Source organism: Balaenoptera physalus, assembly GCF_965194825.1.
Source record: "Balaenoptera physalus genome assembly, chromosome: X".
Lineage (NCBI taxonomy): Eukaryota > Metazoa > Chordata > Mammalia > Artiodactyla > Balaenopteridae > Balaenoptera > Balaenoptera physalus.
In genome coordinates, this window is record NC_138903.1 from 59846252 (window position 1) to 59982122 (window position 135871).

At 38.8% G+C, this 135871-nt stretch overlaps 1 protein-coding gene, 1 long non-coding RNA gene and 1 pseudogene across 3 annotated transcripts; 1 reads left to right on the forward strand and 2 right to left on the reverse strand.

Moving 5' to 3' along the window:
* Positions 1-4671: 4671 nt before the first annotated feature.
* Positions 4672-98291, reverse strand: LOC309652361. Its single transcript, XR_014258686.1, has 2 exons — positions 96349-98291; positions 4672-6866 (listed from the first exon to the last, which is right to left on the reverse strand). It is a non-coding gene; the product is annotated as an uncharacterized lncRNA (long non-coding RNA).
* On the reverse strand, positions 28124-28643 carry LOC309652348 (ribosomal protein eL22-like 1 pseudogene; annotated as a pseudogene). The gene has a single exon. The product of its transcript is annotated as a ribosomal protein eL22-like 1 pseudogene (transcript).
* On the forward strand, positions 81354-96360 carry LOC309652332 (uncharacterized protein). Its single transcript, XM_082446042.1, has 2 exons — positions 81354-88398; positions 95798-96360. Exon 1 carries the CDS (start codon positions 82624-82626, stop codon positions 83755-83757), a length of 1134 nt encoding a protein of 377 aa, XP_082302168.1. The 5' UTR covers positions 81354-82623; the 3' UTR covers positions 83758-88398; positions 95798-96360.
* Positions 98292-135871: the final 37580 nt, after the last annotated feature.

Sequence of the window (135871 nt, forward strand, 5' to 3'; positions counted from 1 at the left end):
GGCATATATCATCTAGATTTTTATCAAGAACTTCAGTTTTGTCTCTCAAGTTTGTAGGTTTGACAGTCTTCAAAGCCCTCTATGTCCATAGTAGCTTATTTATTACCCACCACCAGAGTACATACTGAGTGCAATAGCGGTACCATAAAAGGGTACCTCCAGGTCTAGACATTACAACCACTAAGGAGGCTCCACCTACCTCCCACCACAAAGACAATCTCTAAGAACTCCTTGTCCCTCTCCACCCTGAGCATGTCCTGGCCCTCTAATTACAGGCTTCACTCTTTGATTCCTCAAACCACAGAGTGCCATCATAGCCACAGACCACCTAGGAAAACCTAACAGAAATCCCATGTGATACAGCAGGAAAGTTTACCAGACTTACAGCAACAGGCATCAAACACCAGCCAAGGCTCGGCATTGGGAGACAGCAGATCCATTCAAAAGACTAAAGAGATGGTCTTCTATAGCACTGGATCAGATATGACTTCTTGAAAAGCATCCATTGTGCGAGTCCCTCATCTAGGCATATCTTCTGGCACTAGGCTGTGCCTACTGCATTTTTGGAGATGGTCCTTTTAATGATGTATGAGGAATCAGGCTGTGGTAGTCCAAGATGGGGCCAAAGGAAACCTTCCCTAACCCTCTGAAAGGCGTATGCTTCTGTGGAAGCCCTGAATGAGGCCTTAACCACTCTTAAGAAACCTCAACAAAGAAGGGGAGTTTGTCTGGAAAGTAGCTATAAATTTGTAAGTGTGCCCTGCAACCCCAAATATCCTCCATGGTTCACAGGTCCAGCATTCTAGAAATTAGGACAACATGATTGACATTTTCTTACTCTCCTTCCCCTATCCTGAACAACTTTTTCTAGATTGGTCTAGAGATGGACCACATGGACCGTTCAAAGTTGGTTTGACAATTCCATCTATAATCTCCCTATCCACAGAATAATAGCTCAGAATACTCATGGGAGGCAGGAATGAGAGTGTGTTAAGATATCATGGAGGTGGTCTATCACATTTGGTCTAGGAGGACATGGGAGATATATTCTGCCTTGTGATTGAGGTTTTTAATCCATTCACATTTAATGTTATGATTGATATGGTAGGATTCATGTCTGTCATTTTGCTAATTGTTTTCTATATGTCTTATGTCTTTCTTGTTCCTCAGTTCTTCCATTACTGCCATTATTTCTTAGTCTACCATTTAAGTTCTTTTGTTGTTACTGTTTATTATATTTTTGAGTGATTTTCTTAATGATTGCTCTGAGGATTACATTGTGCCTCTTAACTTAAAACAATCTAGCTCAGATTAATACTAACTTAATTCCAATAGTATATAGAAACTGTATATTCCAATATAGCTCCCTCTACCCTCCCTCTTTTGTCCTATTATTGTCATTACTCCTTGTAGACTATAATCCCATTAACACAGTTTTGTAATTATTGTTGTATGCACGCACCTTTTAAATTAGAAGAAGAAAAGAGTAAAACTATATATTTTATACTGTCCTTAAATGTATCTATGTAGTTACCTTTGTCAGCACTCTTTATTTATATGGATTCAAGTTACATGTTCTTGCTTACTAATGTTCTTACTAATGTTCTTTCTTTTCAGCTTGAAGGACTCCCTTTAGTATTTCTTGTAGTGCATACCTACTGGTAACAAATTCTCTTTATCTTTGTTTATCTGGAAATATATATTTCATTTTTGAAGGATAAATCTGCTGGATATAGAATTCTTGATTGGCCAGTCTTTTTCTTTCAACATTTTAAATATGCCATCATACTGTCTTCTGGTTTCCTTTGTTCTGATGAAAAGTAAGGAATTCCTTGTATGTGATAAGCCACTTTTCTCTTGTGGCTTTCAAGGTTTTCTCTTTTTCTTTGGCTTTCATCAATGTGACTGTGATGTGCCTAGGTGTGGATCTCTTTGTGTTTCTTATGAAGGTCATTGACTTTCTTGGATATATAGATTAATGTTTATGATAAAATTTGGAAGATTTCAGCTATTATTTATTCAAATATTTTTCCGCATTATTCTCTTTCTTCCCTCCTTCAGGGATTCCCATTATATATAGGTTGGTATAAGCTGGTGTCCCCCAGGTCCATTAGGCTCTATTCATCTTTCTTCATTCTTTTCTCTTTCTGCCTCTCAGAATAGATAATCTCAATTGACCTGAGTTCAAACTCACCAATTTTTTCTTCTGCCAACTCAAATCTGCTGTTGAGTCCCTCTGGTGAATTTTTCATTTCAGTTAGTGTATTTTTCAACTCTAGAATTTGTATTTGGTTCTTTCTTCATCATTTATATGTCTTTATTGATATTTCCTATCTGGTAAGAAATCATTCTCCTACGTTTCTAATTCTTTAGACATGGTTTTCTTTACTCCTCTGAATATATTTCTAATACCTGATTTAAAGTCTTTTTCTAGTAAGTCCACTGTCTGGGTTTCCTCAGGGACAGTTTCTAATAACTGTGCTGTTTCCTGTATATGTGCCACACTTTCCTGTTTCTTTGCATGTCTAATAATTTTTTTTAAATCAGACATTTAAGGTAACATACTGTAACAATTCTAGTATTAGATTACACTCCCCCCAAGGTTTATTATTGCCATGTTTTTGTTGTTGTTGTTGGGGAATTATTGTTGTTATTGTTGCAACTCATTTGTTTAGTGACTTTCCTGGGTTAATTCTGTAGACTTTGTATTCCCTGTGTTCTGGGGCCACTAAGTTCTCAGGGAGGTTTGTTTTTTAAGTTTTTGTTTTTATTTTTAAGCTCGGTTTCCTAGAGATCACACCTGGGTTCATGGTCAGCCAAAGATCAGTCAGGAGATTTCCTTAAATGCCTTGAACAAGTAAGTTTTCCACTCTTTACCAGGGAAACCTGTGTATGAAAACATGCCTTCAAACTTCAGGCAGTTTACAAGTCAGCCTTAGCTTTTACTTTTTGCTTGCCAGGATCAGATAACTGAGTGACTAGGGCCTTGTCATTTTCCAGGCTTTCTTGGATATATGCACAGGTTTTTAAATCCCCAGGACAACATTGAACCTTTTCAAACTTCCCAATAATTATTTAGTTTAAAAGATTTTCCTTTAAAACTTTTGACCAGACTCATACTTGCCCTAACTGAAATCACAGCCTTAGGCAGCTGCAACATCACCAACAAAGCTGTGCTGAGAGTGAAATCAAATAGCCACAATACCTTAAAAATGGAGATTTTCCAGGGAGCTTCCAGTTTGGTCAAAATACTGACTGTTTTCTGGGCATGGGGCTTTTAAGGGAGTTCCAAAATTGGTCAGTCCTCTCCTTTGACTGTCAGGCTGCGAGCTTTTCATGGTTACCAGTTCCACACAATTTTAATTAAAATAGCTCATAGTAGACTATAATTTTTCTTCTAAGTAGAGCTTTTAGTCACATACTAAAACATTTGAAAGGCAATGCTGTCATTATTCATTTATAAATAGTTTGCATATTTCTGTTTGATTTCATCTTTAACTCAAGAGTTACTTATTTTTTTAACTTTCAGGTATATTTTGTTTCTTCTTTGTATTTTCATTTTTTGTTTCAGAATGTTGAAGATATTTCTCAACAGTTTTCTCACATCCAATATTGTCCATGAGAAGTCTAGTGTAGCTCTTAATCTCATTTCTTTGTAGCCAATCTGTTTTGTTCCCTCTAGAATATATTAGGACAATCTTAGCCCTTCACATTCTAAAAATGTCACCACAATATTGGTATCAGATAATATTGTAGCAGGAAATAGATGGCACACTCAAAAGAATAAGGGAAGAGAGTTTAATGAAAGGTCAATTTACAAGGGTATGAACTAGTTTAAGGGAAACAACAAGGGGTGGTGTAGCTCCCAGAGAACAGAAATAGCAAGAAAGCATTATCAACTGTAGGTCTAAAGAAGCAAGGGGAAGAGAACAACTTTTGAAACTAGTGAGAGCTGTAGCTGTGTGAGAGAGACTTCCTGTCAGGAGCTGTAGCATAATAAACCATTGCTGAACCATGGCTCACCTGGGAGGAGGCTAGGGAAATAAGCATCCTGATTTCCTCCTGCCCTTCAATCTCTTGCCACTACCTCTAACTGGCCAAACCCAAAAAGAAGCCAGAAAGCAAGATAGCCCTGATGATGAAGTCAATAGTAGTCAGCCTCCAGGTGTATAGAACAAGGTGGAAAAGGGTAATCTGATGTATAAAATGTAGGTCGTTTTTCATTCACCCCAGCCAGCACTCTGGCACCTTTCAATCTGTACACTTTTTCTTTCTTCAGCTAAGAAAATTTTTCCTTTGTTATTTCTTTGAATAGTTTATTGTCTCCTGGAAATTGTATTAGATGATTATTTGAACTTATGGATCTATTATTCCTATCTCTTAATTTTTCTTTTACATTTTCTATTTCTCTGTCTTTTGGGGCTGCATTCTAGTAAAATTTTTTGGCCCCATCTTCCAGCCCACCAATTAACTATTCACCTATGCCTATTCTGCTATAAAGTACATTGACTGAGTTTTCAATATTTTTATAACCATTTTCTTCAATCTCCAAAGTCTCTAATTTTCTTTTTCGTAAAAACCTATTGATGATTTATAAATGCAATATCCTTCCTTAACCCTCTGAGAATATTAATTATTTTTAAGTCTTATTCTGTTTGCTCTAGTATCTGCTTCTTTGGATTTAATTCTGTTTGTTGAGGTCGATGTCTGGCTTTCATAATGTTGATTTACCTCAAATGTTTGGTGTTTCTTCACTGTGTGCTCATCTTCCCATGAAATATGTATCTGTTTACAGCACTCTGCCTTCAGTGATTATGAGAGATGTGTGGGAAATTCTGCCAGGCAGGATGTATCAGAGACTGAAATAAGACAAAAATGACCACTATCACTGTTAGTATTGTTGTGGGAGTTCTAGCTAATGCAATAGACAAGAAAAATGAATGAGGTATAAAATAAGGGAAAGAAAAATACACATTATTATTTGCAGAAGATATAATTGTCCATTTAGCACACCTAAATGAAATAGTTCAGACAAGTTCAGGATCAGGGTGAAGGTAAAGAGACAATTACATTTCTATGGCCTGGGGTTTTCTTTCCAGGAAGGATGGAATCAACATATTCCTTGTCTCTCCCACTGAATGCAGCTATAAAACCTGTACAGCAGGGGTCCCCAACCCCAGGCCACAGACCGGAACTGGTCCGTGGCGTATTAGGAACCGGGCCACACAGGAGGAGGTGAGCGGCGGGTGAGCAAGCGAAGCTTCACCTGTATTTACAGCCTCTCCCCATCGCTCGCATTGCCGCCTGAGCTCTGCCTCCTGTCAGATCAGCGGCAGCATTAGATTCCTATAGGAGTGCAAGCCCTACTGTGAATTGCGCATGCGAGGGATCTAGGTTACGTGCTCCTTATGAGAATCTAATGCCTGATGATCTGAGGTGGAGCTGAGGCGGTGATGCTAGTGCTGGGGAGTGGCTACAAATACAGATTATCATAGCAGACAGGTTTGACTACACAGAGACCAAAATAAATCGATTGCTTGCAGACATATCAAAACCCTATCAGTGAGTGGCAAGTGACAATTAAGCTACATCTGGTGGCAGGCTTTATAGTGGCAATTGAGGTGATGTACTTCAATTGTACAGCTGCATCTGCTGGCAGGCTTTAAGTCAGAATCTGACACTTATTTTAGTCCATGTGTAGCCTGCCCATTATTTTATTTACCACTTCCATCCGCACCTCTTTCCTGCCCTGCACACTTGTCTCAGTCACAGTTTTGGTAAGCCCACAAGCTAACCTTAGCCAAAATGAGTAAAAAACACACATCGCTGGAGAGCGTCTTTGAAAAGGGGGAAAGACCAAATGATGAGAGAGCAGAAGACTCTAAGACTGCCAACAAAAAGAAAACTGCATTTAAAAGGAAATACCAAGAGTCCTACTTAAATTATGGTTCATTGCAACAGGTGATTCACATTCTCCAAGCTCGCTTTGTATAATATGTGGTGACCAGCTAACCAACAAAGCCATGAAAACTTCAAAACTGCTTTGCCACATGGAGACCAAGCACCCTGCATTAAAAGACAAGTCTTTGGAGTTTTCCAAAGAAAAAAGGTGAACATGAAGAACAGAAGCAATTATTGAAGGCCACCACTTCATCAAATGTGTCTGCACTGAGAGCATCATTCTTAGCGGCTAACCACATTGCTAAAGCTAAGACGCCCTTTACTATTGGTGAAGAGTTGATCCTGCCTGCTGCTAAGGACATCTGTCGTGAACTTTTAGGAGAGGCTACAGTTCAACAGGTGGCACGTGTTCCTCTTCCGGATAGCACCATAACTAGACGAACTGATGAAATAGCAGAGGATATTGAGGCACAATTTTTAGAGAGGATTAATGAGTCACCGTGATATGCAATCTAAGTTGATGAGTCTATCGATGTTGACAACAAGGCAACAATGCTTGTTTCTGTGAGATATATTTTTCAAGAGGATGTGCATTAGGATATGTTATGTGCACTTTTGTTGCCAACCAACACCACAGTTGCAGAAATATTTAAGTCTTTGAATGATTACATATGAGGAAAACTGAATTGGTCATTTTGTGTCAGTATATGCACGGATGGAGTGGCTGCCACGACTGGACGGCTTTCTGGTTTCAGTACTCAGGTCAAAGAGGTCACTTATGAATGTGAGTCTATGCACTGTGTCATCCATAGAGAAATGCTGGCTAGCCAAAAAATGTCACCTGAACTTAGCAACGTTTTGTAGGATGTGATTAAAATTATCAACCACATTAAAGTACGTGCCCTTAACTCATGTCTGTTCGCGCAGCTCTGTGAGGAGATGGACGCAGAGCACACACGTCTTCTCTTTTTTTTTTTTTTAAACATCATGTGCGTGGTTTTTTTTGTTTTATTTATTTATTTATTTAGTTAGTTAGTTAGTTAGTTAGTTAGTTAGTTTTGGCTGTGTTGGGTCTTCGTTTCTGTGCGAGGGCTTTCTCTAGTTGTGGCAAGTGAGGGCCACTCTTCATCGTGGTGCGCTAGCCTCTCACTATCGCGGCCTCTCTTGTTGTGGAGCACAGGCTCCAGACGCGCAGGCTCAGTAGTTGTGGCTCACGGGCCTAGTTGCTCCGTGGCATGTGGGATCTTCCCAGACCAGGGCTCGAACCCGTGTCCCCTGCATTGGCAGGCAGATTCTCAACCACTGCGCCACCAGGGAAGCCCCATCTTCTCTTATACACAGAAGTGAGATGGCTTTCTAAAGGCAGATCACTTGCCAGAGATTTTGAGTTATGAGAGCCACTCCAGAGATTTCTTTTAGAAGAACAGTCACCACTGGCAGCACATTTCAGTGACACAGAATGGGTCTCAAAACTTGCATGCTTGTGTGACATAATCAACCTGCTCAATGAACTCAATCTGTCACTTCAGAGGAGAATGACAACTGTGTTCAAGTCGGCAGGTAAGTGGCTGCATTCAAAGCCAAACTGGAATTATGGGGGTGATGAGTGAACAATGGGGTTTTTGACATGTTTCAAACATTCGCAGAGATTTTGAAAGAGACTGAGCCAGGGCCTTCTTTCTCCCACCTGGTGCATGATCACCTATCTAAAAAGAGTTTGAGCATTACTTCCCAACCACAAAAGACCCCCGAACTGGGAAGGAATGGATCTGCGACCCATTTGTGAATAAGCCAGGTGAATCAACTTTGTCCATGCTAGAAGACGATCAACTGCTTGAGATCACAAATGATGGTGTCCTTAAAAGTGTGTTTGAGACAACTTCAAATCCGCATATGTTCTGGATTAAAGTCAAGGCGGAATATCCTGAGATTGCCACAAAAGCACTGAAAAGCCTGCTTCCATTTCCAACATCCTGTCTTTGTAAAGCAGGGTTTTCTGCAGAGACAGCAACCAAAGTGAGATTACGGGGTAGACTGGACATAAGCAAAACACTTCAGGTGTCACTGTCTCCCATCACCCCCAGATGGGACCATCTAGTTGCAGGAAAACAAGCTCAGGGCTCCCACTGATTCTGCATTATGGTGAGTTGTATAATTATTTCATTATATATTACAATGTAATAATAATAGAAATAAAGTGCACAATAAATGTAATGCACTTGAATCATCCCGAAACCATCACCCCGCCCCCGGTCCGTGGAAAAATTGTCTTCCACGAAACAGGTCCCTGGTGCCAAAAAGGTTGGGGACCACTGCTGTACAGAACACATGGAACAACTATTTAAAAGCTGAAAAATAGGGACTTCCCTCCTGGTCAGGTGGTTAAGACTCCATGTTTCCATTGCTGGGGGCACAGGTTCAATCCCTGGTCAGGGAGCTAAGATCCTGCATGCTGCACAGTGTGGCCAAAAACCAAAACAAAATGAAAAAACCCTGAAAAGTAAATAGCATGTGAATTGGGGGAACAAGACTAGAATTCAAAGTGTCACTGAGGTGGTGATAAGCTTACCACTTTTTTTTCCTTTGCTATCCTCCAGCCTGGACTCAAGGTAGCCCAAAACTCAGAAGTCGGTTTCAGTGCAGACAGAGAGATCTCCAGGAAAGGCCATTCATTTCAAGCTTCAGGATTAAGAAAGGGGTCTCCTGGAAGCCACAGTGATGGCAGTGGAGTTTAGCAGGACTTTCCTCTCTGATCAAAGGGGCTGTGATCCCAAGAGGGTGGAGTGAACCCACATTGCTTTTATTTTCTCTCTCTGTCATTGGGCTCCTGATATAGACACAATCATAGGAAATGCATGGCAGAATAGCATAAAAAAAACCCTACTTTTCTGGCTGGAGGACCAAGAAGGGGGACCCCCTAACTGGAAAGTACTGGGGAACTTGCAGAAAGGGGGGAGCTCAGGAAAGTGGCTCCATAAAATTGTCCAGGAACTCCTGGGTGTGAATCTGATCTTTAATGACATACCAAAGATATATCACACAAACATTAATAAATAGAAACCAGGAGTGGCTATATTAATATCAGAAAAAGTGGACTTCAGAGCAAATAAAATTACAAATAAAAACAGGGACATTACATAATGACTAAAGGGGCAACTCACCAAGAATATACAATCCTAAATGTGTATGCAGCTAACAACAGAGCCTCAAAATATATGAAATAAAAACTGATATTGTAAAAGACTGAAGGAAAAATAGACAAATCCACAATTACAGGTCAAGACTTTAACACTCTTCTATCATTAATTGATAAAACTAGTAGACAGAAAATCAGCAAGGATATAAAACTGAACCCTAACAACCGACTACATCTAACTGATTTTAATAAAGCACTCCACTCAACAACAGCATAACAAACTTTCTTTTCAAGTGAACATGGATTATTCACAAAGATATACCATATACTGGGGCATAAAATAAAACTTATAAGAGACTTTACTTCAGAAACCATGGAAGCAAGAAGAGATATCGTGAAATATTTAAAGCATTGAAAGAAAAAGGCCTACTAACAGGGAATTCTATATTCAGCAAAATTTTCCTTCAACAGTGAAGAAGAAATAAAGACTTTCTCAGACAAACAAAAGCCAAGGAAATTTGTCACCTGTAGACCTGCCTTGCAAGAAATGTTAAAAGAAGTTCTTCAGAGAGAAGGCAAATGATATAGGTCAGAAACTAGTACCTATATGAAGAAAGAAAGAGTGCTAGAGTGTAATAATTATGGTAAAATAAAATATTTTATTTTTCTTCTTTTTTTAGATTGAAGTATAGTTGGTGTACAATATGATATAAGTTACAGATGTACAATGTACAGATGTATAGTGATTCACAATTTTTAAAGGTTATACTCCATTTATAGTTATTATAAAATATTGGCTATATTTCCTGTGCTGTACAATATATCCTTGTAGCTTATTTTGTACATAATAGTTTGCACCTTTTAATCCCCTACCACTATATTGCCCCTCCTCCCTTCCCTTTCCCCACTGGTAACCACTAGTTTGTTCTCTATATATGTGAGTCTGCTTCTTTTTTGTTATATTCACTAGTTTGTTGTATTTTTTAGATTTGCCTTATAAGTAATATCATGCAGTATTTATCTTTCTCTGTCTGACTTATTTCACTTAGCATAATGCTCTTCAAGTCCATTCATGTTGCTGCAAATGGCAAATTTTCATTCTTTTTTATAGCTGAGTAGTATTCCATTGTATATATATATACAACATCTTCTTTATCCATTCCTCTGTTGATGGACATTTAGGTTGCTTCCATATCTTGGCTATTGCAAATAATGCTGATATGAACATTGGGATGCATGTGTCTTTTCGAATTAGTGTTTTTGTTTTTTTTCAGATATATACCCAGGAGTAGAATTGCCAGGTCATATGGTAGTTCCACTTTTATTTTCTGAGAAACCTCCATGTTTTTTTCCACAGTGACTGCACCAATTTTTCTTCTTAATTGACTTAATAGAAAACTGTTTCTTCAAAATAATAATAGCAACAGACATACAGACCAATGAAACAGAATAGAGAGCCCAGAAATAAATCCATGTAAATATGGTCAACTGACCTTTGACAAGGGTTCTGAGAACACACAATGGGGAAAGGATTGTCTTCAACAAATTGTGTTGGGAAAATTGGACATCTATATGCAAAAGAATGAAATTGGGCCCTTATCTTATACCATACAAAAAAATCAAATCAAAATAGATTAAAAGCTTAAACTTAAGACCTGAAACTGTAAAACCCTAGAAGAAAACATATGGGAATGAGTCTTGGCAATGATTTCATGGATATGATACCAAAAGCACAGGCAACAAAAGTAAAAATAAACAAGTGGATTACATCAAGCTAAAAAGTTTCTGCATATCAAAGGAAACCATCAAGAAAATGAAAAGGCAACCTATGGAATGGAAAAAATATTTGCAAACCATATACCTGATAAGAGGCTAACCTCCAAAATATATAAGGAACTCCTACAACTCAATAACAAAGAAACAAAACAAAGCAAAACCTAGTAACACAATTAAAAAATGGGCTAAGGACTTGAACAGACATTTCCCAAAGAAGATGCAAATCGCTAACAGATATATTTTTAAATGCTCAAAATCACTAATAATCAGGGAAATGCAAATCAAAACCACAATGAGATATCACCTCATACCTGTCACGATGGCTATTATCAAAAAACAAAAGACAAGTGTTGGCAAGAATATGGAGAAATTGGAACTCTTGCACACAGTTCCTACACTGGTAGGAATGTAAAATGGTGTGGTCACTATGGAAAACAATATGGACGCTCCTCAAAATTTTAAAAACAGAACTACCACTTCTGGTATTTATCCAAAAGAATTAAAATTAGTATCTTGCAGAGATATTAGCACTCCCATGATTATTGCAAGACTATTCACAATAGCCAAGATGTGGAAACAACCTAAACGTCCATTGACAGATGAATGAATAAAGAAAATGTAGTATATACATACAATGGAATACTATTTGGACTTAAAAAAAGAAAGAAATTCTGCAATATATATCATGGATGAACTTTGAAGATATTATGTTAAGTAAAATAAGCCAGTCACAGAAGGACAAATACTGCAAGATTCCACTTATGTGAGGTATCTAAAATAGTCAAATTCATAGAATCAAAAAGTGGAATGGCGGTTACCAGAGGCTGCAGGGAAAGAGAAAATGGGGAGTTACTAATCAATAGGCATAAAGTTTCAGTTAAGCAATATGAATAAGCTCTAGAGATCTGCTGAACAACATTGTAACTGTGGTCAACAATAATGTATTGTACTCTTAGAAATTTGTTAAGAGGATAAATCTCATGTTAAGTGCTCTTACCACAATAAACTAAACTAAACTAAAATAATAATAGCAACAATATATTGGTTGATTATAGCTTATGGATAAGTAAAATGAATGACAGCAAGGATATAAGGGATGAAAAGGAGAATTTGGGAATGCTGTGTTACAGGGTAACTGCACTACCTGTGAAGCATTATAGTGTTATTTGAAAGTAACTTAGATTAGCTGTAAATATATATTGCAAACCTTAGAGCAGTCACTAATTTTTTAAAAATTAAGTACAGTTGACCCTTGAACAGCATGGGTTTGAACTGCATGGGTCCACTTATACATGGATGTTTTAAAATAAATACATACTACAGTACTACATGACCCATGGTTGGTTAAATTCATATATGTGGAACCATGGATATGGAGGGCCAACTGTAAAGTTATACTCGGATTTTCAACTGTGCAGAGGATTAGCACCCTTAACCACGGAATTTTCCACTGTATAATTGGTGTACTAAGAGAAGAAAGAAAATGGAATCATATAAAGTGCTAAGTTAAAATGAGAGAAGGCAAAGAAAGAGGGGATAAAAAGAACAAGTGCAATGAATAAAAAACAGTTATAAATATGGTAGATATTAATTCAACTATATAATTAATCACTTTCAATGTAAATGGTCTAAATATACCAATTAAAAAGCAAAGACTGGCAGAGTGGATAAAAAACTAAACCAAACTATATTTTTTCTACAAGAAACCCACTCTAAATATTTACACACTGATCGATTAAAAGTAGACGGATGGAGAAGAAAATACCATGCTAACACTAATCGAAAGAAATTTGGAATAGCTTATTTATTTCAGACAAAGAAGACTTGAGAGTAAGGAAAATTATCAGGGAGAAAGAGCTGTATTACATAATAATAAAGGGATCAATTCTCCAAGAATATATAAGAATCCTTAATGTGTATGCACCTAGCAGCAGAGTGTCAAAATATGTGAAGTGAAAACAGAACTGGAAGGAAAAATAGAGGAATCCACTATTATAGTTTCAGACTTCAACAGAACTCTTTTAGTAATAGATAGATCAAGCAGGCAGAAAATCAGTAAGGATATAGTTGAACTAAACAGCACCACCAATCAACTGGATATAATTGACATCTATGGAATACTTCATCCAACAACAGCAGAATACACATTCTTCTCAAGCTCACATGGAACATTCATCAAGATAGATCACATTATGGGCCATAAAATGCATCTTAATATATCTAAGCTAGCAGAGATCATACAAAGTATGCTCTCAAATCACAAAGGAATTAAACTAGCAGAGAACAGAAAGATAGCTGGAAAATTCCAAAATATTTAGAGATTGAACAACATATTTCTAAAGAAGTCTCAAGAGGAATTTTAAAATATTTTTAACTAAATGAATATGAAAATACAACTTATCAAAATTTGTGGGATGCAGCAAAATCACTTAGAATGAAATCTTTAGCATTGAATGCACACATTAGAAAAGAAGAAAGATTTAAAATCAATAACCTAAGCTTGCAGCTTTGGCCAATTGATGTTTGACAAGCATGCAAAGGCAGTTCAGTGTAGGAAGGATCTTTTCAACAAGTGGTGCTGAAACAATTGCATATCCCATGTTCAGTAAAAGAATCTTGACCTAAATCTCACACCTTATAGAAAAATTAATTCAAAATGGATCATAGACCTAAATGCAAAAGTTAAATTATAAAACTTTTAGAAGAAAACATAGGAGAAAATCTTTGTGACCTGGGGTTAAACAAAGGGTTTTTAGACATGGCACCAAACTATGATCCTTAAAGGAGAAAGTTGATGTTAGATTTCATCAAAATTAAAAATTTTTGCTCTACGAAAACACTGTGAAAAGAATGAAAAGACAAGCTTGCAAAAAATATTTGCAAACTGCATATACAACAAATCTCTCATATCTAGAATATATAACAAACAGTAAGAAAAAAACCCAATCAAAAAATCTTTGAAAGAGAATCTGAAAAAGAATATATATACATGTATATTGTATAACTGAATCACTTTGCTGTACACCTGAAACTAACACAACATTGTAAATCAGCTACACTTCAATTAAAGAAATAAAATTTTAAAAATCTTTAAAAGACTATCCAAAGAGGATATATGAAAGGTAAATTAGCACACAAAAAACAGTCAACAACTTTAGAGAAAAGTAAATTAAAAACATGATGAAAAGCAAATTAAAAACATACACTTAGGGCTTCCCTGGTGGCGCAGTGGTTGAGAATCTGCCTGCCAATGCAGCGGACACGGGTTCGAGCCCTGGTCTGGGAAGATCCCACATGCCGCAGAGCAACTAGGCCCATGAGCCACAACTACTGAGCCTGCGCGTCTGGAGCCTGTGCTCCACAACAAGAGAGGCCGCGACAGTGAAAGGCCCACGCACTGAGATGAAGAGTGGCCCCTGCTCTTTCTCTGCAACTGGAGAAAGCCCTTGCACAGAAACAAGGACCCAACACAGCCAAAAATTAATTAATTAATTAATTAATTAATTACTTTTAAAAAACATACACCTATTAGAATGGCTAAAATTTCAACATGTAATCATTTAATTAAAAACAATACCAAGTACTGGCAAGGATGTGGAGAGATGAACATATATTACTGATGGGAATGCAAAATGGTGCAGTCACTCTGAAAAACAGTGTGGCAGTTTCTTACAAAGTTAAATATATGCTTTCCATATAACCCAGTATCAGTCTGTTTGGGATGCTATAACAAAAATACCATAGACTGGGTGGTTTAAACAACAAATATTTATTTCTCATAGTCTGGAGGCTTGGGAAGTCCAAGAACAAGGCGCCAGCAGATACAACGTCTGGTGAGGGCCCGCTTTCTGATACATAGCTATCTTCTTGCTGTGTCCTCGCATAGCTAAAGGGGCAAGGGAGCTCTCTAAGGTCTCTTTCAGAAAGGCACGAATCCCATTATGAGGGTTCCTCCCTCTTGGTCTAATCACCTCCGAAAAGTCCCACTTCCAAATACCATCACATTGGGGATTAGGTTTCAACATATGAATTTGGGAGGACACAAATATTCAGTTTATAACACCCAGTAGCGCCACTCCTGAATATTTTCCCTAGAGAATTGAAAACATACATCCATTCAAAAATCTGTATAGGAATGTTCATAGCAGCATTATTCATAATAGCCAGAAAGTGGAAACAACCCAAATGTCCTTCACTAGGTGAATGGTTAAATTTTGGTTCATCCATACCATGAAATACTACTCAGCAATAAAATGTAACAAAATATGAGTACCCGATTAATACATTAGATGTAGTTATGCTAGCGAAAGAAACCAGTCTCAAAAGGTTAAATACTGCATGATCCACTTATATGACATTTTTGAGAAGACAAACTATGTTGATGGAGAATAGATTAGCACTTGTCAGTACAAAAGGACAACGTGAGGGAATTTTTTTGGAGGGTAGAACTGATCTGGTTCCTGATTGGAGTGGTGGTCACACAAATCCATGTATGTGTTAAAATTCATAGAACTGTACACAAAAAAATCTATTTTACTGTATGTTATGTTTTTAATTAATAAACTTAATTTTTTAGAGTAGTTTTAGGATAAGAGCAAAATTGACTGGAAAGTACAGAGACTTCAGATATATCCCAACATACACACAACCTCCCCCACTATCAGCATCCCATATCACAGTGGTATATTTGTTCCAATCAATGAATCTACATTGACACATCATTATCACCCAAAGTCCATAGTTTACATTAGGGTTCACTCTTGGTGTTATACATTCTACAGGTTTGGACATATATATAATAACATATATCCACAATTATAGTAGCATACAGAATAATTTTACTGCCCTAAAAATCTTCTGTGCTCTGCCTATACATCCCTCACTTCCTCTAACTCCTGGCAACCACTGTTTCTTTTTACTGTCTCCATAATTTCACCTTTTCCAGAATGTCATATAGATGGAATCAGACAATATATACCCTTTTCAAATTGGCTTCTTTACTTAGTAATATGCATTTTCCTCCATGTTTCTCATGATTTAATAGCTCATTTCTTTTTAGTGCTAAATAATATTGCATTATCTGAATATACCACAGCTTATTTATACATTTACCTACTGAAGGACATCTTGGTTGCTTCCAAGTTTTGGAAATTATGAATAAAGTTGTTATAAACATCTGTGTTCAGGTTTTTGTGTGGACATAAGTTTTCAATTACTTTGAGTGAATACACAATTGCTGGATCATATGGTAAGTGTATGTTTAGTTTTGTAAAAAACTGCCAAATTGTCTTCCAAAATGGCTATACCATTTTTCATTCCAGCAATGAAGGAGAGTTCCTGTTGCTCCACATCCTTACCAGCTTTTGATGTTGTCAGTGTTTGGATCTTGACCATTCTAATAGGTGTGTAGTGATATCACATTGTTGTTTTAATTTGCAGTTTGCTAACAACATATGATGTTGAACATCTTTTCATAGGCTTATTTGCCATCTGTATATCTTCTTCGATGAGGTGTCTGTTCAGGTCTTTTGCCTATTTTTTAATTGGGTTGTTTGTTTTCTTATTGTTGAGTTTTAAGAGTTTAAGAGGGTTTTTTGGTATATTTTAGATAGTAATCCTTTATCAGATTTGTGTTTTGAAAATATTTTCTGCCAGTCCATGGCTTGTCTTCTCATTCTCTTGATGTGGTCTTTCACAAAGTAGGTTTTTAATTTTAATTAAGTCCAGCTTATCAATTGTTTATTTCATGGATTGTGGCTTTGGTGTTATACCTAAAAAAGTTATGGCCATACCAATAGGTTTTTCCTTTGTTATCTTCTAAGAGTTTTATAGTTATGCATTTTACATTTAGGTCTATGATCCATTTTGTGTTAACTTTTGTGAGGGGTGTAAGGATTGTGTCTAGATTCTTTTTTTTTTTTTTGCATGTGGATGTCCAGTTGTTCCAGCACAGTTTGTTGAAAATTCCACCTCTGCTCCATTGTATTCCCTTTACTCCTTTGACAAAGATCAGATGACTATATTTATGTGCTTCTATTTCTGCACCCTCTATTCTGTTCCATTGATATATTTGTCTAGCCTTTCACAAGTACTACACTATCTTGATAACTGTAGCTTTACAGTAAGTCTTGAAGTCAGGTAGTGTCAGTCCTCCAACTTTGTTCTTCAACATTGAGTTGGTTATTTTGGCTTTTTTGCCTCTCCATATAACTTTTTTTTTTAAACATATAAATTTTAGGATCAGCTTGTCAATATCCACAAAATAACTTGCTGGGATTTTGATTGGGATTGCTTTGAATCTACAGATCAAGTTGAGAAGAACTGGTATCTTGACAATATTGAGACTTTCTATCCATGAATATGAAATGTTTTCCCAATTATTTAGTTCTTCTTTGATATCTTTCCTAGAGTTTTCCTCATTTAGAGCTTGTACATATTTCATTAGATTTATAAATATTTCAGTTTTGTGCTAATGTAAATTTTAATGTGTTTTTTAAAAATAAATTTATTTATTTATTTTTGGCTGTGTTGGGTCTTTGTTGCTGTGTGCGGGCTTTCTCTAGTTGCAGTGAGCGGGGGCTACTGTTCGTTGCGGTGCGCAGGCTTCTCACTGTTGTGGCTGCTCTTGTTGCAGAGCATGGGCTCTAGGCGCATAGGCTTAAGTAGTTGTGGCACGTGGGCTCAGTTGTTGTGGCTCACGGGCTCTAGAGCGCAGGCTCAGTATTTGTGGCACACGGGCTTAGTTGCTCCGCGGCATGTGGGATCTTCCCGGGCCAGGGCTCAAACCCGTGCCCCTTGCATTGGCAGGCGGATTCTTAACCACTGCGCCACCAGGGAAGCTCTTTTAATGTGTTTTTAATCTCAAGTTTCACTTGCTCATTGTTGGTATACAGGAAAATGATTGGCTTTTGTATGTTAATCTTATATACTGCAATCTTGCTATAATTGGTTATTACTTCCAGGAGGCTTTATTTTGTCAGTTCTTTCAGATTTTCTACATAGACAATCATTTCATCTGTTAACAAAGACAAGTTTATGTCTTCCTTCCCAATCTGTATACCTTTTGTTTCCTTGTTTTATTGCAAGAGGTAGGACTTCCAGTACAATGTTGAAAACAAGTGGTGAGAGGAATATCCTTCCCTTATTCCTGATCTTAGTGGGAAAGCTTCAAGTTTCTCACCATTATGTATGATGCTGGCTGTAGATTTTTTGTAGATGTTCTTTATCAAGTTGCAAATGATTCCCTCTATTCCTAATTTGCTGAGATTTTATTCATAAATAAGTGTTGGATTTTGTCAAATGCTTCTTTTTCAGGTATTCATATGATCATGTGATTTTTTCTTCTTTAGCCTATTGATGGGATGGATTACTTTTCAAATGTTGAACAAACCTTGCATATCTGGGATAAATCCCACTTATGTCACTTTTCTCTTGCTGCTTTCAAACTTCTCTCTTTGTCTTTAACTTTTGAGAATTTGATTATAATTTGTCATAATAATCTTTTGGTTGATTTTGCTTAGGGTCCTTTGAGCTTCACTTGCCTGGATGTCTATATTCCTCCCTAGATTTTGGAAGTTTTTAGTCAATATTTCTTTAAATAAGTGTTCTGTCCCTCCCCCAACCCCTCTCGTCTCTTCTGCTTCTTGGACTCTCAAAATGCATATATTTGTTCATTCAAATATAAGTCCTGTGTGCTTTCTTCATTCTTTCTTCTTTTTTTTTCCTCTAACTGGCTGATTTCATATGACCTGTCCTCAGGTTCACTGATTCTTTCATATGCATGATTGACTCCGCTATTGAAGCTCTCTATTGATTTTTCAGTTCTGTCACCATATTCTTCAGCTCTAGGATTTCTATTTGATTCTTTTTTATGCTTCCTATCTCTTTATTAAACTTCTCATTTTTTAATGTATTGTTTTCCTGATTTATTTTAGTTGTCTGTGTTCTCTTGCATCTCATTTAGCTTTTTAAAGATGATTATTTTGAATTATTTGTCAGGCTATTTGTAGATCTCCATTTCTTTGGGTTGGTTACTAGAGCTTTATTCATTTTCTTTGGTGGTGCCATGTTTGCTTGATTCTTCATGATTCATGTAGCTTTGTGTTGGTGTCTGTGCATTTGAAGGAACAAACACCTCCTCCAGCCATTACAGACTGATTTCAGCAGGTAAAAACCTTGTCCTGTCAGGTATCCAGGATGATGATATTGTCTCTGGGACAGCAGTCAACCAGGTTGGAACTGAGTCATGTGCTTTCAGGCCTGTTGGGCCTGAAAACACATGACAGGCATGAATTCTATCTGGTCCCTGGGTATACAGGCATGAATTCTATCTGAGCAGGCATGAGTTCTATCTGGTCCCTGGGTATACAGGATTGCATCCAAGACCTCATTCAGTTGGACTGGAGCTGGGAGAAGGGTCTGCTTAATGGTCCATAGATGGCAGATCTGTTACCAGGTGTATAGATGCATGTGACTCCCAATGAGTCCCTGGGAGGGCTCCTGACAGGTCACTGGGCACTTTTCTGGGTGGACAGAATTGGCCCTGGACTACAGCTTATAGGAGCTGGAACTGAGACACAAGGTCCACAGCTTGGACCAGTGTCTGCAAGTCTGCCTCCAGGGGCATGAACAGGCATGCCTCCTGCCAGGTTCCTGGTGGCAGAAGTCCCCCTACATGACAGCTGAGCAGGACTGGAGCTGGGTCACAGTGCTGTTTCAGGATCAACAGTCAGACCCAGGTCAGCAAGCCTGCCTTTGGGAGTACAGAAGAATGTGTCTCCCTTTGGGTCCCTGTATGGGCAGGACTGCTCCTGAACCATGGTTGGATCCAAGTCACAGGGCCACTTTAGGCTCTACAATCAACAGGCCTGCCTCCTGGTGGGCCACAGATGGGCATTTCTCCTTCCAGGTCCCTGGTAGGGCAGGTCCACTCCCAGACTGTGGAAGGACCTGCAGTGAGGTTTCAGGGCCACTTCAAGATCTGCTGTCAGACTGAAGTCAGTGGGCCTAGTCTGGGGACACATATGGAAGTATCTCCCACCCAATATCTGGGTAGGCAGGACTGGCAGCAATATGGGCTGGAGCTGGGTCATGAGCCATTTCAGGGTCTACAGCCAGGACCAAGGTTGGTGGGCCTGTTACCCAAGAAACAAGTAGGCCTGACTACTGCCGAGTCCCTTGGCAGATAGCACTGGTGGCAGGACCAAGGCCAAATGGGGCTGTAGCCAAGTCCACAGGGGGATAGGGCTGTTTCTAGATCTGTAGCTGGACCATGGTCAGTGAGTCTGCTACCTGGACATGGGCCTGCTTTCTCAAAACAGCCCTCCTTCTTCTTGGGGTCCAGTGTGGTTTCACAGTCTCCTACTTGGATCCCAAATCTCCCACAAAGGCACTTTTGGCCATGAGTGGCTGCCAAATTATTGTTTCTAAGGGAGGATACACAGCAGAGGACCTTCAACTGTGCTATCTTGCTGATATCAGTCAGCTTTTTGTGGTTTGGATTGAGCATTTTATATGATTCAATTTTCTCTCCTTTCTTAGCATATCAATTATACTTCTCTTTTTTACTTTTTCTAGTGGTTGCACTAGAGTTCTCAGTATATGTTTAAAATTAATATAAATCCACATTCAAATTATGCTATGTCACTTCATGGGTAGTGCAAGTACCTTGTAATAACAAAATATTCCTAATTCCTCCCTCTTTTCCCTTATATCATTACTGTCATTCATTCAACTTACACATATGCATACATAAGCATATTTTATATATATATAAGATATATATAAGCATACATAAATACATTGTTGCTATTTTTATTTTGAACAAACACCTGTTATATCAATAAAGAATAAGAAAAGTAAAAGTTTTTATTTTACTTCACTTATCCCTTCTCCAATGCTCTTCCTTTCTTTATGTAGATCTGAGTTTCTGAGCTGTATCATTTTCCTTTTCCCTAAAGAAATTCTTTTAACATTTCTTGCAAGGTGAGCATACTAGCAACATATTTTTTTTCAATTTTTATTTGAGAAAGTCTTTATTTCTCCTTAACTTTTGAAGTATAATTTCACAGGGTGCAGACTTCTAGGTTAGTGGGTTTTTTCTCTCAACACTTTAAATATTTCACTCCACTCTCTTCTTGCATGATTTCTGAGAAGTCAGGTATAACTTTTAGATTTGCTCCTCTATCAGTAAGGTTTTTTTTTCCCTCCAGCTTCTTTCAAGATATTTTTCTTTATCTTTGATCTTCTGAAGTTTGAATATGATATGCCTAGTTGTAATTTTTTTACATTTATCATCTTTGATGATCTCCGAGTTTTGGGGATCTATGGTTTGATGTCTGACATTAATTTGGGGAAATTCTGTCATTATTGCTTCAAACATTGCTTCTATTCTTTTCTCTCTTTCTTCTCCCAGTATTCCCATTATGAGTGTGTTACATCTTTTGTAGTTGTCCCACAATTTTTAGGAATTCTGTTTGGTTTTTTTTTTTTCCTTCAGTTTTTTTCTCTTTGTTTTCGGTTTTGGAAGTTTATATTATCATGTTCACAAGCTGAGAGATTCTTTCCTCAGTCATGTCCAGTCTATTAATGAGCCCATCAAAGGCATCCTTCATTTCTGTTAGTGTTTTTGATCACTAGCATTTATTTTTTATTTTTTCTTAGAATTTCCATCTCTCTGCTTATATTATCCATCTGTTCTTGCATGTCGTCTATTTTTTCCATTAAAGCCTTTAGCATATTAATAATAGTATAAAAAAATTTGGGGTCTGATAACTCCAACATTTCTATCATATCTGGATCTACTTTTGATGCTTGTTCAGTCTCTCCAAACTGTGTTTTTTGCCTTTTAGTATGCCTTGTAATTTTTGTTGAAAGGTGGACATGATGTACTGGGTAAAAGGAACTGTGGTAAATAGGTCTTTAGTAGTCTAGTGATAAGGTGTGTGGGGGGGGAAGTGTTTTATAGTCCCATGATTAGCTCTCAATCTTTTGGTAAACCTATGCTCCTGGACTGTGAACTTCAGTGCTTCCCAGTCCCCTCCCCCCATCTTAGGTGGAACAGGAAGGCTAGAGGGGGCTTGAATTGGGTATTTCCCTTCTCCCACATGGAAACTAGAGCTGGCTGGAGTTGGCTATTTCTCTTCTCCAGGTAGGTTAGGCTTTGCTAATATCTCAGTAGGATAAGCTCTGGTTAAGTAGCTTGTCCTGAGGGTAGACCCTGTTTAGAAGAACGTCATGCTCTGACATACTTCAAAATGGTTCCTTTTCTTCCCCTCCTGCTGGAAGCATGAGGAGATTTTTTTCCAATATTCACTGTGAGAACCTGATAGAATTCCTGAAACGAAAAGTCTCAAAACCATGGGGGGGTCCCACTATGAATGGGTCTCCTTGCCACTCTGAACCTCCAACAATTCATCAACTACAGCTCAAATTTTCTTATCCAAGCACTGGTCCCACAGATGTTTCTGCTCATGAGTTTCTGCTCTGGTAAGTTATGATTCTCTGTATCCTCCTGCCTGTTTGTCCAATTTGGGGGGCATCAGTTTTCCCTGTGATCTCACTTCTCTAACAGATCTAAGACAAGTTATTGATTTTTCAGTTTGTTCATCTTTATATTTGTTGTTAGGATGCTGTGGCAACTTCTAAGCTCCTTACATACTGTGCTGGAAACCGGAAGACTGATGTGTTAATTTAAAGATAAAATTTAAAACAAAAGTTTCTCAGCTGCACCATAGTCCAAATGGTGCCTCACTGCTTCGTGCAAATGATGGTGAGAGCCATGATTAGGCTTGAGACATGGGTTATAAACTTGCAATGATAGCCTGCAAGTAAACCCCAAGTTTGTACGTCCTTGATCATTTAGGGGTTTGCTGTTCAAACCCTGCAGGCGCTTTGTTCACTATCAGCTAAACCAATGGTTTATAAAAGTCAGTGGCATCAGAACTATTTTGAAAGAATTAATCCTGGTCTCCATCCCAGAATTTCTGATTTAGGAGGTCTGAGTGAGGCCTGAGGATTTGTTTGTTTTTGTATTTCTTTTGTTTGGACACTTGTTTGGATTTTTTGTTTTGTTTGTTTGTTTTCTGCTTCTCAGCCATTCTGATGCACAGAAAGATTTAGAAACTACTAGTCTAGATAGAATTCTAAGATTCAAATTCCAAGCCATCAATATGCATTTCTTTTGGGGCTTCCCTGGTGGCGCAGTGGTTGAGAGTCTGCCTGTCAATGCAGGGGACGTGGGTTCGCGCCCAGGTCTGGGAGGATCCCATATGCCGCAGAGCAACTGGGCCCGTGAGCCACAACTACTGAGCCTGCGCGTCTGGAGCCTGTGCCCCACAACAAGAGAGGCCACGACGGTGAAAGGCCCGCGCACCGCGATGAAGAGTGGCCCCGCTTGCTGCAACTAGAGAAAGCCCTCGCACAGAAACAAAGACCCAACACAGCCAAAATAAAAATAAATAAATAAAATGCTGGCTTAACTCCTAGAGAGTTTCATTAAAAAAAAAAAAAAAAAAAATGCATTTCTTTGATGTGACCTGCAGGTGGTGCTGCTGTAGTATCCCAATATAACTCAAACCAAGAACTAAAGGGAAAACAGGTTTAGGGATTAAATTATAAATTTAGAGCCCTAGATCCAACAAGAATAAAAGATCTAATTGTTTAAGTGACAAAACAATAAAGGTTAATGCATATCAAAATGATACTAATATAATACCTTATATTAACCCCCAAGTGATATGACATTTTTCATCCTTCTAACTCAAATGAGGCTATATGTAGGTACCCAGCAGGTCCAGGTTTATAAATACCTGGGCTCCTCTCAGAACACCATTGCCTTTAACCACTGGAGACCTGTCATCCCATGAAATCTTTTTTTTTTTTTAATTTTTTGGCCATGCTGAGCTGCATGCAGGATCTTAGTTCCCCAACCAGGGAGAGAACCCATGCCCCCTGCAGTGGAAGCGCAGCGTCTTAACCACTGGACCTCCAGGGAAGTCCCGTCCTGAAACCTTTTCTTAACCTTTTACAGAAGAGCCAGTGCCTGAGTGGAGGAATTTGAAGATTTAATATACCTCTGCCATAGATTTTGTATGTGGTGTCCTTGAGCCTGGGCTCCTGAATCAGAGTATGAATACCTTGACTTTTCAAGGATGGGCATCCTGAATATAAGACCCCAAAACCAGTTGAAGGTGTATACTGTACTAGCGTTTCCATCTCCTGTTCTGAAAACACCTCTCAAGTAAGTGACAATTTACTTGGAAAAATGGGTTCTCTGGCCATAAGCCTGACCCAAAGATAATGTTGGCAGTACTTACAGGTGATGTTCAGGGTCTCAATTGTTCCAGGAAATGATAAGTTTGTAGGTCTCAAGATAGGTACATCTAAGATCAAACAGACACATGGCCAGGGAGTGATCGTTATTATTACTTATCTCTGAGCTTCAAGAGTACAGGTGCCATCAGAAGCAAATGCCCTTCAACAAAGCAGAGCTTCCCAAGCCATGTGCTGCATTGCTCAGCCTTAGGTGGCTTGGCAGAACCTGAGGCAGCTGGAGCCTGGACCAGTCACCTCTGACTATGAGTAGGCTCCATTTGCCCCACTGCACTATATAAATGTTATCATTTTCTATGTGCATTTTGGCGTGATAAAGATTAGAAAGTTCTGTAATAAATTTTGCCAGGACTAGGGCGGGCCTGAGACAGGTCAATTGCTGGGCTTACTATACCTAATTCCCCAATACCCCCAAAGACCACTGAATACATTTGTTTTTAACTGGGAACCACCCCCTCTTGACAGTTTCTTTAATAACCAGAACATCTCCTGACTCAGTGTGAGGCTCAGATAAAATAAGGGTTATGCCTGAGCATACTCCATTTTCCTGTTACTGGCAGCTACAATGTTTTCCAGTTATGCGTTCAGGACTTGTGGCACAATCCCCCCTTGTGGCCAGCTCACTAAGCTACTATCAAGCAGGAATATCTCTATCTCCAACCCATATCCTCATGCAACGACTCCTCCTCATCTGCCTTGGGTGTGATGTACACTAGTCCCTGTATCAGAGCTACCAGCAGGCGCTTAAGTCTAGAATGTCTAGGACTTTGGCTGGTTCGATAGTCTAGGCTAGTTTGTTTCAGATAAGACTTCCTCTTAGAAGCATGGCCTCAGGGTGAGATTATTCATCTGTCAGCAGAATGTGATGGAATGAAGGCTTACTGACATTTACCTATAGTAGAGGCAGAAAGGGTGGTGTTAGCCTTTTCTATCAGGACACGGGTGTAATATGGCTAGAAATATCATGTAATCTTTCCTGAGGGGGCTACCAGGCTATAGATAAGAAACAAACTATCTTTCTACTACCTATCTGCCTCCCAACACTACCCACTTAGGAGGTTAGGAGATACATGAGAAATGCCACTAACCCAGAATTTCCATGAAAGTCTATAGCAACACAGACAAAACCTGGAGTTGGAAGCCAAAGGACATTAACTTGAGTCCTGAGATCATCAGGACTGTGAACGCAAGGTGAGCAGCTCTGCCCTGGCCTCTGTCAGCTGGCTCTTGGGGAAAATGTAGCTTCCTTCTATCATTTCAAATCTTTAGTAAAGAAATGCCCATTCAGCCTTTTGTGGTGAACTGTGTTGAATAAAGGGACAGAACTTCAAAGGGGGTGTCCTGAAAAAACAAACAACCTAATCAAAAAATAAGCAGAAGGTCTAAATAGACATTTCTCCAAAGAAGACATACAGATGGCCAAAAAGCACATGAAAAGATGCTCAACATCATAATGATCAGAGAAATGCAAATCAAAACTACAATGAGGTATCACCTCACACCAGTCAGAATGGCCATGATCAAAAGGTCTACAAACGATAAATATTGGACAGGGTGTGGAGAAAACGGAACCCTCCTACACTGTTGGTGGGAATGTAAATTAGTACAACCACTATGGAGAACAGTATGGAGGTTCCTTTAAAAACTAAAAATAGAACTATCATATGATCCAGCAAACCCACTCCTGGGAGTATATCTGGAGAAAACCATAATCCGAAAAGATACATGCACCCCAATGTTCATTGCAGCACTGTTTACAATAGCCAAGACATGGAAACAACCTAAATGTCCATAGACAGATAAATGGATAAAGAAGATGTGGTACATGTATACAATGGAATATCACTCAACCATAAAAAAGAATGAAATAATGCCATTTGCAGCAACATGGATGGACCTAGAGATTATCATACTAAGTGAAGTAAGTCAGACAAAGATAGATATCATATGATATCACTCATATGTGAAATCTAATTTTAAAAAATGATACAAATGAACTTATTCACAAAACAGAAACAGACTTACAGATATTGAAAACAAACTTATGGTTACCAAAGGGGAAACGTGGCAGGGGGAGGGATAAATCAGGTGCTTGGGATGAACATACACAGTACTATATATAAGATAGATAACCAACAAGGGCCTACTGTATAGCACAGGGAACTCTACTCAATATTCTGTGATAACTTATATGAGAAAACAATCAAAAAAGAATGAATATATATATATATATATATATATATATATGTATAACTGAATCACTTTGCTGTACACCTGAAACTAATACAACATTGTAAATCAACTATACTCCAATAAAATCAAAATTTTAAAAATAATTTAAAAAAAGGGGGTGTCCTGCACCCTGTTTCCCACTCACCGAGGCCTGTGCAGAGGTATCAACATCAAATGAAGGGGAGCTATAGTTAAGAACTTATAGGTGGTGACAGAAGGAAGAAAAGGGAGATAGTGGCAGGGATAAGCATCTGGAACAGAGAAGAAATACTCAGTGTACAACTCAGTGTAAACATGAGATGAACCTCTTTTCCTCCCCCAAAGTATACCAGAAAGTATGACTCTTGAGGAGAGAACATTAATACTTGAGAAACAACCAACTATTATAATCATATTTGGGGGAAAATATCTAATGGCCTATAAAATGCTCACAATATAATAAATGTAAAAGGAGACAAAACTGTATGTGCAGTTTTGTCTATGTTTACCATTCTGAAGTTATATGTCTATTCTACATCTATTTACCAATAAATATATAGGGAGATACAAACAACACTGAAATGCAACACTGACTTACCTTGAGGTAGTAAGATATTGAGTGATTTTTATTTAAATCTTTATATATTCCTTATTTTTTAATAAAAGCTTTATTGGTATGTAATTCATATACCATAAAATTCACCCTTTTAAAGTGTACAATTCAGTGGTTCTTAGTATATTCACAAAGTTGTGCAACCATCACCACAAACAATCCAAAAGAAACACCGTAACTATTAGCAATCACTCCCCATGCTACCACTAATCAGCTTTCTGTTTCATCTATATGGATTTGCCTCTTTTGGACAATTAATATAAATGGAGTCATACAAGAGGTGGCCTTTTGTGACTTGTTTCTTTCACTTAGAATGTTTTCAAGGTTCATGCAGGTTGCAGCATGTAACAGTGCTTTGTTCCCTTTTATGGCCAAATAATATTTCATTTTATGGATATACAGTATTTTGTGTATCCACTCATCTGTTGCTGGACATTTGGGTTGTTTCTACTATTTGGCTATTATGAATAATGTTATTATAAATATTAGTTTACATGTCTTTGTTTAGACATATGTTTTTATTTCTCTTGGGTAGATACCTACCAGTGAAATTGTTGAGTTTTTGTTTTTTGGGTTTTTTTTTTTTAGAATTTAAATATTTTATTATATAAAGTTATACCCAAAATTGTGCTTCATTTTTTCACTATATACTTTAACTCGAGGACATTTGTAGAAGCAGTACACTTCAGAAATCCTGGAAGAAATTCCACTAGCTATAGGCTATTTAAATACTGCTAACAGAAAGTATTAAAAAAAAAAAACGGGAGTACAAATGAACTTATTTACAAAACGGAAGTAGAGTAACAGATGTAGAAAACAAACTTATGGTTACCAGAGGATAAGGGTGGGGGGGATAAATTGGGAGATTGGGACTGACATGTACATACTACCATACATAAAATAGATAACTAATAAGAACCTGCTGTACAGCACAGGGAACTCTACTCAATACTCCGTAATGGCCTATATGGGAAAAGAATCTTAAAAAAAAAAGGAGTGCATGTGTGTAACTGACTCACCTTGCCATACACCCGAAACTAACGCAACATTGCAAATCAACCACACTCCAATAAAAAAATTTTTTAAAAAGTATTAAAGGAAAGCCAGCACTATAAACAGCATACACTTAAATCAAAGAGATGAATGCTTAACATACAGAGTAATGTTTTTTATTCACTGATAAACTAAAGGTCCATTTCAAGATGTTTCTCTTGTATACTTCATCTGTTTTATTAGCAAGCAAAGCCCTGAAAGGGATGGCTTCATCTAGTCCTCAGACTCGGATCCATCTTCGTCTTGACTAATCTGGAAGTAACGAAGTTCATAAGTCTCCTTGTCAGATGCAACCACACGAAGCCAATCACGAAGATTGTTCTTTTTAAGGTATTTCTTGGTAAGGTATTTCAAATACCTTTTAGAGAACTGTTTCTCAGAAACAACTGTGGTTTTATTCTTGAAGCGTTCAATGTGAATGACATTCCCAAGATTTCCAGTTTTTCCATTCACTTTAACCTTCTCCCGTAGAAACTCTTCAAATTTTGCAGAATCAAAAATTCCATCTTCTACTGGATGAGTAAGGTCCAAATGAAACTTCCAGGTTGACTTCTTAGGCTTCTTGTCTTTCTTCAGCGCCATTTTGCACACCGGCCGCGCGATCCGAGAGCTGTTGAGTTTTATAATAGCTCTATGTTTAACTTTTTGAGAAACTGCCAGACTGTTACATTTCTTATTTTCCAAACTCTCTATTATGAATATCTACTGCTTTTATGATCATAAAAATAAAAATTTCACAATAGACAAAAGAAACCACAAAAGTTTCTGTAGCCATCATATACTAGTTGACTCAGATAATCACTCCAGGCTCAGCCTGCCACCTTCTTGTTCACATGTTTCCTTTTCACTGACCCCTGGTTTCTGTCGCACTGGTATTTTACTTAAATGAATGCCATCATGCTTGGAGCAGAAGAGGTGGTAACAAAAGCCCTCAGGTGAGAGTATGCTTGCTAAGCTCATGGAACAACAGCAAGTAGGCCAATGTGGCTGGAATGCGGTGAGCAAACGTGTGAGAGTGGTAGATGAGGTCAGAGAGGAAATAGCATCAGTCAGGGAAGGCCTCTCTGACAAGGCGGTATTTGAGCAGATATTTGCAAGAAAGCATTCCAGACAAAGGGAACAACCAGTAAGTACAAAGGCCCTGTGGTGGGTGCATGCTTGGCTAGTTTGAGGACTAGCCAAGGGAGTTGGTATGGCTGGAGGAGTGTAAGTGGGGATGAGAGTGATGGCAAAGACGGCAGAGAGACATGGGGAGGGGCAGATATTGTAGGAACTGGAAGATCATTGAGAGGGTATTTACTTTCAAAGAAATAGGGAGCAGTGGGAGAGTTTTAAGGCAAGGAGAAACATGATCTAACTTATATTTTAGAAGAATCCTTCTGCTGCTGTGTGAGGAGAAGCTTCAGAGGTTAACAGGGGCTCTCCAACTACCCTGACATTCTGAACCAACTCCAGTGAACCCTGTGCTTCACAAAGGCTGATATCCAAGATATGTATAGATATGTCAGCCAGATGGAATTTTACTGACTTAAATCAGATTACAGTACCCCCGGTTTAACACCTTCCCATCACACTCAGTAAACTCCAACATCCTTGCCTGATGACTTATCTGTCCTCATCACCTCCCACTCTCCTCCTCCCTCCCTCTGCTCCAGCCACATTGGGCTGCCTTCCTAGTTGCCCTTCTCCCTCACTCAGCAGGTTTTTTCCTACCTCAAGGCCTTTGCACTTTTTCCTTCTTCTAGAACATTCTTCTCCAAGCTCTTCCGATGGCTTGCTCCTTCTTATCATTCAGCTATCAGCCAAAATGTCACTTTTCCAGAGGGGCTTTCCCTAACCTCTCACTATAAAGTAGTTCCTGAGGCCCTCCCTCCCACAGAGCCTAACTTTCTTCCTTCTCTGAATTTACCTTTCTTTATATTTATCTTCACTATTTATTTACTGTCTAAGTTCATCACTAGAACATGAACTCCACGAGGATAGGGACTTTATTTTATTCAGTGTTGTATCTGCAATAACCTAGGACAGTGTTGGCATAGAGTAAACATTTAATAAATGCTTGCTGAACAGATGAATGAAAGAAAATCAAGCTTTTCCATGCTTGATTTCTGCACTGCAGAGACAAGTTAGACTTTTTCTGAGAGAAAATGTACAAAAAGTAAAGGAGGTTAAAATTAAAACAAAGAAAGAAAATGCAAAAAGTATAGCAGAGCTTTAAAATAAGGCATGGGTCCCTGAAAGAGTTAATGAGACGGCATCTACGTGAAACCCACAGCTAGCATCATGCTTAATGGTGAAAGACTGGAAGCTTCCTGTTAAGACCAAGAATAAGACACAGATGTCCACTCTTGCCAATTCTATTAAACATTGTACTGAAGTTCTAGGGCAATTAGGCAAGAAAACGGAATAAAAGACATGCAGATTGGAAAGGAAGAAGTAAAAATACCTCTATTTCAGATGGCATGATCTTATATGTAGAAAATCCTAAAGAATCCACTAAAAAACTATCAGAACTAATAAACAAGTTCAGCAAGGTTGCAGGCAGCTTCCAGTGTAACAGGGGATGGTAGATGGGGTTTCCTGCCCCTCCAGAGCTGATGAAATAGCCCATCCACATTCTTGGGTACCATTTCCATGGAATGAAACAGTCCAGATACACAAAGACTCTTTCTGCTTTCCTGCAAGCCCCTCCCCCACCCTATCCCCATCACCCCTTTGTGAAAAGGTTGAAGGATTATATTCTCATATCCTGTGTGCCCTGTTAGTTGTGCCAGCCAAACCAATCTGAAGTCAGAGTATAGTTATCTCAGGATAAGGAATCGGGACTCTATAATGCATCTTTTCCTAAGCTTTTGTCTTCTTTCTCCCCCTCTCCCTCTCTCTCTCTCTGGTTTTGTTTTTCACTTTGTTTCCTAGCAAATTTCCTTTTGAGAAATTCCAATATTGTTTCATCTGAACCAAGAGAAATGGGATTTGTCTACATCTCAGCTGCTGCAGGGCTAGCTTGGGAGGTCAGAGGTCCCTTGAGGCTAGGTGTGGGGGTGGCGGCAGCCAGCACAGCTGATGATGCAGGGAAGGGTTAGAGCTGTGCAGATTTGTTTTTGTTTTTGTTTTTTTTTTTTTGGATGATGGCTTAACACACTGGAATGGTAGGCTTTTGGCTAAGGATCAAGTGCATCTCACTAGGGAAGAATGTGGTTGCCTGGAGACTTGCCGATCTGATCAAGATGACTTTAACTGGAAATGGGGGGGGGTGAAAAACATGCCCATATCAGACTGTAACACCAGATACTATAGACAACAGCGGGCATGTCAGCGACAGAAGAATAATAGTGAGAGAGACACTCAGTGATGTGCAGGAGAAAATGACTGGGAAGGAAATTGGGAATGGCGCTTCCAAGCCTCAACTGTCAATATACCAGTGTGAAGAGTGAGAGCAGAAAACAAAGTGGGATTTTTAACAAAAATAAGTTTAAAAAATCAAAGATATTATTAAGACTTAGAGGAAAAGGATTCATAACTGGAATATACTCATGGGGACTTCTTTTTTTTAATTTTTTTAAAATTATTTTTTAATTTATTTTTGGCTGCATTGGGTCTTCGTTGCTGTGGGCAGGCTTTCTCTAGTTGTGGTGAGCGGGGGCCACTCTTTGTTGTGGTGTGTGGGCTTCTCATTGCGGTGGCTTCTCTTGTTGCAGAGCACGGGCTCTAGGGCACACGGGCTCTGTAGTTGTGGCATGTGGGCTCTATAGTTGCAGCATGCGGGCTCTAGAGTGCAGGCTCAGTAGTTGTGGCCCATGGGCTTATTTGCTCCGTGGCATGTGGGATCTTCCCAGACCAGGGCTCGAGCCCATGTCCCCTGCATTGGCAGGCAGATTCTTAACCACTGCGCCACCAGGGAAGTCCCTCATGGGGACTTCTAAAAACACAAATCTGAGAGATCTGTGTTACCTACCAGTTAGGAAGTTTGCCCTTTGCCCACGTGCACTGGCTTTGTGGCATCCTGGGGGTCAGGTTAAGAATAGAGAATCAAGGGATAGAGTACTAAGGGAAGTGAACTCCAGCTCCAAGAATTGTGGAAATAATAATTTGTTCATTTAATTAGTGCCCTGCACCCATGATAGGGCAGCAAACAAGTCAGACAAGATTCTTGCTCTCATGGAGCTAATACTGAAGGTAAATAGACAGTACACACGTGAACAAGTAAATTAACAAGATAACTTCAGGCAGTGAAAAGGTCACAGAGAAAATAAAACTGACAGTGAAAGGGACAGAGGAACTATTATAGTTTGGGTAGTCTTGAATGGCCTATCTGCAGAGGTTACTTTTGAACCAAGATAGGAACAAAGAGGAGGATGAACAGTGCAAACATCTGAGGAAAGAGCATATAAGCAGAGGAAACAGCAAAGGCAAAGGACTTGCAGCAGGAACAAGCTTGACTCATTGGAGAAAATGAAAAAAGGCTATTATCTCAGTTTTAGTTCTTCCAGAAGCAGACCCTGAGACAAGAATTTGAGTGCAAGTAGTTTATTGGGAGATGAGGGGAATATCAGTAGTCAATGAGAAAATGACACAGGGAAAGAAACACAGCCAATAAAGGGTAGCCAGTAAAGGCAGCCAGTAAAGAGTATGTTAATAAGCCAGCTACATAGTGGGTAGCAGTCCTAATACCTCAGGAAAACTCTTGGAAATGGGGCAAAACACACGTCTCAAAATTACCCAACTCAAGGAGTAAGAGAGTTGAAGTCATTGGTCAATGGCTGTTCTCCATGAGCAGAGTGACCTTCCAAATCTCCAGAAAAGCAGCCAGGCTCAACGATGCAGACACTGGCTGTTGGAAAGTGAGAATGCACTGAAATGACAGATCTAAGTGATATGAGAAGATTTTGACAGTGTCTGCTATAGCTAGTAAGCCTGGGGCAGAGTCAGAAAAAGGACCATTTGGAGAGTCAAGCAGGGCAGATCATCTAGGGCCAAGGTTAGCTGCAAATTAGTAGCTGGCAGAGGTGTTTGATTTGGCCTGCACAATGTTTTCTCTTACTTCTGTTTGTTTCATTTTCGTTTTATCTTTAACTGCCAATAATTAAAAATCAGAAGATCTCATATCTAGACCTAGATTTCTAGCTCTCTTGGAAAAAATATCAAAAGAACTGATAATTGTGGATCCTCATTTGACAAGGTGACAATCTGTTGGAAGTGAGTAGCAGATGCCCCATTTATAGAAGGGTTATGTGCTGTCCAGTTAACCAGTCCTCTTTGAGTTTTGGATCAATGGTCAAGGGCATTGAAGGCTGTGATAAGGAGTTAGCTAGGATTTCATTCTAGGAGTATGGGCAGATTTTAAGACGGGGATTGATACAGTCAGTCCACTTTTGTGCAGAAAGATTCAAGAGTGGAAGCAGGTAAACAAATAAGGAGGCTATGGAAGTAGCCTGTGAAAGAGATGATGGGATCTGGGAAATGGGTTACAGTGGAGATAAAAAGGAGTGAAGGAATTAAGTATATTATTTGGAGTGGATTTGACAGGATGTGCTGATGTAGGGGGTGAGAGAAAAGGAGGATTTTTCTTTTGGATGTAACACCTAGGATTACATCCAAATTTCTGGCTTCAGTATATGTTTATATAGTGCTACAATTCACTGAGGTGGGGAAGACTAGGGGAGGAACTGGTTTGAGGGGAAAATCAAAAGTTCTATTTTGAATATGTTTGAGATGCCTATTAAACATCCAAGTGAAGATGTGAAACAGGTATATGAGATATTTCTTAGATATGAAGGGTGAGGTCAGGGGAGGAGACAGGAATTTGGGAGTTATCAGAATATAGAAATGGGACTACACCTTCCATTTCTGGCAACGTTGTATGTGTGATATCCTGACAATAACTTTCTCCTACAAAACACTTAAAAATACTGGATAAAAGATAACAAATATCCTTTTAAATACATTACCGAGCTCAAAAGGAATCAAGCTAAATCCCCAAGAGCCAAAACAAAGAGCCAAGCTTAAAAGAAGAGCCCTGGGCTGATGCTGCTTTATGAATGCCCTGGAGGCAGGTATGGATTACTAACCAAGTAGACGCTGAAGGGATTTGAGTTTGTTAATTTTGGACCTTTTATTTTTTGGGGTAGAGGAGAGGTATACCATCAAACATCACGTTTACCATAAAAAAGGCCCTTTGTTGTTTTGTCTTTTGGATTTACTTTTAATATTACTATATTTTAAGCTATTATCCAATAAACCAATTTTAAAGTAAAACATCAACAAAATAGAAAACAACAAATTATTTTTCCAGATCCAAACCTGGAGCACACTCATTTTTCTATTTGCCAATCCAAGTTTTAAACTAAATTTTTAAAGTATATCATAAACAGAAAAGTACATATATCTTAAATGTATGACTTGATGAATTTTCTTATAGTGATCACACCCTGTAACAAGCACCCAGGTCAAAAAATAGAACAGAACCCCTCCTCTACTTTATATCCTGTTCCTGGTCACTATCTCTCAAAGGTAACTCTAACAAAGGTAACTTCTAACATCATAGATTGATTTTATCTGTTTTGGAACTTTATAGAACGGAATTATATTGTATGTAATCTTTCATGTCTGGTATCTTTCACCCAATATTGTGTTTGTGAGATTCATATATCCATGTTATAATGTGTAGCAATAATTCATTTATTCTCATTACTGTATAGTATTCCATAGTGTGATTATGTATATTCTGGATACAAATTTTTGTTGGATATATGTAATACAAATATGTTTACATACTCTGTGACTTGTCTTTTCACTTGTTAGACTTGTTAGTGGTATCTTTTGATAAACAGATCTTCTTAATTTTAATACAATCCAATGTAACAATATTTTCCTATTTGATTAGCACTCATGTCCTGATCATAAAAATCTTTGCTTATCTTACGGCAAAGGAAGCCATCAACAAAACAAAAAGACAATCTACAGAATGGGAGAAAATATTTGCAAATGATGTGACTGACAAGGGGTTAATATCCAAAATATGTAAACAACTCACAAAACTTGATATAAAAAAAAATCCAATCAAAAAATAGGCAGAAGACGTAAATAGACATTTTTCCAAAGAAGACATACAGATGACCAACAAGCACATAAAAAGATGCTCAACATCGCTAATTATTAGAGAAATGCAAATCAAAACCACAGTGAGGTATTACCTCACACTGGTCATAATGACTATCATCAAAAAGTCTACAAATAATAAACACTGGAAAGAGTGGGGAGAAAAGGAAACCCTCCGACATTGTTAGTGGAAATGTAAATTGGTGCAGCCACTATGGAAAACTGTATGGATGTTCCTTTAAAACCTGAAATAGAACTACCATATGATCCAGCAATCCCACTCATGTGTATATATCTGGAAAAAATGAAAACTATAATTCAAAAAGATACACACAACCCAATTTCATAGCAGCACTATTTAGACATGGAAACAATCCAAGTGTCCATCAACAGACAATTGACTTCAGAAGATGTGGTATATATACACACACACACACACACACACACACACACACACACACACACACACAATGGAATATTACTCAGCCATAAAAAAGAAAGAAATATTGCCGTGTTCAGCAACATGGATGGAACTATGGAACTAGAGAATATTATACTTGGTGAAGTAAGTCAGACAGACAAAAACAAATATTATATGATATCACTTATATGTGAAAACTAAAAAATAATACAAATGAATCTATATATAAAACAGAAACAGACTCACAGACATAGAAAACAAATTTGTGGCTACCAAAGGGGAAAGGGAGAGGGTGAGGAATAAATTAGGAGTATGGGGTTAGTAGATACAAACTACTATACATAAAATCGATAAGCAACAAGGATTTACTGTATTGCACAGGGAATTATATTCAATATCTTATAATAACTTAGATTGGAAAATAATAACCTATATTTTCCTGACTGGAAAATATATATAACTGAATAACTTTGTTGTACACCTGAAACTAACACAATATTGTAAATCAACTACAATTTTAAAAAAATCTTTGCTTATCTTAAAGTCATGAAGATATTCTCTATTTTTTTCCCTTAAAAGCTCTATTGTTTTGCCTTTAATGTTAAGATCTTTGATTATGATGCTCTGATTATGTCTTCTTGCAGTAGACAAGGCCTTGGGCCTTTGTAAGAAGGACGAGTAGGAATTAAGATCATCACACACAAAAATGAGTACTCCCAAAAGACCACACCCTTAGCAAAGTATAGACTAGAAGAAAATTCCACTTGAAAATTAAATGAGAAAACAAGCAAACTTTGCTGTTTTGGCTTTAGCATTAGTGTATATATATATATTAATGGATGAGGTCTCTTTTGAGATTCATAACCACAAAGAGTCACGGCTCAAATTTAAACTCTGTGTGTGCCCAGGAAACCACAATAAAAAAATTACATTGAAAATCAACTATACTCCAATAAAATTTTTTTTGAAATTAGCAGACGTGTTCCCAGCTTGGTAGTGCCCTGGAGTGCATAGCAGAAGCAAAGATAAATCATCTCTGGGGGTATGGAACTTCAACGCAGGCCATAGAGAACACCAAGAGGAAAAAAACCTCATAAAACGGAGCTCACAAGTCAAACAAACAAAATGCATGAGAAAATATGACACCATTAGTGAGATTCATCAGAAAAAACAAACAACAGGATTACACTCCGATGAATACATAAAATGGAATTATCAGACATGGAATATATAACAAGTGTGTCTCATGGTTAATGAAATAAAAATAAAAATGAAAAAGGAGAAAATGAGCAATACAATCTTTGAAAAAAATATTTTTAAATAAAAATTTTTGAGATAATTGTAGATTCACATGCATATCCTTTACTCAGTGATATTGATCTTATTCAAATTTCCCCAGTTATACTTGTGTGTGTGTGTGTGTGTGTGTGTTTAGCTCCATGCAAATTTTATCACATGTGTAATTTAATGTATCCACCACTACAGTTAAGATATAAAACATTTCCATCACCATAAGGATCCCTCATGTTGCCCTTTTATAACCACCTCCCTTCTGCCCCCTCTCCCATACCTACTCCCTACCAACCACTGATTTGTCTTCCATCCCTATAATATTGTCATTTCAAAAATGCTATATAAATTGAATCATATAGTAAGTAACCTTGTAAGGTTAAGTTTTTCTCACTCAGCATAATTCCTTGGAGATTCATCCAACAGGTTATGTTTATTAATAATTAATTCTTTTTATTGCTGAGTAATATTCCCTGCTATGGATATACCACAGAATGTTTAACCATTGCCCATTGAAGGATATCTAGGTTTTTCTAGGTTTTGTGTATTATGAATAAAGCTGCTATGAACATACATGAACAAGTTTTTGTGAACATAAGTTTTCATTTCTCTGGAATGGATTTCTCAGGAATCCAGTTGCTGGTTTACATGATAGTTACATATTTAGTTTCATAAGAAACTGCCAAACTGTTTTCCATAGTGATGTACCATTTTACATTCCTACCAGCAAAGTACAAGGGATCCAGTTTCTCTGCATCCTCATCAGCATTTGGTTTTGTCACTATTCTTTTTATTTTAGTCATTCTGATAGGTGTGTAGTGATATCTTATTATGGTTTTAATTTGCATTTCCCAATACTTAATGATGCTGAACATCTTTTCATGTGCTTATTTGCCATTCATATATCCTCTTGGTAAAGTGTCTCATCATGCCTTTTGTCCATTTTCTAATTATTTTGCTTGTTTTGTGTTTTTCTTGTTGAGATCTGAGAGTTCTTCATATATTCTAGATACTAGTCCTTTATTGGATATAGGGTTTGCAAGTATTTTCTCCCATTCTGTAGCTTTTCTTTTTATCCTCCTAGCAAGGTCTTTTGTAGAGCATAAGTTCTTAATTTTGATTTGTTCCAATTTATCAATTTTCCTTCTATGGTGCAAACCTAAGAACTCTTTGACTTGCCCTAAATCCAGAAGATTTTCTCCTTTTTTTTCTAAAAGTTTTACATATTTATGTTTTACATTTAAGATTTAGGTCTGTGATTCATTTCACATTTATCTTTGTATTAGTTGTGAGGCTTAGGTCAAGCTTCTTTTTCTTCCTTTCTTTTTTTTTTTTCTTTGTCTATGGGTGTCCAATTGTTCCAGCACTATTCATTGAAAGACTCTTTTCTCCAGTGAATTGGCTTCATACTTCTGTCAAAAATCAGTTGGGCATATTTATGAGGATCTATTTATTTCTGGTTTCCCTATTCTGTTCCCATGAGCTGTGTGTCTTACTACTGCTAACACCACACTGACTTGATTACTATAGCTGCATAGTAAGCCTTAATATTGAACAGAGTGGCCCTTCCCACTTTATTTTCTTTTCCAATATTGTTTTAACAATTCTAGGTCCTATGCTTTTCCATATAAATTTTAGAATAAGTTTACTTATATCTATAAAAAATCCCACTGCTATTTTGATTGAAAATGCTTTAAATTTATATACCAATCTGGGGGAAATTGACATCATTACTCTGTTGAGTATTCCAATCCATGAACATGGTATGTCTCTCCATTTATTTAGGTCTTTGACTTCTTTCATTGGCACTTTGTTGTTTCCAGCATAAAGATTCTATATATGTTTGTTAAGTGTATAATTATTTCATTTTCTTTGGAGCAATTATAAATGGTATTATGTCTTGAATAACACTTTCCACATGTTCATTTTTAGTATGTAGAAATGTAATTGATTTTCATATGTTGATCTTGTATTCTGTGGCCTTGCTGAACTTACTAATTCAAAGAGTTCTTTTTTATAGATTCCTTGGGATTTTCTATGTAGACAATCATGTCATCTGCAAGCAGGGACTGTTTTATATATTCCTTCCCAATCTATATGTATTTTATCTTATTTCCTTGCCTTATTATGCTGGCTATTATATTATATTGAATAACAGAGGTGAAAGTGGACATCTTAGACTTGTTCCTAATCTTAAGGGACATGCATTCAGTCTTTCACCATTAAGTATACTGTTAGCTGTAGGTTTTATGTAGACACTCTTTATCAAGCTCAGGTAGTTTCCCTATATTCCTAAGTAGGTATGAACTTTTACCATAAATGGGTATTGAATTTTGTAAAATGCTTTTTCTGCTTCAATAGATATGATCACATGAATTTTCTTCTTAAACCTGTTCATATGTACAAATGAACTTATTTACAAAACAGAAATAAAGTTACAGATGTAGAAAACAAACTTATGGTTACCAAAGGTGAAGGGGGGCAATAAATTAGGAGATTGAGATTAAAATATACACTACTATATATAAAATAGATAACTAATATGGACCTACTATATAGCACAGGGAACTCTATTCAATATTCTGTAATAACTTATATGGGAAAAGAATCTAAAAAAGAATGGATATTTGTACATGTATAACTGATTCACTTTGCTGTACACCTGAAACTAACACAACATTGTAAATCAACTATACTCCAATTTAAAGAATTGTGAATCACTATATTGTACACTTGTAACTTATATAATATCGTACATCAACTATACTAATAAAAATTTTTATTCAAAAAAAGAACCTGTTGATATGGTGGATTACCTAGACTTATTTTCAAATAAGCCTTGCATACCTGGAATAACCTGCACTTGATCATGGTATATAATTCTTTATATAAATTGTTGGATTCAGATTACTAACATTTTGTTGAGGATTTTGTATCTAAGTTTATGGGGAATATTGGTCTGTAGTTTTCTTTTCCTAGACTGTCTTTGCCTAGTTTTGGTATCAGTGTAATACTAGCCCCATAAAATGAGTTGGGAATTATTTCCTCCTCTTCTATTTTCTGGAAGGAATTGTGTAAATTGGTGTTAATTCTCTTTTAATGTTCAGTAGAACTATCCAGTGAAACCAACTGGGCCTGGAGATTTCTTTTTCAGGAGTTTTTAATTTCCTTAATAGTTTTAGGTTTATTCAAATTATCTATTTCTTATTGTGTGAGATGTGTCAGTTTGTGGTTTTCAAGAAACTGGACCATTTCTTCAAAGTTGCTGAATTTATGAGTGTAAAGTTGTTCACAGTGTTCCCATATTATCCTTTTAATAACTTTAGTATCTATATTGATATCCTGTCTCATTCTTGATATTAGTGATTTATGTCTTCTCTTTTTTTAAATTTTTTCCAAAGAAGCAACTTTTTGTTTTATTTATTTTTCTCTATTGTTTTCCTGTTTCCAATTAATTGATTTCTGCTCTTATCTTTATTGTTTCCTACATTCTGTTTGCTTTGAGTTTTATTTTGCTCTAGTTTTTCTAGTTTCTTGAGGTAGGAACTTAAAGTATCGATTTGAGACATTTCTTTTTACTAACATAAGTGTTTAGTGCTAAAAATGTCCTTCTCACTACTACTTTACCTATATCCCACATATTTTGATATGTTGTACCTTCATTTTCATTCAGTTCTATATATTTTAATAATTTTTTGAGACATTCTTTGGCCATGGATTAATTAGACGTATATTGTTTCGTTTGCATGAGTTTAGAGATTGTACTGTTGTCTTTCTGTTACTGATTTCTAGTTTGATTCCATAATGGTCAGAGAATATATTCTGTATGGTTTCAATTATTTGAAATTTTTGAGATTTGTTCAGTGGCCCAAGATACAGTGTATGTTGGTGAATGTTCTATCGGCATTTGAAAAAAATGTATATTCTGCTGTTGTTGAGTGGAGTGCCCAATGCATGTCAATCAGATCCTATTAGTTGATCATATTGTTCAGTTCTTCTATACCCTTGCTGATTTTCTGTAAAATAACTCTATCAGTTGCTGAGAGGGTGGTATTTAAGTTCCCAACTATAATTGTGGATTTCTCTATTTCTCCTTTCAGCTTTATCAATTTTTGCTTCATGTCTTTTGAGGCTCTGTTGTTTGGTGGGTGCAAGTATGGAACCACTGTGTCTTTTTGGTGCATGATTCTTTAATGATTATGCAAATCCTTCTTTGTGTATAGTAATTCCTTTGCTATGAAGTCTATTTTATAAAATATTAATATAGCTTCCTTTTTATGTATGCATGGTATATATTTTACATTCAACTACTTATATCAATGAACTTAAGTGAGTTTCTTGTCAAAAGCAAATAGTCAGATCATGTTTGTTTGTTTGTTTCTTATCCACTCAGACAATCTGTGTCTTTTAATTGATGTATTTAGACCATTAACATTTAAGGTAATTATTGATATTTTAGAGCTTAAATGTGACATTTTATTATTTGTTTTTGTTTTCTCTGTTTCCCATTCCTCTGTTTCTCTTTTCTTGCTTCCTCTGTGTTACTTGAACATTTGTTTTTATTGTTTTTAATGTATCAATTTGTGTAGTTACCTTATTAGTGCCTACTGTTATTACAATATACATATGTAACTTATTACAGACTACTGTGATATCAACAAAAGTTGAGGTATCAACTTTTTACAACTTCAGTTTGTTTTAAAATGTACCTGGGATTTTGTTTTATTCAGGTATGGTGAAGTCAACAGATCAGGAGATGATTGCCATTGGAAAAATAGTTTGTTACTCACAGTTTCCAAGAGAAGGGGGAATGCTGTGCCATGTAGGGCTACATGTGGAAGTGCCAGGGTCAATCAGGAGGCAGAGAAAGCAAGGGGAAAGCATGGACAAAAGCCTTTATTATGGTTTTAACAGGAAGAAATGGGTGAGGCAGGATAAGCAGAAGAGCAAGCTTCAGATTAGTTAGTTTGAATAATTTTGGTGGGCTCTGGGCTATAGGGGTGGTTCCTAGTTGTCCAGTACCTGCATGTGAGGTGATTAGGGCATAAGGATATGGACTCTTTGAGTGTAAAAGCCAGATAGAGGAGGTGGTTTGGAGTACTCGCTCTGGATTGATTAGTTTGCATATGAAAGGTATGCTCCCAGAAGAGCCTAGCTCTAAGAACTGGCTAACCCTAAGAGGGGTAGCTTCTCCTTGAATTAGTGAGGCTCCAGATGCCAGATCATCAAGAACACAGAAAATACACATAGATAAATGGAAAAAAATAGAGAGCCAGAAATAAACCCAAACATATATGGTCAATCAATTTACAACAAAGAAGCCAAGAATATAAAATTAGGGAAGGACAGTCTTTTCCATAAATGGTGTTGGGAAAACTGGACAGCCACATGCAAAAGAATGAAACTAGACCACTGTCTTACACATACACAAAAATTAAATGGATTAAAGACCTGAACATAAGACCTGAAACCATAAAACTCCTAAAAGAAAACATAGGTGGTCAGCTCCTAGACAGTGGTCTTGAATAATTTTTTTGCATTTGAAATCAAAAGCAATGACAACAAAAGCAAAAATAAACAAGTAGGACTAAATCAAATTGAAATTCAAGCTTCTGCACAGCAAAGGAAACCATCAATAAAGTGAAAAGGCAACCTACCAAAAGGAGGAATATATTTGCAAATCTTGTATCTGATATGAGGTAAATATCCAAAATATATAAAGAACTCATACAACTCAAGAGCAAAAAATAAATAAACAATCCAATTTTTAAATGGGTAAACGATCTGAATAGTCATACAGATGGCCGGCATGTACATGAAAAGGTGCTCAACATCACTAATTATTAGGGAAATGCAAATCAAAACCACAATGATATATTACCTCACACCTTTTAGAATGGTTATTATCAAAAAGATAAGAAATAACAAGTGTTGGAGAGAATGTGGAGAAAAGGGAACACTTGTGCACTGTTGGTGGGCATGTAAATTTGTGCAGCTACTATGGAAAACAGTATAGAAGTTCCTCAAAAAATTAAAAATAGAACTGCCATATGATGCAGCAATTTTACTTCTGGGTATTTATCCAAAGAAAACAAAAACACTAACTGAAAACAATACACGCACCCTCATGTTCACTGAAGCATTTTTTTTTACAATAAACAAGACATGGAAGCTACCTGTGTCCATTGATGGATTAATGCTTAAAGAAAGTGTAGTGTATATATAGAGATGCTCAACTTCACTAATCATTAGAGAAATGCAAATCAAAACCACAGTGAGGTATCACCTCACACCAGTCAGAATGACCATCATCAAAAAATCTAGAAACAATAAATGCTGGAGAGGGTATGGAGAAAAGGAAACCCTCCTGCACTGTTGGTGGGAATGTAAATTGATACAGCCATTTTGGAGAACAGTATGGAGGTTCCTTAAAAAACTAAAAATAGAACTACCATATGACCCAGCAATCCCACTACTGAGCATATACCCTGAGAAAACCATAATTCAAAAAGAGTTATGTACCACAATGTTCATTGCAGCTCTATTTACAATAGCCAGGACATGGAAGCAACCTAAGTGTCCATCAACAGATGAATGGATAAAGAAGATGTGGTATATATATACAATGGAATATTACTCAGCCATAAAAAGGAATGAAATTGAGTTATTTGTAATGAGGTGGATGGACCTAGAGTCTGTCATACAGAGTGAAGTAAGTCAGAAAGAGAAAAACAAATGCCATATGTTAATGCATATATATGGAATCTAAAAAAACGGTACTGATGAACCTAGGGGCAGGATAGGAATAAAGACACAGATGTAGAGAACGGACTTGAGGACACGGGGCGGAAGGGGAAGCTGGGATGAAGTGAGAGAGTAGCATTGACAAATATACATTACCAAATGTAAAATGGATGGCTAGTGCAAAGCAGCTGTATAGCACAGGGAGATAAGCTCAATGTTTTGTGAGGACCTAGAGGTGTGGGATAGGGAGGGTGGGAGGGAGGCTCAAAAGGGAGGGGATGTGGGGATATATGTATACATATAGCTGATTCACTTTGTTGTAAGCAGAAACAAACACAACATTTTAAAGCAATTATACTCCAATAAAGATGTAAAAAAATAAAATAAAATAGATTACCCATCACTGTAAAAAATAAAATAAAATAAAATAAAAATCACTTGCCAGGAAAAAAAAATAATAGTGTGGTGCATATTTGAAAGTTGCTAAAAGAGTAGATCTTAAAAGTTATCAAAAGAAAAAATTTGTAAATATGTATGGTGATGGATGTTAATTAGACTTACTGATGGTGATCATTTCACAATATATACAAATATCAAATCATTATATTGTATACCTGGAACTAATATAATGTTATATGGCAATTATACCTCAATAAAAAAAGAGATTACCATCTCAGTTTTGATGAAAATAGATGTCAAATCAGTGCCAGCAGGGTAAGGATTTTCACATCGTGCCTTTTAAAATAGTTGCTTTTAGATGATTTCCACAGATCAGTCTCCATGGAAACTGGATAGGAAAGGCCACCACTGGCCCAAAGTAAGTAGTTTTCCTTGTAAGGTCATCTTTTGGTTGTCAGGAGAAATCTGCCCCTGCAATTCAGGGCAGCTACCACAGCCTAAGTCTGCAAGAGCTTGACTAGTAAATAAATATGTGAACAAGAGAAAAAAGGGAGAAGGCAGTTCAAGATGGTGGTATAGGATGACCCTGAACTCACCTCCTCCCATTCACACAACAAATCTTCACTTACACATGGAGTAATTTCTGCTGAAAAAGATCTGAAAACTAGATGAACACCTCCACAACAAAGGATTATAGGACCTCATTGAGATGGATTGGAGAAGTAGAGACATGCTCTCACTAAAAACCCCACCCCAGGTACAATGACTCACAATCAGGAGGGATCTCAAAAATACAAAACTTTTCCCTGAGGAGTGAGAGGTTAGTGCCCCTTATCAAACAACCCAATCCTTGAATCTGGGACTGGAGGGACAAGTGCCTGAAATAGCTGGTTCTGAAAATCAACAGGGATTACATCTAGGAGAATGACAGAACTGTAGGGAATGAAGAACCCATACTTAAAGGGCTCCTATGCAGATTTACTGGGCCTGGGACCCAGTGTAAAAGCAACAGGTTGAAAAATGTCAGACAATAAGTTTAAGATGTTTTAAGATTAGTAAGAAACCCACCTACTAATCTTAAAACATCTGCTTGAGAGGCAGGAACCTACTGGGGCTCTCTCTGAGGATTGAAGTGATGGTGTACCCAATTTTTGTAATCTCACTTTACCTTGCTAGTATCAGTGCTGGCAGGTACTCTCTTCTAACCTGCTAGTGCTGGTGGGCATGTTACGCCCATCCCATGCCACAGCTGGACTGGGCAAGTAAATGACCACTCTGCTCTACAGCCAGGCCACAGCCATGTTAGGGAAGTGCCCTGCCCACCCACACCACAGCCAGGTCAGCAAGCACCCCACCCACCCCACACTGCAACCAGACCACAACCAGCCAGGTGAATGCCCTGTGACTCCTGCACCAAAGCTGTGCAACAGCCAGGCAAGTGTCCTGCTCCCCCTTGCACCAGAGGTGTGGCCCTGCCACAGCCAATGGGCATGAGCAGCCCACAGAGAGGATGCTCCTTGAGCACTAGACTCTGGTGGCCAGGTAAGATTGTGCTTCTGAGCCCCACATGCCATCTTCTACACAAGGCCACTCCTTCAAGACTGGGAGAGGTAGTTGTTTCACCTAATATAGAGAGACCAACTCAGAGAGCTGGGAAAAATGTGGAGACAGAGCAATACGTGCCAAACAAAAGAATGAGACAAAACCTCAGAAAATGACTAATGAAACGGCAATAAATAATCTTGATAAAGAGTTCAAAGTAATGGTCATAAAGATGCTCACTGAACTGAGGAGAAGAATGGATAAACATAGTGAGAACTTCAAAAAAGAGATAGAAAATATAAAAAGAACCAAACAGAAGTCACAGAGCTGAAGAATACAATAACTGAAATGAAAAATACACTAGAAGGGTCAAAAAAGACTATGTGAAGCAGAGGAACAGATCAGAGAGCAGGAAGACAAAGCCATGGAACTCACCCAGACAGAGCAGGAAAAAGAAAAACAGAATTAAAAACAGTGAAGATATCTTAAAGGACTTATGTGACAACATTAAGCAGAATAACATTCTCATTACTTAACATAGAAGTTCCAGAAGGAGAAGAGAGAAAGGGGTAGAAAGCTTATTTGAAGAAATAATGGCTGAAAACTTCTCTAATCTGGGGAAGGAAACAGATATCTAGGTCCAGGAAGCCCAGAGAGTTCCAAATAAGATGAATGCAAAGAGCTCCACACCAAGGCACATTATAATTAAAACGTCACAGTTAAAGATAAAGAGAGAGTCCTAAAATCAGCAAGAGAAAAACAACTTGTGACAAACAAGGGAAACCCCATAAGGCTATCAGCATATTTTTCAGGAGAAACTTTACAGGACAGAGTGAGTGGCATGATATATTCAAAGTGTGGAAAGGAGAAAAGAATTCCAACCAATAATACTATACCCTACAAGGTTATCATTCAGAATTGAAGGAGGGATAAAGAGTTTTCCAGATAAGCAAAGTTAAAGGAGTTCATCACCACTAAAAAAGTCTTACAAGAAATGCTAAAGGGACTTCCTTAAGCTGAAAAGAAATGGCATTAATTAATAACAAGAAAACATACAAAAGTAAAAATCTCACTGGAAAAAGTAAATATATAGTAAAGGTAGTGAATTAACCACCTATAAAGCTAGTATGGAGGTAAAAGACAAAAGTAGTAAAATTAACTAAATCTACAATAGCTAGTTAAGGGATACATAAAATAAAGAGATGTAAAATGTGACATCAAAAACATAAAACATAGGGGGAGGAGTAAAAATGTAGACTTATGGAATGTGTTACAATTTAAGTTGCTATCAACAGAAAATAGACTGTTATATACATAGCATGTTATATATGAATCTTATACTGAATACATAAAAGAAAATGAGAAAGGAATCAAAACTTAACACTAAAGAAAGTCATCAAGCCACAAGTACCAAACAGAAGTTACAGACTGCATATGGAACAGTCTCCAGAATAGATCACATGTTAGGTAACAAAACAAGTCTCAGTAAAGTCAAGAAGATTAAATTCATATTAAGCATCTTTTCAGACCTTGAGAAAGAGAAGAAAACAGAGATGAACTTCAAAAACAGCTAGAAAATAATTAACAAAATGACAATAACCTCGTACCCATCAATAATAACTTTAAATGTAAATGAGTTAAATCTGCCAATCAAAAGACATAGAATGGCTGAATGGATAAAAAAAAAAAAAGAAAGACTCATCTATATTCTCCCTGCAAGAGACTCACTTCAGAAGTAAGAACACACACAGACTGAAAGTTTAGGAAAGGAGAAATATATTCCATATAAATGGAAATAAAAAGAGCCTGGTCCAGTAGGTAAGACTCCGTGCTCCCAGTAAAGGGGGTCTGGGTTCGATCCCTGGTTGGGGAACTAGATCCCACATGCATGCCACAACTAAAAGTCAGCATGCCGCAACTAAGAAATCTGCATGCAGCAACTAAGAGTCCACATGCTGCAACTAAGAAGCCCACATGCCACAACTAAAAGATTCTGCATGCCACAACTAAAGATGCCACAACGAAGATCCCTCATGCTGCAACTAAGACACAGCACAGCCAAAATAAATAAATGAATAAATAAATAAATAAATAAATAAATAAATAAATAAATATTTTTGAAAAGACTTTTTAAAAATACTGTAATAAAAGACAAAGAAGGTCATTACATAATAATAAAGGGGTCAAACCAGCAAGAAGATATAACATTTATAAATATATATGCACCCGATGTAGGAGTACCAAAATATATAAAACAAATATTAACAGACCTAAAGGGAGAAATTGATAGCAACAGAATAATAGTAGGGTACTTTAACACCCCACTAACATCAATGGATAGGATACCAGACTGAAAAAATCAATAAGGAAACGTTGGCCTTAAATGGCACATTAGATCATATTGCTTAATATACATATATAGAACATTCCACCCAAAAGCAGCAGAGTACACATTCTTCTCAACTGCATATGGAACATTCTCCAGAATATATCACGTATTAGGTCACAGAACAAGTCTCAATAAATTCAAGATTAGTTTCATATCATGCATATTTTCAGACCTCAATGGTGAGAAACTAGAAATCATTTACAAGAAGAAACTGGAAAAACCACAAAAATGTGGAGATTACACAACATGCTACTGAACAACAAATGGGTCATTGAATTAAACAAAGGAGAAATTTTAAGAATACCTAGAAACAAATGAAAGAGAAATATGATATACCAAATTTTATGGGATGCAGCAAAAGCGTTTCTAAGAGGAAAGTTCATATCAATAAAGGTCTACTTCAAGAAACAAGAAAGACTCAAACAAATTAACTTTACACCTAAAGAAACTAGAAAAAGAAGAACAAATGTAGGCCAAAGTTAGTAGAAGGAAGGAAATAATAAAGATCAGAGCAAAAATAAATGAAATGGAGATTAAAAGACAACAGAAAAAATCAATGAAACTAAGACCTGGTTCTTTGAAAAGATAAACCGAAGTGACAAACCATCAGCTAGACTCACCAAGAAAAAAAGTGAGAAGACTCAAATAAATAAAATCAGAAATGAAAGAGAAGTTACATCTGATATCACAGAAATACAAAGGATCATAAGAGACTACTATGAACAATCATATGCCAACAAAATTGGACAACCTAGAAGAAATGGGTAAATTCCTAGAAGCATGCAATTTCCCAAGAATGAATCATGAAGAAATAATAGAAAATCTGAACAGACTGATTACTAGTAAGGAGATTGAATCAGTAATAAAAACAAATAAATGAAAAAATGAAAAACTTCCAACAAACATAAGTCCTGGACCAGATGGCTTCACTGGTGGATTCTACCAGACATTCAAAGAAGATTTAATACCTACCCTTCTCAAACACTTCCAAAATATTGAAAAGTACATGCTGCCAAACACATATTATGAGGCCAGCATTTCTCTGATACCAAAAACAGAAAAAGACACCACAAAAAGAGGAAATTACAGGCCAATAGCACTAATGAGCATAGATGCAAAAATCTTCAACAAAATATTAGCAAACCGAATTTTAAAATACATTAAGAGGATCACACACTATGATCAAGTGGGATTTATTCTGTGAATGCAGGATGGTTCAACATCCACAAACCAATCAATGTGATACACCACATTAACAAAATGAAATACAAAAATTACATAATCATCTCAATAGATGCAGAAAACGCATTTCACAAAATTCAACATCCATTTATAATAAAGACTCTCAACAAAGTGGGTACAGAAGGAATGTACCTCAAGATAATAAGGGCCATTATGAGAAACCCACAGCAAATATTATACTCAACAGCAAAAAGCTGAAAGCATTTCCTGTAAGATCAGGAGTAAGTCAAGGATGCCCACTCTCCCCATTTTTATTCAACATAGTACTGGAAGTCCTAGTCACAGTATTAAGGCAAGAAAAAGAAATAAAAGGCATCCAAAAGGAAAGGAAGAAGTAGAACTGTCACTGTTTGCAGATGACATGATATAGAAAACCCTAAAAACTACACCAAAAAAAAACCTGTTAGAAATAATAATTGAATTCAATAAAGGTGCAGGATACAAAATTAATATACAAATCTATTGCATTTTTATACACTAAACATAAACTATACATCAGAAAGAGAAATCAAGAAAACAATCTCATTTACAATTGCATCAAAAAGAATAAAGTACCTAGAGATAAATTAACCAAAGAGGTGAAAGCCCTGTACACTGAAATCTGTAAGACATCAGTGAAAGAAACTGAAGACACAAATAAATGGAAAGATATTCTTTGCTCATGGATTGGAAAAATTAATATTGCTAAAATATAAATGCTACCCAAAGCAATCTACAGGTTCAATGTAATTCATATCAAAATTCCAGTGGAATTTTCCACAGAACTAGAGCAAATATTGATAATTCTAAAATTCGTATGGAGCCACAAAAGATCGTGAATAGCTAAAGCAATCTTGAGAAAGAAGAGCAAAGTTGGTGGTATCATGCTCCCTGGTTTCAAACTATTCACACTAAATATATTACAAAGCTATAGTATTCAAAACAGTATGGTATTGGTATAAAACCAGACACATAGATCAATAGAGCAGAATAGAGAGTTCAGAAATAAAAACACACATAAATGGCAATTACTTTACAACAAAGGAAACAAGAATATATGATGGAGAAAGGACAGTCTCTTCAATAAATGGTGTTGGGAAAATGGGACAACTACACACAAAAGAATGAAACTGGACCATCATCTTACACAATCCACAAAAATTAACTCAAAATGGATTAAAGACTTGGATGTAAGATCTGAAACTGTAAAACTCCCAGAAGAAAAAATAGGGAATTCCCTGACATAGCTTTTTGTGATTTTTAAAAAATCTGACTCCAAAGGCAAGGGCAACAAAAGTGAAAATAAACAAATGGGACTATATCAAACTAAAAAGCTTCTGCACAGCACAGGAAACCATCAACAAAACAAAAAGGTAACCTACTGAATGGGAGAAGATATTTGCAAATCATATATCTGATAAAGTTTTAATATCTAATATCCAAAATACAAAAAGAACACATACAAGTCAATAGCAAAAACCCAAATAATCCAATTTAAAATTGACAGAGGATCTGAATAGACATTTTTTCAAAGAAGACATACAAATGGCCAACAGGCACATGAAAAGATGCTCAACATCACTAATCATCAGGAAAATGCAAATCAAAACCACAATGAGATATCACTTCACACTTGTTAGAATGGCTCTCATCAAAAAGACAAGAAATAACAAGGGTTGACAAGGATGCAGAGAAAATGAAACCCTCATAAATTGTCGGTGGGAATGTAAATTGGCACAACCACTATGCAAAACAGTATGGAAGTTCCTCAAAAAATTAAAAATATAACTACCATAAGATCCAGCAATTCCATTCTGTGTTTCTATCTGAAGAAAACAAAACCATTAATTCAAGAAGATATATGCACCCCTATGCTCATTGTAGCATTATTCACAATAGCCAAGAATGGAAACAATCTAACAATGGTATGAATACAATGGAATACTACTTACCCATAACAAAGAAATAAATCTTGCCATTTATAACAACATGGATGAACTTTCAGAGTACTATACTAACTGAAATAAGTCAGACAGAGAAAGACAAATACCACATGATTTCACTTATATGTGGAATCTTAAAAAGAAAACAAACAGAACAAAACAAAACCCAGACTCATAGATACAGAGAACAGATTGATGGTTGCCAGAGGGCAGGGTGGTGGAGGATGAGTAAAATAGGTAAGGAAGATTAATAGGTACAAGCTTTCAGTTATAAAATAAATAAGTCAAGGGGTGTAATTACAGCATGGGGAATACAGTCAATAATATTGTTTTAACTTCGTATTGTGACAGATGGAAAATAAACTTATTGTGGTGATCATTTCACAATGTATACAAATGTTGAATCACTATGTTGTACAGAGGAAACTAATACAACATTGTATTTCAAATATACTTCAATAGAAAAAAGAATACACAAAATAAGAATTTATAATTAAACATGGAAACATTACTCCATTTAGCTCCCTTTACTTTCCTCACATTTAAGACAGTGAGAATCAGACAGTGTGATATTTTTGTTTCAGTCAACAAATATGATATAGAAAACTCATGAGGATAGTCTATCATACGTACCTATATTTCTGCTCTTTCTGTTGTTCTTCCTTCTTTCCTTCCTTCCTTCCTTCCTTCCTTCCTTCCTTCCTTCCTTTCTTCCTACTGCTCTAAGATTCCTTCTTTTATCATCTCCTTTCTGTTTGAAGAACTTACTTTAACAATCCTTTATGGGGAAGTCTACTAGTGACCAGTTAGTTCAGTCATTATTCATATGAAAATGTCTTTATTCCCCCTTATTCATGAACGATAGTTTCACAAGAAATAGAATTCATGGTTGACACTCTTTTCTTTCAGTTCTTGGAAAATATGCCATTTCCTTCTGATCTTCATGGTTTTAGATGAGAAATCTATTGTAATTTGAATTGGTGTTACCATATAGGTAACGTGTCATTTCTCTGTCCCCTTTCAGGCTTTTTTCTTTGTCATTACTTTCCAGAAATTTCATTATGATATGTCTCAATGTGGACTTTTTGGGGGGAGGGGTATCATTTGAGGTTTTCTCAGCTTCTGGAAAGTTTTTAGCCAGAGTATTGTTCAAATACTCTTTCAATACCACTCTCTTTCTCCTCTCTTTCTGAGACTACAATGATACCAATGTCTGATTTTTGTTATTGTCCCACAGGTATGTGTGTCTGTTGAATTTTTCTATTTTGTCTCTATTGTTCAGATTGGGTAAATTCTATTGACCTATGCTCAAGTTCACTGATTCTATCCTCTGTCATTTCCACTGTACTATTGACCCCATCTAGCAAATATTTAATTTCTATTATTGTATTCTTTCATTTTATAAAATCTGGTTCTTTTTTTTTTAACATCTTTATTGGAGTATAATTGCTTTACAATGGTGTGTTAGTTTCTGCTTTATAACAAAGTGAATCAGTTATACATATGTCTCCATATCTCTTCCCTCTTGTGTCTCCCTCCCACCCACCCTCCCTATCCCACCCCTCTAGGTGGTCACAAAGCATGGGGAGGGGGAAGGGTAAGCTGGGACAAAGTGAGAGAGTAGCATGGACATATATACACTACCAAACGTAAAATAGATAGCTAGTGGGAAGCAGCCGCATAGCACAGGGAGATCAGCTCGGTGCTTTGTGCTTTTTTTTTTTTTTAAACAGTATCTGGTTCTGTTTTAAATAACTTCTATTTCTTTGCTGATATACTCTATGTTTTCATTTGTTTGAAGATAATTTTTAGTTGCTGGTTGAAGCATTTTTATGATGGTTGCTCTAAAATCTTTATCAGATAATTCCAATATCTGATTCATCTCAGTTTTCCATCTGCTGATTGTCTTTTCTTGCTAAAGTTTTGGCTTTCCTAGTTCTTGTTATGATGGGTGTTTTTTTACTGTCTCCTAGGCATTTTATCTATTACCTTAAGAGACTCTGGGTCCAATTTAAATTTTTTATTTTAGCAGGCAATCATTCTGTTTAGGTATAGCACACAGGTCCTGGCCTACTTTTGTGAACTCTGATTCCAATCAAATTTAATTTTAGAGTTTTTGAGGTGTTATTTTTTTTTTTTAATTTTTACACTTTATTTATTTATTTATTTTTGGCTGTGTTGGGTCTTCGTTTCTGTGCGTGGGCTTTCTCAGGTTGTGGTGAGTGGGGGCCACTCTTCATCGCGGTGTGCGGGCCTCTCACTGTCGTGGCCTCTCTTGTTGCGGAGCACAGGCTCCAAACGCACAGGCTCAGTACTTGTGGCTCACGGGCCTACTTGCTCCGCGGCACGTGGAATCCTCCCAGACCAGGGCTCGAACCCGTGTCCCCTGCATTGGCAGGCAGACTCTCAACCACTGCGCCACCAGGGAAGCCCTGAGGTGTTATTTTTATCTGCTTGGTTTATTTGGTGCGGCTGGAACTTCCACTGGTTTCTGCTGGGGATGCTGAGTAGGCAGAAGAACTTTCCCCAGGCCATCCCACAAGGATAAAGAGTGCCTCCTGGACCAGGCCACTTGTTGTGGTGGGGTCCCCCTTGCCCCTGCCATTCAGCTACCTAGTTTCTATTGATGGGGAATGGGAGTACCAGGTTTGATGGGAAAGGAGAACACTTCTTCTATCCCCTTAATTTCAGTGGCTCTTTCAACTGACTTCCCCTGTTGGTGCTGCCAGTTTTACCTGGGGTTGTCAGCAGTATTCCCATTCCATCTTGGGGAAGAGTGAGTCTACCTGGGCCACATTTTGTTGCTAGGTAGGGGATCAGTAGATATTAGGCTTAGGTAGCCGTCTTCTTTTGGGTTGGATCATAAAGTGTCCAGTTGAGTTTTCCTCCAACCAGTTCACTCTCCTCTTTCCACCTTTCAGGATCACCCCCCCCCCTTTTTAACATCTTTATTGGAGTATAATTGCTTTACAATGTTGTGTTAGTTTCTGCTGTATAACAAAGTGAATCAGCTATATGTATACATATATCCCCATATTCCCTCCCTCTTGTGCCTACCTCCCACCCTCCCTATCCCACCCCTCTAGGTGGTCACAAAGCACTGAGCTGATCTCCCTGTGCTATGCAGCTGCTTCCCACTAGCTATCTATTTGACATTTGGTAGTGTATATATATGTCAATGCTACTCTCTCATTTCATCCCAGCTTACCCTTCCCACCCCCGTGTCCTCAAGTCCATTCTCTAGGTCTGTGTCTTTATTCTTGTCCTGCCCCTAGGTTCATCAGAACCTTTTTTTTTTTAGATTCCATGTATATGTGTTAGCATACAGCATTTGTTTTTCTCTTTCTGACTTACTTCACTCTGTATGACAAACTCTAGGTCCATCAACCTCACTAAAAATAATTCAATTTCATTACAGGAAAAGATCTGTAAAAAATACAAACACATGGAGGCTAAACAATACACTACTTAATAACGAAGTGATCACTGAAGAAATCAAAGAGGAAATCAAAAAATACCTAGAAACAAATGACAATGGAGACACGACGACCCAAAACCTATGGGATGCAGCAAAAGCAGTTCTAAGAGGGAAGTTTATAGCAATACAAGCCTACATCAAGAAACAGGAAACATCTCGAATAAACAACCTAACCTTGTACCTAAAGCAATTAGAGAAAGAAGAGCAAAAAAACGCCAAAGTTAGCAGAAGGAAGGAAATCAAAAAGATCAGATCAGAAATAAATGAAAAAGAAATGAAGGAAAAAATAGCAAAAATCAATGAAACTAAAAGCTGGTTCTTTGAGAAGATAAACAAAATTGATAAACCATTAGCCAGACTCATCAAGAGAAAAAGGGAGAAGACTCAAATCAATAGAATTAGAAATGAAAAAGGAGAAGTAACCAATGACACTGAAGAAATACAAACGATCATGAGAGATTACTACAAGCAACCCTATGCCAATAAAATGGACAACCTGGAAGAAATGGACAGATTCTTAGAAATGCACAACCTGCCGAGACTGAACCAGGAAGAAATAGAAAATATGAACAGACCAATCACAAGCACTGAAATTGAAACTGTGATTAAAAATCTTCCAACAAACAAAAGCCCAGGACCAGATGGCTTCACAGGCGAATTCTATCAAACATTTAGAGAAGAGCTAACACCTATCCTTCTCAAACTCTTCCAAAATATTGCAGAGGGAGGAACACTCCCAAACTCATTCTACGAGGCCACCATCACCCTGATACCAAAACCAGACAAAGATGTCACAAAGAAAGAAAACTACAGGCCAATATCACTGATGAACATAGATGCAAAAATCCTCAACAAAATACTAGCAAACAGAATCCAACAGCACATTAAAAGGATCATACACCATGATCAAGTGGGGTTTATCCCAGGAATGCAAGGATTCTTCAATATACGCAAATCAATCAACGTGATACATCATATTAACAAACTGAAGGAGAAAAACCATATGATCATCTCAATAGATGCAGAGAAAGCTTTTGACAAAATTCAACACCCATTTATGATAAAAGCCCTGCAAAAAGTAGGCATAGAGGGAACTTTCCTCAACATAATAAAGGCCATATATGACAAACCCACAGCCAACATTGTCCTCAATGGTGACAAACTGAAACCATTTCTACTAAGATCAGGAACAAGACAAGGTTGCCCACTCTCACCACTATTATTCAACATAGTTTTGGAAGTTTTAGCCACAGCAATCAGAGAAGAAAAAGAAATAAAAGGAATCCAAATCAGAAAAGAAGAAGTAAAGCTGTCACTGTTTGCAGATGACATGATACTATACATAGAGAATCCTAAAGATGCTACCAGAAAACTACTAGAGCTAATCAACGAATTTGGTAAAGTAGCAGGATACAAAATTAATGCACAGAAATCTCTTGCATTCCTATATACTAATGATGAAATATCTGAATGTGAAATTAAGAAAACACTCCCGTTTACCATTGCAACAAAAAGAATAAAATATCTAGGAATAAACCTACCTAAGGAGACAAAAGACCTGTATGCAGAAAATTATAGGACACTGATGAAAGAAATTAAAGATGATACAAATAGATGGAGAGATATACCATGTTCTTGGATTGGAAGAATCAACATTGTGAAAATGACTCTGCTACCCAAAGCAATCTACAGATTCAATGCAATCCCTATCAAACTACCACTGCATTTTTCACAGAACTAGAACAAAAAATTTCACAATTTGTATGGAAACACAAAAGACCCCGAATAGCCAAAGCAATCTTGAGAACGAAAAATGGAGCTGGAGGGATCAGGCTCCCTGACTTCAGACTATAGTACAAAGCTACAGTAATCAAGACAGTTTGGTACTGGCACAAAAACAGAAATATAGATCAATGGAACAGAATAGAAAGCCCAGAGATAAACCCACGCACATATGGTCACCTTATCTTTGATAAAGTAGGCAAGCATAAACAGTGGAGAAAAGACAGCCTCTTCAATCAGTGGTTCTGGGAAAATTGGACAGGTACATGTAAAAGTATGAAATTAGAACACTCCCTGAAACCATACACAAAAATAAACTCAAAATGGATTAAAGACCTAAGTGTAAGGCCAGACACTATCAACTCTTAGAGGAAAACATAGGCAGAACACTCTATGACATAAATCACAGCAAGATCCTTTTTGACCGAGCTCCTAGAGAAATGGAAATAAAAACACAAATAAACAAATGGGACCTAATGAAACTTAAAAGCTTTTGCACATCAAAGGAAACCATAAACAAGAGCAAAAGACAACCCTCAGAATGGGAGAAAATATTTGCAAATGAAGCAACTGACAAAGGATTAATCTCCAAGATTTACAAGCAGCTCATGCAGCTCAATAACAAAAAAACAAACAACCCAATCCAAAAATGGGCAGAAGACCTAAATAGACATTTCTCCAAAGAAGATATACAGATTGCCAACAGACACATGAAAGAATGCTCAACATCATTAATCATTAGAGAAATGCAAATCAAAACTACAATGAGGTATCATCTCACACCGGTCAGAATGGCCATCATCAAAAAATCTAGAAACAATAAATGCTGGAGAGGGCGTGGAGAAAAGGGAACCCTCTTGCACTGTTGGTGGGAATGTAAATTGATACAGCCACTATGGAGAACAGTATGGAGGTTCCTTAAAAAACTAAAAATAGAACTACCATACGACCCAGCAATCCCATTACTGGGCATATACCCTGAGAAAACCATAATTCAAAAAGAGTCATGTACCAAAATGTTCATTGCAGCTCTATTTACAATAGCCAGGACATGGAAGCAACCTAAATGCCCATCGACAGACAAATGGATAAAGAAGATGTGGCACATATATACAATGGAATATTACTCAGCCATAAAAAGAAATGAAATGGAGGGATTTGTAATGAGGTGGATGGAGTTAGAGTCTGTCATACAGAGTGAAGTAAGTCAGAAAGAGAAAAACAAATACAGTATGCTAACACATATATATGGAATCTAAGGAAAAAAAAAAGGTCATGAAGAACCCAGTGGCAAGACGGGGATAAAGACACAGACCTACTAGAGAATGGACTTGAGGATATGGGGATGGGGAGGGGTGAGATGTGACAGGGTGAGAGAGTGTCATGGACATATATACACTACCAAATGTAAAATAGATAGTTAGTGGGAAGCAGCCGCATAGTACAGGGAGATCAGCTCGGTGCTTTGTGACCACCTAGAGGGGTGGGACAGGGAGGGTGTGAGGGAGGGAGATGCAAAAGGGAAGAGATATGGGAACATATGTATATGTATAACTGATTCACTTTGTTATAAAGCAGAAACTAACACACCATTGTAAAGCAATTATACTTCAATAAAGATGTTTAAAAAAATAATTCAATTTCGTTTCTTTTTATGGTTGAGTAATATTCCATTGTATATATGTACCACACCTTCTTTATCCCTCATCTGTTGATGGACACTTAGGTTGCGTCCATGTCTTGGCTATTGTAAATAGCGCTGCAATGAACATTGTGGTACATGTCTCTATTCTCTTTTGATTGTCCCTTGCATTATTTCTTGGATTTATGTTACCATTGAGACTACATCACCCTGTCCAGGAGAAACAAGTCAATGCCATCTTAGACAACTATTTGTTTTCTTTTAACTATTTCTATTTTTAATTTATTTATTTTTTGTTGAGATCCAATCATTACAGCCATCTTTTTCTTTTTCAATTTATAAAAAAAAAATTCTTTAAAGTCCTTGTTTACCATTCCAACGTTTGGCATATCTCATGTTAGTTTATATTGACTTCTGTTTCTCTTGACACTGAGTCCCATTTTCTTGTTTTTTCACATGTCCACTAATTTTTGTTTTATCTTTGACCTTATGAATTATACAGTGTAGAGACTGCAGATTTTGTTTTGTCCTCTGAAGAGTGTTGATTTTTGTTCTAGTGGGCAAATAAATCAAATAACATTGAACTTGTGGGGGCCTGGTTATATGTATCTTTTAGGGTGGATCTATTTCAATTTTGCTCTTACTCTATGGGTAAGCCCCTACATCCTTGGGCATAGTCTTTACTCTAAAGTCAAGAGCTTTCTAGGATTTCAATGGAAAGTCTGGGATATTTACAAAGAGATATTTACCCCTTTTACTTGGCAGCACTCAGACTCTAAACTCTGTCTTCCCTGCAGTGAGCAATAGCTGAAATCTCTGCTCAGGTTTTTAACCCTTTAGCTATTTCGTTCTGCGAGGTCCTTGGAGTAGTCTCATGCATGTGAAATTCAGGGTCAAACAGGATTTTAGGGGCTCCCACCACAGTTCCCTTTTACCAGACTTCCCTCCACAATTTTCAGCTCTGGTGGAAAGTCCAAACTCTGTCCTCTGACACTTCAAGCAAAAATAATATGAGTTTTGGAAAGAGATCAAGATGGCAAAGTAGGAGGATGCGGAATTCACCTCCCCCAAAAAACACATCAAAAGTACATCTACATGCAGAACAATTCCCACTGAAAATTAACTGGAGACTGGCAGAAAGACTCCTGTAGAACCAAGGCTATAAGAGTGATCCACACAGAATTGGGTAGGAAGGGAAGAAAAGCAATCAGGTCGGGACCTGTGGCCCTGGGAGGGGACTCAGAAGAGGAGGGGGATTACTTCCCTGGGGAGTGAGTGGTTAAAGCTACATACTGGGTGCCCCAATCCTGGAGTCCAACACTGAAAAGAAAAGTCCCCTTGGCTGGTTGAAGGGCTGGTGGGACTAACAAAAGGGCTGTGGGAAGCCTGAACTCTGCTTGAGAGGAGTGTACACATGCTTACTTACTCCTCAAACAGGGTGGAGGGGGTGGATTGAAACTGCATGAGATGCTGGCTGGTATCCTGCAACCACCCTGGCACACGACCTAACCTAAGCCAAGCACCCTCTCTGGCCCTACTTGCTTCATGATGCAGCACCACACTGGGGCAATGACTGTAGTGGCCTAAGGAAGAGCTCAGCTGTGAGGGTCAAAGGCAGCTCAGACCTGGAGCAGCATCTGAGCCGGGGGGTGGGCAGTCATTATTGAGGCTTACACAGACAGTGCATCAGAAGTGATCCAGGTCTCTGACTGTGAACAGGACTGCCACAGCCCGTCCAGACCCACACCAAGCACCCACACCAACCCCTCTTTTGCCAGCACAACTCCCCTCTGGGGCAAGGGTGCCAGTGCTGGGAAGGGAGAGAGCACACATTTAGAGGACTACACAAAGGAATGCCCATAAGGGCAATCAGCTGATTTTTCTGTAGAAACTTTGCAGGCCAGAAGGGAATGGCATGATATATTCAAAGTGCTGAAAGGAAAAATTCTACAACCTAGATTACTCTACCCAGCAAGATCATCATTTAGAATTGAGGGAGAGATAAAGAACTCAGACAAGCAAAAACTAAAAGAGTTCATCAATACTAAACCCACCCTAAAATAAATGTTAAAATGTCTTCTCTAAGTGGAAAAGAAAAGGCTATAACAATAAGTAAGTATCTATAGGAAAGGAAAAATCTCACTAGTAAAGGCAAATATATAGTAAAGGCTGAGGATCAACCACTTAAATAAGCTACTACAAATATTAAAAGATAAAACTTTGTAAAAATCAACTATAACTCCTATAACTAATAAAGGGATAAACATGAAGATGTAAAATATGACATCAAAAAAAATGTAGGGGAGTGGGGTAAAAATGTAGATCTTTTAGAGTATGTTTGAACTTAAATGACTACCTATTTTTATTTATTTTTATTTTTTTAGTCTTTTAAGATCAACTGTACATGCATTTAATTTGGAAAGATAAAGAGGTCTTTACATTTAAGAAATAGATTATAAACAACCAGCTGATGTTACACTTTTGGCCAGTTTTTAAAAGGTTGCAATTAAGATCTTATGTATACCTTTTTATACTTGTGTAAACATTTCCTTCAGATAAAAGTCCTAAAAGATCATTGAGCAAAGAGTGAAAGGATATTTAAAGCTTCAATACGCATTGTCAAATTGTTGTCTAGAAAATTTCTCTGAATTTACTTTCCTGACCAGAAATGAGAGTGCATATTCCCCTATGTCCTTGCTAAAATTGGTTTTATCATTTTTTATATGGTAGATCTGCTGGGCAAAAATGAAATCTTATTGTTTTAATTTGCATTTTTGATATCTAGTAAGTTTGAATATTTTTCATAAGTTCCTTATTTTCTCTTTTTTATTAGTTACCTTTTTTATACATATTAGTGTATATATGTCAATCCCTATCTCCCAATTCATCCCACCACCACACCCCCACTGCTTTCCCCCTTTGGTGTCCATACGTTTGTTCTCTACATCTGTGTCTCTATTTCTGCCTTGCAAACCGGTTCATCTGTACCATTTTTCGAGATTCCACATGTATGCATTAATATATGATATTTCTTTTTCTCTTTCTGACTTACTTCACTCTGTATGACAGTCTCTAGGTCCATCCTCATCTCTACAAATGACCCAATTTCGTTCCTTTTTATGGCTGAGTAATATTCCATTGTATATATGTGCCACATCTTCTTTATCCATTTGTCTGTCGATGGGCATTTAGGTTGCTTCCATGACCTGGCTATTGTAAATAGTGCTGCAATGAACATTGGGGTGCATGTGGCTTTTGGAATTATGGTTTTCTCTGGGTATATGCCCAGTAGTGGGATTGCTGGGTCGTATGGTAGTTCTATTTTTAGTTTTTTAAGGAACCTCCATACTGTTCTCCATAGTGGCTGTATCAATTTACATTCCCACCAAAAGTGCAGGAGGGTTCCCTTTTCTCCACACCCTCTCCAACATTTGTTGTTTGTTGACTACCTATTTTTAAAAAGTAGATATAATTATAGGTCAACATAACTGAACCCCAAGGCAACCACAAATCAAAAAACTACAATAGATACACAAAAAATACAGAGAAAGAAGCACAAGGACACCACTAAAAGAAAATCATTAAACCACAAGGGAAGAAACTAAATGAAGAAGCAAAGAACAGAGAAGAACTACAAAAACAACCAGAAAACAAGTAACAAAATGGCAATAAGTAAATACCTATTAATAATCACTTTAAATGTCAATGGACTAAATGCTGCAATTAAAAGATATAGAGTGACTAACTGGATAACAAAAAAATGCCCATCTATATGCTGCTTACAAGAGACTCACTTCAGAGCTAGAGACACACACATATGAAAATGAGGGGATGGAAAACGATATTTCATGCAAATGGAAATGAAAGAAAGTGGGAGTAGCAATACTCATATCCGACAAAATAGACTTTAAAACAAAGTCTATAATAAAAGACAAAGAAGCACATATAAAATGATAAAGGGATCAATATAAGAAAAGGATATAACATTCATTATCATATATGAACCAAATACAGGAGCACCTAGATATATAAAGCAAATATTAACAGACATAAAGGGAGCAATTGACAATAATACAATGATAGTAGGAGACTTTAACACCCCACTTGCTTTAATGAACAGATCATCCAGACAGAAAATCAATAAGGGAACAGTGGTCTTAAACGACACATGATACCAGTTGGATTTGATAGATAGCTATAGGACATTACATCCAAAAACAGCAGAGTACACATTCTTTTGTAATGCACATGGAACGTTCTTCTGGATAGATCACATGCTAGGCCACAAAAGAGATCTCAACAAATTTAAGAGGATAGAAGTTACATCAAGAAGCTTTTCCGACCACAACAGTATAAAACTAGAAATCAATTACAGAAATAAAAATGGGAAAAGCACAAACACATGGAGACTAAACGACAGGATGCTAAAACAGTGGGTTGATGAAAAAATCAAATTGGAAATCAGAAAATACGTTGAGATAACTGAAAATGTAAACACAACTTTCCAAAAACTATGGGATGCAGCCAAAGCAGTTCTAAGAGGGAAGTTTATAGCAATATAGGCCTATCTCAAGAAACAAGAAAAATCTCAAATAAATAACCTAAACTAACATCTAAAAGAATTAGAAAAGAAGAAAAAAGCCCAAATTCAGAAGTAGGAAGTAATTAGTAAAAATCATATAGGAAAAAAATAAAATAGAGACTCCCCCAACAAAATTTAAAAAAAAAAAAAAAAAGAAAACCAAAACATGGATTTTTATAAAGATAAACACAATTGATAAACTTTTAGTCAGACTCATCAAGAAAAAAAGAGAGAAGACACAAATAAACAAAATAAGAAATGAAAGGGGAGAAATCACAACCAATACCACAGGGATACAAAAAAATCATAATACTATGAGTAGTTATATGCCAACAAATGGGACAATCTAGAAGAAATAGACAAATTTCTAGAAACATACAACCTTCTCAGACTGAAACAGAAATAGAGTGTCTGAACAGAATGATCACTAGTGGTAATATTGAACTTTTAATAATAATTTTAAAAAACCTCCCAGCAAACAAAAGTGCAGGACCAGATGGCTTCATAGGGGAATTCTACCAAACATATAAAGAAGAGCTAATACCGAGATTGACTCAAGATGGTGGAGTAGAAGGACATGCTCTCACTCCCTCTTTCGAGAACACCGGAATCACAACGAACTGCTGAAAAATCATCAACAGGAAGACACTGGAATTCACCAAAAATCATACCCCACATGCAAAGACAAAGGAGAAGCCGCAATGAGACGGTAGGAGTGGCGCTATCACAATAAAATCAAATCCTGTAAGTGATGGGTGGGTAACTCACAAACTGGAGAACACTTATACCACAGAAGTCCACCCACTGGAGTGAAGGTTCTGAGCCTCACGTCAGGCTTCCCAACCTAGGGGCCTGGCAACAGAAGGAGGAATTCCGAGAGAATCAGACATTGAAGGCTGGCGGGATTTGATTGCAGGACTTTGGCAGGATTGGGGGAAACAAAGAATCCACTCTTGAAGGGCACACAAAGTAGTGTGTGCATCGGGACCCAGGGGAAGGAGCAGTGACCCCATAGGAGACTGAACCAGACCTACCTGCTAGTGTTGGAGGGTCTCCTGCAGAGGTGGGGGCCAGCTGTGGCTCACCAAGGGGCAAGGACACAGGCAGTAGAAGTTCTGGGAAGTACTCCTTGGCTTGAGCCCTCCCAGAGTCTGCCATAAGCCCCACCAAAGAGCCCAGGTAGGGTCCAGTGTTGGGTCACCTCAGGCCAAACAACCAACAGGGAGGGAATCCAGCCACACCCATCAGCAGACAAGTGGATTAAAGTTTTACTGAGCTCTGCCCACCAGAGCAACAGTCAGCTCTACCCTCCACCAGTCCCTCCCATCAGGAAACTTGCACAAGCCTCTTAGATAGCCTCATCCACCAGAGGGCAGACAGCAGAAGCAAGAAGAACTACAATCCTGCAGCCTGTGGAACAAAAACCACATTCACAGAAAGATAGAAAAGATGAAAAGGCAGAGGGCTATGTACCAGATGAAGGAACAAGATAAACCCCCAGAAGAACAACTAAATGAAATGGAGATAGGCAACCTTCCAGAAAAAGAATTCAGAATAATGATAGTGAAGATGATCTAGGACCTCGGAAAAAGAATGGAGGCAAAGATCGAGAAGATGCAAGAAATCTTTAACAAAGATCTAGAAGAATTATAGAACAAACTAACAGAGATGAAAAATACAATAAATGAAATGAAAAATACACTAGAAGGAATCAACAGCACAATAACTGAGGCAGAAGAACGGATAAGTGACCTGGAAGACAGAATGGTAGAATTCACTGCTGTGGAACAGAATAAAGAAAAAAGAATGAAAAGACATGAAGACAGCCTAAGAGACCTCTGGGACAACATTAAATGCAACAACATTCGCATTACAGGGGTCCCAGAAGGAGGAGAGAGAGAGAGAAAGGACCCGAGAAAATATTTGAAGAGGTTATAGTCGAAAACTTCCCTAACATGGGAAAGAAAATAGTCACCCAAGTCCAGGAAGTGCAGAGAGTCCCATACAGGATAAACCCAAGGAGAAACACTCCGAGACACATAGTAATCAAATTGGCGCTAATTAAAGACAAAGAAAAATTATTGAAAGCAGCAAGGGAAAAACAACAAATAACATACAAGGGAACTCCCATAAGGTTAACAGCTGGTTTCTCAGCAGAAACTCTACAAGCCAGAAGGGAGTGGCATGATATACTTAAAGTGATGAAAGGGAAGAAACAACAACCAATATTACTCTAACCAGCAAGGATCTCATTCAGATTCGAGGGAGAAATCAAAAGTTTACAGACAAGCAAAAGCTAAGAGAATTCAGCACCACCAAACTAGCTCTACAACAAGTGATAAAGGAACTTCTCTAGGCAGGAAAGACAAGAGAAGAAAAGGACCTACAAAAACAAAACTATATTAAACAAAACAAAACAAAAAAGGACAGACACAACCCTAGGACAAATGGTAAAAGCAAAGCTATACAGACAAAACCACACAAAGTCCACTACCTCAATTTGGGGATGATTCATTGTCTATTCAGGTATTCCAGAGATGCAGGCTACATCAAGTTGATTGTGGAGATTTAATCTGCTGCTCCTGAAGCTGCTGGGAGAAATTTCCCTTTCTCTGTTCACACAGTTCCTGGGGTTCAGCTTTGTATTTGGCCCTGCCTCTGTGTGTAGGTCGCCTGAGTACATCTGTTCTTCGCTCAGACAGGATGGTGTTAAAGTAGCAGCTGATTAGGGGGCTCTGGCTCACTCAGGTGGGGTGTGGGGGAGGGAGGGGTATGGAATGCGGGGTGAGCCTGCGGTGGCAGAGGCCAGAGTGATGTTGCAACAGCCTGAGACACGCTGTGTGTTCTCCTGGGGAAGTTGTCCCTGGATCACGGGACCCTGGCAGTGGCGGGCTGCACAGGCTCCCGGGAGGGGAGGTGTGGATAGTGTCCTGTGCTTGCACACAGGCTTCTTGGTGGCTGCAGCAGCAGCCTTAGCTTTCCATGCCCGTCTCTGGTGTCCATGCTGATAGCCCCAGGCCGCGCCTGCCTCTGGAGCTCGTTTAGGCAGTGCTCTGAATCCCCTCTCTTCGCTCACCAGGAAACAAAGAGGCAAGAAAAAGTCTCTTGCCTCCTCGCCAGCTCCAGACTTTTTCCCGGACTCCCTCCCAGCTAGCTGTTGCACACTAGCCCCCTTCAGGCTGTGTTCACACAGCCAACCCCAGTCCTCTCCCTGTGTTCTGAACTCCCAAAGCCGGAGCCTCAGCTCCCAGCCCCCATCCACCCCAGCAGGTGAGCAGACAAGCCTCTCGGGCTGGTGAGTGCTGGTCAGCACAGATCCTCTGTGTGGGAATCTCTTTGCTTTGCCCTCTGCACCCCTGTTGCTGTGCTCTCCTCCATGGCTCCGAAGCTTCCTCCCCACCACCCTCCATCTCTGCCACTGAAGGGGCTTCCTAATGTGTGGAAACCTTTCCTCCTTCACAGCTCCCTTCCAGAGGTGCAGGTCCTGTCCCTATTCTTTTGTCTCTGTTTTTTCTTTTTTCTTTTGCCCTACCCAGGTACGTGGGGATTTTCTTGCCTTTTGGGAAGTCTGAGGTCTTCTGCCAGTGTTCAGTAGGTGTTCTGTAGGAGTTGTTCCACATGTAGATGTATTTCTGATGTATTTGTGGGGAGGAAAGTGATCTCCACGTCTTACTCCTCCACCATCTTGAAGGTCTCCCTCCAATAAAAGTCTTTTTTAAAAGAATGTGGATAAAAAGTGGCTATCAAAATGCTCATCATGGTGTTACCTAAAATAGTGAATGCTTAAAGTACAGAAGTTAAGAATATGGTATTTGTGCTGCTAGATTTAAATCCTGGCTTTATTACTTCTCACTGAGATACTGGAAGTACCACTTTTTAATTTCCACAATTGTAAAATAAGGGTTATAATAACAGAAGCTGTTTCATGAGGTAGTTGTGAATATTGTGAATATTGAACAAAATACATATAAGGCTCTCAGGACAAACTGAAAGTGCTCACAATGTTAGATTATGTTCATTATAATGAAAAATTAGAAACAATCTACATATCTAATAAATTGTTCCTTCCAAGCCAAAAAAAAGAAAGAAAGAAGCAACAAGGATATATTGTACAGCACAGAGAAATATGGCCATTATTTTGTAGTAACTTTAAATGGAGTATATTTATTAAAATATTGAATCACTATGTTATATACCTGAAACTAATATAATATTGTAAATCAACTATACTTCAAATAAAAAATAATATGACGTTTTGCTTAAATTCTAGCCATCCTGTGACACAAGAACTGGAGATTGTCCTCAGGGGAAGATGTGTAATTTTGGATCTCAACCAGTCCGATTTCCCTCTTTTTAAGGGTCAAATCTCGGCCAGTTTCTGCCTGGTTTTGTTAAATCAGTCTCCAGTGCATCAAGTAGCTGGTGGTTTTTCAAATAGTACTTTTAACAAATATTTTGCCTAGAGTTTTAAATTGTTATCTGTGGGAATGTTAATGATACAACCTATTCTGCCCTTACTGAAACCAGAACTCTCCCTCACCCTCCCTTTTAACTCAGTCTCATTATCTCTGATCTAGGCTATTGTAATAGACGCCATGCTGGCTTCCACGCCTCCAGTAGTTCTTGTAATCCACACTATGGGCCTCCGCCAGAGTGATTTTTGAACATACTAATCTGATCCTGGTGTCCTCTGATTATAATTCGTCAGTGCCCTTCCCCTCTAGCATATACTGAAAAAGGTCAAAATTCCTTAGCATCATCACGATCATGCCTATCTCTTCAACTTTATGTTTAGACAGCTGCTCAACCCCCCTGACAGTTGTGCTCTTGCAGTTTCTCCATTATGCCCTGCTACCTTGTTTTGGGGCCTTTGCACCTTACCTTCTCCCTGATATTAAAACAAAAAAATGAAGAAAATATACTGTGATAATAATGATAATAGACAACATTTACTGAGTGCATTCTATGGGCCAGGTGCTGTGCTAGGAGCTTTTGACGTATTTTCTCATTTAGTCTTTGTATCAAACTTATGAGGTAATTACCTTTGTAATCCTCACTTTACAAAAGATAAAACTGGCTCAGAGATGGTAAATGGTGGAGCAGGGTTAGTCTAGAATCAGACTATGTTCTACTGTCTCCCACTCAAGCAAAGTGTACTTATAGGACGTGGAAATGAAAGAACTAAGATCACCCTTGAGAGTTAAGCTGTTGAATTAACATTAGATAAATATTAACAGAGATATGCAATGACATCTTAATAAGACGGGATGGCTCCCTTGTCAGCAAGGCTTGACTGTAAACTGATTGATGTCATTGGCATATCTGAAGAAGGGCGGGTGGTCAACTATGGATGCATACACAGAAAAAGCCACAGAGACGAAAATGAGCAGCTCCCTCCAGACTCTTTCCAAAGAATATAGTATCCTAGATTAAGGACCAATCCCTGATAACCAGCGCACTTATTGTGGAGATGGAGATTTCCAGGTTTCTTGGCCAAATGGTTTTATATACTTAAATCATACAACTAGTTCCCTTCACTTATATCTCATACTCACTAGTTGAGCTTCTCATTATAATTTTTACTTCTACTCCTTGCTTACAGGTAAGAAAATGCACAGGTAAGGTTTTTATAAATTTATTTATTTATTTATGGCTGTGTTGGGTCTTTGTTTCTGTGCTAGGGCTTTCTCTAGTTGTGGCAAGCGGGGGCCACTCTTCATCGCTGTGCGTGGGCCTCTTACTGTCACGGCCTCTCTTGTTGCGGAGCACAGGCTCCAGACACGCAGGCTCAGCAGTTGTGGCTCACGGGCCCAGTTGCTCCGCGGCATGTGGGGTCTTCCCAGACCAGGGCTCGAACCCGTGTCCCCTGCATTGGCAGGCGGATTCTCAACCACTGCACCACCAGGGAAGCCCCACAGGTAAGGTTTACATGTATGTCTTGCAACCATGAGGGGAACCAGCCTAAGAGAATATACTAAGGATGGTATCATACCTAAGATAGCAGAGAAAAAGATGGATATATTCTGCTTTCTATATGATATTACAGAGCCATTGAATTAAGCAGTCTGGAACCTTCCCTGTCACTAGAACTCTTGTTGTAAGAAATTACATGTCTTTCATTGTTACATCACTTGATTTGGCATTTTCTGTTATATGCTGCCAAAAGCAACCCAACGTATAGAATAAGGCAGATGCCAAAGTCTTTAATGAATGTGGGCAGGGGTGAGTGGGAATTACTGGGATGTTGGCAGATGACAGCAATGAGGAGGATGAGGGGTGATATTGTTTATAGCATGAGCCTCATAAGCAGGGATTATTACACAAAGATTGTGAATAATGGCTTGTAAGGGAAAATGGAGAGCGAAAAGGATAGCTACCTCACATTCCTGATGTTTGTAGTATAAAAGAAAAACCACTCATAGGAGAAGTGGTGTGCTAAGGGACCATTCAGGTTGTAGTTATAGCAGGAGATTAATGGAGTTTCAAGAAGAAGCTGAGGGAATTTGGCTGCTCACATGGTGTGAGTTCCAGAGGGTACAGTGGAAGGGTTTAAGCTGTGTGAGAAGAGGGGAGGAGTTCAAGATTGATTAGTTAAGAGGGAGTGCAGAGTAATGCAGGGTGAGCATCCTGGTGATAGTGGTGTGCTGGGCATTACCTGTTTCCTCTCAGTTTCATTCCATGCTCTTTTCTTGTAATAAATGATATCACTCAATTGTCCTTGCCAACTGGCTTTGCCTAATGTGAAACTGGTCAGAGATTAGAGTATGGGAGGAAATATAAGCTAGGGAATTTCTCCTTCTCTCTCCTTCAGGGGGTATTTTCTCGCAGTGGCTGCATCTTCCTCCATAGTTTCAGCTTCCCATTGGATATGTCCATCACGATCCCAGATCCCATCAGCTGATCTTGGCTTCACCTCCTCCTGTGTGTTCCTCCAGCTCAAGGGGTGGTAGAAGCTTCCTGCTATGACTAATCTGTATTGCTTTGCTGTCCTCTGTTTGGCTTCTTAGTTCTTCCATAACCTCTGCTACTAATTCCTTATATTGAATTTCCTCTATTTTAAATATCTAGAGTGGTTTGTTTTTTTCTCTTGACTGTTACCAGTACCTACAGTGGCTTGACTGTGACTGATACTGCACCCCTTCCAAAAATCACTTAGACTTTGAATGCAGTGTTTGGGCCAGGAATTTCTCCCACATGTGTTAGTCCTTGTCTCTCTGGTTTCATCTTCATAAGGAGTATGTCTTAAGGACCAGAATATTTTCCTGGGACAAGTTAATGATGGTGTTGTTTGAACTGTTTAGAAACCTATTGAGATACCAGGATAGCCTCTTTATAGGATGGCAGTTCCTTTTCTGGTGGTCTGTTAAAGAGGGCATCATGAGATTAAAAAGCTGGAAATGTTCCTGATATAAGAGAAATCACTGGATACTTTGAAACTTGGAAGGGGGTTATCTTTAATATCACATGGTACCGCCTAACAAATTTAAAAGGTCACATCTGCCTCTGTGTCCCACAACAGGCTCCACATAAAAAGCAAGCCTCATCCTACTTAAGGTCTTAGTTTTGAGCTATTTTACTTATCCCACATTTCTTGATCTGTTTCCTATCTTCCTGATTGCTGATCTCACCATTGGTCTCCTTCATGGCCTTTAATTAGACAAACTCCTGATTTCTCTGGCTTCAAAATTTTTATCTCTTCATTGGTCACAATCTAGACTCTTCCTCTAGCTATGCTGTCTTTGGCTGCTTTAGGTAACTCCTTTTCCCACCCACTTTTTTGGTCCAGCCTGTCTAAACTACTTGGTCACCTTGCCTCAGGGTCCCATGGATGGTGCCCCACTAGGTTTTTTCAAGCCCTGCGAGTTGGATCATAACTATTGGGAGGGATGCATATAAGTCACCTGTGGAAAGAGGTAATTCAACCTTGAATATAATGGTCACATGCTTTTCTTTCTGACCCAGCATTTCTTTGGGGTATCATCCCTCCTGCATTCTCAGTTCATGTGATTTAGATGGGGGAAAACCATCCCATTTGCCACACTCAAGAGTTGGGAAATGACCTTCGCCTGGCTAATTAGAGTCCTTCCTTGGCCATAGTAATTAGTGTAGGATGGGTTAATAAAAGTCTGGCCAATGAAATTTCTCCTTGGTATTTTTGCTGGAACTGTTGGGAATGATTCACTCTTACTCTCTGAGAAAAGACACTAATGGACCATGTAATCCTGGAGCTGATAGGGGCTCTCTTTATCACCACAAATACAAGGACAAAAAAAGCAAAGGATAAAGCAGAGCCAAGAGATAGAGAGACATAGATATTTGGTGATATCTTTTCAGGCCTGGATCCAGCTGTACCTGTAGCCAGTTATACTTCTGTACTTCTCCTTTTGCCTTATACCACTTTTTGTTGGGCTTCTGTCACTTGCAACCAAGAAGGTTCTGACTGTGGCACTCAAATTCTTACTTCTCAAATTTCAAATTTCTTCGGGACATAGTGATACAAATATGTCAGAGAAATTTAGACATGTTCATGCTATGTGAAGTCATGGAATTTATGAAGCTGTGATTAAGGCAAATTATAGCTTTCTGCCCCTCTCTGCCCTCCCTACCACAATTCATAGTTTTCACAGTTCACCACAGATAAATTACAAAGGCTAAACCTATTTGAGAGTTGCCTGTATCTGATCGGGAAGACGCTCCTTTTTCTGCTGGATCTTCTGGAGATTTTCCTTGATGGACATTTTTGCTTCCTGAAAGTAGCCCAGGGCTTGAGATCAGAAGTTGCAGATGGCATTATTAAGGACAAAAGTCATAAAGAGTGCACAAGGATTGAGTGAGAAGAAAAGATAGCTGTGGTCTAAGATAATCCTTTCCAAAGTCTCTGAGTTCACATTCTTTGGATGTGAGGAGGCAGCATGGTAAAGTATAAAGAACATGGGTTTTGTAATCACATATATTCCAGTTCTATCTCTGCCACTTGCTAGTTGGATGCCCCTGAAAAATAAAAACTTCACTTCTCTAAACCTTAGTTTCCCCAGCTATAAAATGAGGAATGTACCCTGCAAGGTTTTCTGTGAGGAGTAAATAAGATATCAACACCTGTGTTTGAGATGACTGCAATAACTTTCCAACAAATATCCTGCTATTCTTGTCCCCTACCATCCATTCCACACACAGTAGCCAGAAAGTTAAATTTTAACTTTTTATAATTTATTGAATTATAATTTACATACAATAAATGATTTGATTCAATAGTACAATTTGATGGTATGATTTGGTGAGTTTTCACAGATGTATGCACCCATGAAACCACAACTACAATCAAGATACAAAACATTTTCATCACTCCCAGAAGATTCCTCATGCCCCTTTTCAGTCCATCCCTCATTTTACCACTAGCCCTACAACCAGAGTGACTTTTAAAACATGTAACCCAGATCATGCTACCCCTCAACTTCATGCCCATCAATGGCTTCCCATGCCTAAGAAAATTAAATCCAGATTCCTTACCATGTCCTCTCAAGTCCCTTTGTGTTATATATCTTGCTATCTCATGTCATAGGGTCCCCCTATCATTTACCAGGTTCTAGCCACACTGACCTCCTCTGTGTTCAGGAAACTTGTCAAGCCCTTTCCCACATCTAGGCCTTTGCTGTTGTTTCCTCTATTTGATATTCTCTTTCCCCAGTTATAATCACTTCACTGTCTTGTCATATTTCAGGTTTCAATTTAAATGCCACTACCTCAGAGAAGTCTTCTATGACCATCCATCAAAAAGGGACTCTTCTAATTACTCTGTTTCAAAAAGCTGCTTCTTTCTTTCACAGCCCTCGTTTTATTTATTTGCTTACATGTACTGTCTGTCTTGTTCAGTTGACTGTAGTCTCCATGATATAGAGATCATAAATCTTTTGATCCCCATTGTATCTACAGTGCCCAGCACAGAGTAGGCACTCAATAAATATTTGTTGACTGACTTAATGATGTGCAATAAATATTCATTTCCTCTGTTAACACCTATCTCATCTTCCTCTATGCGATAAAGGCCATATATGAAAAATTCAAAGCTAACATCATGCTCAACTGTGAAAGACAGAAAGCTTTTCCTCTAAGACCACAAACAAAATAAGGATGCCTGCTTTCACCACTTCTATCCAACATAGTATTATAAATCATAGCCAGAGCAATTAGAAAAGGAAAAGAAATAAAGGACATCCAAATTGGAAAGGATTTGTAAAGTTATCACTGTTTTCAGATGACATGATCTTGTATGTAGAAAACCTTGAAGATTACACATACACACACACAGACAAACTGTTAGGGCTAATCAATGAATTCAGCAAATTTGCAGGATACAAAATCAAAACACAGAAATCAGTTGCATTTTATACACTAGAAATGAACAATCCAAAAAAAATTAAGAAACAATTCCATTCACAATAGCATTAAAAATAATAAAATATTTGGGGATAAATTTAACCAAGGAGACAAAGAACTTGTACATTGAAAACTACAAAATTGGTGCAGCACTATGGAAAACAGTATGGAGGTTCTTCAAAAAACTAAAAATAGAACTACCATATGATTCAGAAATTCCATCCTGGGTATTTATCCAAAGAAAACTAAAACACTAATTCAAAAAGATATATGCACCCCTATGTTCATTGCAGCACTATTTACAATAGTCAAGATATGAAAGTAACCTAAGCGTCCACCAACAGATGAATGGATAAAGATGTGATATGTGTATATATATATATATATATATATATATATATATATATATATATATATATATATATACACACACACATATATACATATATATCTGGAATATTACTTGGCCATAAAATCTTGCCACCTTCGGCAATATTTATGGACCTGGAGGGTATTATGCTAAGTGAAATAAGTCAGACAGAGGAAAAATACTATATGATTTCACTTATATGTGGAGTTGAAAAAACAAAACAAAACAGAAGCAGACCCTCAGACACAGAGAACAAACTAGTGGTTGTCGGAGGGGAGGGGGATGAGAGGATGGACGAAATAGGTGAAGGGGATTAATAGGTACAAATTTCCAGCTATAAAATAATAAATCATGAGGATGTAATACACACATAGAGAATGTAGTCAATAATATTGTAATTGTGTGGTGATGGATGGTAGCTGGTCTTATTGTGGTGATCACTTCATAATGTATAAATATAGCAAATCACTATGTTGTACACCTGAAACTAATATACTATTGTATGTTAATTATAACTCAATTAGAAAACTACAAAACATTGCTGAAAGAAGTTAAAGAAGGCATAATTAAATGGAAAGATATCCTGTGTTCATAGATTGGAAGACTTAATATCGCTAAGATAACAACAATATCCAAAGTGGTCTACAGATTCAACACAATCCCTGTCAAAATCTCAACAGAGTGTTTTGCAAATATAGAATGACTCATCCTAAAATTAATATGACATCTCAAGGGACCTCCAAATAGCCAAACACTCTTGAAAAAGAAGAAAAAAGGGAGAACTCACACTTCCCGATCTCAAAACTTGCTACAAAGCTACAGTAATCAAAAAAGTGTGGTACTGGCACACAGACAGACATATAGACAAATGGAATAGAATAAAGAGCCCAGAAATAAATCCTTACATATATGGTCAATGTTTCACTTTCAACTCATGTACCAAGACCATCAATGGGGAAAGGACAGTCTTTTCAACAAATGGTGTTGAGAAAACTAGATATCCACATGCAGAAGAATGAAACTGGACCCCTACTTTATACCATATACAAAAATTAACTCAAAATGGATCAAAGACCTAAATGTAAGACCTAAAATTTTAAGACTCTTAAAAGAAGATATAAGGTAAAATCTTCATGACATTGAATTTGATAATAATTTCTTGTATATGATACCAAAAGCACAGGCAACAAAAGAAAAAATAGATAAATCAGACTTCATCAAATTTTAAAACTTTTGTGCATCAAAGGATACTATCAAGAGAGTGAAAAGACAGCCTACATAATGAGAAAAATATTTGCAAATCATATACCTGATATGGGGTTAATATCTAGAATATATAAAGAACTTCTACAACCCAACAACAAAAGAAACTAACAACTCAATTTGAAAATGGTCAAAGGACTTGAGTAGATATTTCTCCAAAGAATGTATACAAATGGACAACAAGCACATGAAAAAATGACCAACTCCACTAATCATTAGGAAAATACAAATCACAACCACAATGAGATACCACTTCACACCCATTAGGATGACTATTATGAACAAATGGGATATAATAAGGGTTGGCAAGGATGTGGAGAAATTGGAACACTTGTGCATTACTGATGGGAAAGTAAAATGGTGCAGCAGCTGTGGAAAACAGTTTGGTAGTTCTTAAACACAGACTTACCATGTGATCCAGCAATACCACTCCTGGGTGTACCCAAAAGAATTGAAAGCAAGAACCTTGAAAACATTATACTAAGTGAAGTAAGCCAGACACAAAAGGACAAATATTGTATGATTTCATTTATATGAGGTACCTAGCATAGGCAAATTCACAGAGACAGAAAATAGAATAGAGATTACCAGGGGCAAGGAGAAGGGAGGAATGAGGAATTATCATTTAATGGGTACAGAGTTTCTGTTTGGATGATGAAAATGTTCTGGAGGAAATGGATAGTGGTGATGGTTGCACAACATAGCAAATGTACTCAATGCCACTGAATTGTACACTTAAAATGGTTAAAATAGTGAATATCATGTATATTATCACAATAAGAAAATGCAAAAATAAAATAAAGCTGAGATGGCTAATTTTAAAAATATATAAATGGAGTTATACCATGCTAACACTAATCAAAGAAAGCTGGAGTAGGTATATTAATTTCAGACAAAGGAGACTTGAGAAGAAGATAATTAACAGGGATAAAGAGGAGCATTACATGATGATAAAGGAGTCAATTCTTCAAGAAGACATAACAATCTTTAATGTGTATGTGTCAACGACAGAGTGTCAAATACACAAAGCAAAAACTGATAGAACTGCATGGAGAAATAGACAAATCCACTATTATAGTTTCAGACTTCAACAGACTTCTTCCAGTAATTGATAGATCAAGAAGGCAGAAAATCAGTAAGAATAGAGTTGAACTGAACAGCACCATCAATCAACTGGATCTAATTGACATTTATAGAATACTTTATCCATCAACAGCAGAACACACATTCTTTTCAAGTTCACATGGAACATTCACCAATACAGATCACAGTATGGGTCATAAAATATACCTGAACAAATTTTAAAAATAGAAATTATACAAAGTATGTTCTCAGTCCCTAGTGGAATTAAACTAGAAATCAATAACAGAAAGATAGCTCAGAAATCTCAAAATACTTGGAGAATTTTTAAATTGGGATTTTATAAATAACACATGGTTCAAAGAAGTCTCAAGAGAAATTTTAAAACATTTTGAACTAAATAAAAATAAAAATACATCTTACCAAAATTTGTTGGATGCAAGGAAATTATAGCATTAAATGCATATGTTAGAAGTAAATCTAAAATCAGTAATCTAAGCTTCCACCTACAAAACTAGAGAAAGTGGAGCAATTTAAGCCTAAAGGTAGCAGACAAAAGGAAATAATAAAATTAAAGCAGAAATCAATGAAATTGAAAACAGGAAAACAATATAGAAAATCAATAAAACCAAAGCTGGTGTGTTTTTTTTAAAAGATAAATAGCATCAATAAACCTCTAGCCAGAATGACCAAGAAAAAAGGAGAGAAAGTATAAATTTCCAATACAAGAAATAAAAGAGGGGTTGTCATTACTGATCCCATGAACATTAAAAGGATAATGAAAGAATAATATGAATATCTCTATGCCCACAACTTGATAGCGTAGATGAAATGGATCAATTACTTAAAAGACACAAACTACAAAAACTACATAAAGAAAAATAGATAATCTGAATAGGCCAATGTCTATTAGAGAAATTAAATCAATAATTGATAACATTACAAAAAAAGGAGGTACCAGGCAAATATCTAAGGAAGAAATAATACCAATTCTCTACAATGTCTTTCAGAAAATAAAACAAAGGTAGTACTTCCTAACTCATACAAAGCCAGCATTACCCTAATACCAAAACCAGATAAAGATATTACAAGAAAAGAAAGCTACAGACCAATATTTGTCATGAAGACAGACATAAAAATCCTCTATAAAATATTAGCAAATTGAATCCAAGAATATATAAAATGAATTCTATACCACAATCAAGTGGGATTTATTCCAGGTATGCAAGGCTGGTTCAACATTTGAAAATTAATGTAATCAATCACATTAACAAGCTAAAGAAGAAATATATGATCAGAATAATTGAAGCATAAAAAAACATTTCACAAAATTCAAAACCCGTTCATGGTAAAAACTCTCAGCAAACCAGGAATAGAGGGCAACTTCTGCAACTTGATAAAGAACAGGTACAAAAATTCTACAGCTATTATTATGCTTAATCATGAGAAACTGGATGCTTTTTCCTTAAGATTAGAAACAAGGCAAAGATATACCCTCTCATCACTCTTCTTCAAGATTGTACTGGAAGTCCTAGCTAGTGCAATAAGAGGAGAAAGGGAAATAAAATATACAAATTGGAAAGGAAGAAGTAAAACTCTCTTTGTTCACAGAAGACATTGTTGTCTATGTAGAAAGTCACAAAGAATAAACAAACAAAAAAGCCCTGGAAATGATATATACAAAATTCATTTGCTTTCCTATATACCAGAAAAGAATAATTAGAATTTGAGATAAAAAACACAATGCCATTTTCAATAGCACCAAAAAGAGAGAAAATTAGATATAAATCTAACAAAATGTTTACAGGATCTACACAGAAAACTATAAAACTTGGATGAAAGAAATCAAAGAAGATCTAAATATATGGAGAAATATTCTGTGTTCACAGACCGGAAGCTTTGATAGTGTTAAGATGTCAGTTCTTCCCAACTTGATCTATAGATTCAATGCAAACCTAATCAAAACCCCAGCAAGCTATTTTGTGGATATGGACAAACTGATTCTAAAGTTTATATGGGTAAGCAAAAAAACCAGAATAGCTAACACAATACTTTAGAAGAAGAACGAAGTTGGACTGACACTACTCAACTTCAAGACTAACTGTAAAGCCACAATAACCAAAGCAGTGTGGTACTGGTGAAAGAATAGACAAATAGATCAATGGAACAGAATACTGAGCCTAGAAAATAGAGCCACACAAACATAGTTAACTGATCTTTGACAAAGGAGTAAAGGTAATTCAATGAAGAAAGGATAGTTTTTTCAACAAATTGAACAATTGAACATTCATATGCAAAAAAAAAAAGAAGAAGAATCTAGACACAGTCCTTTAACCTTTCACAAAAGTTAATTCAAAGTGGATCATAGGGACTGCCTTGGGGTCCAGTGGTTAAGACTCTGTGCTTCCACTGAAGGGGGCACAGGTTCAATCACTGGTCAGGGAACTCAGATCCCACATGCCACATGGCAAAAAAAAAAAAATGCGGATCATAGACCTAAATATAAAGTGTAATATTTTAAAACTCCTCAAAGAAAACATAGGACATAGGATAAAATGTATGTGACCTTGTGTTTTGCAATGAGTTTTTAAATATAACACCAAAAGTGCAACCCATGAAAGAAAAATATGGATAAATTCAACTTTATTAAAATTCAAAACTTCTGTGTGAAATACACTGTTTAGAGAATCAAAAGATAAGCCATAGACTGGGAAGAAATATTTGCAAACCACATATGTGATAAAGGACTTGTATCAAAAATATACAAAGAACTCTTAAAACTCAACAATAAGAAAACAAATAACCCAACTAAGAAATAGGCAAAACACCTGAACAGACACTCCATGAATCAAGATATACAGATGGCAAATAAGCATATGAAAAGATGCTTAACATCATACATCATTAGGTAATTGTAAATCAAAACAACAGTGTGATACCACTATGCACCTATTAGAATAGCTAAAATTTTTAAAAACTGAAAATACCCAGTGCTGGAGAGGATGTAGAGCTACAGGAACTCTTATTCATCATTGGTGGGAATGCAAAATGGGATGGCCACTTTAGAAGTCAGTTTAGAAGTTTCTCACAAAGCTAAGCATAGTTTTATCATATGATCTGACAATTGCACTCAGATATTTACCTAATTGATTTAAACCTACACCCACTTAGAAAGTGTCACAGTTCCAGCAGAGGCCAGTGAGTTCTTGGTGGCTCTTGAAAATCTGGGAGAAAGAGTGTAAACCTTGTACCAGGCCATACTCATATTCGCAGCAGTTCTCCAAAGTAAATAGCCTTTGGTGTGTTGGGAAAAATTAAAAATACATAAAAAATAAAAATAAAATAAAAACTTATGCCCATGCAAATACCTGCATAAGTGTTTGTAGTAGCATTATTATTGATCACCAAAACTGGAAGCAACCAAGATATCCTTCAATAGGTGAATGGATACACAAACTTTGGTACATTCATACACTGGAATATCATTCAGTGCTTGCTTTAAAAAAAAAAATCTATCAAACCACAAAACGACATGGGAAACCCTAAATGCACATTGCTTAGTGAAAGAAGCCAGCTTAAAAGAGCTTTATACTGTATGATGATTGATGATTATATGACATTCTGGAGTAGGCAAAACTATGGATATAATGATCAGTGGTTACCAGGGGATTGGAGGGGTGGGGGAATGAAGCACAGGGGACTTTTAGGGCAGAAAATAGTTGTATGATAATGTAATTGTATATACATGGCATTATACATTTGTCAAAACACATAGAAACTTATACCACAAAAAGTGAATTTAATGTATACAGTTTTTAAAAATAATTTAGGAGGTTGGTGATTCCAGGAAGGAATGCAGGTTGTGACAAGAGAATCTAACTGTATTACAAGTGTATGAGACAACTTCACTGAAGGGAATAGAAGGAATTGGTTCTGAATGAAGTAACTTTGGAAATGAGTGGAGTCTGTAAGACTAAAGGCACAAGGAACTGCACATAGCATTGTAATCTAGTTGATAAAGTTTGTTTCACATGGAGGTATGGGTTAACAATTCCAATGGAGTTATACATGTATACTGGAATTAAACAACTAAATAAATAGATTGCAGATGGTGGGAACCAGTTTTCTCACTGTTGGCATGGAAATTTAGAGATGAGCAAGGGAGAAGCCTAAGATGATCCATGGACATTGGTATGAAAAAGCTCTTAATGGCCAAAGGTAGAACAATTTGAGCAACAAAATAAAGTAGTATTGGATTATAACCTAAACTATAAAATGAATATCCATAAGTCTATATTGATATAAATAGATGACAATAAACTGATGGAGAAAAAAAACAAATTTCCTGTGCAGAAAAGTTCCAAATAATTTATGTAGATACTCTGCCATCAAGGAGGGGGAGCATAATGCTCCACTCCTTAAGTGTGGGCTTCACATACTAACATCTTTCCAAAGAGTACAGTAGAGCAGGGATCCCCAACGCTCGGACCACAGACCGATACCGGTCTGTGACCTGTTAGGAACCAGGCTGCACAGCAGGAGGTGAGCAACAGGTGAGCGAGTGAAGCTTCATCCGTATTTACAGCCGCTCCCCATCACTCGCATTACCACCTGAGCTTCACCTCCTGTCAGATCAGTGGCAGTATTAGATTCTCACAGGACTGCGAACCCTACTGGGAACTGCACATACAAGGGATCTAGGTTGCACAATCCTTATGAGAATCTAATGCCTGATGATCTGATGTGGAGCTGAGGTGGTGATGTTAATGCTGGGGAGCAGCTGCAAATACAGGTTATCATTAGCAGAGAGGTTTGACTGAACAGAAACCATAATAAATCAATTGCTTGCAGACTCACATCAAAACCCTATCAGTGAGGAGCTTCAAGATGGCGGAAGAGTAAGATGTGGAGATCACCTTCCTCCCCACAAATATATCAGAAATACATCCACATGTGGAACAACTCGTACAGAACACCTACTGAACGCTGGCAGAAGACCGCAGACCTCCCCAAAGCCAAGAAACTCCCCATGTACCTGGGTACAGCAAAAAAAAGAAAGAAAAAACGGAGACAAAAGAATAGGGACGGGACCTGCACCAGTGGGAGGGAGCTGTGAAGGAGGAAAGGTTTCCACACACTAGGAAGCCCCTTCGTGGGCGGAGGCTGCGGGTGGCGGAGGGGGGAAGCTTCAGAGCCACGGAGGAGAGCGCAGCCACAGGGGTGCAGAGGGCAAAGCGGAGAGATTCCCGCACAGAGAATCGGTGCTGAGCAGTATTCACCAGCCCGAGAGGCTTGTCTGCTCACCCGCCAGGGCGGGCGGGGGCTGGGAGCTGAGACTTGGGCTTCGGAGGTCAGATCCCAAGGAGAGGACTGGGGTTGGCTGCGTGAACACAGCCTGAAGGGGCTGGTGCGCCACAGCTAGCCAGGAGGAAGTCCGGGAAAAAGTCTGGAGCTGCCGAAAAGACAAGAGAGTTTTTCTTGCCTCTCTGTTTCCTGGTGCACGAGGAGAGGGGATTAAGAGCGCCACTTAAGGGAGCTCCAGAGACGCGAGCCGCAGCTATCAGCACGGACCACAGAGACAGGCATGAGACACTAAGGCTGCTGCTGCCGCCACCAAGAAGCCTGTGAGCAAGCACAGGTCACTCTCCACACCGCCCCTCCTGGGAGCCTGTGCAGTCCGCCACTGCCAGTGCCCCATGATCCAGGAACAACTTCCCCGAGAGAATGCATGGCGTGCCTCAGGCTGCTGCAAAGTCATGCTGACCTCTGCTGCCGCAGGCTTGCCCCACAACCGTACCCCTCTCTCCCCCAGGCCTGAGTGAGCCAGAGGCCCCGAATCAGCTGCTCCTTTAACCCCGTCCTGTCTGATCAAAGAACAGACACCCTCAGGCGACCTACACTCAGAGGCGGGTCCAAATCCAAAGCTGAATCCCGGGAGCTGTGTGAACAAAGAAGAGAAAGGGAAATCTCTCCCAGCAGCCTCAGGAGCAGCGGATTAAATCTCCACAATCAACTTGATGTACCCTGCACCTGTGGAATACCTGAATACACAACGAATCATCCCAAATTGAGGAGGTGGACTTTGGGAGCAATGATATATATATATATGTTTTCCCTTTTTCTCTTTTTGTGAGTGTGTATGTGTATGCTTCTGTGAGTGATTTTGTCTGTATAACTTTGCTTTTACCATTTGTCCTAGGATTCTGTCTGTCCGTTTTTTTTGTTTTTTTTTTTTATTACTTCAAAAATATTTTTTCTTAATAATTATTTTTTATTTTAATTATTTTATTTTATTTTACTTTATTTTATATTATTTTATTTTATCTTCTTCTTTCTTTCTTTCTTTTCTCCCTTTTAATTTGAGCTGTGTGGAGGACAGGCTCTTGGTGATCCAGCCAGACGTCAGGGCTGTGCCACTGAGATGGGAGAGCCAAGTTCAGGACACTGGTCCACAAGAGACCTCCCAGCTCCATGTAATCTCAAGCGGTGGAAATCTCCCAGAGATCTCCATCTCATTCGCTAAGACACAGCTCCACTCAACAACCAGCAAGCTACAGTGCAGTACACCCTATGCCAAACAACTAGCAAGACAGGAACACAAACCCATCCATTAGCACAGAGGCTACCTAAAATCATAATAAGGCCACAGACACCCCAAAACACACCACCAGACGTGGACCTGCCCACCAGAAAGACAAGATCCAGCCTCATCCACCAGAACACAGGCACTAATCCCTTGCACCAGGAAGCCTACACAACCCACTGAACCAATCTTAGCCACTAAGGACAGACACCAAAAACAATGGAAACTACGAACCTGCATCCTGTGAAAAGGAGACACCAAACACAGTAAGTTAAACAAAATGAGAAGACAAGGAAACACACAGCAGATGAAGGAGTAAGGTAAAAACCCACCAGACCTAACAAATGAAGAAGAAATAGGCAGTCAACTTGAAAAAGGAATCAGAATAATTATAGTAAAAATGATCCAAAATCTTGGAAATAGAATGGAGAAAATACAAGAAATGTTTAACAAGGACCTAGAAGAACTAAAGAGCAAACAAACAATGATGAACAACACAATAAACGAAATTAAAAATTCTCTAGAAGGGATCAATAGCAGAATAACTGAGGCAGAAGAACGGATAAGTGACCTGGAAGATAAAATAGTGGAAATAACTACTGCAGAGCAGAATAAAGAAAAAAGAATGAAAAGAATTGATGACAGTCTTAGAGACTTCTGGGACAACATTAAACACACCAACATTCGAATAATAGGGGTACCAGAAGAAGAAAAGAAAAAGAAAGGGACAGAGAAAATATTTGAAGAGATTATAGTTGAAAACTTCCCTAATATGGGAAAGGAAATAGTTAATCAAGTCCAGGAAGCACAGAGAGTCCCATACAGGATAATTCCAAGGAGAAACACACCAAGACACATATTAGTCAAACTATCAAAAATTGAATACAAAGAACAAATATTAAAAGCAGCAAGGGAAAAACAACAAATAACATACAAGGGAATTCCCACAAGGTTAACAGCTGTTCTTTCAGCAGAAACTATGCAAGCAAGAAGGGAGTGGCAGAACATATTTAAGGTGATGAAGGAGAAAAACCTACAACCAAGATTACTCTACCCAGCAAGGATCTCATTCAGATTTGATGGAGAAATTAAAAGCTTTACAGACAAGCAAAAGCTAAGAGAATTCAGCACCACCAAACAAGCTTTACAACAAATGCTAAAGGACTTCTCTAGGCAGGAAACACAAGAGAAGGAAAAGACCTACAATAATAAACCCAAAACAATTAAGAAAATGGTAATAGGAACATACATATTGATACTTACTTTAAATGTAAATGGATTAAATGCTCCAACCAAAAGACATAGACTGGCTGAATGGATAAAAAAACAAGACCCGTATATATGCTGTCTACAAGAGACCCACTTCAGACCAAGGGACACATACAGACTGAAACTGAGGGGATGGAAAAAGATATTCCATGCAAATGGAAATCAAAACAAAGCTGGAGTAGCAATTCTCATATCAGACAAAATAGACTTTAAAACAAAGACTATTACAAGACACAAAGAAGGACACTACATAATGATCAAGTGATCAATCCAAGAAGAAGATATAACAATTGTAAATATTTATGCACCCAACATAGGAGCAGCTCTATACATAAGGCAAACACTAACAGCCATAAAAGGGGAAATCGACAGTAACACAATCATGGTAGGGGACGTTAACACCCCACTTTCACTAATGGACAGATCATCCAAAATGAAAATAAATAAGGAAACACAAGCTTTAAATGATATATTAAACAAGATGGACTTAATTGATGTTTATAGGACATTCCATCCAAAAACAACAGAACACACTTTCTCCTCAAGTGCTCATGGAACATTCTCCAGGATAGATCATATCTTGGGTCACAAATCAAGCCTTGGTAAACTTAAGAAAATTGAAATCGTATCAAGTATCATTTCCGACTACAATGCTATGAGACTAGATGTCAATTAGAGGAAAAAATCTGTAAGAAATACAAACATATGGAGGCTAAACAACACACTACTTAATAACCAAGAGATCACTGAAGAAATCAAAGAGGAAATCAAAAAATACCTAGAAACAAATGACAATAAAAACACAATGACCGAAAATCTATGGGATGCAGAAAAAGCAGTTCTAAGAGGGAAGTTTATAGCAATACAATTCTACCTCAAGAAACAAGAAACATCTCAAATAAACAATCTAACCTTACACCTAAAGCAAATAGAGAAAGAAGAACAAAAAAACCCAAAGTTAGCGGAAGGAAGGAAATCATAAAGATCAGATCAGAAATAAATGAAAAAGAAATGAAGGAAACGATAGCAAAGATCAAAAAAACTAAAAGCTGGTTCTTTGAGAAGATAAACAAAATTGATAAACCATTAACCAGACTCATCAAGAAAAAAAGGGAGAAGACTCAAATCAATAGAATTAGAAATGAAAAAGGAGAAGTAACAACTGACACTGCAGAAATACAGAGAATCATGAGAGATTACTGTAAGCAAATATATGCCAATAAAATGGACAACCTGGAAGAAATGGACAAATTCTTAGAAATGCACAACCTTCCGAGACTGAACCAAGAAGAAATAGAAAATATGAACAGAGCAATCACAAGCACTGAAATTGAAACTGTGATTAAAAATCTTCCAACAAACAAAAGCCCAGGACCAGATGGCTTCACAGGTGAATTCTATAAAACACTTCCAGAAGAGCTAACACCTATCCTTCTCAAATTCTTCCAAAATATAGCAGAGGGGGAATACTCCCTAACTCATTCTACGAGGCCACCATCACTCTGATACCAAAACCAGACAAAGATGTCACAAGGAAACAAAACTACAGGCCAATATCACTATTGAATATAGTTGCAAAAATCCTCAACAAAACACTAGCAAACAGAATCCAACAGCACATTAAAAGGATCATACACTATGATCAAGTGTGGTTTGTCCCAGGAATGCAAGGATTCTTCAATATATGCAAATCAATGAACATGACACACCATATTCACAAATTGAGGTAGAAAAACCATATAATCATCTCAATAGATGCAGAGAAAGCTTTCCACAAAATTAAACACCTATTTATGAAAAAAACCCTCCAGAAAGTAGGCATAGAGCGAACTTTCCTCAACATAATAAAGGCCATATATGACAAACTCACAGCCAACATCGTCCTCAATGTTGAAAAACTGAAACCATTTCCGCTAAGATCATGAACAAGAAAAGGTTGCCCACTCTCACCACTATTATTCAACATAGTTTTGGAAGTTTTAGCCACAGCAATCACAGAAGAAAAAGAAATAAAAGGAATCCAAATTGGAAAATAAGTAAAGCTGTCACTGTTTGCAGACGACATGATACTATACATAGAAAATCCTAAAGATGCTACCAGAAAACTACTAGAGCTAATCAATGAATTTGGTAAAGTAGCAGGATACAAAATTAATGCACAGAAATCTCTTGCATTCCTATACACTAATGATGAAAAATCTGAAAGAGGAATTAAGGAAACACTCCTATTTACCACTGCAACAAAAAGAATAAAATAGCTAGGAATAAACCTACCTAAGGAGACAAAAGACCTGGATGCAGAAAACTATAAGACACTGATGAAAGAAATTAAAGATGATACAAACAGATGGAGAGATATACCATGTTCTTGGATTGGAAGAATCAACATTGTGAAAATGACTCTGCTACCCAAAGCAATCTACAGATTCAAGGCAATCCCTATCACACTACCACTGGCATTTTTCACAGAACTGGAACAAAAAATTTCACAATTTGTGTGGAAGCACAAAACACCCCAAGTAGACAAAGCAATATTGAGAAAGAAAAAGGGAGCTGGAGATCAGGCTCCCTGACTTCAGACTATACTACAAAGTTACAGTAGTCAGACAGTATGGTACTGGCACAAAAACAGAAATATACATCAATGGAACAGGATAGAAAGCCCAGAGACAAACCCACATACATATAGTCACCTTATTTTTGATAAAGAAAGCAAGAATATTCAGTGGAGAAAAGACAGCCCCTTCAATAAGTGGTGCTGGGAAAACTGGACAGCTACATATAAAAGAATGGAATTAGAACACTCCCTAACACCATACACACAAATAAACTCAAAATGGATTAAAGAACTAAATGTAAGGCCAGACACCATCAAACTCTTAGAGGAAAACATAGGCAGAACACTCTATGACATAAATCACAGCAAGATCCTTTTTGACCCACCTCCTAGAGAAATGGAATAAAAAACAAAAATAAACAAATGGGACCTAATGAAACTTAAAAGCTTTTGCACAGCAAAGGAAACTATAAACAAAATGCAAAGACAACCCTCAGAATGGGAGAAAATATTTGCAAATGAAGCAACTGACAAAGGATTAATCTCCAAAACATACAAGCAACTCATGCAGCACAATATCAAAAAAACAAACAACCCAATCCAAAAATGGGCAGAAGACCCAAATAGACATTTCTCCAAAGAAGATATACAGATTGCCACAAACACATGAAAGAATGCTCAACATCATTAATCATTAGAGAAATGCAAATCAAAACTACAATGAGATATCATCTCACACCGGTCAGAATGGTCATCATCAAAAAATCTACAAACAATAAATGCTGGAGGGGGTGTGGAGAAAAGGGAACCCTCTTGCACTGTTGGTGGGAATGTTAATTGATACAGCCACTATGGAGAACAGTATGGAGGTTCCTTAAAAAACTAAAAATAGAACTACCATACAACCCAGCAATCCCACTACTGGGCATATACCCTGAGAAAACCATAATTCCAAAAGAGTCATGTACCACAATGTTCACTGCAGCTCTATTTACAATAACCAGGACATGGAAGCAACTGAAGTGTCCATCAACAGATGAATGGATAAAGAAGATGTGGCACATATATACAATGGAATATTACTCAGCCATAAAAAGGAACGAAACTGAGTTATTTGTAGTGAGGTGGATGGACCTAGAGACTGTCATACAGAGTGAAGTACGTCAGAAAGAGAAAAACAAATACCGTATACTAACATATATATATGGAATCTAAAAAAAAAAAGAAAAAGAAAAGAAAATGGTCAGAAGAACCTAGGGGCAACATGGGAATAAAATGCAGACCTACTAGAGAATGGACTTGAGGATACGGGGAGGGGGAAGGGTAAGATGGGACAAAGTGAGAGAGTGGCATGGACATATATACACTACCAAACGTAAAATAGATAGCTAGTGGGAAGCAGTCGCATAGCACAGGGAGATCAGCTCGGTGCTTTATGACCACCTAGAGTGGTAGGATAGGGAAGGTGGGAGGGAGGGAGATGCAAGAGGGAAGAGATATGGGGACACATGTATATGTATAACTGATTCACTTTGTTATAAAGCAGAAACTAACACACCATTGTGAAGCAATTATACTCCAATAAAGATGTTAAAAAAAAAACCCTATCAGTGAGTGACAAGTAACAATTAAGCTGCATCTGGTGCCAGGCTTTATAGTGGCAAGTGAGTTGATGTACTTCAATTGTACAGCTGCATCTGGTGGCAGGCTTTAAGTCAGAATCCAACACTTATTTTAGTCCGCACATGGCCCACCCATCATTTTATTCACCACTTCCGTCTATGTCTCTTTTCCACGCTGTGCACTTGTCTCAATCACAGTTTTGGTAAGCCCACAAGCTAACCCTCACCGAAATGCGTAAATAAGAAACGTTGCTGGAGAGCTTCTTTGAAAAGGGGAAAGACCCAATGATGAGACAGCACAAGACTCTAAGACTGCCAACAAAAAGAAAGCTGAATTTAAAAGAAAATACCAAGAGTCCTACTTAAATTACAGTTCATTGCAACAGGTGATTCACATTCTCCAAGCCTGCTTTGTATAATTTGTGGTGACCGTCTCTCCAACGAAGCCATGAAATCTTCAAAACTGCTTTGCCACATCAAGACCAAGCACCCTGCATTATAAGACAAGACTTTAGACTTTTTCAAAAGAAAAAAATGTGAACATGAAGAACAGAAGCAATTATTGAAGACCACCACTTCATCAAATATGTCTGCACTAAGAGCATCATTCTTAGTGGCTAACCATATTGCTAAAGCTAAGAAGCACTTTACTATTGGTGAAGAGTTGATCCTGCCTGCTGCTAAGGACATTTCTTGTGAAATTTTAGGAGAGGCTGCAGTTCAAAAGGTGGCACACAGCTAGCTGGGAGGGAGTCCAGGAAAAAGTCTGGACCTGCCAAAGAGGCAAGAGACCACTGTTTCGTGGTGCATGAGGGGAGAGGATTCAGAGCACCGCCTAAAGGAGATCCAGAGACGGGCGCGAGCTGCAGCTATCAGTGTGGACCACAAAGACGGGCATGAAATGTTACGGCTACTGCTACAACCACCAAGATGTCTGTGTGCAAGCACACGTCACTATCCACACCTCCCCTCCTGGGAGCCTGTGCAGCCCACCACTGCCAGGGTCCTGTGATCCAGGGACAACTTCCCCAGGAGAACACAGCACCTCAGGCTGGTGCAACGTCACGCGGCCTCTGCCACTGCAAGCTCGCCCCGCATTCCGTACCCCTCCCTCCCTCCGGTCTGAATGAGCCAGAGCTCCCGGATCAGCTGCTACTTTAACCCTGTGCTGTCTGAGCAAACAACAGACGCCCACAGATGACCTACATGCAGAGGCGGGGCCATATCCAAAGCTGAACCCCAGGAGCTGTGAGAACAAAGAAGAGAAAGGGCAATTTCTCGCAGCAGCCTCAGGAGATGCGGATTAAATCTCCACAATCAACTTGATGTACCCTGCATCTCTGCAATACCTGAATAGACAATGAACCACCCCAAAACTGAGGCAGTGGACTTTGGGAGCAACTGTAGACTTGGGGTTTACTTTCTGCATCTAATTTGTTTCTGGTTTTATGTTTATCTTACTTTTGTACTTAGAGGCTATTATCATTGGTAGATTTGTTTACTGATTTGTTTGCTCTCTTCTTTATATATATAGATAGATAGATTTCTTCCCCTTTTTCTCTTTTTCTGAGTGTGTATGTATATGCTTCTTTGGGTGATTTTGCCGTTATAACTTTGCTTTTACCATTTTTTCTAGGGTTCTGCCTGTCCTTTTTTTTTCATTTGTCTTAGTATAGTTTTTAGTACTTATCATTGGTGGATTTGTTTTTTGGTTTGGTTGCTCTCTTCTTTCTTTCTTTCTTTTTTCTTTTCTTTCTTTTTTTAACTACCTTTTAATTCTTATTTACTTAAAAAAAATTTTTTAATTTTAATAGCTTTATTTTATTTTGCTTTGTTTTATTTTTCTTTCTTTCTTTCTTTTTTTCTCCCTTTTCTTCTGAGCCGTGTGGCTGACAGGGTCTTGGTGCTCCAGCCAGGTGGCAGACCTTTGGCTCTGAGTGGGGAGAGCTGAGTTCAGGACAATTGGTCCACCAGAGACCTCTCAGCTCCACGTAATATAAAATGGCAAAAGCTCTCCCAGAGATCTCCATCTCAACACTAAGACCCAGCTCCACTCAATGACCAGCAAACTACAGTGCTGGACTCCCTACACCAAACAACTAGCCATACAGGAACACAAACCCACCCATCAGCAGAGAGGCTGCCTAAAATCATTAAAAGATCACAGACACCCCAAAACACACCACCGGATGCGGTCCTGCCCAAAAGAAAGACAAGAACCAGCCTCATCCACCAGAACACAGCCACCAGTCCCCTCCACGAGGAAGCCTACACAACCAACTGAACCAACCTTACCCACTGGGGGCAGACACCAAAAACAACGGGAACTATGAACCTGCAGCTTACAAAAAGCAGACCACAAATGCAGTAAGTTAAGCAAAATTAGAAGACAGAGAAACACACAGCAGATGAAGGAGCAAGGCAAAAACCCACCAGACCAAACAAATAAAGAGGAAACAGGCAGTCTTCCTGAAAAAGAATTCAGAGTAATGATACTAAAGATGATGCAAAATATTGGAAATAGAATGGAGAAAAAATAAGAAATGTTTAACAAGGACCTAGAAGAACTAAAGAGCAAACAAACAATGATGAACAACACAATAAATGAAATTAAAAATTCTCTAGAAGGAATCAAGAGCAGAATAACTGAGGCAGAAGAACGGATAAGTGACCTGGAAGATAAAATAGTGGAAATAACTACCGCAGAGCAGAATAAAGAAAAAAGAATGAAAAGAATAGAGGAAAGTCTCAGAGACTTCTGGGACAAAATTAAACACACCAACATTCGAATTATAGGGGTCTCAGAAGAAGAAGAGAAAAAGAAAGGGACTGAGAAAATATTTGAAGAGATTATAGTTGAAAATTTCCCTAATATGGGAAAGGAAATAGTCAATCAAGTCCAGGAGTGCAGAGAGTCCCATACAGAATAAATCCAAGTAGAAACATGCCAAGACACATATTAATCAAACTATCAAAAATTAAATACAAAGAAAAAATATTAAAAGCAGCAAGGTAAAAACAACAAATAAAAAACAAGGGAATCTTCATAAGGCTAACAGCTGATCCTTCAGCAGAAACTCTGCAAACCAGAAGGGAGTGGCAGGACATATTTAAAGTGATGAAGGGGAAAAACCTAAAATCAAGATTACTCTACCCAGCAAGGATCTCATTCAGATTTGATGGAGAAATTGAAATCTTTACAGACAAGCAAAAGCTAAGAAAATTCAGCACTACCAAATCAGCTTTGCAAAAATGATAAAGGAACTTCTCTAGGCAGGAAAGAGAAGAGAAGGAAAAGACCTAGAATAACAAACCCAAAACAATTAAGAAAATGGTAATAGCAACATACATATCGATAACTACCTTAAATGTAAATAGATTAAATGCTCCAACCAAAAGACATAGACTAGTTGAATGGATACAAAAACAAGACCTGTATATATGCTGTCTACAAGAGACCCATTTCAGACATAGGGACACATACGACTGAAAGTGAAGGGATGGAAAAAGATATTCCATGCAAATGGAAATCAAAAGAAAGCTGGAGTAGCAATTCTCATTTCAGACAAAAATAGACTTTAAAATAAAGACTATTACAAGAGACTGAGAAGGACACTACATAATGATCGAGGGATCAATCCAAGAAGAAAATATAACTATTGTAAATATTTATGCACCCAACGTAGGAGCACCTCAATACATAAGGCTAATGCTAACAGCCATAAAAGGGGAAATTGACAGTAACACAATCTTAGTAGGGAACTTTAACACTTCACGTTCACCAATGGACAGATCATCCAAAATGAAAATAAATAAGGAAACACAAGCTTTAAATTATACATTAAACAAGATGGACTTAATTGATATTTATAGGACATTCCATTTAAAAAAACAGAATACACTTTCTTCTCAAGTGCTCACGGAACATTCTCCAGGATAGATCATACCTTGGGTCACAAATCAAGCCTTGGTAAATTTAAGAAAATTGAAATTGTATCATGTATCTTTTCCAACCACAATGCTATGAGACTAGATATTAATTACAGGAAGAAATCTGTAAAAATTATAAACACATGTTGGCTAAACAATAAACTACTAAATAACCAAGGGATCACTGAAGAAATCAAAGAGGAAATCAAAAGATACCTAGAAACAAATGACAATGAAAACATGACGACCCAAAACCTATGGGATGCAGCAAAAGCAGTTCTAAGAGGGAAGTTTATAGCAATACAATCCTACCTCAAGAAATAAGAAATATCTCAAATAAACAATCTAACCTTACACCTAAAGCAATTAGAGAAAAAAGAACAAAAAAACCCCAAAGTTAGCAGAAGGAAATAAATCATAAAGATCAGATCAGAAATAAATGAAAAAGAAATGAAGGAAACAAGAGCAAAGATCAATAAAACTAAAAGCTGGTTCTTTGAGAAGATAAACAAAATTGATAAACAAATAGCCAGACTCATCAAGAAAAAAAGGGAGAAGACTCAAATCAACAGAATTAGAAATGAAAAAGGAAAAGTAACAATGGACACTGCAGAAATACAAAGGATCATGAGAGTTTACTAAAAACAACTGTATGCCAATAAAATGGACAACCTGGAAGAAATGGACAAATTCTTAGAAATGCACAACCTTCCAAGACTGAACACAGAAGAGATAGAAAATATAGACAGACGAATCACAAGCACTGAAATTGAGACTGTGATTAAAAATCTTCCAACAAACAAAACCCAGGACCAGATGGCTTCACAGGTGAATTCTATTCAAACATTTAGATAAGACCTAACACCTATCCTTCTCAAACTATTCCAAAAAACAGCAGATGGAGGAACACTCCCAAACTCATTCTACGAGGTCACCATCACGCTGATACCAAAACCAGACAAAGATGTCACAAAGGTAGAAAACTACAGGCCAATATCACTGATCAGCATAGATGCAAAAATCCTCAACAAAGTACTAGCAAAGAGAACCTAACAGCACATTAAAAGGATCATACACTATGATCAAGTGGGGTTTATCTCAGGAATGCAAGGATTCTTCAGTATAAGCAAATCAATCAATGGGATAAACCATATTAACAAATTGAAGGAGAAAAATTATATGATCATCTCAACAGATGCAGAAAAAGCTTTCCAAAAAATTCAACACCCATTTATGATAAAAACCCTCCAGAAAGTAGGCATAGAGGGAACTTACCTCAACGTAATAAAGGCCATATATGACAAACCCACAGCCAAAATCGTTCTCAATGATGAAAAACTGAAACCATTTCCTCTAAGATCAGGAACAAGACAAGGTTGCCCACTCTCACCACTATTATTCAACATAGTTTTGGAAGTTTTAGCCACATCAATCAGAGAAGAAAAAGAAATAAAAGGAATCCAAATCAGAAAAGAAGAAGTAAAGCTGTCACTGTTTGCAGATGACATGATACTATACATAGAAAATCCTAAAGATGCTACCAGAAAACTGCTAGAGCTAATCAACGAATTTGGTAAAGTAGCAGGATACAAAATTAATGCACAGAAATCTCTTGCATTCCTATACACTAATGATGAAAAATCTGAAAGAGGAATTAAGGAAACACTCCCATTTACCATTGCAACAAAAAGAATAAAATACCTAGGAATAGACCTACCTAAGGAGACAAAAGACCTGGATGCAGAAAACTATAAGACACTGATGAAAGAAATTAAAGATGATACAAACAGATGGAGAGATATACCATGTTCTTGGATTGGAAGAATCAGCATTGTGAAAATGACTATAATATCCAAAGCAATCTACAGATTCAATGCAATCCCTACCAAACTACCACTGGCATTTTTCACAGAACTAGAATGAAAAATTTCACAATTTGTATGGAAACACAAAAGATCCCAAATAGCCAAAGCAAACTTGAGAAAGAAAAACGGAGCTGGAGGAATCAGGCTCCCGGACTTCAGACTATACTACAAAGCTACAGTAATCAACACAGTATTGTACTGGCACAAAAACAGAAATATAGATCAATGGAACAGGATAGAAAGCCCAGAGATAAACCCACGCACATATGGTCACCTTATTTTTGATAAAGGATGGAAGAATATACAATGGAGAAAAGACAGCCTCTTCAATAAGTGGTGCTGGGAAAACTGGACAGCTACACATAAAAGAATGAAATTAGGACACTCCCTAACACCATACACAAAAATAAACTCAAAATGGATTAAAGAACTAAATGTAAGGCCAGACACCATCAAACTCTTAGAGGGAAACATAGCAGAACACTCTATGACATAAATCACAGCAAGATCCTTTTAGACCCACCTCCTAGAGAAATGGAATAAAAAACAAAAATAACCAAATGGGACCTAATGAAACTTAAAAGCTTTTGCACAGCAGAGGAAACTATAAACAAAATGAAAAGACAACCCTCAGAATGGGAGAAAATATTTGCAAATGAACCAACTGACAAAAGATTAATCTCCAAAATTTACAAGTAGCTCATGAAGCTGAATATCAAAAAACAGACAACCCAATCCAAAAATGGACAGAAGACCTAAATAGACATTCCTCCAAAGAAGATATACAGATTGCCAACAAACACATGAAAGGATGCTCAACATCACTAATCATTAGAGAAATGGACATCAAAACTACAATGAGATATCATCTCACACCGGTCAGAATGGCCATCATCAAAAATTCTACAAACAAGAAATGCTGGAGAGGTTGTGGAGAAAAGGGAACCCTTTTGCACTGTTGGTGGGAATGTAAATTGATACAGCCACTATGGAGAACAGTATGGAGGTTCCTTAAAAAACTAAAAATAGAACTTTCATATGACGCAGCAATCCCACTACTGGGCATATACCCTGAGAAAACCATAATTCAAAAAGAGTCATGTACCACAATGTTCATTGCAGCTCTATTTACAATAGCCAGGACATGGAAGCAACCTAAGTGTCCATCGACAGATGAATGGATAAAGAAGATGTGGCACATATATACAATGGAATATTACTCAGCCATAAAAAGAAATGAAATTGAGTTTTTTGTAATGAGGTGGATGGACCTAGAGTCTGTCATACAGAGTGAATTTAGTCAGAAAGAGAATAATAAATACTGTATGCTAACACATATATATGGAATCTAAAAAAAGAAAAAAATGGTTCTGAAGAACCTAGGGGCAGGACAGGAATAAAAATGCAGACATAGAGAATGGACTTGAGGACACGGGGAGGGAGAAGTGTAAGCTGGGACGAAGTGAGAGAGTGGCGTGGACTTATACATACTACCAAATGTAAAATAGATAGCTAGTGGGAAGCAGCCTCACAGCACAGGGAGATCAGCTTGGTGCTGTGTGACCACCTAGAGGGGTGGGATAGGGAGGGTGGGAGGGAGACGCAAGAGGGAGGAGATATATGTATATGTATAGCTGGTTCACTCTGTTATAAAGCAGAAACTAACAAACCATTGTAAAGCAATTATACTCCAATAAAGATGTTTAAAAAAAAGAAAGATCTGCTTAAATCAGCAAGTCAATTTTTCTGCATGGTCAATGCACAATGTTACAAAATCATGCTTGGGTAAACGATCCGTTCAAAGTGTAAGATAGACCAATGGATTTTGATGAAATGGAGTATAAAAGTTCATTGATATAGTTCCAGATTTCACATAGTAACTAATCTTTAAGAAACTAGTACTCGCAAATTTTGGTGTGAAATTAAAGAAGTATATCCATACTATCTGAAAAGGCTATTAAAATTCTCCTTTTTCCAACTACATATCTGAGTGAGGGTGGATTTTCTTCATATTTTTCAACCCAAACAACAAATCGCAACAGAGTGAATGCAAAAGTGGATATGAGAATCCAGCTATTTTCCTTTTTTTTTTTGATAGAAGTTTATTTTATTATTAAAGTATAGTTGATTTACAATATTGTGTTAGTTTCAGGTGTACTGCACAGTGATTCAGTTTTTTTGCAGATTATATTCCATTATAGTTTATTACAGGATATTGGGTATAATTACCTGTGCTATACAGTAAATCCTTGTTGCTTATCTATTTTATGTATAGTAAATAGTTTGTATCTGTTAAAAATAAATTAAATAAATAAACATAAAAAAAAGAAGGTGGCATGTGTTCCTCTTTCAGCTAGCACCATAACTAGACAAACTGATGAAATAGCAGAGGATATTGAGGCACAATTGTTAGAGAGGATTAATGAGTCTACTGGTACGCAATCGAGGTTGACGAGTCTACTGATGTTGACAACGAGGCAACAATGCTTGTTTTTGTGCGATACATTTTTCAAGAGGATGTGCACTTTTGTTGCCAACCAACACCACAGCTGCAGAGCTATTCAAGTCTTTGAGTGATTGCATATCAGGAAAACTGAATTGGTCATTTCGTGTCGATATATGCATGTACAGAGCGGCTGCCACGACTGGACGACTTTCTGGTTTCACTACTCAGGTCAAAGTGGTCGCTTCTGAATGTAAGTCTACGCACTGTGTCATCCATAGAGAAATGCTGGCTAGCTGAAAAATGTCACCTGAACTTAACAACGTTTTGCAGGATGTGATTAAAATTATCAACCACATTAATGTACGTGTCCTTAACTCACGTCTGTTTGCGCAGCTCTGTGAGGAGATGGACGCGGAGCACACACGTCTTCTCTTACACACAGAAGTGAGATGGCTTTCTAAAGGTAGATCACTGGCCAGAGTTTTTGAGTTATGAGAGCTGCTCCAGAGATTTCTTTTAGAAAACAGTCACCACTGGCAGCACATTTCAGTGACACAGAATGGGTCGCAAAACTTGCATACTTGCGTGACATATTCAACCTGCTCAACGAACTCAATCTGTCACTTCAGAGGAGAACGATAACTGTGTTCAAGTCGGCAGATAAAGTGGCTGCATTCAAAGCCAAACTGGAATTATGGGGGCGATGAGTGAATGTTGGGATTTTTGACATGTTTCAAACATTCGCAGAGATTTTGAAAGAGACTGAGCCAGGGCCTTCTTTCTCCCAGCTGGTAAATGATCACCTATCTCAGCTTTCAAAAGAGTTTGAGGGTACTCCCCTGGTAGTGCAGTGGTTAGGAATCTGCCTGCCAATGCAGGGGACACGAGTTCGATCCCTGGTCCAGGAAGACCCCGCATGCCGCAGAGCAGCTAAGCCCGTGCACCACAACTACTGAGCCTGTGTGCCAGAAGTACTGAAGCCTGGGCACCTAGAGCCCGTGCTCCACAACAAGAGAAGCCACCTCTATGAGAAGCCTGTGCACCACAACGAAGAGTAGCCCCCGCTCGCCACAACTAGAGAAAGCCCGGGCAGCAACGAAGACCCAACGCAGCCAATAAATAAATAAATAAATAAATTTTTTAAAGTAAAAAAAAAAGAGTTTGAGCATTACTTCCCAACCACAAAAGACCCCCGAACTGGGAAGGAATGTATCCGCGACCCATTTGTGAATAAGCCAGGTGAATCGACTTTGTCCGTGCTAGAAGAGGATCAACTGCTTAAGATCACAAATGATGGTGGCCTTAAAAGTGTGTTTGAGACAACTTCAAATCTCCATAAGTTCCAAATTAAAGTCAAGGCAGAATATCCTGAGATTGCCACAAAAGCACTGAAAAGCCTGCTTCCATTTCCAACATCCTATCTTTGTGAAGCAGGGTTTTCTGCAGTGACAGCAACTGAAACGAGATTACAGAGTAGACTGGACACAAGCAACACACTTCGGGTGTCACTGTCTCCCAGCACCCTCAGATGGGATCATCTAGTTGCAGGAAAACAAGCTCAGGGCTCCCACTGATTCTGCATTATGGTGAGTTGTGTAATTATTTCATTATATATTACAATGTAATATAACTAGAAATAAAGTGCACAATAAATATAATGTGCTTGAATCATCCCAAACCATTCCCCCTACTCCAGTCTGTGGAAAAATTGTCTTCCCTGAAACCGGTCCCTGGGGACCACTGCAGTAGAGAAAGGAGAGCAAAAGAGTAAGTTTACAGTGGAGATAAACACCACCTGATAAACACCACCTCAGGAAGGTCAACATCAACAGATAAAAATCATGCTGATAGTATGTATCCTTGATATGATGTGATGAAAATGGCACTTAAAGTGTGCTCTTCCTCCCAATAATCCATAACTCCAGTTTTATCTTATCTCCTGTCTAAGAAAAACATCAGACAAATTCCAATAGTGGGACATCCTACAGAATACCTGACCAGTACTCCAGAGTTCTCAAGGAAAGTCTGAAAACCTGCCACAGACAAGAGAAGCCTAAGGAGACGTGACAACTACCTGTAATGTGGGATCCCAGCTGGGACCCTGAAACAGAAAAAGGACATTAGGAAAAAACTAAGGAACTCTGAAGAAACTTTGGACTTTGGTTAATGTATTGGTTCATTAATTTAAAAAAAAAAGTTCCAAACTTATGTAATATGTTGATGATAAGGAAAACCACGTGCAGAATTATAGGAATCTCTGTAATGTCTTCTCAATTATTCCGTAGATTTGAAACTTTTCTGAGAAAATGAAGTCTATTTTTAAATATTTGATAAACCAAAAGGTGACATAGTCCATCTTACTGTGGTTCTTATTTACATTGTTTTGATTAAAGGTGATGTTAAACAGCTTTTCACAGGTTTTTTGCCCATGGATATTTTTCTTGCATGATTTTCCTGTTCGTGTCCTTTGCCCATTTTTCTACTGGAATATTTATCTCTTTAATAGGTTGTTAGATGAAGGAAATTAACCTTTATCTGTCACATGTGCTCTTTTCCAATTTGTCATTGTCTTTAAATCTTGTTTATGGCACTTTCTGCTGCATGGAAATTTTGCATTTTTATATAGTCAAATCTGTCGATCTTCCCTTTATGGTTTGTTCATTTCAAATCATGCTTGAAAAGGCTTCTGCTACCTTGAGATTATAGAAATGTTCCCTCATGTTTCCTTCTACTGGGTTTATGGTTTCATTTTTTTTCAAATTTTATATTTTTATACCCCAAATTTGTATGATATAAAGAGATAAGCACTACTCCAGCTCTATTTTCTAAATAATTAGCTAGTAGTCCCAATAGTGTTTATTGAATATTTCTTTTCCCTAGAAAACTGCTGTGACTTTTATAACACAATAAATTACACATTTGGCTTTTTCTGGATTTTCTATTTTGTTTTTGCATGATTAAAAATAATTAACAGACTTTATTATATTATTACAGTTTTAGATGTACAGAATAATTGAGCAGATAGTACAGTGAGTTCCATATACCCACCCCCTCTTTCCACCCCTGCATATAGTTTTCCTTATCAGTAATGTTTTGCATTGGTGGGGTGCATTTGTTTCAATTAATTAATCAGTATGGATAAATTTCTCAGTATGAATTTTAATTGGCATTTCTCTATGAGTGAGGTGGAAAATCTTTTTTTTTTTTTATTTAACATCTTTATGGGAGTATAACTGCTTAACAATGGTGTGTTAGTTTCTGCTTTATAACAAAGTGAATCAGTTATACATATACATATATCCCCATATCTCTTCCCTCTTGCGTCTCCCTCTCTCCCACCCTCCCTATCCCACCCCTCTAGGTGGTCACAAAACACCGAGCTGATCTCCCTGTGCTATGCGGCTGCTTCCCACTAGTTATCTATTTTACATTTGGTAGTGTATATATGTCCATGCCACTCTCTCACTTTGTCCCATCTTACCCTTCCCCCTCACCGTATCCTCAAGCCCATTCTCTAGGAGGTCTGCATCTTTATTCCCGTCCTGCCCCTAGGTTTTTCATGACCTTTTTTTTTTTTTTTTAGATTCCATATATATGTGTTAGCATACGGTATTTGTTTATCTATTTCTGACGTACTTCACTCTGTATGACAGATTCTAGGTCCATCCACCTCACTACAAATAATTTACTTCCTTTTTATGGCTGAGTAATATTCCATTGTATATATGTGCCACATCTTCTTTATCCATTCATCTGTCGATGGACACTTAGGTTGCTTCCAAGTCCTGGCTATTGTAAATAGAGCTGCAATGAACATTGTGGTACATGACTCTTTTTGAATTACGGTTTTCTCAGGGTATATGCCCAGTAGTGGGATTGCTGGGTCGTATGGTAGTTCTATTTTTAGGTTTTTAAGGAACCTCCATACTGTTCTCCATAGTGGCTGTATCAATTTACATTCCCACCAACAGTGCAAGAGGGTTCCCTTTTCTCCACACCCTCTCCAGCATTTATTGTTTCTAGATTTTTTGATGATGGCCATTCTGACCGGTGTGAGATAATATCTCATTGTAGTTTTGATTTGCATTTCTCTAATGATTAATGATGTTGAGCATTCTTTCATGTGTTTGTGGCAATCTGTATATGTTCTTTGGAGAAATGTCTATTTAGGTCTTCTGCCCATTTTTGGATTGGGTTGTTTGTTTTTTTGATATTGTGCTGCATGAGTTGCTTGTATGTTTTGGAGATTAATCCTTTGCCAGTTGCTTCATTTGCAAATATTTTCTCCCATTCTGAGGGTTGTCTTTTCGTCTTGTTTATGGTTTCTTTGCTGTGCAAAAGCTTTTAAGTTTCATTAGGTCCCATTTGTTTATTTTTGTTTTTTATTCCATTTCTCTAGGAGGTGGGTCTAAAAGGATCTTGCTGTGATTTATGTCATAGAGTGTTCTGCTATGTTTCCCTCTAAGAGTTTGATGGTGTCTGGCCTTACATTTAGGTCTTTAATCCATTTTGAGTTTATTTTTGTGTATGGTATTAGGGAGTGTTCTAATTTCATTCTTTTATGTGTAGCTGTCCAGTTTTCCCAGCACCACTTATTGAAGAGGCTGTCTTTTCTCCACTGAATATTCTTGCCTCCTTTATCAAAGATAAGGTGACCATATGTGCGTGGGTTTGTCTCTGGGCTTTCTATCCTGTTCCATTGATGTATATTTCTGTTTTTGTGCCAGTACCATACTGTATTGATTACTGTAGCTTTGTAGTACAGTCTGAAGTCAGGGAGCCTGATTCCTCCAGCTCCCTTTTTCTTTCACAAGATTGCTTTGTCTATTCGGGGTTTTTTTGTGTTTCCATACAAATTGTGAAATTTTTTGTTCCATTTCTGTGAAAAATGCCTCTGGTAGTTTAACAGGGATTGCATTGAATCTATGGCTTGCTTTGGGTAGTAGAGTCATTTTCACAACGTTGATTCTTCCAAACCAAGAACATGGTATATCTCTCCACCTATTTGTATCATCTTTAATTTCTTTCATCAGTGTCTTACAGTTTTCTGCATACAGGTCTTTTGTCTCCTTAGGTAGGTTTATTCCTAGATATTTTATTCTTTTTGTTGCAGTGGTAAATGGGAGTGTTTCCTTAATTCCTCTTTCAGATTTTTCATCATTAGTGTATAGGAATGCAAGAGATTTCTGTGCATTACTTTTGTATCCTGCTACTTTACCAAATTCATTGATTAGCTCTAGTAGTTTTCTGGTAGCATCTTTAGGATTCTCTATGTATAGTATCATGTCATCTGCAAACAGTGACAGCTTTACCTCTTCTTTTCTGATTTGGATTCCTTTTATTTCTTTTTCTTCTCTGATGGCTGTGGCTAAAACTTCCAAAACTATGTTGAATAATAGTGGTGAGAGTGGGCAACCTTGCCTTGTTCCTGATCTTAGTGGAAATGGTTTCAGTTTTTCACCATTGAGAATGATGTTGGCTGTGGGTTTGTCATATATGGCCTTTATTATGTTGAGGAAGGTTCCCTCTATGCCTACTTTCTGCAGGGCTTTTATCATAAATGGGTGTTGAATTTTGTGGAAAGCTTTCTCTGCATCTATTGAGATGATCATATGGTTTTTCTCCTTCAATTTGTTAATATGGTGCATCACATTGGTTAATTTGCGTATATTGAAGTAGCCTTGCATTCCTGGGATAAACCCCACTTGATCATGTTGTATGATCCTTTTAATGTGCTGTTGGATTCTGTTTGCTAGTATTTTGTTCAGGATTTTTGCATCTATGTTCAGTGATATTGGCCTGTAGTTTTCTTTCTTTGTGACACCTTTGTCTGGTTTCAGTGTCAGGGTGATGGTGGCCTCGTAGAATGAGTTTGGAAGTGTTCTTTCCTCTGCTATATTTTGGAAGGGTTTGAGAAGGATGGGTGTTAGCTCTTCTCTAAATGTTTTATAGAATTCACCTGTGAAGCCATCTGGTCCTGGGCTTTTGTTCGTTGGAAGATTTTTAATCACAGTTTCAATTTCAGTGCTTGTGATTGCTCTGTTCATATTTTCTATTTCTTCCTGATTCAGTCTTGGAAGGTTGTGCATTTCTAAGAATTTGTCCATTTCTTCCAGGTTGTCCATTTTATTGGCATATTGTTGCTTGTAGTAATTTCTCATGATCCTTTCTATTTCTGCAGTATCAGTTGTTACTTCTCCTTTTTCATTTCTAATTCTATTGATTTGAGTCTTCTCCCTTTTTTTCTTAATCAGTCTGGATAACGGTTTATCAATTTTGTTTATCTTCTCAAAAACCAGCTTTCAGTTTTATTGATCTTTGCTATTGTTTCCTTCATTTCTTCTTCATTTATTTTTGCTCTGATCCTTATGATTTCTTTCCTTCTGCGAACTTTCGGGTTTTTTTGTTCTGTCTCTAATTGCTTTAGGTGTAATATTAGCTTGTTTATTTGAGATGTTTCTTGTTTCTTAAGGTAGGATTGTATTGCTATAAACTTCCCTCTTAGAACTGCTTTTGCTGCATCCCATAGGTTTTGGGTTGTCATGTTTTCACTGTCATTTGTTTCTAGGTATCTTTTGATTTCCTCTTTGATTTCTTCAGTGATCTCTTGGTTATGAAGTACTGTATTGTTTAGCCTCCATGTGTTTGTATTTTTTAAAGATTTTTTCCTGTAACTGATATCTAGTCTCATAGCATTGTGGTCAGAAAAGATACTTGATACGATTTCAATTTTCTTAAATTTACCAAGGCTTGATTTGTGACCCAAGATATGATCTATCTTGGAGAATGTTCCATGAGCACTTGAGGAGAAAGTGTGTTGTGTTGTTTTTGGATGGAATGTCCTATAAACATCAATTAAGTCCATCTTGTTTAATATATCATTTAAAGCTTGTGTTTCCTTATTTATTTTCATTTTGGATGATCTGTCCATTAGTGAAAGTGGGGTGTTAACGTCCCCTACCATGATTGTGTTACTGTCGATTTCCCCTTTTATGGCTGTTAGTGTTTGCCTTATGTATAGAGCTGCTCCTATGTTGGGTGCATAAGTATTTACAATTGTTATATCTTCTTCTTGGATTGATCACTTGATCATTATGTAGTGTCCTTCTTTGTGTCTTGTAATAGTCTTTGTTTTAAAGTCTATTTTGTCTGATATGAGAATTGCTACTCCAGCTTTCTTTTGATTTCCATTTGCATGGAATATCTTTTTCCATCCCCTCAGTTTCAGTCTGTATGTGTCCCTAGGTCTGAAGTGGGTCTCTTGTACACAGCATATATATGGGCCTTGTTTTTGTATCCATTCTGCCGGTCTATGTCTTTTGGTTGGAGCATTTAATCCATTTACATTTAAGGTAGTTATCGATATGTATGTTCCTATTACCATTTTCTTAATTATTTTGAGTTTGTTATTCTAGGTCTTTTCCTTCTCTTGTGTTTCCTGCCTAGAGAAGTTCCTTTAGCATTTGTTGTAAAGCTTGTTTGGTGGTGCTGAATTCTCTTAGCTTTTGCTTGTCTGTAAAGCTTTGAATTTCTCCACCAAATAGAATGAGATCCTTGCTGGGTAGAGTAATCTTGATTGTAGGTTTTTCCCCTTCATCACTTTAAATATGTCCTGCCACTCCCTTCTGGCTTGCAGAGTTTCTGCTGAAAGATCAGCTGTTAACCTTATAGGGATCCCTTGTATGTTATTTGTTGATTTTCCCTTGCTGCTTAATATTTTTTCTTTGCATTTAATTTTTGATAGTTTGACTAATATGTGTCTTGGTGTGTTTCTCCTTGGAATTATCCTGTATGGGACTCTCTGCGCTTCCTGGACTTGATTATTTCCTTTCCCATATTATGGAAGTTTTCAACTATAATCTCTTCAAATATTTTCTCAGTCCCTTTCTTTTCTCTTCTTTTTCTGGGATCACTATAATTCGAATGTTGGTGTGTGTAACGTTGTCTCAGAGGTCTCTGAGACTGTCCTCAATTCTTTTCATTCTTTTGTCTTTATTCTGCTCTGCAGTAGTTATTTCCACTATTTTATCTTCCAGGTCACTTATCCATTCTTCTGCCTCAGTTATTCTGCTATTGATCCTTTCTAGAGAATTTTTAATTTCATATATTGTTTTGTTCATCACTGTTCATTTGCTCTTTACTTCTTCTAGGTCACTGCTAAACGTTTCTTGTATTTTCTCCATTCTATTTCCAAGATTTTGGATCATCTTTACTATCATTATTCTGAATTCTTTTTCAGGTAGACTGCCTCTTTCCTCTTCATTTGTTAGGTCTGGTGTGTTTTTACCTTACTCCTTCATCTGCTGTGTGTTTCTCTGTCTTCTCATACTGCTTAACTTACTGTGTTTGGAGTCTCCTTTTCGCAGGCTGCAGGTTCATAGTTCCCGTTGTTTTCGGTGTCTGCCCCCAGTGGCTAAGGTTGGTTCAGTGGGTTGTGTAGGCTTCCTGGTGGAGGGGACTAGTGCCTGTTTTCTGGTGGATGAGGCTGGATCTTGTCTTTCTGGTGGGCAGGTCCACGTCTGGTGGTGTGTTTTGGGGTGTCTGTGGCCTTATTATGATGTTAGGCAGACTCTCTGCTAATGGGTGGGGTTGTGTTCCTGCCTTGCTAGTTGTTTGGCATAGGGTGTCCAGCACTCCAGCTTGCTGGTCATTGAGTGGAGCTGGGTCTTGGCATTGAGATGGAGATCTCTGGGAGGTTTTCACTGTTTGATATTACGTGGACCTGGGAGGTCTCTTGTGGACCAATGTCCTGAACTTGGCCCTCCCACCTCAGAGGCACAGCCCTGATGCCTGGCTGGTGCACCAAGAGCCTGTCATCCACACGGCTTTTGGAAGGTCTGAGGTCTTCTTCTAGCATTCAGTAGGTGTTCTGTAGGAGTTGTTCCACATTTAGATGTATTTCTGATGTATGTGTGGGGAGGAAGGTGATCTCCACGTTTTACTTTTCTGCCATCCTGAAGCTCCTCCCTGGATTTTCTATTTTGATTCCACTGATCTGTCTCTCTATTCCTAGGATAATGCTACAGTATCTTAATTATTGTAACTTTGTAATAAATTTTAATATCTGGTAGGGTAAATCCTCTCTTAGTTTTATTTATCAGAATTTCCTTGCTACTCCTTAATATTTATTCTTCCAGATAAACTACAGAATAATTTTTTAAATTTCAAAAAAATAAAAACAACCCCCAAAACTCTTGGAATTTTCATTGGGAGAATGTATAGTTTAATTATGAGAGAATGGGCAACTTTTACAATATTGAGTCTTCCTATCTAAGAACAAGGTCTGTTTCACTATTTATCAAAGTCTTTTATATTTCTCCGTAGAATTTTATACTTTTCTTCATATGGGTCTTGCACTTTTTTGTTAAATTTATATTCCTAGGTATTTATACTTTCCATATACATGTCTTAAACTTTTGTAAAATTTATATTCCTAGGCATTCTATGCTTGCTATTGCTATTGGCAATTGAATTTTTTCACCATTACATTTTCTAATCTATATTATTGATGTATATGTAGCTATTGAGGCAGGGATTAATAAATGAGTTTGCATAAATATGTATATATGCATTAATACATACACCTCCCACACACATTCATTGAAACAGAGACTTCCAAGGGTTGGAGACTTCTTTGTCCCTAGAGGATCCAAGTTCCCATTACTTTCTCCTCTGAGCATCTGTCTCCAGCTGAGGGCAATTATCCCAAGTGGGAAGGAGAATTATTAGCAATGAAGACTACCAGTGTAGTGGCTTAGAGAAAGGTCTCTGGGGTCAGACTGCCTGGGATCAAATTCTAGCTCCACCATTTCCCAACTGTGTGACATTGGACAAGTAACTTGATATGTCTATGCTACCATTCCCCCACAAGTAAAATGACAATGATAACAATAGTACATACTTCATAGGATTGTTCAACATTTAGATGAATTAATACAAAGTATTCAAAACAGTGACTTGGAATAGTCAACAGTACCTATTACAAAAATTACCTTGAGCATCCCCTTTCTCAATCCTCTACCATTCACACAATAGAACATCACTGTTTTTCTTTTTTTTTAACTTGTCATATATAAGGTTTTTATATACAATCAGTATGCACTGTAACAGTTTATACTGAGTCAATCAATTTTATCTAAAATGTTATTTGGCTATATAGCACAAATATGAAAATGGAAAATAAATGGATTTACAAAAATTTTGGCTGTGTTGTATTCAGAAAGTGTTCATACACCTACCCTTTTAAGCCAAATGCATGTGAAAAAAAAATGTTTCCAGAGCATGTAGTTTAGATTTTACATATAATCTTACCATTTTGTTACTACAAACACAATACTGAGAAAAAAAGAAAGAAAGAAAGAAGGAAGGAAAGAAAGAAAGAAAGAAAGAAAGAAAGAAAGAAAGAAAGAAAGAAAGAAAGAAAGAAAGAAAGAAAGAAAGAAAGAAAGGAAGGAAGGAAGGAAGAAAGAAAGAAAAAAGAAAAGAAAAGGAAAGAAAAAAAGAAAGAAAGAAAGAAGAAGAAATAAAATGTATTTAATGAAATATTCAATGTAAAAAAAGGACTAATGGACTCAGTTGCCCCTTTGCCCAATTTTACATAACAAACAATCATCCCATCAAGACAAATCATTAAAAGTGTTAATCACATTACATAGTTTTTAAATCATGGCAATTGAAAACACCTAAGGAAAAAGAGAAATTCAGTTCATGCCAGAAGTATGATGTCTTCCTAGGCAGCCAGACAACCAGAACCACAAGCAGGGAGTGGAGGTGGTGGAGATGAGGGGGGATAGGGAGAAATGCCCTCTTTCAGAAACCAGAGTTGTGGAGGCAATGTTACAGGTTCACCCTGGTAAATTCTATGACCAGAAAGCTTTGAGTCCTTGCTTTCTGGTTTCAGCTAATGGCAACAATCAAGCACGGGCATTAGGCTGAAATCTATCCAAAGGATCAACAGAGAGGGCTTCAAATTCTTGTTCCACTAGGACAAGTTATCTTTTGCTCCCCTGGCAGATACATTTCCTTCCTTCTTTCCTCAACAAATATTTATTGAGCATTTACTATATGGGGATAAAGTAGTGATCCAAAAAGAAATGGTTTCTGTCTTCACAGAGATTACATATGAGTAGAAAATAGAAAAGTAAACTAGCAAACAAATACACAAGATAACTTTAGATAGTGGTAAGTGTTAAGAAGATTATTAAGCAATGGGATGTGATAGAGAGTGACTGAGGGTGCACTTTACATAGGGTAGTCAGAGAAGGCCTATCTTAAAGAGGTGATATTTGAGTTGAAATACCACAAATGTATGAAAGAAGATTATTACAGCAAGCACAAAGGCCTTGAGGTAAAAATGATAAAGTATGTTTGAAAAAACAAAGAGGTCAGTATGGTTGAAATTTCTGCCACACTATTCACAATAGCCAGGACATGGAAGCAACCTAGATGTCCATTGACAGAGGAATGGATAAAGAAGATGTGGTACATATACACAATAGAATATAACTCAGCCATAAAAAAGAAAGAATGTCATTTGCAGCAACATGGATGGACCTAGAGATTATCATACTAAGTGAAGTAAGTCAGATAGAGAAAGACAAATATATGATATCACTTATATGTTGAATGTAAAAAAATTATACAAATAAACTTATTTACAAAACAGACTCACAGACATAGAAAACAAATTTATGGTTACGAAGGGGAAAAGTGGGAGGGATAAATTGGGAATTGGGATTAACAGATACACATTACTATATATAAAATAGATAAACAACAAAGACCTACTGTATAGTACAGGGAACTATATTCAATGTCTTGTAATAGCCTATAATGGAAAAGAATCTGAAAAAAATATATATATATATAACTGAATCACTGTGCTCTACACCTGAAACTAACACAACATTGTAACTCAACTATACCTCAATTTTTAAAAATTATCTCCAAGTCTTAAAAAAAAATAATAAATTCCTGCCACAGTGCTATTCCAGAAGTTCATTTCTGTGGACAGTAGAAATTCTGAATATAATCCACAGGGATGTTTGGTGGCTTCATATCTAAATCTAACAGGACACTCCCCTGCTTGTACCACATGATATCCTAGTGCCTTCATTCAAAGGCTGACCCAAATGTCCTGTATGACCATTATGCTTCACCCAGAATCCCATGGCCTCAATAATGAGCATGCCATTGCTGTCACTTTCCTGCACTACCTGTCACCACTAGGTCAATGCCTTGGGAAAGGTCCAGGCTGCCAACGACACCCTGAAGGAAGCATCTCTGTTTCCAAACACTGCTCATCACGATGGGGGTGCTGAACATTTAGGGAACCTGGCCTGGCTCTCCTCCTGCCCCAACTGTCCAGCCAATCTTAATCTAAAATAGAGAAGCTACTACTGGCCCCATTCCGGATCTCTGAAATTATCAACCACTCCTCCCACTGCCTCAACATTACCTACAGCAATATGTTCCACAGGGCTCATGGGCTTCTGCTGATTTCACTGTTTCCTGCTGCCACAATAGCACCCACTTCACTATGGCAAACTACTTAGGATATTCTATAGCTTTATATATTTATTTTCTGTCTTCCTCCACTAAAATGTAAACTCCACGAGAGAAGAGATTTGTCTCTTATTCATTGCTATATTTCTAGTGCCTACCACATAGTTGATGCTTCATAAACATCTGTTGAATGAATGAATTTTAATTATAGCTTCCTTGTTAGGACTGGTCTTTTGTATCTATTTCTAGATTCTCTATTCTGTTCCATTGGCCTATTTGTCTTCTCTTGTACCAATACCACTCTCTAAATCTCTATAGCTCTATGTCAGTCTTAATATGAGGCAGAGTGAACCCCCCCAAATTGTTCTTCAAAATTATCTAGTGTGGATTTTATTTTTTTTCCTTTTAAAAAATTGATTGATTGATTGATTGATTGGCTGCATGGCTTGCAGTATCTTAGTTCCCCAATCAGGGCTTGAACTTGCACCCTCAACAGTGAAAGTGCAGAGTCCTAACCACTGGACCACCAGGGAATTCCCTAGTGTGGATTTTAAAAGTGTGGTATCTGGAGCCAAATTTCCTGGGTTTGAGTTCTGGTCCTGCTGCTTACTGGTTATGTGACCCTGACCAAATTACTTAACCATTCTGTGCCTCAGTTTTCTCATATATGAAATAGGCACAAAAGCTACCTATCTTAAAGGATTATTGCTAATCTTGGCCCTTTACTTTTTGATATAACATTTATAATCAGCTTTTTAAGTTACACCAAGAAAAACCTGGTTGGGATTCTGACTGGAATTGTATTGAATTTATAGATTAATTTGGGAGATCACGGACATTTACAATATTGTGTGTGTCTATCCATGAATATGGCATACCTCTCTATTCATTTAGATCTCTTTAATATTTTTCAACAAAGTTTTAACATTTTCTCCACAGAGATACTATATTTTGTATAGGATTTTTGTTATGATCATATGAGAGATTGACCTATTATTTTTCCATTTTTTAAATGTTCTTGTCAATTTTGTTACCAAGGTTATAAAGCCCCATAAAATGAACTGGGGGAGAATTTTTCTATTCCCTGAACAAGTTTTGTGTGAGATTGGATTCATCTGCTTCTTGAATGTGGAGAGAACTCACCTGTGAAATCATCTGGGTTGTGAGATTTGGAGTGAGGAGTGTGGTAGAAGTCTACCTTTGACTCATTGCTTTAAGGCTTATAGGTCTATTCAGGTTTTCTATTTCTTCTGCAGTCATTTTTGTTAAGTTATATTTGCCCAGGATACTGTCCATTTTGTTTAAGATTTCAGATTATTGTCATAAAATAGTTCATGGTAATAACATTATTTTTAATGTTTTCTGTATTTCTAGTTGTGAAACTTCTTTCATTTTTTAAAATATTTATTTATTTAATTTTTGGCTGTGTCAGGTCTTTGTTTCAGCACACAGGATCTTTTGTTGTGGTGTGCAGGCTTCTCTCTAGTTGTGGAGCTCGTGTCCCAGAGCACATGGGCTCTGTATTTGCGGGGCATGGACTTAGTTGCCCTGCGGCATGGGGGATCTTAGTTCCCCAACCAGGCATCCTCTGTATTGCAAGACAAACTCTCAACCCCTGGACCACCAGGGAAATCCTCCTTCTTTCATTTTTTTCCCCCTTATTTCTTCATTAATTGACTGGCATTGTCAAAGGTTTATCTATTTCCAAAGAACTAATCTTTTCAATTATCAATTTGGTAGTTAAATCCTCTCCATTATAGCTTCATTTTCAATTTTATTAATTCCTGCTCTTATCTTTGTTATTTCTTTCCTTCTACTTTCTTTGGCTTTATTTCATTTTTTCCTTTCTAAATTCCTAACTTGGGCACTTAATGTATAAATGCTCATTCTTTCTTATTTCTGTATAAAGGTACTTTAGGCTATAAATCTGTCTCTAAGTACACTATTCCTTTGCTGAATTCTGCAGCTTTTGATGTGAGGTATTTTTATTAGCATTCAGTTACAAATATTTTCTAATTTACATTATGGCTCCTTCTTTTATCCATGAGTTAATCAAACATCTTTTTTAAAATTTCTATATATTTTTTAATGGTTCTGAAGAACGTAGGGGCAGGACAGCAATAAAGGTGCAGATGTAGAGAATGGACTTGAGGATACAGGGAGGGGGAAGGGTAAGCTGGGATGAAGTGAGAGAGTGGCATGGAAATATACACACTACCAAATGTAAAATAGATAGCTAGTGGGAAGCAGCTGCATAGCACAGGGAGATCAGCTCGGTGCTTTGTGACCACCTAGAGGGGTGGGATAGGGATGGTGGGAGGGAGGGAGATGCAAGAGGGAAGAGATATGGGGACATATGTATATGTATAACTGATTCACTTTGTTATAAAGCAGAAACTAACACACCATTGTAAAGCAATTATACTCCAATAAAAATGTTTAAAAAATTCTCTATATTTTTTAAAGTTACTTTTTCGCTATTGACTTCTAACTTAATTGCACTGTGACCAGAGTATATGGTCTTTATGTTTTAGGTATGTCTTTGTAACAATATACAACTGGATTTTGAAAAAAATTAATTATCAATTTGAAATTTCAGTACTTTGGCGGATTTCAGCTAATTACGTTTGTTTTGATCACTGACATACTTTTTATTTATTCATACCGTCTAATTTAATGTTTTATATTTACTCTGATTTTTTTTATGCTTCTTTTTTCTCCTTTTCTGTCTTATTTACAAGTAATTGAGGTTTTCTTGTTCAACTTTTCCCTCTATTGGATGGTATGTTCTATGCTCCATTTCTATTCTTTTAGTAGTTACACTTAAATTTCAGTATTCATACTTAAATGAACCAAGTCTAAATTCAATCAGCATCTCTACCTTTCTCCCAAATGATACAAGGATCTTCTAATGCTTTAATGTTGATCACCCCCTCAGCTTATTGTTGTCCAGTAATTTAATCCCACCCTTTTTAAAACTCCCCAACTCAGTCACTATATTGTTTCACATAGGTAATAGTTGTTTATATTTATCTAAGTTTCTTTGCTCATTATTCTTTTTTTCATCTCATTCTTTTTTCTGGAAATTTGTTTGAGAAGATCCTTTAGTGAGCATCTGATTTTACATATCTGAAAAAGTCTTTATTTAGCCCTTATTTATCAATATTAGCTTTTCAAGGATGAATATTCTAGATTGACAGATATTTTCCCTTGACACTTTGAAAGTATTATCCCTCTATCTTCTGACTTTGTTGCTTTTGAGAAGTCTGCTCTCAGTTTAATAGTCATTCCTTTGGAAATAATTCCTTATTTCTGTTTGGTCCCTTTTCAGACATTCTCTATCTTTTCACCACAATGTGTCTCTACATAGCTTTCTTTGTATTTGTTCTGCCTGGGATTTGTTGTAATTACCGAATCTAAGTATTCATGTCTTTCATCAATAAAGGGAAATTAGCAATTTTTCTTTGAATTTTGTTTCTCTCTCATTTTCTGCATTCTCTCCATCTAGAAATGCAATTAGATTTATGTTAGATTTTCTCATTCTATCATCCATATCTTAATTTCTCACTTATAATTCCTATCACTTTCTCTCTCTCTGCTGCATTCTGAACAATTTCTTCAGATCTACTTTTCTGATCACTAACGAACGGTCTCTTTATTTGTCTAATCTGCTATTTAACCTATCCATTGAATATTTTAAATTAACAATTACATTTTTCATTCTGAAAAATGTATTTGGTTCTCTTTAAAAGTTACCTAGATTTCCATGACACCAGACATGATGATGTAGACTAATTCATCCCTGTTCTCTTTGCTGCAATTAGAAATCCTAGAAACAACACATGAGGCAATAAAAAGAGAACTATGAAAGGTGGAAAGAGGACAGTGAACTGTTTAGAGAGTCAAGGACTTGAAGAAAGGCACATCAGCAGGGCAGCTAATGATCTCCTACCCAACAGATGTTGACCCAGGCCTATCATAACTGACCCCCAACCTAGCAACACAAGGAAGCCAGGTAGGTTCATTTCTTTCCCAGATGGAACGAGAGCCCTAGTAACAACCCCAAGTGATCTTAGCAGCACTGGTAAGGGGGGTTAATGGGGATCAACTCGCAATAAGTGGCCAGAGCAAGCTTCTCCTTCCACACCAGGTCCAAGAATCTCCTCCCCCACAGAGAGACAATATGTGGCCAGACAGCATCAGCAAGGGGTACCCCACCATAACAAATGACCTAGACCTGGAAACTTATTTGTACCCATGGGCCTGAGACTCCTCTGCTCCAACCAGGGACACGAAACATGGCAGCTCAGGGGTACCAACAAGGAAAATCCCATTGCAACAAGCTGTCTGTGCCTGAAACCACTCAGTCTCCCACAGACGGGGGGCAATCCTGCCACAAGAAGCACCTGGACAGAAAGCAATCTCCCTCTCCCACAGAGCCAGAGACTTCCCTCCAAAATAGGTGAGAGGCAAGGCCAGTGGCGAGAGGGACCCCACCACAAGTGGCTTGGACCAGGAAGCATTCTTCTTCCCTGTGAGTAGAGAATCCCTTTCCCCACCTATAGTACATGCACTAGGCAGCCTGAACTGGGAAAAGAGCTTCCGCCCCGTCAGAGAACAATGGGAACCCAAGCAGCACCAGATAAACCAAGCAGATGAAGAGAGAATAGCAAAGGCTATGAAAATTAAATTATCGTTGGAACCAGAGCCTACAAAAGCAGGCCAGGACCAGTGTGCTATACCTAAACAGGATGAACTGCCTGCTAAAATAAAAGATTTAAATAGGACCCAGAGTCTTTCAACATAATAGCCAAAATGTCCAAAATACAATAAAAAATCATCTGGGTCTTCATAAAAAGAATCAGAGCCAGAAAAATCACAATGTGAAGAGAAAAAACAATCAAATAACACCAACACCAAGATGAATCAGATGTTGGAACTATCTGTCAAGGATCATAAAACAGCCATCATAAAAATGCTTCAACAAGCAGTTACACATTCACTGGAAACAAGTAAAAAAATAGAAAATCCCAGAAAATAAATGGAAGTTACAAAAAACTGGAAATTATGGAACTGGAAAAAACAATACAGAAATTTAAAACTTGCCTCATAGGCTCAATAGTAGAGAGGAGATGACAGAGGATAAAATCAGTAAATTTGAGGACAGGTCAGTAGAATTTACCATATCTGAACAACAGAGACAAAAAGGATTAAAAACAAAATGAAGAGAATCTCAGATGCCTAAGGAACAATAAGAAAAATCCAACATTCTTTTCATCACAGTCCCAAAATGAGAAGAGAATGAGAATGCAACTGAAAGAGTATTTTAAAAAGTAATGTTTGAAACTTCCTAAAATTGGTGAAATACATAAACTTACCCATGCAAGGAGCTGAGTGAACACCACAAAGGATAAACCCAAAGAAATCCAAACCAAGGCACATCACGAATAAACACCAAAAGCCCAGTCTATAAAAGGAAAAACTGATAAATTGAATTTCATCAAAATTAAAAACTATTGCTCTGCATAAGACCTTTAAGAGGATGAAAAATCAAAGACTGGGAATGTTATTTGCAAAGCACATATCCAACAAAGGATTCCTATCTAGAATGTATAAAGAACTCTCAAAACTCGATAATTAAAAAAGCAAACCATCCAATTAGAACATGTGCAACAAACATGAATAGACATTTTACTAAAGATTGTATACAAGGGCAAATAAGCACATCATTAGGGAAATGGTAATTAAAACCATAGTGAGTTATTACAACATACCTATCAGAATGGCTAAAATAAAAAATAGTGAAAACACCAAATGCTAGCAAGGATGCAGAGAAACTGGATCACTCATATATTGCTGATGGAAATGTAAAATAGCAAAACCACCCTGGAAAGTAGACTGGTAGTTTCTTTTTTAAATTAAGCATACAATGACCACATGACCCAGCAATTGCACTCTTGGGCATTAACCCAAGAGAAATGAAAACTTATGTTTACACAAAAACCTGTACACAAATGTTCATAATATCATAGTAGCCAAAAACTAGAAACAATCTAGATATCCTTCGTCAGGTGAATAGGTAAACAGACTGTGGTACACCCATATTGTGGAACAATAAAAAGAAACAAACTATTGATAAAAACAACTACTTAGATAAATCTGCAGGAATTATGTTGAGTGAAAAGAAAGTTAACCCTGCAAGGTTACTTACTGTAGGATTCCATCTATATAGCACTTTTGAAATGATGAAATTATTGAGTTAAAAAACAGATTAGTGGTCATCAGGAATTAGGGAGAGGCATGGAGGTAGGAGGGTGGTGGGTATGTTTATAAAAGGAAAACATAAGAGATCCTCATGGTAATGGAACTGTTCCATGTCTTAACTTTGGAGGTGGATACATGAACCTACACGTGTGATAAAACAGCATAGAATTAAACACATACACATACAGACAGACAGACAGACACACACACACACACATGAATACAAGCAAAACTGAGGAAAGCTGAAGAAAATTGGTGGGTTATAACAATGTTAATACCATGGTTATGATGTTGTACTATAGTTTAGCAAGCTGTCACCCTTGGGGAAAACTGGGTAGAGGGTACATGATAATATTATGGAATATTATTCAGCAATAAAAAGGAATAAAGGATATCAGCTTCCAGAATTGCAGCATGAGGAATGCTGCGAGCTCTCTCCCCAGAGAAACAACAATCTCAATGATGAAAATTATTTTTAAAACAACCATTTAAAGTCTCTGGAAACTGTTCTAAAGGTATACACCAAATGGAGAAACATCTATTCGAAAAAGGGTGTGACAGAGTCTGTGGCCTTTGAGTCATGACACACTTCCTTATCAACACCCCAGTTCCTACACCAGTCACGTGTGTCCAAGAAGACAAGCCTCTCTCTTCATCTAGCTCCCAGTCTGGCACTATGGTTTCATCTTTGGAGGGGCAAGTCAACAGCATCTCTCATTCCTCCAAGATTCATATTTCAGAAGCTCTACTTTGGGCAAACACTGCCAAGAGGACCAGTCTCCTTTCCCCAACCCAATCTCCATTGATAAGGCAGAAGCTTGACTCCAGGCATGACAGGCTGAGAAAGTTTGGTCTCAAATGCCCTTGTTCCAGCTTGTTTACAGGGTAAAGGGGCAAGTTCAAAAGGGACTACTGTCTCAGCTGTGAGCCCTGCTCATAGAGTAGTAGTGTCACAGTAGCAGAAGAATCAGGCCAGTGCCCACACCCCTAACTCCTGTATAAGGGCACAGAGTTTCTGCCCAAGAGAGAGACAGACCATAAGAACAGAGAACTCACACTTACATGGGAAATTAATCTACAACAAAGCAGTCAAGAATATACAATGGGGAAAAGACAGCCTCTTCAATAAATGGTGTTGGGAAAACTGGACAGCTAAATGCAAAAGAATCAAACTGGACTACTCTCTCACACTATGCACAAAAATAAACTCAAAATGGATTGAGGACTTAACTGTAAGACCTGAAACCATAAAACTTCTAGAAGAAAACATAGGCAGTATGCTCTTTGACACTGGTCTTAGTAATATTTTGGGGCATATGCCTCCTCAGGGAAGGGAAACAAAAGCAAAAATAAACAAATGGGACTATATCAAACTAAAAAGCTTTTGCACAGTGAAGAAAACTATCAACAAAATGAAAAGGCCACTTACTGAATGGGAGAAAATCATTTCAAATGATAAATCTGATAAGGGGTTAATATCCAAAATATACAAAGAACTCATACAACAACTCAACATCAAAGAAGCAAATAGCCTGGTTAAAAAATGGACAGAAGACCTGAACAGATATTTTTCCAAAGAATTCATAGGGGGACTTCCCTAGTGGTCCAGTGGTTAAGAATCCGCCTTCCAATGCAGAGGACGTGGGTTTGATCCCTTGTTGGGGAACTCAGATCCCACATGCCGCAGGGCAACTAAGCCTGCATGCCACAACTAGAGAGAAGCTTGCCCGTGCACCACAATGAAAGATCCCACATGCCACAACGAAGATCCCACATGCCACAACTAAGACCCAACACAGCCAAAAAAATAAAATAAATACATTTTAAAAAAATAAAATAAATACATTTTTTTAAAAACGCAAAGGAAAAAAACCCAAAGAATTCATATAGCTAGCCAACAGGCACATGAAAAGATGCTCAACATCACTAATCATCAGGGAAGTGCAAATCAAAACCACAATAAGATATCATGTCATACCTGTCAGAATGGCTGTCATCAAAAAGACAACAAATAACAAACGTTGGCAAGAATGTGGAGAAAAGGGAACCTTCGTACACTGTTGGTGGGAATGTAAATTGGTGCAGCCACCATGGAAAATAGTATGAAGGTTCCTCAAAAAAGTTAAAAATAGAGCTACCATACAATCCAGCAATTCCATTCCTGGGTATTTATGTGAAGAAAATGAAACCACTAATTAGAAAAGATATACGCACCCCTATGTTCATTGCAGCATTATTTATAATAGCCAAGATATTGGAAGTGACCTAAGTGCCCATCAATAGATGAATGGATAAAGATGTGAGATAGATAAATAGATAGGTAGATATACACACAATGGAATATTACTCAGTCACAAAAAAATGAAATCTTGCCATTTGCAACAACATGGATGGACCTAAAGGGTATTATGCTAAGTTAAATAAATCAGACAAAGACAAATACTGTATGATTTCACTTATATGTGGAATCTAATAAACAAAACAAATGAACAAACATAACAAAACAGAAACAGAGTCATAGATTCAGAGAACAAACAGGTGGTTGCTAGAGGGGAGGGCAGTGAGAAGAGGAGAGAAAAAAGTGAGGGACATTAAGAGGTACAAACTTCCAACTGCAAAATAAATGAGTCACAGGTATGAAATATATAGTGTGGGAATATAGTCAATAAATATGTAATATCTTTGTATAATGATATATGGTAACTAGATTTATCATGGTGATCATTTTGAAATGTACAGAAATATCAAATAACTATGTTGCATAACAGGAACAAACAATGTTATAGGTCAATTATACTTCAAAAACAAACAAAAAAACTCGTAGAAAAAGAGATCAGATTTGTGGTTACCAGATGCAGGGAGTGGGGAGACAGGAAATTGGATGAAGGCAGTCCAAATGTACAAACTCCTAGTTATAAGATAAATAAGTACTAGGGATGTAGTGTACAATATGATAAATATAATTAGCACTGCTGTATATTATAGTTGAAAGTTGTTAAGAGAGTTAATCCTAACAGTTCTAATCACAAGGAAAACATCTTTTTTTATTTCTTATTTTTGTATCTATATGAGGTGATGAATGTTCACTAAACTTATTGTGGTAATAATTTTATGATGCATGTAAATCAAATCGTTATGTTGTATACCTTAAACTTATATAGTGCTGCATGTCAATTATATCTCACTAAAACTGAAAGAAAAAAAATTTTTTTAAACAGAGAGCTCTGTAGCCCTCTTCAAAGGAACTGACATTATTTGGAATAGAGTATGGGGAAGTTCATGCCTGAGAGTGTTGTTCAAAACAATGGAGACCTTGATTGTGAACAATTAAAAGGAGGTTAGTAGCTCCAGAATACTCAAAGCAACAAGCAAAATGGTATACCACCTAGAAGTTTAACAGAAAGACACAGAGCCTATGTGGGATCTGAGCAGCCCCAAACATTGGTTAACACTCTGTTTCTACAAAGGGAATCTACTTTAATCAGATTAGACCATGGAGTGATTCATACCCCCAGGCCATCATCACAAACAACAGACAAATCAGCTAGCAATTAGTTGAGGCTAACAACTGGGTGGGATACCGGCAGAGGAAGACCAGCCCAGGCATTCAAGGAGACTATGCACTTGCCCAAGGCTGTGCCTCTGAGGAGTGACAGAATAGGCAGCATACTGTGGGTGAAACAGATATCACTGAAATAGTCCAGCCAAGTCACTAAACCATAACCAAGAAAACAAGCAAACAACAATAAAAAGGAGTCCCCAAGGGACCAGGGGAATCAGTATCCAGGGTTGCTACAATATATTATCTAAAATATTCAGTTTTCAAAAAAAATACAAGATGTGCAAACAACAGGAAAGTGTGACCCATAAACAGGAAATAAAGTAGGCAATACAAACTGCCTGTAGAGAAGCCCAGATGTCAGACTTAGCAGACAGATTTTAAAAGAGCTATTATAGATATGTTCAAAGAACTAAAGGAAACTAAGATTTAAAAAGTAAAGTAAGCTATGATGGCAATGTCTCATCAAATAGAAAATATCAATAAAGAGATAGGAATTATTTTTTAAGAGAACCAAATGGAAATCCTGGAGCTAAAAATATAATAACTGGAACTTTAAAATTCACTAGAGGGGTTTAAGAGTAATTAGAGCTGGTAGAAAAAAATCTGTGAACTTGAAGATAAATCATTAGAGATTATACAATCTGAAAAACAGAGAGAAAAAAGGAAGAAGAAAAAATTAACAGGGCCTCAGAGAAGTGTGAGACATCATTAAATACAGCAACATACAGGTAATGGGAGTACCAGAAGGAAAGGACAGAGAGAAAAGCACAGAAAAATACTCAAAGAGGTAATGACTGAAAAATTCCCAAATTTGATGAAAAACATTAACTTACACACTGAAAAGCTTGATAAACTCCAAGTACAATAAAGACAAATAGAACCACACCCAGATACATCATAGTCAAAATGTTGAATGACAAAGACAAGGAGAAAATCTTGAAAGCAGCAAGAGAAAAACAAATCATCACATGCTAGGGGCCCTAGTAAGATTAGCAGCTAACTTCTAATCAACAACAATGAAGACTATAAGGCAGTGGGGATGACATATTCAAAGTGCTGAAAGAAACAAAAATTATCAACCAAGAAACATACATGGCAAAACTATTTTTCAAAAATGAAGGAAAAATTAAGACATTCCCAGTTTGGCAGTTACTCTAAATGTAAACATGGGGTTACCATATGAAACAAGAAAAATGAAAATATGTCCACACAAAGACTGGTACATGCATATTCATAGCAGCATTATTCATGTTAGCCAAAGGGTGGGAACAAACCCAATGTCCATCAGTTGAAGAAAGGATGAACAAAATGTTGTATATCCATACAATGAAATATTATTTGGCCATAAAAAGAAATGAAGTACTTATTGATACATGCTAAACATGAATGAGCCTTGAAAACATTATGCTAAGTGAAAGATGTCAGTCACAATAAAAAACATATTATTCCATTTGTATGAAATGTTCATAATAGGCAAATCTATAGAGACACAGAATAGATTAATGGTTGTTTAGGGCTGGGGGCAGGGGTGGGGGGAGCTGAAGGGTGATGGCAAAGGGGTTTGGGGTTTCTTTTTGGATTAATGAAAATGTTCTAAAATCGATGTGGTGATGGTTGCATGACTGTGAATATACTTAAAATATACTAAAAACCAGTGAACAGTTCTATGGGTAAACTGTATAGTATGTGAATTATATCTCAATAAAGCTGTTACCAAAAAAAGGGGGGGATAAAGTATCAATATCTGATACACACAACGTGTAGAATATAAAAACATTATATGACCAAAATAAGTAGAATCCTAAAAAGTGTATACTGTGTTATTCCGTTATATGAAATTCTAGAATACTAACAAAATATATCCATGGTTGCCTATGGGGATCAAGGATTAACTGAAAGTGCAAATTAGAGAACTTTCAAGTGTGATAAAAATGTTTTATATTTTGACTTAAAGTGTAAAAATACAATGTACACATTCATAAAAACTTACTGAGTTATAACATTTGAGATATGTGCATTTCACTGTATGCAAATTTTATTTCAATTACAAGAGAGAATATAGGAAACAAGAGAAAGGAAGAGAGGAGGGAGAGAAAGGGAGAGGGGAGGGAGCAGATATAGAAGCTATTTATAAAATAGAATCTATAAATTTGGCATTTAGTAGGATATAAAGAGTAAGGAAGAGGAAGGGATCTAAAATAACAAAAGGTGGCAGAGTGATATTCTATAAGAATCCTGGCTTAAAAGCCAGATAGTCCGCCAAGACCTGTCTGTGAGACTCTGGCAATCTCACCTCTCCGAGCCTTGGTTTATGGATCTGTATAAAAGAATTATGATTCCTCTTTCACAAGGTTTTTATGAGGATTAATGAAATAATACATATAAAGCATCTAGAGGTCTTTATTATTATGACTTCAGATTTCTAACTTTGCCCCTAGATAGGTCAAGCTCTGCCTCTGGGATGGGGTTAGGGGTCTTGGATACAGGAAGGATTTGTATAAGGAATACCTGAAGGAAGGAGCCAGAAGTGAAGATGAGCAGCGGTTTCCCAGCATGCTGAGGGATGGCCTTAGAGCCCAGGATGAAAGTTGCTAGATCTATTTCTAGGAGCCCTCTCCCCACCTAATTCTTAAGCTGGGAGGTGGGATGCCAGTGGTATCCTTACTCTGCCAGCTCATAATCAGAGAGGCATAAACCCTCCAAACTTGTCTGGGTGGTCAGGCTTGGCCTTGAACTCATTTTCTGGCTCAGTAGGTAGAGTAGTACTCTCTCTGAGAGCAATGGGACGTTTCCCTGAGGTCCACAGAGAAGCCTACATCTTTTGCATCAGATCAAGAGCCTGCTTCCTCTTCCATCCACACCCTAATGTCCAAAGGTGTGCATAGCCCAGAGGGTGAAAGGTGGGCCAGCTGGGCTCTGGGCCATGTCTGACCTGCCAGAGCTACCTGGCAAAGAACGATAGAAGCTAAGTCATGGCTCCTGAGTTAACTTCAAGGCATACTTGGGAAGACTCATGCTCTTAGACTTTGAGATGAGTGCTCAGGGATCTTAGGGGCCTTCAGGCTGGTGATTTTGAGACTGAGCATGCTCTGAGAGAAAGTATCCCATTCCCAGTGTCTTGAACACCTTCTTTCTCCATTCACTTCCCACATCCCTAAAAGAGCCCTGATGTGTGTGTGGGGGGGGGTCTGGATACAGGCCAAAGTGGGCAGCAACCCCTCTCAGTGATGGCCTGAACCTTACCAGTCTCAGGACTTGACCAAGTTGTGTCTTTCCCCTGTCCCAAGAGAGAGCTATATTCATGACAACACTGCAGAGAGGATCGAGGTAGCTATAAGGGGCTGGGGAAAGTGGCCAGTAATTTGGAGGTCTGACAGCCTTTTTTCACAAGTCACCTCAGGTGAGGAAAAGTAACCTCAGTTACCATGGGGGGGTGGGCAGCAGAGGCCAATTTACAGAACCCTTAGCCTAGACTCAGAACTCCTGGGTTAGAATCTGTTTGCTCCTGTGCACGGAGTCATGCTGGGTCAGCTCAATCCGAGGCAGCTCAGTCCTAGGCAGCATTACCTCCCTGAAGCCCAATTCATATGAAACCCAATGTAGAGGGTGGAGGCGGTCCAAAGAGCAACCAGAGAAATCAGAGAAGATGAAAGGCTCCAGAACACTGGAACAGGCTTGGGGACCCAAAATACCACAATAGAGAAGTTCAAAGCATAGTAAAGGAGGAGGACCGTTCTTTGTATATAATTTAGTTCAGTCCTTACTATGTCTGTGCACAGAAATCTTTCCCTCCCTAACTGACTCTCACATAGAAACATTCTCCCACTTTTGATACTCTAGGCTGAGCTTTGCCAGCCTAGAAGAACTCTTGCTCAGAACAGCTGCCTCAACTTCACCCCCAGATCACTGTAGCAATGGCTTTTCTCCATGTCTACCACGTTGGTTTCTCTGGCTTGGAAAAGCCATCTTTTTACTTTTATGGTCCATAAATTTAAGGTACCCAGATATTATAAGAAGGCAATTTAGGGACTCTGAGAAGAGTTTCACCCTCCCCTTGGGTACACCAAAAGGGTGAATCATCAGTGATTTCTTGGGGAAGAGGGTGAGTCTTAATTAGTTACTAAACTCAGAAGACATTGGCCATCCACATCCCACAAATGAGCTGAAAGCCAGAAGCACTCCTTGAAAAATAGGTCCTTATTGGAAGAGTCTAGAGGTGAGCTCAGACTTCAGAACAGGAAGAGAGAGACTGATAACTGACATATCAGAGCCTCAAAGGGCATCCACTCAAGAGGCTACATAGCTGATAGAATAAACAGGCCCAGATGTGAGTTTAGATCAACCTGTGAAAGCACTGAGCTTCCCTGAGGGATACCTTGCAGAAGCCTCACGTGCTTTTCCTCCTAAGCTCCCAGACCACGTGTGAAGTTCATACCAACTCCAAGAGATCCACTGGCTTCCTTCCTGAAGACATAGGGATTCAGCCTCCTTTCCTTTCCTCTGTAAAGCTGCCATTGGCACTCAACCCTTTAGGTGGGGCACAACTCTCCTTTGGGCTGGCTAAAGAGTGAGATAAAGTCATCCTGGTACTCCCCCAAAACTAAATCCAAAGATAACCCTCAGGTAGAGAGCTCTGTCGACTACCACCAAGGCAAAACAGAAAAGAAGTAACAAAAGCAACACGTTGCACATCCTAGGTTTGGTGAATTGTTACAGTGGAATGAACATAAAATGGCGAAGCTTCCATCTTCCAAAGTTCCCAGATTGAGGAGATTGAGAATGAAGATGTTGGGCTCTATCTCCTGACTCCTTTCTGAGATAGCCACTAGAAGGTCTGTGGGGCTTTCTCCCTCTGCATTCTTTATCCTGAGGGTGGGAATCACTTCCCCCTAACACCCCCTCACACACATTTGTCCCACTCATACCTGAGCAGCAAGGGCACGGAGACTCCCTTTCTCTGGATCTCGGAGGATGTTTGCCCTGAGGGGCATAAAGACAAGCACCCAGCCCACAAGCGTCTGCTATACACAGAAATTGTTCCCTCTGAGAATTTCTTGTTAGCTGAGAACCAGACTTAATAACCTGCTAGTGAATGTGTCTCAAGCAACAGAATAAAGACACGATGAGAGACGAAAAGGGAACGCCTACCTTGTCCTACAAGGAACAGTTCAGGGTGGACTAATACATACTAAGGGCCATGTATCAGACACTTTAGAGCCATCATGACATTTTATCTACACAACAACCTTATGAAGTAGCTATTTTTCCCATTTTGCTGATAGGGAAACTGATAGGCTCTGATGGCTTGTACTGGGCTGGGAGGCAAAACCAGGCCTGCCTGACTCCAGTGTCTGTACTGTTTTTACTACCAAAGTGCTGCTTCTCAAAGAAGGTGGGAGCCATAGACTAGAGCTTACAAGGCCAGCTGAAAGAGGCAACTTTTAGATCACCGTACCATGCCCCAAAGCTAAGGAGGAGAATCACAGACCCTCCAGGGGACAGGACAGCTACAGAGCCAAAGTGCAGCATATGCCAGGGTGTGGGCCCCTAACCAGAAGCGGTACAGGAGCAGGTTGTGGGAGGGACTGAGGGAGAAGCCCAAGTCTAGGAAACCCAGGCCTTCCTTCCATCAGAGCTCCAGATCACGGATGGACCAGCATCCAGGGAAACTTGGACTCTACTGCTCAGCCCAGTTCTGCTGCTTTACGACCTCCACTCAGTTCCCTTCTATATTCAGCTCTGCTGGTGGCAGAAGGTGAGGCAGACAGTAACTTGGTATTGAGTTGTGGAGGATGGAGGCCCTTCCTTGCCCCCTGGGCCTGCCTTTCACCACCTTCACTAGGCAGCTCCCTATGGCTTGATGAGGCAGGAAGCTGCAAAGAGGGGCTTTCTGGTCTTCACAAGCAATCTACACCAGATCCCAGACCAGGAGCCTTTTGACCAAGGCCTTGCCCAGCCTAGGGGGCTGGCTCCAGAGAAGATCTAAAGAGCAGTGCTGGACGGACCCCATCTGCCCAATGCCAACTGGAAAATCTACTTCTGTCTCTATAGATAGGTCTCTTGTTGACCCATGAGAAACTACCCAGTGAATAAAGAAACCACTTCCCTCATTATGGGAAACCCATTGTACTGAAAAGAGAATCTCCATAGGGAAGAGGCTGTGGTTGCCTCCCAACTCTGGTCTATTAAATCTCCCCTTTCTCCTTAGGGCCCTAGGTCTCACTCTGACCTTACCACTGTCACTCCTTTAGCAAAATAGAACATGGAGTCTCTCAGACTGGAGCAAAGAAGACCTTGGGAAGGAGAGTATGCAGGAGGGAAGTTCTCACTCCCAGGACCCTTATAGTGGGCCCCATGGTAGGGCTCTGCCTCTTTCTTATTGACCCTACTGCCACATACCCAGCTCCAGGCATGTGCCACTCTCTTTTTAACACTCTGGCCTATGAGGGCAACGAAGCCAATCTTTGGTTTTTCCTGGGCACGGCAGAGGCAGCAGGAAGCATTTGCACAAAGAGCTTCCTGAAGCACTCTGGGGGAAGCATGGGGTGATGACAGAAACCCAAATAGCTCAGCTTCCACAGCAACATCTCTGAGCCAACCATGGCTAACCCTTCTCTGGGACTGACACACTGTCTGTACTACATCCAGGCTCCAAAGGGTCAGAGGCCTGGTCCCTTCCCTCTCTGTCCCTGGCCTGTGTTCACAGGGTGGTCACTTCTCACCTGCAACTTCAGTGAGGAAGTATTTGAGGGCTAGGTTCCCTCCCAGCCAATATTACAGAAACCTGATTCCCAGACGTCCTAGAGACCTCCTCCTCAACCCTGGTTCCCTCTCTGACAAATATACTTCTTTCTCAGGTGATCCTCAAGATTATGATTGATACCATTTATTAACCCACAGTTTAGGTGACAGCCAGTCCCCTACACTGAGAGGCATGGCTTTGACCCCTACAGTCTAACAACAGCTCAACCTTACAAGGCCCTTAACATCCGAATAACAAGAGTAGCCCACATACAGTATAACAGATGGCACCTCAATTCTCTGTACTGTGAAATGTGGGGACTTATATCCAGCCCAAAACAATAACCTTTATTAAGAACTCTTTGGATATAGCTGGGGCAGTGTACTTCCATCCTTACTATGAGAAGCATGAGGAAATAGCTTTAAATTTAAGTAGGAAAGATGAAAATTGGAAGCAAGGTTGCCAGCGAATGACAGAACTGGGAGAGCCTTGGAAGTTAAAGAATCTCTTTCCACTGCGCATAGCAATCCTCAATGTAGAAAAAATGCTGGTCCTCCCAAATATGGACTAGAAGAGAACTTCTTTGGAGAGGGAAGGAAACGAATGTGGTGTCAATGGGGCTAGGATCCTAAAGTGGTTTCTTCCATGTCTTTTCCTTTTTCCATCCCAGAGGGTGTCTGAATCCTCTTTGTTCAAGCTACCCTTTCTGTGTACCAAACCATAGAATCATAAAATCCTGGATGGCAAAAATTTTATGTCATCTAGCCTTCTTATAGCTATTTAACTACAAGAAAGTCATTCAACTTCTGCTTAGATACCTTCACTGAGGAGAATTTAGTACCTCTGGAGGCAACTACAAGGGAAAGACCCTCTGTTTCTACATTGTGTGGTTCATGTTTGGTATTAAAACACAGTCATGCTAGCAGATCTGTTAGAGCAAAGCCACATCCCTGTAATGGGGAGGGGATGGTCTCACTTGAAGTGTCTATTCATCCACTTGCTTACTCATTCATTCATTCATTCATTCATTCAACAAATACTGACCATCTATATGTTAAGCACTATACTTGCTGCTAGATAAACAGGGAGAAAAAAAACAGACATGGCTCCTGCTCTGATGAAGTTTGGAGTGTAGTGGTTGAGACAGTAATAAACCAAGGAATCACACAAATAAGGGTGAAGCCCAACTGAGATAAGTACTGTGAAGAAAGGAAGACATTTCTTTGAGAGATATAACAAAGGAACCTGACCTATCCTAGATGGACTGGTCTAGAAAACCTTCCTTGAGGAAGTAATGCTAGAACTAAGATCTGAGTATTAAGTAGGATTAGCCAAGCAAAACAGATGGAGGTGGGAAGTAGAGAGAGTGTTCCAGTAAGTGGGAAAAGCATGTGCAAAGGCCCTGTGGCCAAAAATGAATGGTATATTTGGAACTAAAAGAAGGCCAGCATGGCTGGAGCATAGAGCATGAGGGAGAAAGTGACGTGAGCTGAGGCTAGAGATGTAAGTTTAGACAAGATCTTACAGGATCTCATAGGCTACATTAATAGTTCTTTATTCTTGGGCTTCCCTGGTGGCGCAGTGGTTGAGAATCCTCCTGCCAATGCAGGGGACACGGGTTCGAGCCCTGGTCTGGGAAGATCCCACATGCCACGGAGCAACTGGGCCCGTGAGCCACAACTGCTGAGCCTGCGCGTCTGGAGTCTGTGCTCTGCAACAAGAGAGGCCGCGATAGTGAGAGGCCCGCACACCGCGATGAAGAGTGGCCCCTGCTCGCCGCAACTAGAGAAAGCCCTTGCACAGAAACGAAGACCCAACACAGCCAAAAATTAAAAATAAACAAATAAATAAAATTAAAAAAATAGTTCTTTATTCTTTTAGGAGTTATAGGAAATTATTGGAGGATTGTTATACAAGATGATAACACAATCAGATTTAACTTTTGAAAACATCACTCTGGGTTGGAGAGAAGCCAGCATGGGTATGTGGAGAACAGTCTACTGTAATAGATAAAATGAGAGATGACTGCAAAGTAGACAAGGGTGGTGGCTGGCAGTGTCATTGGAAAGATGTGGATGGACTAAGAAACTTTTAAGAGGTAAAACAGAACTTAGTGATGGATTGGATATGAGGGAGAGGGGTTGCTGAGAATAACTCCTAGGTTTCTGAATTGCATAACTGGGTAGTTGGAGATTCCATTCACTGCAAAAAATGGGACACTGGTAAAGAACCAGATCTCAAGGAGGAGATCCTAGGTTTGGTCTTCGGTGTATTGTACCTGAGTTGTGTTTCAGTCACCTCAGTAGAGATATAAATATGGGATACGTAACATGATCATAGACAAGATTTCCTAGTGAAAGAGTATAAGGGGAGAAGATAATGCAATTTGAGGAACTCCAACATTGAAAAGCCAGTTAGAGAAAAATGAGCCCCCAAAGGAAACCAATAAGGCATTCTCAAGAGAGGTAGGAGAAGAACAAAGAGGCTAACGGAAGAAAGTGTCTCAATAAAGAGGAAGCAGTCAATAATGTCAAATGCCACTGAGATGTCAAGTAAGATAATGATTGAAAGAATTCTTTGAATTTAATGTCATGAAGGTCATTGGTGACCTGAGTGAAAGCACTTTCAGGGTAGTGATGGGGAGGAAGCATGTTTGGAGTAGACTGAGGAGTTAATGTAGACAACTCTTTTGAGTTTATTTTGGCAGGGGAGAAGAATGACTGATAATTGCAGGAGGGTGTGGAGTTGAGGGTGACATTATTTTTAAGATGGTAGAGACTGTTTTACCTGCTACTGATAGGGTGTAGTTGAGAGAAAGAGGTTGAATACATAGGAGAGAAAAGGGATTGTTAATAGTGTGAGAAGGAGGGAGGGGATAGGCTACAAACACCAGTGGAAGGAATTGCCCTCTGAGAAAAAGAGACACCTCCCCCACCATTACAGGAGGAAAGTCCTACAGAGGATGTTGATGAGGTAATGTGGGAAGTAGAGGCCCTGCCTGATGCTTCAATCTTTTGATAAAGTAAATGATGAGGTTATCTCTCATAGTCATCTGCTATGGGAGAGAGAGAGAGGAGACACAAGGGTTGGAGGTTTAAGAAAAGAGTGGAGAAGATTTGAAATTGTCATTCTGGAGAGTGAGAGATACTAAAACAATTTAGTACCTAGTAGGATTATGAAACAGTATTGAAGGCTCGACTGAGATTGCTGATTTATAGTGGAGCAGATCCAGTTTGTGACAATGGAGGTAGGTGGCTCAGGTGGAGTGAAAGAGATGAGGATGTTTAGGAAGCAGGAGGTCCAAGTGATGGCTGAATCATCGACATGGACACTGAAGTCTCTTAGGATGATGGCAGGACTTGCAGTGGGGAGAATGAAAGCCAGTGAGACAGAAACCAAAGTCTTCATTGAGAAAGAGCATGTATTCATTTCCTAGGGCTGCTCTAACAAATTACCACAAAATGGTTTGCTTAAAACAACAGAAATTTATTCTCTAATAGTTCTGGAGGCCAGAAGTGCTAAATCAAGGTGTTGGAAGAGTTGATTCCTTCCAGGGGCCCTAAGGGGGATCTATCCCATGCACCTCTCCTAGTTTCTGGTGATTGTCAACAATCCTTGGCATCCTTTGACTTGCCCTGTAGACCCATCACTCCACTATCTGCCTGTGTCATCACATGGCCGTCTTCCCTCTGTGCCTGTCTCTGTGTCCAAATGTCCCTTGTCTTATAAGGACACCAGTCAGGGACCCACCCTAATCCAGTATGACCTTCTCTTAACTTTATTACATTTACAAAGGTCCTATTTCCAAATAAGGTCACCTTCACAGGTAATGGGGGTTAGGACTTCAACTCACTATGGAGGATATGACCAGGAGGTCTGTACGTGACAGCAATGAACAGGATTGAGTGATATATCAATATGATGTGAGTCTCAAAAGAGCTGTAGTTTTTGCAAGAGGGAGGAAAACAAATGGTCTAGAAGTAGTAGTGGGGAGCAAGGAAGACACCTACCCTACCTCCTGACCCTAAAATACTGGACAAGACAACAAGCAGCCTTCACATAAGAAGGCAGCAGGGGAAACAGAGCCCTCTGGGTAGAACTAGGTTTCTGTTAGGTAAAAGAAGTTGAGAATGCTGATTAGGGAGCAGCTGGTCAAGAGGGCTCTGGTGGAAGACTCGGGAAGGTGGAGAAAAACTGGAAGGATGGATTGGATAGCAGTACTATCACTACTCTGATAGCAATGTGAAAATCAGTGGGAGGGTGGAGGTGAGGCTTACACTGCGGGAGTGAACTGATGACTTTGGGAAATGTGGGTCAGGGTGGATTTAGTCCTAGTATCTTTGAGGAGTTATCAGACTCTGGGCCTGGTGGCCAGAAAACCAGCTCTCTTGGCCGGGGTTGGTAGCAGCTGCAAGAGCTGCAGGCCCTAGGATAGTGGTGACCCCAGAGGTGGCTGGCCATCTCTACATTTTCAGCCTAGAGTGGAAGAGTCTAGGGTGAGGTCACTCTGTCAGTTACCTAGGATTGGGGTTGGATTCCTCACACTAGAAATTGGAAGCGAGAGGGAAAGCCCAAGGTGGGCTAAGATGTGAACATTTACTTCTCTTGGTTTGGACTGAGAAGGTATCAAAGTATCTAAGAGGAATCCCCTGAGTTAGAGGTCTTAAAATGGGGCCCTATATCTCTCTGCCCCATCTGTGCCAACTTACTCACCACAGCTGAACAATCAAGCAAGCTGCAAATGCTCTCTGGTGTTCAAATCTAGGCAATTACCCAGAATCGCCAACCCTCTTCCAAGAGGAGGTAAGGTGAGCATGAATATCTGTGTTTAAATTCTACCTCAGCCACTTGCTAACTGTGTGACCTTAGGCAAGTGACTTAACCTGTCTGTCTTCATCTGGAAAAATGGAGACAATAACAGTTCCTATCTCGCTGTCCTAGAGGATTAAGTGACTTAATATATGTAAACGCTTAGAACAGTACCTGGTACATACCAAGCACTATATAAATGTTTGTTTTTATTGTTATTGATTCTCTCCCCCACTTAATCACTTGATACTACCCTGCTTGCTGTAATATCCCTGGCTCTGAATGCTAACTTGAATAATTACTTCCGACCCTTCCTTCTCTGGGCCTGTTTACCTCCAGACCAAATAAGCCCAGGTCTTTCAAGTGTTCCTCACATGATGTGGCTGCTGATGCACCAGCCTAGTGACTCACCTTTGGACACCTTGCACTTTGTCATTGTATCCTTATTTAAATGGGATGTCCAGGATGGAGCACAGTGCTCCAGGTGGGATGTGACAAGTGTAGAGAAGGGCAGAACCACCTTTTCTCTTGTTCTGGTTCTATACTTCTATTAATGCAGCCTAAAATCGAATTACCTCTTTTGGCAGTATCATCACTCTGTTGGCTCGCATTGACTTTACAATCAAATCAAGGTCTTTCTCACATGTGCTGCTGTTAAACCAGGCAGGTCTCTTCTATCCTGTGCTAGTGGAACAAACCAGCTGTAGTTGCTGTGAGGAAGTCAAGTCCAGCAGTCAAAGCCAAGTATCTGCAGGGTTTAGTAATAAAGGAAATGTAGTCCAGGCAACCAGCTGGTGGTTGGGGTTCATGGCAGATGCTTCCAGTTGCCTGCTTAGTAAGGATCTCTCTTTCTTGCTCACTTACAGAATCCCAACTTTGCTCGGAGCAGCAATTTGCCAGCTAAAAGTATTGGATTTCCCAGCTTCCTCTGTAGCTAAGAGTGTCCATATGACACAGTTCTAGTCAAAGAGATGCAGGTAGATATCACTGGGGAAAGTGTTCCATTCTGACTAAAAAAGCAAAGCCTCTCTAGAAGGTCCATTGTCCTTAGCCATCTTGCCCTGTGGCTGTTTCCCCTTCTTTCTGTCTATAATACAGACAGGAGGCCCAGAGCTGCAGCAGCCGTCTTGTGAACATGAGGCTAAAAGCAAATAGATGAAAGCTGACCCTAAGGATGGTGGAGATGATAAGCCAGGGTCTTGATGGCATTGTTGAACTGTTCTTCCATCCCTGGACCATGTACTCAGGGAACTTTTGTTGCATAAGACAAAGAAACATCTATCTATTTAAGCTGTGGTTGTAGAGTTGTCTATTATTTGCAACCCAAAGCACACCTAACTGACATAGGGTTATAATATAGGAAAACTGGGGATCCAAATGGAGGGCAAACATGACTAGAGGCATCTAAACATTTATAAATACAAGTGGGCAGCAGGATCAGAGGAGTCCATCAGTAAGACATCAGGCCTCAGCAACTGGGTCGGGGCTTGGGGTCAGGACTCTCTCCCTAGATGGTGTACTAAAAGAGCATGACTGGGCCTAGGCCTTGACAGGTGACTGGTGGTCAGGCCGGGTCTCTGACTGGGGGACTCAGACACAGAACATGAGACAAGGCCAGGGATCAGGACTGAACAATGAGACAGCCTCAGTGGAAACTTGAGATCAGACTCAGACCTGTGGCAAAGGGACTACTAGATCCTGAGTTCTAGTGTGCAGGGTGTGGTGACTTCAATCCTTCCCGCCTTAGGACAGGTATAGCCTGCAGGTGGGAGGAAAATTACTCCAACTATGGAGGGAGGAAAGGGACAGAGGGTGGGATCAGGCAAAACCTGACAAGCTTCAGCTCAAGCTGTGCTTTAGCCATCCTGACACTCTTCTTACGGGTATGTAAATTCACCCTTAATTACGGGCTCTCATTTCCATCTTTTGCCCATGACCTTTTAAGATCTGAGCTTAACAGAAAGCTCCCTGTGTCACCACATTGGTCTCTTTAAATGGATCCCACTTTTACTTCTGCCTAATTGTCGGAATTTCACTGTGGAAAAACTCTTTCCCTCCCTCTACTCCAACTTGTCTTCCCCGCTGCCTGGTTTGAGAGCACTCTCTCACTCTTCTTGGGCAGTCTGGGTCCCCTCAGAAGTGACCCACCTTTACCCTCTGGCTTTAGCCCCTGCTGATCTGGGAGCAGGTAGAGAGGAAGGGCTGGGAAGAAGGCTGGCCAGGGCCCACCAGCTCTGTGAAGCAGCAGCCCCCTCCCCACCTGGCTATTCTGTTCCTGGGGCCCAATTAGAGGCCAGTGCTTTCCCTTCCCTCATCCCAATTTCTTGTGTCATCTAGAGCGGGAGAAAGAGAACTTCCTCTGACCCCTGGTGTGCTACCACTTCTCCTTTGTGTGCAGCGGGTACTGCGTGGGTAAGTTATTGTTATATTGTGTTCCTGTGATAAATGGACCTTTGTGAGACACTTTTTCACCCTGTCTGTGCTGGGGAGAAGGGAGGGAGTCTTGCCTGAGTGACTTCTCACAGAAAGCTCCAGAGGTGCTCAGAGCTGATAGCCTAGGCCTGGCAGGCTGCTCTTTCATTGGCACTCAAGGGTGTCAATCACTGTGGTCCTGCCAATCAGCTGTGAACTAGGTATCTGTAGGCGATTAGCCTTCTTTGTTAAACAGAACACTGAACCCTCCAAGGACTAGACAAAGAATGGCTCTGGAAAGACGGTTCCTAGGTGCACAGGGGCAGTCGTGCCCATGTCACTAATTTGAACCCTTTAGTTTCATCCTCCTTCTTCAGGCCCTGTCTCTACTTGATTCCTTACATCTAGGCCCGTCCTAGGTTCTTTCAGTTCTACCCCTGTTATTTCCCTCCCATGTGCATTTCTTCTCTCCTCCCCTGCTGCTGCTGGCCTTGTTTAGCCCTCAATAACTCTTACCTGGACTACTAACCAGTCTCCTAACCAGTTTCCCTGCCTCGAGTCCCCCAGACCCACCCCCTGCCCCACCCAACACAATCTCCATCCTGCAGCCAAATCAATCTTCTAAAAATACAAATCTGATTGTGTCACCTCCTGCTGAAAACCTTTCAACCTCTCCCATGGCTCTTAGTACCCTTGGGATAAAGTCCAAACTACTTAGCACGGCACCCAGGACCCTTCATGATTTGGCTCCTGCCAAATCGTCAGTCTCATTTTTGGTAGTGCTCCCATTTCACACGTAGTCATAATGAACTACTTTGCAGGTTTCTGAGCATGCCATTCTTGGCTTTGCTCCTGGGACTTTACACATGACATTCCCTCTGCCTGGGACATCCTTCACACACCACCTTCTCTCCCATCTGTCTAGCCAATTCTTACTCATTTCTTAAGACTTCGACTAAACTCCCGCAGCCCAAGACATGTATTTTACTCATGTCTATATCTCTGATGCCTAGTACAGTGTCTGGAACATAACAGATCCTCAGTAGATGTTTGCTAAATAAATGAATGAATGCCCCCAACTCAGTTGGCTATGTGCAAAATCATCTCTGAGGGACGCTGGCAGAGTTGATCAGTCCCTCTCTCTACGGAGGGAGACCTCTCCTCCCTTGCATATCATCCTTACTATACTGGGTTACAATTCCTTCTCTAAAATATCTGCCTCCCTAATTCAACTGTGAGCATCTCAAGGGCAGCACCATGTCTGATCCACCTCAGGCTCCTACCTAGTCCCCAGCATAGTGCTTGGAATATAATGAATAAGCCTCCCAAATGCCTGACAGTTTTGTCCCTTGTCTCAAATCCCTCTACTCTTCCCCACAAATTCTCACCACCAATACAGCCAAACTGTCACACTCGTGGCTTTGCAACCATACAAAGCTCCTCCTCATCCCTGAAACTTTTCACCTGCAATCCTATTACCTGAAATGCCCTTCCCACCCACCCACCCACTCAAATTCTGCTACTTCTTTAGGAAACAGCTCAAATTCTCCTTCTTCCAGAGAGATTTCATGCATCCACCCCAGCCCACCTCTGAGTAATGCTAACAATGCCCACCGATCTCATACAGCCCTGGGCATCCCCTCGTGTTACTCAGGGGAAAACCAAGACTCAGAGAGAGAAAGGACTCTCTCAAGGGCACAAAGCATGTGCAGTGGTAGAACTATTACCTGAACCCAAGTCTCCAGTCCATGAGTTCTCCCAGTAGCCAACATATGTGCCTCATCTGTATATTCCTCATGAAGACTACAATTTCCTAGAAGGCAGGACTATTTTCCACCCATTCATCTTCCCAGGGCTTGACTGGAGTGTGGAAAGCTCTAGAGCCAGACTGCCTGCGTTTCTCTCTTGGCCTCATTGGTTATTAGCTGTGTGACTTTAGGCAACCTAACCACCCTAAACCTCAGCTTCCTCATATGTAAATGAAGATAACAGCAGTGCCTATGTAAATAGACTGTTGTGAAGATTAAATGAAATAATGAATGTAAAGTGCCTAGAGCAGTATCTAGCACCTAGTATATGCTCAACAAAGGCTACTTTATTGTTGGTATTCTTAATATTAACAAAAATTAGAGGTGGGAGTTACTGGGGTGGGAGGGAATGGGAAAAGGAAGCAAGCGATTGGATCAGTCTGAGATTTGGTGGAATCCAAACAAGGTTAGTGGTGCAGCAGGACGTTTGTACGTCTGAGTTCCTAGTGCCATGTGACTCTGTGAGGGCCCCAAGCACATGGTTCCATCCTGGCGGCGCAGCTTCCCTAACTCTCGCTCAGCTATTCTCAGCAGCCTGTAGGGGGAGCCAGGAAGCTAGGACGGGGGAGAGGCTGCTGGAAATCTTACTAAGGGCAGAAACGACACCCCATCGCTACTACCCATCTTAGCCCACTGTCTTGCCCCCTCCAGGACGCTCTCTAAGCTCTGTCCTCTGCAGCAGCTAAGCCGGGAGCTGTCCTTCAGCACCAGGGGCCGCCTTGGCCTGGGGCAGGACAGTGAGGGCGACAGCGGAGTTAGGGACACGGGACTGGTCCGATCCGCAGCCGGCTCCAGCGTCGCCTAGTCACGGGGACGGGGGCGGCGACCCAGGGTGGCAGCGAGACGCTACGGAGGTGCCTCCTGCCTTCTGCCTCTAACAATCACCCTCAGAAGTCCCCTAGCCCTCAGGGGGAGCGACCGGCTGCTTCGGGGAGGGAGGCGGGCGCCCGGGTCGGCGGGGGAGGGGGAGCGCCGGGCCTGGGACTCAGCGTGCGGCGAGTGCACGCGGGGAGCGGGCGGATGAACGGAGGCGCTGAAGTGAATGGAGTTGGGGGTGGACTGGAAACGTCCCCAAACAGCACAGGCTGCGGCCGGCTGGGGGGGCGGGGGGGCGGGGGGGAGTCCTGAGGCGCAGGCGCAGTCGGGGCCCCAGTCCCGCTCCCTCCTCCTCTTCGTGGCTCTTTCTCCGCCCCCACTCCCCCCCAAACACACTCGCACACGGGCTCTCAAGGTGTTCTCTGCACAGCGGAAGATGGCGACAGACTGAGGGGGCATGGCCAGCGGGAGCCAAGGGGCCGTGCCGCTCGGCGGCCGCCACAGCGGTGCGAACGCGAGGCGGAAGCGAGAGGCGCACTAAGTAAAGCCCCGCGTCGGCGTCCGGCGCCTGTGGCGCCGCCGGGAGCCAGGTGGCCCGCCCGAGCCGGAACTCCGGGAGCGGCGGGCGCGGAGCCGGAGCGGAGCTGACCCGGGACCGGCCCCGGCCAACGGCCAGAGCGCGAGCGAAGCCCGAAGGGCCGAGCAGCGGGCCGGCCGGCGGGCCTAGGAGGGCGCGAGCGAGGCTGGGAGCGGCGCAGAGAGGGCGGCCGGCGGGCAGGCGGACGGGCGGGCGGGAGCTGAGCAGCGCGGCGCGGGGCGAGCGAGCGGAGCGGAGCGCGGCGGCCGGGCCCGCACGGCGGCGCTGAGGGGCGCAGAGCTGCGCCGAGCCGAGACGGCCGGAGCGGAGTGCTAGCCGGGCGGCAGCCGGCGCGGAGTGGAGTGGCGCTGAGCCCGGGGCAGCTGAGCGGCCCGACACTATGAGGAGTGCGGCGCCGCCGCCGCAGCCGCCACCGCCCCAGTGCCCCGCACCGCCCCCCGCCGG

Excerpts from the sequence above, each read along its gene's own strand:
- LOC309652332 (XM_082446042.1), top strand. The coding sequence starts at position 82,624 with ATGATCCAAAATCTTGGAAATAGAATGGAGAAAATACAAGAAATGTTT.